The sequence below is a fragment of the Eretmochelys imbricata genome, chromosome 9, assembly GCF_965152235.1.
Source record: "Eretmochelys imbricata isolate rEreImb1 chromosome 9, rEreImb1.hap1, whole genome shotgun sequence".
In the NCBI taxonomy this organism is placed as follows: domain Eukaryota; kingdom Metazoa; phylum Chordata; order Testudines; family Cheloniidae; genus Eretmochelys; species Eretmochelys imbricata.
In genome coordinates, this window is record NC_135580.1 from 18,314,893 (window position 1) to 18,420,617 (window position 105,725).

Here is a 105,725-nt window from a genome sequence, read left to right on the forward strand (position 1 = left end):
GCACATTCCTTTAGTTTAAACTCTTTATTTGAGAGTAAAAAAAGTTGTAGAGCTTACCAAAGTGTTCTGCAAAAATAATGGAGTTATAATCACAACATTAACTATCACAATATTAACGACAAGGTAAGTAAAATGGATTTTCAGTAGCTGACTTTCTAATGCGTATTCAGATATCAAATGGAAATGTTTGTACACTTGCTTTCAGTATTAGTTAGTTACAATCCAAGGAAGCCAGGTACACCGTACCTTTTACAGATAGAATGTTGGAGACTATCTTTAATGGTCTGGTATGTTATGAAATGAAATTAAAAGTCAAGAGTTAAAAATGTTTTTATTGCCTTATTTAAATTGACCTTTTCCATCTTGATGTACGTTGTCTCAGAATTTGAGCTATTGGATTTCTACAAAAAAAACTTTAAAAAAAAATAAATAAAATTCTTCTTCTTAAAGGACAAATACTGAGCCAAGTACTCCCCAATGTGCCAGAAGATGTTAAAGTGAATCAAGCATGAGCTACACAAATCTTTCACTTAACGACTTCCAGCCCAGTGCTGGGTGTCTGACCTCAGACAGAACAGAAGACACTGCAGCAATGAAAAATGTTGTGGAACAACTTGAAAACAGACTAAGTATTTATGATTTTATGAAAATGCAGGAGATTTTTATGGTAAGTGAATTTCCTAATTAAAATATTAATTGAAAGGATTTTGAGTTGCGTATCAAGGAAATATAGAAAGCATTTTCAGTTGTGTTTATACTGTCATATGGTATCAAGAAACGCGTGTCTGTGTCTGCATAAGGAAATATAGGATGTAGAAACAGACAAAATTCTGTTAGTTGGGTGTGAATCCAAGATCAGGACAAGAAGCAATGGGCTTAAAGTGCAGCAAGGAAGGTTTAGGTTGGACATTAGGAAAAGCTTCCTAACTGTCAGGGTGCTTAAACGCTGGATAAATTTGCCTAGGGAGATTTTTAAGAGCAGGTTAGACAAACACCTGTCAGGAATGGTCTAGATCAGAGGTGGGCAAACTACGGCCCGTGGGCCACATCCGGCCAGCGGGACCCTCCTACCCTGCCCCTGAGCTCCTGGCCGGGGAGGCTAGTCCCGGCCCCTCCCCTGCTGTTCCCCCCTCCCCTGCAACCTCAGCGCGCTGCAGTTGCAGAGCCTGACCCGGTGCTCTGGGAGGCGTGGCTGTAGCGCGGAGAGGGGGCGGAGGGTTGGATAGAGGGCAGGAGAGTTCGAGGGGGTGGTGAGTGGTCGGGGGTGCGGATAGGGGTCGGGGCAGTCAGGGGACAGGAAGAAGGGGTGGTTGGATGGGGCAGGGGTTCCAGGGGGCAGTCAGGAATGAGAGGAGGGGTTGGATGGGGCGGTAGGGGGCACTCAGGGGTGGGGAGTCTGGGGATGGTCAGGGGACAGGGAACGGGGGGGTTAGATGGGGCAGGAGTCCCGGGGGGGCTGTCAGGGAGCGAGAAGCAGGGGGGGTTGGATGGGGGTGGGGGCTGGGCCACCCCTGGCTGTTTGGGGAGGCACAGATTCCCCTAACCGGCCCTCCATACAATTTTGGAAACTCGATGTGGCCCTCAGGCCCAAAAGTTTGCTCCCCCCCAGTCTAGATAATACTTAGTCCTGCCATGAGTGCAGGGGACTGGACTAGATGACCTCTCGAGGTCACTTCCAGTCCTGTGATTCTATGATTAGAAATACTAGTCAAGTGAAGAAAAAAACACCCAGTAATCAGGAATAATAGGTTACTATCTGGGAAGGGGAAGAGGCAACAATAATCTCACTGCCTAAAAGTGAGGCAATCAAAGAAAGGTTTATCTTTTCTTTCCCAGGACCAGCTTTAAATAAAACTCCTGTACATATTCAACATGACACAATACAACCCTAGCTTTAGGCGAACAAGGGGCCATTCACCTAGCACTGTTCTTCAGGAAGCCATGCTGCTTTTCTGTGCAGCCATGACTCAGGCAAATACTGACCACAATTAGAGATGGGCTGAAATCAGAAACTTCGATGATTTTGAACCTCTTCCAGTTTCAGGCAGATTATGTGGCTCAGATTTAAATTCCTGGACTAGAACCCACCCCATCTGTTTTGGTGCTGTGTTGGATCTAGGAGAGGAAGGGGCCTGTTGTCTGGTTGAGATGTGGCCAAAATACCATGAGTAAATGGTGGAAGTCATACGAAAATATCCGGTCTCATGAGATTTCTGCCCACTTGGAGCTGAAATATCACAAAAACATCTTGTGATTTTGGGAGTCATTTCATTCAAATCTTGATTTGCTCCTAAATCTGAGCCTATAGGCTGGGGGCAAATTCTGATGTCAGTTACACCAGTGTAAAATTGGAGTATCTCCAGTGACTACAGTGGTCTCAGGATTTACAGTTTTTCCAGATTATGTCTGTGTAAATTAAATCAGAATCTGACCCACTTCCTTTTCAGTCTATCTCTAATCATGACATCTGTTGTTGGAGTGCAGTGGCAAAACATTTCCATGAAAAATAATGACACTTGCAATGGCCCAGTTGCCTTGAGAGAGCAAGATAACACTCTTCACTGCTATACAAGGTACCTGGCTTGAGCCCCTGTCCAAGTCACACAGCTGATTAAAAAGGGGCTCTGACATGCATATAAGGGCGTCCCAGTAAATGGTCAGATGCAAAATTATGACAAAGACACAGGGATTTAGGAGGTTGAGTGAAGAGGGACCAAAAAGGTTGATGTGGGGGAAAAATAGAGTTGTTCAGACTTACAACTTAGATTCAGTGTTTTCCTGTCCTCAGACAGAATAGCTTTTCTTGATGGTAAATATGTTCTCTTGGGAGGACAGCCCTATTAGCAGTTGCCATCAATAATCTCCACAGGAGCTGCATTCATAAAGCAGAGTCTTAGGGCTTGTCAACACAGTGTGGGAAAGTGCTCTACAGGGGTGTGATTTGTAGAGCTCTCTAACTGCCTCCTGTAGACCCTGCTGGCATGCGCTTTTCAGTAGCTTTTAGTGTGTGCCAGCAGGGTCTACATGGGCCAGTTAGAGCACGCTACAAATCACATCCCTGTAGAATGCTTCACTGCATCATGTAGACAAGTCCTTATGTAAAACATGGGCTGCATCCATGAAGCAGACACAGAATTAGGAAAGGTGGGCTTGTGCCTTAAAGCACTGGATTGGGATTTGGAAAATCTGGGGTTCATTCTTGGTTCTGAGAGGCTAAATTCATTAAGGTACTCAGATACTACAATTATGAGGGGTGGAGTGAGGGATAAAGTGCTTAGATAGATAAAGTGACAAAGTAGCCCAGAGAAGAGAGGCCTATGACACTGCAAAAGGGAAAATGCCCTTTCTTTTCTTCTTCTTCTTTTTTTTTTTTGGTGCAGTATAATTCTCTTTTCACTTACAGTGGGATATATCTGGAGTAACTCTGGTGAAGTTGGCAGGGATATACCAGTATGAAACTGGTTTAAATGAGGGGAGATTCAGGCCTGATAGCCAAATGTTCTAAACCTACTTGAATAAGCCTCTGTGACACCTGAGCACTGAAGAAAAAAAAATATGAACTGAGTCTTACTTACAGTTTATATACTGCTGTGAGTAATGAATGTTTTTAGGTAAACTGCCCCAGAGCCCAATTCATTTGCACAGAAATGTTTCCTCAATATCTAACTAAGAGTCATGGAATCACAGATTTTAAGGTCAGAAGGGACCATTATGATTGTCTAGTCTGACCTCCTGCACAACACAGGCCACAGAATCTCACCCACCAACTCCTGTAACAAACCCCTAACCTATGCCTGAGCTACTGAAGTCCTCAAATCCTGGTTAAAAGACTTTAAGGTGCAGAGACTCCTCCAGCAAGTGACCCATGCCCCACGCTGCAGAGGAAGGCGAAAAACCCCCATGGCCTCTGCCAATCTGCCCTGGAGGAAAATTCCTTCCCGACCCCAAATATGGTGATCAGCTAAACCCTGAGCATGTGGACAAGACTCACCAGCCAGACACGCAGGAAGGAATTCTCTGTAGTAACTCAGATCCAACCCCATCTAACATCCCATCACAGGCCATTGGGCATATCTACCGCTAATAGTCGAAGATCAATTAATTGCCAAAATTAGGCAATCCCATCATATCATCTTCTCCATAAACTTATAAAGCTTAGTCTTGAAGCCAGATATGTCTTTTGCCCCATCTGCTTCCCTTGGAAGGCTGTTCCAGAACTTCACTCCTCTGATTGTTAGAAACCTTCATCTAATTTCAAGTCTAAACTTCCTGATGGCCAGTTTATATCCATTTGTTCTTGTGTCTACATTGGTACTGAGCTTAAATAATTCTTCTCCCTCCATGGTATTTATCCCTCTGATATATTTATAGATAGCAATCATATCTACTCTCAGCCTTCTTTTGGTGAGGCTAAACAAGCCAAGCTCTTTGAGTCTCCTTTCATAAGACAGGTTTTCCATTCCTTGGATCATCCTAGTAGCCCTTTTCTGTACCTGTTCCAGTTTGAATTCATCCTTCTTAAACTTGGGAGACAAGAACTCCACAGATACCTAAATTAGACTTTTCAAAGAGGAAATATGTTTTGCTCACTTCATTAGATTGTAGATTTTGGCACAGCAGAACTTTATTTTATGAAATACAAGCAATAATACCACCTGAAGATGAAGCTGAGGATCAACCTGTTGACTGCTCTTCTGTGTGGAGGTGCTTCTCATGAACATGCAAGCAACACTACTGTAATTTCCTGCCAAGATACAGTACGATAATACAGAAGTAGCAGGCATTAGCAGAGTAATGCCCAGGGAAGGTACAACTAAGGCAAAGGAAGCTATTTGTAATCACAGACTTCATTAGACCCAAATTAAACCACCTGCCTGACACAATGGAATAATTAGATCTCAAAAGCTCGATTTGACCAATCCTCGCTTATTGAGAAGTCAAGTATTACGGGTGACCTCACTCTAGTGCTTCATCTGCAAGGATGTTGAGCCCAGCAGGACATGCTCAGTGATCGCACTACGTGCTTCACAGGGATTAAAAGAACTTGTCTGCTATTGCTCTTCATTTGCCAGTTTACCAGTGTCGACACACACAAGAAGATACCACTTTAAATAAACTGTGCATAGCTACCATTTCCCCCCAATGCACAATATACATTGCACGTACAACATGCAAGACAAGGAGACAAGAGACAGACAAGGATGAGGTATAAACATCTTGACAGATCAGAGAGCCTTTATTTAGTGATTGCAACACAAAATTATTTGTGTTAGCTTGACATGATAAAAAGTTGCTTCTGAGCGTAGTTTTTGCTTTTAAGGCAAAAAGCATTTGTGGCCTTTGGGTCTTCAGGTTCAGGGCAGATGGACTGGAATGCATTTGGATCCCCTTCCTGTCTGTAGCCGTGCTGTGCTAGGAAATAGCTTTATAATAGCTTTCAGGGGTATAATTTTTAGTGCAGGCTTCATATTTGTTTCCAGTTGCTCTGCTTTTGTGGCCTTTGAGACTGCTTAAAATGGATGGAGTTCATTTTGTGCAACAAACACCTGAAAACTGCCATTTATTTTCATAGCTGCAGTCACTGTGTGTGTTCAGCCTAAGAACTGCAATTTATATTTCTCTCCAGACTATCAGTCACTGTCCTTTGAGCCTAATTTGGGGAACAAATGGAATGATGCATCACCTAACATGCTTGAGATACATGGACTTTACTATGGGTGTGGTCCAGCTGCAACCAACCATTGTTTCTATTTACCTCCAAACTATGTCCTCAGTGCTGTGTGCTGCAGCCTTACCTGGACACAACCCTCCCATCTCCATCCCCACCCCTGGCATGCCTGTCTAGCTCTCAGCCTGGTTTCTGAAGGGGTCCTCGAGAGGCAGCCTTATATATGGCTTCCACAGTGCTTGCACCAGGGGAATCCCCACACAGCTGGCAGCAGCAAATTCACAGGTCTATGATGTAGCCATGGGGGCCTGAAGAATGGACTTTCATCTCAAACAGTCCCTTGCAAGTCTTCTTCCTTTGGCAAGAGTCAGCATGGGAGGGTGTGACAAACTGATACTTTCCTGAAATAGCCTGACTGAACTTTACTGAGTTAAGTTAAACCTTACTGAATTTATTTTAATATCTTTAGGGTCCACTGAATTAAAAATGCAATTGGGTATGTGGTATTGTGTGAATACACCTTTTCTAGGAGACAGACTAATACAATCTGTGGAACTTCAATGGGTTTTTTGGAACAATACCCAGGAAGTGGATTTCCTCGGAGGTACCAGGGGTAAGGGACATGCAAATGGCCCGCTTCGACTCACCCTTTTGAAGCTATTCTCTGGAGAGGAAAACCCATTGTCTACTAATTACCTCTTCCTGGCAACTCCAAATCAAACACCCCTGAACTGTATCAAGGGTGGACTAAGCATTTTATGAGTATGCTTGTTCTGAACTGAAGCTGTGTTGGACTTGTGACTGCAAAGGAAAGCTCTAGGGTGGGATGTTAATGGACAGCTCCTGCCAGAGCACATGTAACAGTTGGGTGATGTCTGGTAAGCTTGTGTAGGTTCTTCTATTGTTTTTAATGTTTTCCATGTAGTGCTTTTACCTTAAGAATAAAATAGGCTTGCATAGAAAGAGCTGTGGGGTGACCATAACTGTGAACAGTCACACTGTTAACCATCTCTGAAGAGAAAGCAAGCAGGCATGCTTGGAGAGCCTCTCTCTGCTGGGATTAATACATGGAAGGCAGGGAATTGTGCAGCCTCGGAATGCCCTGATCAGAAAGGAGAGAGATGTGGATCTTCACCCAAGAAAGGCAATGGCTGGAGTGCTGGAAGCCTGAGAGTGGATACCCTTGCTCGCTCACTGAGGTGAGATACAGATGCAGTTGCTCTGAACTGACAGAGGGTTTAGGCTTCTTAAACCCCTCAGAATTGCATCTTCCAATCTCATTTGTAGTCAGCCTCATTCTCATTCCTTCAGCCTAAGTTCTCTTTAAAAGCGTACCTTGAGCATGTTGGAGATCACCCCACCATTTGCAGTCATCTTGTTCTCAACTGCTGCAAGACTGCAACTTGCTGGGATCATCCAAGTATCTTCTTATTTGTGACAAAATCAAACCAACTGCTGTTAAAAATACACTGTAACTTTTGACACCTGTTTTAAAAAAACTTTAAAAAACCTATTTAGTTTCCTCTCCTCAGATGTTAATGGCCATGTTTCTGCTCCAAATAACAGAGATATCATCACTACTGCATTTATCATTCTTATCTTAGTTGTCACACAGCATCCTGCCACCCAGACAGGGGCCCTGAAGATGCTGAAATGCCATCGATGCAAAACCTATCTGGTGTGTGACTTCTTCGGCTATAGAACCTTCCGATGTCAACCAACAGCCCAGATAGATAAAACTATTCACCTATAGTTCCCCAGATTCTCCTTCTTCCCTTTTTTAAAGATGGGCCCTATATTTGCCTTTTTCCAAACGTCCGGCACCTCCCTCCATCACCACAAGTTTTCAAAGATAATAGCCAATGGCTCTACAATCACATCAGCCAACTCCCTCAGCACCCTTGGATGCATTGTATCTGGCCCCATGGACTTGTGCATGTCCAGCTTTTCTAAATAGTCCTTAACCTGTTCTTTCACCACAGAGGGCTGCTCACCTCCTCCCCATACTGTGATGCCCAGTGTAGCAATCTGGGAACTGACCTTGTCTGAGAAGACCGAGGCAAAAAAAGCATTGAGTACTTCAGCTTTTTCCACATCATCTGTCACTAGGTTGCATCCCCCATTCAGTAAGGGTCCCACACTTTCCCTGACCACCTTTGTGTTGCTAATATACCTGTAGAAACCCTTCTTGTTACCCTTCATATCCCTTGCTAGCTGCAACTCAAATTGTGCTTTGGCCTTCCTGATTACACCCCTGCACGCTCGAGCAATATTTTTATACTCCTCCCATGTCATCTGTCCAAGTTTCCACTTCTTGTAAGCTTCTTTTTTTTTGTTTAAGCTCACCAAAGATTTCTGTGGTCTCTGGTTGCCTGCCTTATTTCCTATTCTTTCTGCACATCAGAATGCAGGTTTGTTCCTGCACCCTCAATTAGGCTTCTTTAAAATACAGTGAGCTCTCCTGGATTCCTTTCCCCCTCATATTAGCCTTGCAGGGGATCCTGCCTATCAGTTCCCTGAGGGCGTCAAAGTCTGCTTTTCTGAAGTCCAGGGTCTGTATTCTGCTGCTCTCCTTTTTTCCTTTTGTCAGGATCCTGAACTCAACCATCTCATGGTCAGTGCTGCCCAGGTTGCCACCCACTTCTACTTCCCCTACCAATTCTTCCCTGTTTGTGAGCAGCAGATCAAGTGGAGCATGGCCGATAGCTGGTTCCTCCAGCACTTGCACTAGGAAGTTGTCCCCAACACTCTCCAAAAACTTCCTGGATTGTCTGTACAGTGCTGTATTGCTCTCCCAGCGGATGTCAGGATGATTGAAGTTCTCCATGAGAACCAGGGCCTGTGCTCCGGAAACTTCTGTTAAGTCAAGTTCAGGAAAATGGTCTTTTCCTGCAATTACATTCTTCTTCAGGTGCTTGCTTATGTCCATTCCACTCCACGGACAGGGAGGCCATTTGCTTGTTGGACTTCTGTGTGAAACACTACATCCACCTTGAAGCTTCCCACTTCCTGGGAGCCCAGAACGCTCTGGCAGATCACCTCATCAGGTCTTTCTCTTCTCACCACAAGTGGTCCCTTCATCCAGAAGTGACCAGATCATCTTCCAGAGGTGGGGTTTCCCCTTGTAGACCTGTTCGCAACCAAGCAGAACAGGAAATGTCAGCAGTTTTGCTTTCTACGCAGTCACAGCAGGCTCTCTCTCAGATGCCTTCTTATTACCATGGACAGAGCTCCTGTTCTATGTATTTCTGCCCATTCTTCTGGTGCACAAGGTCCTTCTGAAAGTCAAGCAGGACAAAGCAAGGGTTATTCTTATAGCCCTTGCATAGCTGTGACAACGATGGTTCGGCATGCTGCTGGATCTGCCAGTAGCACCCCCGCTGCTGCTCCCACCCCTCCTGGACCTGACTTCGCAAGATCATGGCTGCTTGCTCCACCCGAACCTCAGGGCCGTCCCCCTGACCATATGGAAGCTCCATGGTTGAACCTGGTGGAGCAGACATGTTCAGAACAAATCTGCCAGCCCTTGCTAGGTAGTAGGAAACGGTCCACTAGAGTGACTTACCTAGCCAAATGGGAGCGTTTTTCTGTGTGGCCTCTCACAAACTTGGTCACCCCTCCAGTTGGTGTTGGAATACCTGCTCCATCTGAAACAACAGGGCCTAGCCATTTCATCGATCAAGGTGCATCTGGCAGCAATCTCAGCCTTCCACCCTCCAATGGATGGTAGGTCGGTCTTCTCACATGAAAAGTCCATTTGCTTTCTCAAGGGGTTAGAGAGACTTTACCCTCAAATTCAGAAACCTATCCCACCTTGGGACCTAAACCTGGTCCTCTCAAGACTCATGGGCCCTCCCTTTAAGCCAGTGGCACTGTGCCCTCTGTTGTCTCTCTCCTGGAAGGTTGGCTGCCTAGTAGCGAATACTTCATCCAGGAGGGTCTCAGAAATCAGAGCCCTTCTGTCAGATCCTCCCATATACAGTGTTCTTTAAGGACAAGGTTCAACTGCCCCCTCTCCTCCCCCCCCCACCCATGTTCCTCTCAAAGGTGGTCTAGTAGTTTCATAGTAATCAGGCTATTTTCCTACCCATTTTCTTCCCAAAACTGCACAAGTATGCAGAGGAGCAGAGTCTCCACATGCTGGACCTGCCCTGGTCTTCCACGCTGAGAGAACCAAGCTAGTCTGTAAATCCATGCAGCTCTTTGTGGCAGTAGCAGGCAGGACGAAAGGCCTACTGGTTTCAGCCCAGAGAATTTCATCCTGGATCACTTTCTGCATTTGTATGTGCTTTGAGAAGGCGGTGTCCCACCTCTTGCCATCTTGAAAGCCCAATCGATGGAAGCTCAGGCTTGGCTCTGGCGGGGCTTCGGATGTAAGGGGCGGGGCTGAGGGCTAGCCTCCCCCAGCTGGTGGTTCACACGCCGCCCATGCTTCAAAGACTATGTTATCCCAGACTCTTAGGCAGAAAACCATCCAGAAAATAATATAATTGAAATTTTAATAAACAAGTGAAACCACTGATGTGGGATGGAAAAAAACAAACCCCTCCAACCTTCCATCAACCTGCAGACTAGTTACATGCTGTCTGCCTCCTTACAATCTTTCATTAACATACCATATTCAGTGGATGGTGAAAATAGTGGAGGAGTAAGATAGACTGGTGCATCTGTTCTGGAGCAACATATCAATCTACTTGAGAGGCTGTTCACAGTAGCTGGCAGTGATTCTGCTGTACATTTTCATTAAAAGTATATTTAGTAGTTGAATCAAATTGACCAGAGAAGCACAGAATCAAAAGATGGGGGAAAATAAAAGGAAGGTATATCAATAGAGGGAGTACAGAAGAATCCTTCTCACTGGGGCACCTCAGTAGACAATTTATCCTGATTAAGGCTCTGATTCTGGAAACACTTAAGCTCATGTAACTATTCATTTGCTTAAAATTGAGCATGTGCCTATGAGTTTGCAGGATCAGGGCCTAAGAGCTGTGCCTATTAAAAATGAAAAATCTTGAAATAAAAGACTCCAGTGAACCTTTTTTTTTTCAAAAAAATCTTTATATTCAATGCTCTTTAAATAAAGCATGCGTAGCTCTCTCTCTGTACTGCACCTTTAAATTTCTAAGCCATGTGATTCTCTGCAGGGATGGCTGATATTCTGAGAGTCCTAGGCTAAAAAAGGAGCAAACTCTTTCTCATGTCATATTTTAACATCTCAGTGAATTGAGATCAAATTGGGTAAATACAAAACATATCCCTGGAGATGGCTGTCTCATTTACATGGCAATGTCTTGATGCTGAACACATCACAGTGGGAAAATGTTAAATTAGCTCCTGAATTAATATTACATTAAGATGTAAATATATGATGCTGGGAAATGCAAGATTGGGAATGGGTATAGAACTTTTCATTTCTAAGCTGCTGCTATCAATCCTCCCCAGGTTGAGAGCGTAACCATCTGAGGGATGTTAGGTATCCCAATGAGATTCTCAAGGTGTGCATGAGGGGGGACTCAGCCCTGTTTCTGATGGACAACTGTTCACCACACAGGGCTGGCCTTACCATAAAGCGAACTGAGGTGGCCACCTCAGGTGCCAGACTGGGGGGGAGAGAACCACTAGGACCCAGAATGTAGAAAATTGTGTCTGCTGCTGGTGCATCTGTATTCTCTCTGATTGAGATGCACAGAGATGGGGGAGTGCTGTGCTGGAGGAAGGAGGGCACAAGAGACATAACAGGCAGGCAGGAGAAAAGGTAAGCGGGAATAACAGAAAGCAGCAGGAGCTGCAGGGACAGAGAGGAGGAGGAGGAGCCTCTTATGTACCTCTCTAGCACCCCCAGGGGCCTGGACTGATTAACACCAGCTTCGCAGGGAGCTGCCTGTTTCCTGCTGCTTCCCTGAACCCACTTGAGGAGAACAGGCAGTCAACTGAAGTAGTAGGAGCCAGTTAGGCCCTTAAGATGCTGATATCTTCCCTCACTAAGGCCCTGCTACCAGCCTGCTTATTTGTCCCCTTCAGTTGAGTGTTGAGAGCCACTATAGCTGGCACAGAACAGCAGTCATGAGTAAAAGAAGAAAACGCCCCTCTGGGGCAGCATTCAGAAAAAGAAAGAAAGCAAAGGAAGCTTTTCTATCTAAGCAGGAAGGACCTCTCCTGAGATACATAGACACAAATGTACACGGCGAGCCTTCTGGCCCCAGTGAGGATGTGAGTGGTGAGGAGATGCCTGATCTTCCAGTTAGTCAGAGTGCAGGTGACCAGGCAGCTACTTCAGCATCCATATCTCCATCTCAAATGGATGCAACCATGCACATTCCTGAAGAAAAGTGTAGATCAGAGAAGAGTGTGGTGGAGGTGCAAGAAACAGCTGCTGCTGAGTTTAGTTCCTTAAGTCTAGATGATCCAGGACTGTAGACCCACTTGAGCAGTAGCCTGAGGGACTTCCTTGTACTGCATGGGCCACAGCAAGTGAAAAAATTCATGTTCCCCAAAGAAAATGAAAATAGAAGTTTCCATCCAACACATTACTGGCGTGAAATCCCCAGTGGTGACAAAGTGGAGAGGCCATGGCTTATGTACTCAAAACCCAAAATGCTGCATACTGTTTTTGTTGCAAACTCTTCCAGTCTAATGTTCCAGCCACATTGGGTTCTACAGGAACAAAGGACTGGAAAAATCTGGCTAGAAATCTGGCATGCCATGAGAAGGCATAATATCACCAGAGAGCATTAGAATCATAGAATCATAGAATCATAGAATATCAGGGTTGGAAGGGACCCCTGAAGGTCATCTAGTCCAACCCCCTGCTCGAAGCAGGACCAATTCCCAGTTAAATCATCCCAGCCAGGGCTTTGTCAAGCCTGACCTTAAAAACTTCCAAGGAAGGAGATTCCACCACCTCCCTAGGCAACGCATTCCAGTGTTTCACCACCCTCTTAGTGAAAAAGTTTTTCCTAATATCCAATCTAAACCTCCCCCACTGCAACTTGAGGCCATTACTCCTCGTTCTGTCATCTGCTACCATTGAGAACAGTCTAGAGCCATCCTCTTTGGAACCCCCTTTCAGGTAGTTGAAAGCAGCTATCAAATCCCCCCTCATTCTTCTCTTCTGCAGGCTAAACAATCCCAGCTCCCTCAGCCTCTCCTCATAAGTCATGTGTTCTAGACCCCTAATCATTTTTGTTGCCCTTCGCTGGACTCTCTCCAATTTATCCACATCCTTCTTGTAGTGTGGGGCCCAAAACTGGACACAGTACTCCAGATGAGGCCTCACCAATGTCGAATAGAGGGGGACGATCACGTCCCTCGATCTGCTCGCTATGCCCCTACGTATACATCCCAAAATGCCATTGGCCTTCTTGGCAACAAGGGCACACTGCTGACTCATATCCAGCTTCTCGTCCACTGTCACCCCTAGGTCCTTTTCCGCAGAACTGCTGCCTAGCCATTCGGTCCCTAGTCTGTAGCGGTGCATTGGATTCTTCCGTCCTAAGTGCAGGACCCTGCACTTATCCTTATTGAACCTCATCAGATTTCTTTTGGCCCAATCCTCCAATTTGTCTAGGTCCTTCTGTATCCTATCCCTCCCCTCCAGCATATCTACCACTCCTCCCAGTTTAGTATCGTCCGCAAATTTGCTGAGAGTGCAATCCACACCATCCTCCAGATCATTTATGAAGATATTGAACAAAACCGGCCCCAGGACCGACCCCTGGGGCACTCCACTTGACACCGGCTGCCAACTAGACATGGAGCCATTGATCACTACCCGTTGAGCCCGACAATCTAGCCAGCTTTCTACCCACCCTATAGTGCATTCATCCAGCCCATACTTCTTTAACTTGCTGACAAGAATACTGTGGGAGACCGTGTCAAAAGCTTTGCTAAAGTCAAGAAACAATACATCCACTGCTTTCCCTTCATCCACAGAACCAGTAATCTCATGATAAAAGGCGATTAGATTAGTCAGGCATGACCTTCCCTTGGTGAATCCATGCTGGCTGTTCCTGATCACTTTCCTCTCATGCAAGTACTTCAAGATTGATTCTTTGAGGACCTGCTCCATGATTTTTCCAGGGACTGAGGTGAGGCTGACTGGCCTGTAGTTCCCAGGATCCTCCTTCTTCCCTTTTTTAAAGATTGGCACTACATTAGCCTTTTTCCAGTCATCCGGGACTTCCCCGGTTCGCCACGAGTTTTCAAAGATAATGGCCAATGGCTCTGCAATCACAGCCGCCAATTCCTTCAGCACTCTCGGATGCAACTCGTCCGGCCCCATGGACTTGTGCACGTCCAGCTTTTCTAAATAGTCCCTAACCACCTCTATCTCCACAGAGGGCTGGCCATCTCTTCCCCATTTTGTGATGCCCAGCGTAGCAGTCTGGGAGCTGACCTTGTTAGTGAAAACAGAGGCAAAAAAAAGCATTGAGTACATTAGCTTTTTCCACATCCTCTGTCACTAGGTTGCCTCCCTCATTCAGTAAGGGTCCCACACTTTCCTTGGCTTTCTTCTTGTTGCCAACATACCTGAAGAAACCCTTCTTGTTACTCTTGACATCTCTCGCTAGCTGCAGCTCCAGGTGCGATTTGGCCCTCCTGATTTCATTCCTACATGCCCGAGCAATATTTTTATACTCTTCCCTGGTCATATGTCCAACCTTCCACTTCTTGTAAGCTTCTTTTTTATGTTTAAGATCCGCTAGGATTTCACCGTTAAGCCAAGCCGGTCGCCTGCCACATTTACTATTCTTTCGACTCATCGGGATGGTTTGTCCCTGTAACCTCAACAGGGATTCCTTGAAATACAGCCAGCTCTCCTGGACTCCTTTCCCCTTCAAGTTAGTCCCCCAGGGGATCCTGGCCATCCGTTCCCTGAGGGAGTCGAAGTCTGCTTTCCTGAAGTCCAGGGTCCGTATCCTGCTGCTTACCTTTCTTCCCTGCGTCAGGATCCTGAACTCAACCAACTCATGGTCACTGCCTCCCAGATTCCCATCCACTTTTGCTTCCCCCACTAATTCTACCCGGTTTGTGAGCAGCAGGTCAAGAAAAGCGCCCCCCCTAGTTGGCTCCTCTAGCACTTGCACCAGGAAATTGTCCCCTACGCTTTCCAAAAACTTCCTGGATTGTCTATGCACCGCAGTATTGCTCTCCCAGCAGATATCAGGAAAATTAAAGTCACCCATGAGAATCAGGGCATGCGATCTAATAGCTTCCGTGAGCTGCCAGAAGAAAGCCTCATCTACCTCATCCCCCTGGTCCGGTGGTCTATAGCAGACTCCCACCACTACATCACTCTTGTTGCACACACTTCTAAACTTAATCCAGAGACACTCAGGTTTTTCTACAGTTTCGTACCGGAGCTCTGAGCAGTCATACTGCTCCCTTACATACAGTGCTACTCCCCCACCTTTTCTGCCCTGCCTGTCCTTCCTGAACAGTTTATAACCATCCATGACAGTACTCCAGTCATGTGAGTTATCCCACCAAGTCTCTGTGATTCCAATCACATCATAGTTCCTTGACATCACCAGGACCTCCAGTTCTCCCTGCTTGTTTCCAAGGCTTTGTGCATTCGTATATAAGCACTTGAGATAACCTGTTGATCGCCCCTCATTCCCAGTATGAGGCAGGAGCCCTCCCCTCACAGACATTTCTGCCTGTGCTTCCTCCCGGTATCCCTCTTTCCCACTTACCTCAGGGCTTTGGTCTCCTTCCCCCGGTGAACCTAGTTTAAAGCCCTCCTCACTAGGTTAGCCAGCCTGCTGGCAAAGATGCTCTTCCCTCTCTTCGTAAGATGGAGCCCGTCTCTGCCCAGCACTCCTCCTTCATGGAACACCATCCCATGGTCAAAGAATCCAAAGCCTTCTCTCCGACACCACCTACGTAGCCATTCGTTGACTTCCACGATTCGACGGTCCCTACCCAGGCCTTTTCCTTCCACGGGGAGGATGGACGAGAACACCACTTGCGCCTCAAACTCCTTTATCCTTCTTCCCAGAGCCACGTAGTCCGCAGTGATCCGCTCAAGGTCATTCTTGGCAGTATCATTGGTGCCCACGTGGAGAAGCAGGAAGGGGTAGCGATCCGCGGGCTTGATGAGTCTCGGCAGTCTCTCCGTCACATCGCGAATCTTAGCCCCCGGCAAGCAGCAGACTTCTCGGTTTTCCCTGTCAGGGCGGCATTCCATAGGTGGAAAGAGTTTGAGATGAGACTAAGGTTAAAGGCCATCATAGATGATCAGCATCAAGAGAAGATTGCATCAGAGTCTCTTTACTGGCAAAATGTTCTAAAAAGGCTCATTGCCATTGTGATCCGCTCAAGGTCATTCTTGGCAGTATCATTGGTGCCCACGTGGAGAAGCAGGAAGGGGTAGCGATCCGCGGGCTTGATGAGTCTCGGCAGTCTCTCCGTCACATCGCGAATCTTAGCCCCCGGCAAGCAGCAGACTTCTCGGTTTTCCCTGTCAGGGCGGCATTCCATAGGTGGAAAGAGTTTGAGATGAGACTAAGGTTAAAGGCCATCATAGATGATCAGCATCAAGAGAAGATTGCATCAGAGTCTCTTTACTGGCAAAATGTTCTAAAAAGGCTCATTGCCATTGTGAGAATGCTTGCTACCCAAAACCTAGCACTGCATGGCACTTCAGATCAGCTGTATGTGTCAAACAATGGAAACTTCCTTAAAATTATGGAGCTGATGGCTGAGTTTGATGCTGTACTCCAGGAGCATCTAAGAAGAGTCACCACCCAAGAAATGTACACACACCACTACCTTGGAAAAACCATTCAAAATGAGATCATACAGTTACTGGCAACAAAAGTCAAACAGAAGATTGTGGCAGATCTGAAGTCAGCAAGATATTTCTCTGTTATTCTGGACTGCACACCTGACATCAGCCATATGGAACAAATTACTTTAATGGTGCGTTTTGTAACAACAACAGAACCTAGTGAAAATGTTCCTGCAATGGTGACTGTCAGAGAGCATTTTCTAGAATTTTCTAGAATTTATTGACATTGATGATACTACAGGAGCTGGTATGACAAATGTGCTTCTTAAAAAGCTGGAAAATACGGGAATTGTGATAGCTGACATGAGAGGTCAGGGCTATGATATTGGTGCCAACATAAGAGGAAAGAACAGAGGAGCGCAGACACGGATCCAAGAGTTAAACCCTTGAGCATTTTTTTGTCCCATGCAGTTCTCATTCATTGAACCTGGGGGTCAGTGATGCAGCGTCAGCTTCTAGTGAGGCTGCTGGATTTTTTAATGTAATTCCAAGCATCTATGTATTTTTCTCTGCATCACCTCATCGATGGCAAATTTTGAAGCAACATTTGGGAACATCCTCTCTGACACTGAAACCACTGAGTTCCACACGATGGGAAAGTTGAGTGGAGGCAATAAAGCCTATCAAACACCAAACTGGGAAGATAGATGATGCCATAGTTGTCATTATGGAGGATAATGGTATGACGGGAACTGTTTGTAGGAGAACAGTGGAATCACCAGAAATATACATAACTTCAAATTTCTGTGTGGCTTAGTGTTGTGGCATGACACACTGTTTGAAATAAATGTTGTAAGCAAGAGACTCCAAGGTGTTGACCTTGATATATCTGGAGCAATGGAATAAATGGACAAAGCAAAGTCATACCTACAGTCTTACCGGTCAGATGAGGGATTTCAAAACGTTCTGAAGAGTGCACAGAAGTTGGCAGAGGAACTTGACACTGAAGCTATTTTCCCACCCATTCAAAAATACAAAAATCACTGAAGAAGATGACATTTTGATTACGAGGCATGGGATAATCCCATAAGAGACCCCAAACAACAATTCAAAGTGGAATTTTTTTAACCAGGTTCTAGATTGTGCAATACAGTCAGCTGAAGAATGTTTCATGCAGCTCAAGGAACAGCAGTATATTTGGGATGTTGTATGATATTCCAAAACGCCTCACTATACCTGAAGAAGACCTACACCATCAATGAAGGGCACTAGAGACAGCGTTGACACATGATGACATGCGCAATATTGATTCAAGTGATTTAGGCGATGAACTGAAAGCCCTTTCAAGATACATTTCAGCAGGATTAACTCCAAAGGCTGTTCTGGAATATATGTGCACAGATAAGATGACCACTGTCTTTCTAAATGCTTTTGTTGCTCTGCTCATACTTCTAACACTTCCTGTAACAGTTGCCAGTGGAGAACGCAACTTCTCCACGCTGAAGTTAATAAAAACACATCTATGCTCCACAATGACACAGGAGAGGCTGGTCGGCCTTGCAGCCATCTCAGCAGAGCATGAGCTGGTCCAGACTGTTGACCTTCAGCAGGAAGCAGTTCAAATCTTTGCAACCAAGAAGGCACGGAAAGCACCACTTTGATTATTCAAACCGATAAAAATGCCAGTGTTTACTATGCAGACAAGAAAAGTTACATTTGCTGTTCAGGCGTTTGAAAGTTAAGTGTTACTTAAAATTTTTGAACAAGGCATTTTAAGTTGTTAGTTCTCCTTTATTGGGGTAGGTAGCAGAGCAGTACCAAGAGAGGAGTAGAACAGGAAGAAGGCAGAATTGAGACCTCTCAAAGTTTTGGCCCAAGCGAGGGGACATGGGGGCATCATTTGAGCTCCCTGCCTCAGGTGCCAAAATGTTGTGGGCTGGCCCTGTCACCTCATCACCATTGCAAAGGTGCTGGTCATCCAGAACTCCTACTGCCCTCACTGTGGGCACGGTGCAGCACTTTTGAAAATCAGGCCACAAAAGTGGAGATCCCTGTTCTCCTACACAAAAGTAAAATAAAAGTTCCTGTGTCAATACAAGATAATTTGCATTCTAGGATAGAGTGTCATTGATGTGAGACATGGAAAAACAAGATAGGTAACAAAGAAATACTAATGGGATGCAAATAGGAGAAATAATTAAACCTGATTTTCCACAAAGTAATGAATTTACTTTTTCTTTTCATTTCTTTTATCTTTTTTACTTAATATAAAAACGGATGTGTCAGCATCTGCTAGTTTTTTCAGTAACTAATTGCAATAGTGAGCTTGCATGAGGTATTGCATTCAGAGCCTTTTTTTAAAAAAATGTAAGTACACTTAATTTGATGGCATGAGCAAATGAATGGACTCAGAAAAAATTTGCAGAGTTGACTGAATGGCTCAGGAGATTAGTAATAAGATGCAGAGCCTTCCAGCCAAGTTCACCAGGTCAAATCCAGCCCAGTGACTAAAAATCATTACTATCTGACAGCTATTCAATAGTCCGTATGAGAAGAGGTTTTGGTCACAGGGGTCCACAGTTTAAAATAAAATGCACCATTGCAACTTTGTTATCAATCTCAGCAGAATTTTTTTTGGGGGGTGGGGGGCGTGATGGGTGATATTCATCCCTGTGCAGAGAGCCACAAGGGTTAAGTGGTGCATGTGGCCTTGTGTTTGGTCCTCTGCACAAAGGAAAATTTTATCCTGGCTGTCTAGAGAACTTTGACTCCAGGGCTGTCAATCTGGTGTGTTATACAGATATTTCATTGTTAAAATATCTACATGACCCTCTTGTGAAGGGGCAGACTCCTTTTATCAGGTTTTGTAAAATAGTTCATTATTACAAACTGAATGTGCCTTTAGATACACGGGTAAGATTACCACTTGGTCTATGGCAAATCCATGTTTATTCTTGTTAGCAAGGGGGCACCAGTGCAACTACTGTTGTCTCACTCTGTCCTTTTTGAAGTCTCCAGGTTTAAATGGAAGAGTGGTCATGACTAGAGAAGAGTTCACAGAGCAGATGTGTGCAGTGATCAGACCAAGTACTAAAGAAGAATTTGGTGAGATGTTTGATAAGATAGATTTGACCCGAGATGGTATCATTGACTGGGACAAAGTGACCTCTTTCATGCTCTTAGACCTTAATGAGAAGGATGAACGAATGAGATCATCAGTCATTCCCCAGTGGAAGAATCTCCGACTTCTTTCACCCATCCACAAAGATATAATTCAAAAAGTAACTTTTTTGAAAGGCTCTAGCTGTTACCTGACTGTAAGTAGAAATGGATTGCTGGGAGTCTGGGGAGAAAACTTAAAGCTACAGAGAACTCTGCAGGTTACTACAGAAGCTATCAAACTGAAAGATCTCTGGGTGACAACGCTGGTCTCGCTAGCAAATGTAAACAAGGTATAAAACCCCCTTTTTAAAATGTCTGTTAGTACTTGTAAAATATGAAATTGATAACCGCTGAAGTTCTCTGGTTATTCGCCAGACCGGTACAGCATGAGGAATGATGAAGACTATTGCACTTTTGCCAGGTGGTGAATGTCAGCCAAAAGTGCTGGGTGCAAAGTCTGTAGAATCCCTCTTGGCAAATAAGTAAACCAGCACCCAGAAACCAGGGGAAACTAAATGCACCTCCCTGGGTGCCTTTAAGAGGCAAAACTTCCACACATTCAAACACTTAGACTGTGCAGAAACAAGGACATCTTTATTAAGGGAAAGGCACACAGTCATAAGCTTGGGAAAACATAGCAACAAAATAGATGTATAGATAAGGAGTAAAATATCCACCCCTTCCAGTAGCTTTGGCAGTAACTCTGGGTAACTCCCTTGCCACCCAGCTTACACAGTTAAATAAGGAAGTTCCCACTCATGTCATTAGGTCCTGGGGTATCTTCTGTGACCTTCAGAGAGTCAGACACCCCCTCTTTTAAATCTTATTCCAGTCCCGTTCACTCTTATGGCCCACCCCAAAACTGTCATCCTTAGGTCAAGGAGAGTTTGAAAGGGCTCCCTTTACAGGGCCTTAGATCAGCTAGAAAGGGCACTGTTCAAAAGCAGTAGTATTCCCTCCCCATATCTACACCTTGCTGAGAGTTGAACGTGCTTCCTTGTTGCTTTCAACCCATGTTATCCCCAAAACTGAGAGACCATAACTAGTCCTGGTCTATACTACAAACTTATGTTGGTGTAACTACATCATTCAGGGGTATGGAAAATCCACACTCCTGAGCAGTGACACTAGCCAAACTCCTGGTGTAGACAGAGCTTTGCTGATGGGAGGGCTTCTCCCCTTAACATAGCAATTGCCTCTTGGGGAGGTGGAGTACCCATGCTAATGGGAGAAGCTCTCCTGTCAGCACAGATAGCTTCTTTGCTAAGTGCTAGAGTGGCGCAGATGAACTGCTGCAGTGCTGTAAGTGTAGACAAGCCATATATCCCTGAACACTAACAATGGACTAGCCACATACTTTATATTAAATGAAGCTCCATGTGGTTACTTTGTCTAAGAATGATATCCCCTAATAAAGCTTAGCGACATTTGTAAAGTCAGGTGTTAAGAGGATAGCAGCTTCAATGCTCAGATACCGGTAGGATCTGTAAGAGTTTGAAAGTCAGTCACTGGATTTGCATGCGGTACATTCAGATGTGTTTTAACTAGTTACCGTATCTTTACTAGGGCTGGATGAACAATTTACACTTTTCAGAGAAACTGTAACCTTTTGTTCAGTTCCTAAATTGTCAGAACACATTGCAACTTTCTCATTTTTAATCTTTAGTCAAAATGATACATTAGATCATATTTGCAAACAAACCTTGGTTCATAGTTCATTTGCTCAGTTTGTTGCAAGTATTTGATATTAAAAAAATTGAAGCTGTTTTGATTGGACACATCGGTCACTTGATGGGGGCAGATCCCCTGCTACATTCAGCTCCCACTGGTACAACATAATGTGCAACTCTCTCAAGGAGCCAGTTATGGCTCCCTGATTATGTGCCTTGGTCTAAGCACAGGTTAGCACAGGGATATAGGGACCTTATACTGACTGGGAATAGCCTGAATACAGAGTTTTACTGAGAGGAAGTTTCCAGACTTTTGAATCTTCCCTATCCTCGTACATTTTTGCTACCTGCCCTGGCTGGATGAGAGTAACTCTTAGCATCAGGTTTGCATAATCTTAATACTTACAATTTTGAATTTAAAGTTCAATTTTGGAATGAACATTCCTGCCAGCCAGTTTGATTGCTAGAATTCAGAAAGGGAACCTAAAGGAGTTTTAAATGTAGGCTGTAATATTCCAGAAAATAATTGGAGATTCTTTGTTGCAAATTTGTCTTCCTATAATTTTGACTAGTTCATTAAAGATTATATATACAATCTGTTCTATGTTAAAGGATATTTTAACTGCTTAATCTAGCAATGTTGTTCTACCCCTCCCCATCTCCTTCCTCCAGATAGCTATTGCTTTTACGAACAAAGAAATCTGCTTCTATGATCTGAATTCCAAGCAAGGATTGTCTTGTCAGTACAGGCTGCATGGCCTCCAAGGAACAGTGATATGTATGGACTATTGGTATAACCCTCATGATGAAAATGAAGCTATTCTAACATTGGGGGATGTCTCTGGACAGGCAAGTATGGTATAAACAAGACTAAAAGGTTGGCACAGAGAGTTCCCTATTTCTCAGCAGATAACTGTCATTAGTGGCTGAATCATATAATTGTATCATCGTTATACTTTGTCGGATAGTTATGCCATTTTCACCCTGGATTTGTTTGAGTAGTAACAACAGTCTAACAAGGTAGCGACTGATAAAATCAGACAGCCAGCCCATTCTCGAATAAAACACTAAAGTGAATGACCGTATTAAAAAAAAAAAATCCAAGTAGCACACACTGATACTATGCATAGTATTACATATGAAAAGGCAGAATACAGATTATAGCTATGTTACAAAATCATAGTGGTCACAGATAAAAAAGACCTCTCAGGGCATTTAGGCTACCTCCTGCCAGTGTAGAATTATCCCCTACAGTGCATTTTCTACAATTTTGTCCAGCAATGTGATTCCTACCTCCTAGCTTGAAAGATTGAAGCCACAGCTTCACTATTAAGGAGCTTCTCCTACTACTCAGAATAAATTGTCTCAGTTGCATCCCATTACTCAGTCATACACCTTATACTGCACTAAACAATCTGTTTCCAGATTACTCCTGTCAATTACTTTTAGATTTGTCACCCCCTTATTTGTCACATAGCCAAACTATACAGATTTAGCTCTTTTAATCTCTGCTCGTAAGGAAATCCCTGAAGCCTTATTAAAGAAGATAACCATAGCAATGATACTGAAACTCTAATATCTGAAAGTTATGAATTTGTAATAAGGTAGAGAGTTTGTGCTGTATTCAGTTTAGCTACCTTGCTATCAGCAGGGATGGATACCACTTTGTACAAAACCCCAGTTTGAGCAGCCTCAGTCAGTCCTTGACTTAGTCAACAGTGGCTTAAATCACATCAACTGGAGGAAAAAAAGGCACAGTCCATAAACATAATATAAACAAGTCAAATAGCACTTTATCCTCAGGGCTTCTACTTCTATCTTCCTCCCTTGTACTTCCAAATGATTTTAAGTCTTTCAGAGGTAGGTTCTGATTACCAGGCGCTTGACCTTTTCTTGCAGGATTGTCAAACCTGAGAAGGGGCCTGTTAAGCCAATTGGCTGGCAGAAAATTGTTATCCTGTGAAGTCCCAAGTTCATCTACACCCCCCCTTCCCGCCCTGGCCTTTATACTTGGGTTTGCCCTTATTAACTACATCCGGTGGGGGCTTGTTCCTCCATAATTGACATTTCTCCTAGATGAGCAGGTGTGGGGTTGCATTTGCTGTCTGCAGGCAGAGAATGTTCTTAATCTCTTCCTGCCTGCATTTGGTATGGGGTCTGTAGATCACCCCCCTTTTTTTTGTTAAATAAAAGTTCTTTCTTTCTTTCTCAGGTTCAAGCCATTTCCTTTACCACTGCTCTGATCTCTTTGTTTGAACGACCTGCTAGCTCCCCTGAAGGTGAAGAAGCAACTGTGACCATTAATTGGCAGGAGCTGGTCTCTGGGTATCACAAATGCTGCTATACGTTAAAGCACAAACTTCATTATAAAGATTGGGTCAAGCAAGGTACTGAATCTGAACAACAATGAAAGCTTAAAAAAATCCCATGCTGTAATTATATTCGTTACTAAAAGCTGATGGTCTACTTGTGTTTAGAAGCCATTGCTAATTGCATGTCTAGGGAAACTGGTACTGTATCTATAGTAATGAGTATCACTCATGCTGAGAGAATTATTTTTCCCTTGAAGGCTTACTGCTGGACACAGTTCATCTTTGCACCTGAACTCTCATGATGAGCAGAGGGAAGCAGTTGTGGTTACCAGTATCTGTGTAACTGCAGCCTGGTTCTCTTCATAATAACTATTATTTTCATGTCAAGAGGTTTGTGATGGTGTACACAGGCCTATTGGTGCCCCTTGGAAAGGATCCTGAAGCCCTGCCCCAATAGTGTCTCTGGCCAGGCCTTGCAAAATAGTAAACAGCATGAGGCACTGGGGATTAATTTCTGGGCAAGTTCAGAGACAGCACAGGGCGGTGTTACCAGCTAATTTGCTAATTAGGTACAGCTGAGATCATTTTGGCTAAGCTCCTTAAAAGACAGGAGATAATGACATACAGGAGACCAAAAGCCAGGGCAGGGAGTTCTGTGGGAAACATAGGAGCTGCCTTATATGTTGTATGCATTTTGCATGTTTTGAGTTTATGTGGAAAACTACCTGAATTGTATGGTTAAAGACTTTTGTCAACTTGGGGTGCAGTGTGATCCTGGTCCCACTGAAGTCTGTGTCAGTGCTCCCATTGACTTTAATGGAGCTAGCATATCATGTTTGTTGTTAGCTGGGGATAAACTAGAACATCCCAACTCAGGGAGCATGAGGTGTGCTCAAACCTGTGAATTTCTTCTTTTAAAATTCTGCCTTAGTCCTGTTATAGCTTGGTGCTAGGAGTAGGATATTGGACACCCTCTGGACAAGAGAGAGGTATTATCAAATAACTAGTACAATAGCAGCAAGTAGTGCAACAACATTGGTGGTTCTAGGAGCTGCTGCTTTAGAGGTTCACCACCCTGCCCCAATAGGGCTCTGGAAGATTACTTGGCCAAAGACCATGAGGGTGTCTAGGTGACAGTATTGGGCTGAATGGGGGGTATCCTCTGTGACTCACTGGTACAATTCTGGTCAGACCTGTTCCTCCTGAATCCCTACCACAGCTGGGAGCCTGAAGGATGGATTGGGCCTCTTATTAGATCCAGCTCAAGACTCACCCAGTTGGAGATCTATTGGACTCCACTGCACTGGAACAACAAGATGGACATTCTGACATAAATGAGCATAACTCTGGTACTATGGAAGAAGTAGCTTGTATAATAGAACACTATGTCCCAACCAACTGGCTTAACAGGCCCCTTCTCAGGTTTGACAATCCTTCAAGAAGACACCAAGCACCTGGTAATCTGAGGAATCACTGGAGTTGTCAGGGGCATGGCTTCCAGGTGGGTGCCTGGAATCTTCACGAAGATACTTCCAAGGGATCGCTGGCTATGGTTTCTCTAGAGGATCAGACGATGGGGTGAAAGGTATCTGACTCAGTAATTTATTTTTGGTGTGTGGAACCAAGGCAGGTTAGCTGGGGTTTCCTCTAGGAGGCATAGAAATAATAAATATGAGGCCAAAGATCCTTGCAAATATACCTGCTCACTTCTTCTCCTTGTGAGATTTTGATTACAAGGATTCCTTGCCCCTTTCTGTAGATCAAACAGCTGAATGTTTGTATTCATGCACACCAGGCCTCTGTTCATTCCTGAGCAGCTATATGGACCAGACTGTGCAAACCCAGGGAGGTGTATGGGGGCTGCAGCTGTCTGTGCGCCTGTGCAGGAGCTGAAAGGATGGAGGGAGTGGGCAGCTCCTTTGCACTTTTCCCCCAGGGACTCTCCCACGGGGTCAGTCAGAATCTGGCTGTGAGTAATAAAGCACAGTCATGGTGTCTGGCTCTGGTACCTACCCTAAGAAAAGCCAGCATTTTCATTACTTCAAATCAGCTCAGTCATTTCACATTAACATGCAAACATTTCAAAGTGTGTCTTTAAAAATCTAGTAGCCCCAAACGCTGTTTACCCCTAGATGACCCTGTTAGCTGCTGGGACGAGTAGGTGCGCATAGGTACTAACTTCTCCTGGCGCCGGTGGATGCTCACCCCTGACCCCGCCCTGACTCCACCCCCGCCCTGCCCCAATTCCAACCCCTTCCCCAAAGTCCCTTCCCCAACTCTGCCCCCTCCCTCCCCTTTTAGACTCCTTCCCCAAATTCCCGCCCCAACCCCGCCTCTTCCCCTGAGCGTGCCACGTTTACGCGCCTCCTCCTCCCTCCCACAGCTTGTTACGCCGTGAGGAGTGCTGGGAGGAGAAGCGGGGACATGGCGCACTCAGGGGAGGAGGCGGAGGTGAGCTGGGGCAGGGTGGGGCGGGGCAGGGCAGGGAGCTTGGCTGCTGCCAATTTTTCCCCGTGGGTGCTCCAGCCCCTATTGGTGCATGCTATGTTCTGTGTGTTTTACTACAGCTCAGTGCTGATAGGAACACATGCTCTCCTGTAAAGCCCTCCCTTTGCTTCTCCTGCATTCAAGGGTGGGGAACAGTTGCAGTCTCTGCACTGAGCAGGTACATTGCTTACTCCAGGCACCCCAGCATTGGACATCACTCTAATGGAGCAGGGATCAGGCAGAGCCTATTGCCCCACCACTCCTACAACTAGCCATAGAGAGTGGGCTGAGGTGGGGGCAGGGGGGAGGCAGGCTGTACAATGTGCACTCTCCCCCTCTGTAGGACTGACAGTTAGGAACTGTGCCTCCCCCAGGTACAATCTCTTCCTGAGCATCCCTGGGGCAGGTGTGGCTCTGACCTGCTTCCTACTCTGGCCTGAGCCTAACTGCCACAATTGGGCCCGCAGGGAGAGCGAGTGCTTTTTGTTTTTAACTACATAAATTCTGAGAGAAATGTGAAATGTACACCGATCTAAGTAACTGCAAATCAGGCATTTAGGTCTGCTTTTATTGATGTGGGATGCACGAAGCATGCAAGATAGATCAGCGGGGTATTATAATGAATGCCCCTCTAGAGTGCTGCACAAATTCAGCATTTAGGGCAAAGGCAGTAAAGTCATACAACATTCTGATCTAGTTCTAAATGGATCCCATTAAAGGGAGTTTATTGCATTCTGAGCTGTAATATCTCGTTTTCTTACATTGGCAAAGTAAGCAGTTTTGCAGTTTGAGACTTAGAACACCTAGTGGTGTCTAGAAGGACTTTTCGCTCTATCCACACACAGAAATGCATCGTGCGAGGGCACAGATCCTGGCGCTCCATTAAGGAAACCTATTTATCCAGATGGATGTATGGCATGGATTTCCTGATGTGCTCATCTGGGCCATACATGGGGAGACTACACAGTTGGTAGTGCCCAAAAGTACCTTCCAAAAAAGTGTCCCAAAGCAGCTCAGGCTTCTTATTACTAGCCTGTGTCATCTAGTGCAACTCCCAGCACAAGTAAAGAGCTCCTCTACCCTGTCCTACTGAGTGTTAAAACCATACTACTCTTCAGTATGACCTGCGATGGCATCTGAGTGACACCTCCAGGTAATTCTTGGGTTCCTCTTCCTCATCTCTTCTTCATTTCCTGTGCTGAACTATTATGTAGTGCTGCGTTGAACCCAATGTACATGCAGAACTAAATCTTGAGGTGCCTGAGCACCAACAACTCCCATTTTAAGGTGAATAGCTTGCAAAAGCACTTCATAATTCTTCTGGATCAGCTATATGAGATCAATGCAATAAGTAACATTAGTGTTTACTGTTCCATCACCTGACTGACCACTTCTTAGGTCTCTTTGTAATGAACTTGTATTTTCCTTTTTCTGTTGTCAAGCCAGTATACTTGATCTTGTCCTCACTGACAAACTCCAAATAATTTCTCCTCTTTCTCTTTGTTACAACCCCTGAAGGACATACAAACCACCATCAGAAAGATTCTTTGCAACACTTCTTCAAAGCTTCTCATATCTGATGAGTTCAGCTTCTCTTTAAGGTTGCATCTTGGAATCCTTTTTGTAGCCCTTCCTGGAACTACTTTCATTTTACTGAGGCCCCTTTATTATTTTGGCATTCAAAATAGCATAATTAGCTGGTTTTAGTCTTGCTACCTAGGCCTACTGAAGTCAATGGAAAGGCTCCCGTTGGCTTATCCGTCTTTGGATCAAGCCCTTACTAAGGCTTATGGGTGAAATTCACTCTTGTGCAGAAGGCTAGTTCAAGGTCAATGCACTACTTAATTCCTATTTTGAGGATTTAAGTGGTGTGTAGGCCTTGCCTTGGGCCTTGCTTAGGGGGTGAATTTCACTCTATTTGTTGGTTATCATACAATCCCTGGCTAAACAATTTCAGTTCAAAATTCACCCACTTCCTAACTGCTCCCAATCTATGGTACTTTCCCCTGGATTTTGAGTAGCTCATATAATTCTCTTCAAGCGTCAGAATTTTTCATTTCTATTTTTTCTTTTCCAGGAAAAAAAAATCTAAACCCTTCTGGCAGAACCATTCATGGAGCACTGTAATAGAAGTAATTCCATCTTTACAGAAAGGATTTTTCTCTCTTCTCAGATTGGAGATGTATAATTTTGCATTTTGAATGGAGAATATTTCAGATGTGGTACTAAATGACCTTGAAATACTATCAAGGGGAGGTAGCTGGAGGAGGAAATTACACATACTCAAGGGGCTTTAAATAAGTGAGAAGGCCATTGTTACTAACAAGTGGTTCATATATAGAAGGGGAGATGATAGGATACAAGAAGCCTCAATGCAGTGCAATATGGATAGATTCCAGACATACCTGAGTTACTACAAGGACAAAAGAAGTTAAGGGGGGGAGGGGGAAGAGAATAGAGGGAATAAATACAAGCTCAGCATTTCCAAATGATGTTGGAGCCTTGAGACCATGAATGTGTTAAAGTTGAGAGGAAAATAACACAAGAAACAGCATAACTTATAAAGGCAGAGATAGTACCTGAGACCTTGATAAAACACTTTATAGATAGTCAATGTCATTTAGATGTCCTGTACTCTCTGTCCTTTATTTGTCTACCAAGGCTAAAGTTACAGATTTGGGGAGAGAATAGATTGGTAAACTCACAGTACAGGGAAATGGTTTATTCAACGTGTGAGAACTTCAGATAAAAGGCAAATATATATAGGGGTTTTTTTAGTTTTTTTTTTTAAAGATGGGATTTAATCAACTTACATGAAGACTTGAAAGAATAGTGATAAGTTTTCTTGTCTACCGTCATTCATAAAAAAGGGCTATAGTTCACTGAGAAGGATGAAAATACTGCAGCAAAATGATACTTTCTGAAAATAACTGGAAGTAATTTTGTGGCAATACAAACAGTGTTACTATGGAACAGGAGGTGTTATAGAGAGGGGAAAACAAAGTCTAGGGTCCCCATTCCACAGTCCTAATGCAGGCAAACCCTCATTGAAGTCCATGGAATTTTTGACAGTACACTTGTGCACAAGGAGGTAGATTTTCAAAAGCACAAGTAACAGTTAGGTACCTAACTCCCAAGGACTCTCAGTGTGATGTAGGTGCCCAACTGCCATTTGTGCACTGGAAAATCTCCTCTTTGGTCTCAAAAACGTGCATGAGGGAGGAAAGGTGAAAGACGTTACATGCTTTCTTGATGGGAAGGAATATTTTGGGCTTGTTGAGGTTCCTGTTGAACAAAACATAATGAAAATTTACTCAGAGTATTCAAAATCTGTTGGTAAATACAATGGTGAGAAGGGGCATGGTTGAATTGCAAAAATGTTAGGAAATATTTTAGTGAGAAAGGCAGTAATGGTAGATCCAGGAAAGGAGTGGGTGTGCCTTTCCCCACTTCCCAGATGGGAGCAAAATGGCAGGAATCCAGCATAAACTGAGTCATGGGAGCTGGATGAAGGGGAAAGCTGCTCCAAGGAAGGCTCCATCTTGCCACAAAGCCCCTTTGTAACATGGAGCGTAGCACTGTGTGGCCACAGAGTGTGGCCTGGGACATGAGTTGTGAAATGCTTGCTCAGCATGGCACATTCCCCTTGCAGAACAGTGATTCTTACCCTAAAAAAATCCATCTGAACAAGCACTAACTCCCTCTTCCTGGCTTTTGCAGAACACACATGAACTGTAGTTGCCTGGGGGAGCAGGACAGCAAATCACAGTGTGGCTTGTTGCCATTGCTGAAAGGACAAAACAGAGGGGCTTAGACTTAGGAAACTGCATATGATCTGAGATTCACAAGGCGTTAAGTGCAATTCCAGAGGATCTTTGACTCCTCTTAAACTTGCTGGTCCCATGGGATCGTGCACTTTGCTGGCTGTTCTACAAAAGCTACTGGACCCTGGAGAGCCACGTGACACTATTTGCAAAGATGAACACTTATTACAACAAAAGGGATTCCTTAGTCAAAGGTGCATCAATGAGAATGGAAAGTAGAGGTAGCTGTGGGTCCACTTTCTGTCAGTTATAATTTGTGATACTGCCTCTATTGTGGGGCTGTATTCTGCATTTGCAAGGACTTGCTGATCTAATTAGGTCTTTTAATAGGTCACTAATTTTTCTGATAATATCAGAGGGTAATGTTAGGATTGTCCATGTTTGTGAATGGAATAAAATTGTTCATCACGCTTATTGGAAGAACACTTTGGGGTCAGATCCTTACCTGGTGTAAAATAGTGTAATTCCAAATGAAATCAATAGAGCTATGCTAACTTATAGCACCCGAGTATCTGGACATAGAGAATATTTCCAAGGACAAAGCTACTCGTTGCAAAACATTTGGAAATAAAATTACTTTTTTTCAATGCAGATTCAGATATTTTCATGGCCATATTTTGATTGTTTCCACTCCCTAACCTATGTTTGACACTAAGAAGTCCTTTCTGTCTCAGTCTGCCCCTTTTTCTCCTTCTCCATGCAGATAAGCATTTGAATTTGCTACATACTTTGATGTTATGGAAGTTCCTTTAACCTCACCTTTTAGTCAGACATTCTTCAAGGAGCTTGACTTACAATACAATTTAGTCAGAAACGAGTTTGTTTTTGTAACAAACTGTGCAAATCACCGAGCTCCTGAAACATACAACATTTTATTCCTGCAAAAGTCACTTATAACCTCCAGATTCAAGTCCTAGGGCAACACTCTGAGTTTAAGATTTCCAATTTGTCTTTCCTGATGGACTGCAGAGCAAGAATTGTAACAGTATTTGAATGTAAAGTGGAAATATAACAAAGTAATTTCCCAGATATTTGCACTTTTTGATCACACAGTAATTAGACTGTAGCATTGCCATGTATTTGTGTAGGAATAATTGTTGTATAATGTGGACTTTAGATTTCAGTATCGCTTTACTGAATAAAGAATAACTAGCTTAGTAACATGGGGTCATATTATGTCACCAGTTTTATATCCAAGCTCCTCAGGGATTAGAAACCAATGGCAAAGCTCTGTAGTTCAGAAGGGATTACTGCAAGGAGAGTTAGCTGTTACCAGTATATAGGATATGGTATGTATGGTTCATTAAGTCTCTATACCAAAAATGTAAATGAGACTTCATTGTATCAGCAAAGCAGTGTGATGTATTTTTACCATGCTTCTGTTAGATTTCTTGCTTGTCCAATTACAAAGTATTGAACGCCCTCTAATACCACTGAACTTCATGAGAGATGAAGCCATTGAGCACTTTATTTTGTATGTCCACACTGTATATTGTATGTCCTTGACATCTAGGGACTCATCCCTGAATTGTGCTGAGAACTCTGGCCACAATCCAGCAAAGCACTTACGTGTGTGAGCAGTCCTGGATCAGGTCCAGAGTGCTCAGCACCTTGCAGGATTGAGCCGTGTGGGCCTGATCCAAACCCCTTTGAAGTCAAGGTTAGTTTTCTCCCTGACAACAATTGTTTTTTAAAATTAGGCTTAGATTTAATATACCTTGTTCTTTATGAAACTAGCTCTGATTGGATTATATTAAAAGAAATCAATTCAAGGCTTCTCTCTTTCTTTTCTCACCCATTAGTTGCATACAGCTCTTCTTTTGATGCCTTTATTTCCAGTACAACTAGTAACGTTAACACATTGGTGCTGGCTTGGAGAGAAAAATTAAAGCCTCGTCTTAAAACTACATCCTTTGACATTGCCCGGGGAATTAATGCTTTTGACTTCCACTCTCGACTCAACTTAATCGGTATGTTTTTAAAAACTGACTAATTTATGTTCTATAGTAAAACCTAAGGGGCTAAGAAAACTGTATTCTGTATGTGTACATATATAGGCATTTTCTTCCTTTGTATGCATTCTGCCTGCAAAAGTGAAAGACCGAGTCCTAGTGTTTTATATTTATGTGATGATGTTTTATATTTCTGGCTTATGAAGTGGAAGACAAATTAGCTGGGGGGAAGGGCATGAGAGAAATTTCTGCTCAAAAAGTGCAAGTTTAGGGAAGTTCTGAGTAACTGCAGATGCGATTACAATGGAAACTGTTCTGCATTATTAATTATTGCAGTCACTACCGTTCTCACATATTCACTGGTAACATAAACAAACACATTCTCATTTAGCAAAGTCATTATCACTGTGTATTTCAGAGAGATGGCAGTTTCTTTACTATTAATTGAAATAAAATCCCCTTTCAAGAGTACTTTTGGTTTTAATGTATTTTGCTTTGTGATTGTGAACAGCTACTGCTGGCATCAATCACCGAGTTTGCCTCTGGAACCCCTACGTCACCTCGAAACCTGCTGGAGTTCTTCAAGGCCATTCAGCCAGTGTAATAGCTGTTCAGTTCATTACTGAACGAAAACAGCTTTTCAGCTTCTCGGAGGACAAGGTAAATATAGAAACTGCCTACAGGGCCTGATCTGCAATCCCTGCATTGACAAACAGAACTGGATCCACAGGGCCAGATTTTCAGGTGTTGAGCACACACAAGAGGAGCATTTTCAGAAATGTGCCAGCAGCTCCCATTGTGACATGATTAAATTTTCAAAAAAGTTCCATACCCAACATATGAGAATCTGGCCATTTATCTTGGTGCCTAATTGAGAGCTGAGGTCTTCTGGAAATATGACCCCAGTTGTGGATGCGAAACTTTCTTGAAAATATGGTCCATAGTGTGTCCTAGTGCTGGTCTCCACTAGAAAATTAGGTCGAACCAGCCATGTCACTGAGGGGTGTGAAAAACTCACACTCCTGAGTGAGGTAGTTAAGCTGATCTAAGCCCCTATGTAGACAGCACTAGGTCAAAGGCTGAATTCTTATGTCAACCTAGCTACTACCTCTGAGGGAGGTGGATTACCTATGCCAATGGGAGGTAGTGTCTATGCTCTCAGGAAGCTCTCAGCAATCGCCTTACCCATCAGTGTAAGGAGTGTCCACGCTAAAGTAAAGTAAAGTAGTGTCCATAGCTGCAGCTGTGCCGCTGTAGTGTTTTAAATGTCGACAGGCCTTAGTTTATTTTCACACTCAACATTTCTCTAATGCTAATTTGAGACTGTGATCCAGGTTTGTCATTATAAAGGCAAGAAAGGACTTGCTGATCAAAACCTGAGCAGAACAAGTGAGGCCAGCACCAATATTAAACACCACTGTATGTCTTTCAATTGCAGTGTTAACATTGTGTTTTCTCTTTAATTGCTAAACCATTATGCTAAACCCAGAGCAGTGCATGCTGTTCTTGGCATTAGTATGAATCTATTTCACTCTGATGAATGCATGGTAATCTGAGTCTCTATGTCTATATAATAAACAAAAAGCCCCCTCTGCTACAAAGAGCACTCTCTGATTTACTGCCAGAAGAAACCACAACAAACTTTTTCCATCCGATGTTATGTGGGATGAGAGGGATGCAAAGAGGTAACATTCACCATTTTAAAAGGCGGAATTTTGACAGCACAAGAGAAATTCTGAGTCACTGATTGCACCATGTGTTGTAATGGATAAGTCATGGAGATAGAGTGGGCTTGTTTTAAACCAGCACAAAGTCACATGTTTTAACACTTTTAATCAATGTATGGCTTGTGAATTGAGCTGTGTTCACAGACCTGGAGACAGAAGCCCCATATCCATAGAACAGATTCAGTATGGGAATACTCAGGATTCCAACTAGGATTTACCAGACTGGGTTAAGATGGCAGCTATCGCTCCATGGCTACTCATTCTCTCCCCAGTGGACTTGTTTCTTGCTTGTCTCTGTATAATCTACTTGATGCTTTTGCCTACCCACTCTCCGGTAGTGTTCTGGGATTTGCCACACTGCTGTGACCACATTTAAATAACTGGGTCACCCAATGCTTGGGATTCTTTAAATAGATGAGAACTGGTGTATGCAGAGACCTGTAGGCTCATTGAGTTTGGATGTACTTCTAATGACTATAGCTCTGGAGAGGGGCTTTAACTTAGCACATTTGTAAGTCTTTGCTTCTGGTGAGAAACCTGGTGTAAAAAAAAAGCCAGGTTAGTGAGGCACACCAAGGGAAGTGCATTGGCAATGCTGTTTGAAGAAGCTTGCATAGCAACTACTTCTCTGCATCCACTTGCTGATATATTGCAGCTTTATGCTTTCAAGAAAGCTAAAAAATAGCTCCCTTTTATCCTCCTCCAGAACGGGCCATCTCTTATTCGCTATAGCTGTTGTATATTTATAACGAGCCTTTACAGTCTACCAAGTAAATAATGGCATAAAAATTACCTTTTTATTTATACACACAACAGACCATAACATTTGCCACTAAGCTGTTAGTCTCTTGTGTCAACACTCATACCATTCTATGAGAGAGATTTTTATTGTAACTTTTACTAACCTGCCTTAGTGGATCCAAAGCTCATATATATCACTTCTAACTCCCTGGGGACACTAGTAAAATATAGGCACAACAAGGTTGATGTTTCAACCTTGTTCTGACTATTCTGACTCACTAATTGTTTTTCTAAGGGTAACTGCCAGAGGCTTTTAGATTCTCTTCTCAACTGCACCCATATAAACCAGGAAACCAGTGGAGTTACAGTGATGTAAAACCTTGAACAAGTCACTTCACCGCTGTTTCCACTCCCCCCTTTCTCTGTCTTGTCTGTCTAGACTGAAAACTCCTCAGCACAGAGGTTTTCTTATGTGTTTGTACAATGGCTGGCACAATAGGGTCCTGACCTTGGTTATAATACAACTAACAATAAAACAAAATACTCACTGATAGCCTTTTGTAAAATAAACTGAACAAAGATGGCCTCTTTCATCTTGTATTTGGTGGTAGATGTTAATCAGGCAAATGAAGCAAGCCAGAGCTATCACTGCAATAACTAATGACTGCAATGCATTCTGAAACAAAACAAAAAAAGCAGATAATGTGTGATTTCTTCATCATTATGTGCACAGGTGTTAAGGCTCTGGGATATTCAGCATCAGCTGTGCATCCAGAGGATTGTGGGCTCATTTCCAAAGAGTCTGGACTTCCAATCCACCCTTTATTTTAATGACGCTCACGGACGGCTTTTTATCTCATTTAATAACCAGCTGATGTTATTGGAAATGAAGCAGGAAACCGGCAGAAAGGTCACAAGTCATGGGAAAGCAGTTACTTGTGTTCTTTACAATTCAGTTTTTAAGCAGGTAAATGGGGGAGAAATAAAGAACCTTTCTGCATTTTCGTGATAAGGGACTTGAAAATGTGTATTACTACAAGGTGATTTTCTTAATTTGATTTCAGAAGGTTACATTAGAGATGGAGAGACCATTTACTTTGGAAAGAAAATTATCTCATACTAAAGCATGCTAATTACAGTCTTTGTTTGACTTTCCTGCAAAGGACTGTGGGTATTCTAGTATCCCAACAGTTTAATTGAACTAGTAAACTACCTGCTTTCTTTAAACCTTCTATCACATTTGAAAAGTGGTTTGGTTTCCAATAAAGGTTCAGTGTTAAAAAGTGATATCAGATATCAGGATACCCAACATTTCTAAGAAACACAGATGATAAAAATAAAACCACTATTGTGAGATGGTCTAGGGTTATCTCTGATGTAGGTTAGTCCTGGTATGACTGCCAATTGCAAATGAACTTGATTATAAAATTCTTCTTTATAGCCACCTTGCAGTATCTCTGAGGATAGTTCTGAAATATGCATGAATTGTAATTAGTGAAGATTCATTTTCGCTAGAAAATTTTACACAAGTAGCTTACAGTGGCAGACCTGGATGTATTCATAATAAAATGATTCAGTTAAATGTAATACCACTTGGTATGCAGTGAGAGTGTTGTTTGTCTTCACAGTACTTTAATGATGCACTGCAGTCTTTGGTATCAGAGCACTACCTGCATCTCAATGAAGAGCCACAGTTACTATACAGGGAAATGTCTCTGTGATAGATTTTCCTGAGCTCTGCCCAGCCAGCCCCTTTTATCTATAGATTGAGATTCAGCTAAGGCAAACCTCAGAGTATATAGTGGTCTGATATGGGGTATCAACAGATCATCATGGTTTTTGGTGGTGATTTGTTTGGTACAAATGAGCATTTAAAGCATGGTAGCAGTAGCCTGACTGATTAAAAGAAAAAGAAAAAAACCCAGCTTTCCTGCATGCTGTCAAAGAAACAACCATGCTGTAAATTAAACAACAAAAAACATCCCACTTTGATGGAACAGACCCTAAATTTACATTAAAAATAAGTGTTTCCATTTGTTCAAGCTTTAGAAACCCACCCGTCTAAGGGAATGTAGTTTATTATATTATCACTAGGGGACTATTGCTGTATTCCTCTTCCGCTGAAAGCTTGTGTGTTTAGGAAAAGCCCCTTTACATACAATTACTTTTTAAAATGCCACTCATGGGACCAAAGTTGGTTGCAAAATCATTGTATTTTATGCCAGTCTAATTCAGCTGAATTGGATAACTTAGGGAGCACTTTAATTTTTTCATTGCAAAATATGGAGAGTATTTAGATCAGCAAGACTAGTTTATGAGATGGGTACTGGAGAGTTCCTTCCAGGCACTAGGAGTTAAAGTGAAGCAGGATAACCACTTATGGCCTGACTCTGTGATCTGTAGTATGGAAGTGGACTGTGGCGCAGGTCTGAAGCCCTGCTGAAGTCAGTGGGGCTTCATGTGGATTCAGCAGTATACTAGGCACAGTGAATTGCAGGATTGAGATTTTAAGGTAGTGGGAGCCCCCGTCACACTTTCTTGTGCTGTAATCCATTTAGATCTCACAAGCCAAACATGACTGGACTGGGTCAGCAGAATTTGGCTGGGCAAGGAAGGAATAGTCTCAGTTGATGGTCCTTGAACCAGTACTGAAGCAATACCTCAGACTGGAGTTAGGGTGAAATGTGCTGCAAAAGATGCTTTGCTTTAAGATGTGAAACTGATGTCCTGACCTCTTGTAATCACTGGAGAGCTTGTGGTGCTTTTTGAAAGAGTAGGATTTTTAGGCTGGGTGTCCAGGCCAGATTCCAATTCTGTTCATTGCATTCTGCCTACCTAAATCCCTCTTGCATTTCCACTTGGCTGATATATTCTTCATTTCATTCATTAAACAGTTGTGCATTGTGGCTGTGTGTTGTTAAAGAGGGGACAAGTTTTTACCCTTGAGGTAGCTGCATTTCATTGAGGAATGATGGGATCCCTGTATGTTTAAGTTTCCAAAACCATTTAGGACATGGTAAAATATTGTAATATAGTTTTTTATTATTAATAAAAATACTGATTAGCCCAGGCCCTAGCAGAGCTTGTGTCCCATGACATTGCTAGAGTGGCTGATGAGACTACCAGCTGCACTGGCTCTGGTGAAAAGGAGTGCCTTGGAATTCTCTGTGTACTAGGCATTGAGCAAGGCAGGGAATCAGAAGTGGGGGCGAGGGGAGCAGCGGGTCAGAGAGAGAGAGAGAGAGGAGGCATTAGAAAAGGATAGATAGAAAGGGAAGAAAGGTAAGCAGCAGGATACAGACCCTGGACTTCAGGAAAGCAGACTTCGACTCCCTCAGGGAACGGATGGGTAGGATCCCCTGGGGGACTAACATGAAGGGGAAAGGAGTCCAGGAGAGCTGGCTGTATTTCAAAGAATCCCTGTTGAGGTTACAGGGACAAACCATCCCGATGAGTCGAAAGAATAGTAAATATGGCAGGCGACCAGCTTGGCTTAACGGTGAAATCCTAGCGGATCTTAAACATAAAAAAGAAGCTTACAAGAAGTGGAAGGTTGGACATATGACCAGGGAAGAGTATAAAAATATTGCTCGGGCATGTAGGAATGAAATCAGGAGGGCCAAATCGCACCTGGAGCTGCAGCTAGCAAGAGATGTCAAGAGTAACAAGAAGGGTTTCTTCAGGTATGTTGGCAACAAGAAGAAAGCCAAGGAAAGTGTGGGCCACTTACTGAATGAGGGAGGCAACCTAGTGACAGAGGATGTGGAAAAAGCTAATGTACTCAATGCTTTTTTTGCCTCTGTCTTCACTAACAAGGTCAGCTCCCAGACTGCTGCGCTGGGCATCACAACATGGGGAGTAGATGGCCAGCCCTCTGTGGAGAAAGAGGTGGTTAGGGACTATTTAGAAAAGCTGGACGTGCACAAGTCCATGGGGCCGGACGAGTTGCCTCCGAGAGTGCTAAAGGAATTGGCAGCTGTGATTGCAGAGCCATTGGCCATTATCTTTGAAAACTCGTGGCGAACGGAGGAATTCCCAGATGACTGGAAAAAGGTTAATGTAGTGCCAATCTTTAAAAAAGGGAAGAAGGAGGATCCTGGGAACTACAGGCCAGTCAGCCTCACCTTAGTCCCCGGAAAAATCATGGAGCAGGTCCTCAAAGAATCAATCCTGAAGCACTTACATGAGAAGAAAGTGATCAGGAGCAGTCAGCATGGATTCACCAAGGGAAGGTCATGCCTGACTAATCTAATCGCCTTCTATGATGAGATTACTGGTTCTGTGGATGAAGGGAAAGCAGTGGATGTATTGTTTCTTGACTTTAGCAAAGCTTTTGACACAGTCTCCCACAGTATTCTTGTCAGGAAGTTAAAGAAGTATGGGCTGGATGAATGCACTATAAGGTGGGTAGAAAGTTGGCTAGATTGTCGGGCTCAGCGGGTAGTGATCAATGGCTCCATGTCTAGTTGGCAGCCAGTGTCAAGTGGAGTGCCCCAGGGGTCGGTCCTGGGGCCGGTTTTGTTCAATATCTTCATAAATGATCTGGAGGATGGTGTGGATTGCACTCTCAGCAAATTTGCGGATGATACTAAACTAGGAGGAGTGGTAGATACGCTGGAGGGCAGGGATAGGATACAGAGGGACGTAGACAAATTGGAGGATTGGGCCAAAAGAAATCTGATGAGGTTCAATAAGGATAAGTGCAGGGTCCTGCACTTAGGACGGAAGAACCCAATGCACAGCTACAGACTAGGGACCGAATGGCTAGGCAGCAATTCTGCGAAAAGGACCTAGGGGTGACAGTGGATGAGAAGGTGGATATGAGTCAGCAGTATGCCCTTGTTGCCAAGAAGGCCAATGGCATTTTGGGATGTATAAGTAGGGGCATAGCGAGCAGATCGAGGGACGTGATCGTTCCCCTCTATTCGACATTGGTGAGGCCTCATCTGGAGTACTGTGTCCAGTTTTGGGCCCCACACTACAAGAAGGATGTGGAAAAATTGGAGAGAGTCCAGCGAAGGGCAACAAAAATGATTAGGGGTCTGGAACACATGAGTTATGAGGAGAGGCTGAGGGAACTGGGATTGTTTAGTCTGCAGAAGAGAAGAATGAGGGGGGATTTGATAGCTGCTTTCAACTACCTGAGAGGTGGTTCCAGAGAGGATGGTTCTAGACTATTCTCAGTGGTAGAAGAGGACAGGACAAGGAGTAATGGTCTCAAGTTGCAGTGGGGGAGGTTTAGGTTGGATATTAGGAAAAACTTTTTCTCTAAGAAGGTGGTGAAACACTGGAATGCGTTACCCAGGGAGGTGGTAGAATCTCCTTCCTTAGAAGTTTTTAAGGTCAGGCTTGACAAAGCCCTGGCTGGAATGATTTAGTTGGGGATTGGTCCTGCTTTGAGCAAGGGGTTGGACTAGATGACCTCCTGAGGTCCCTTCCAACCCTGATATTCTATGATTCTGTGAGTTAGAAACTGGCAGAAGAATTCAAGAAGAGAAAGGCATGGCCAGAAAAGATGGGAGGAGTGAAATAATGAAAAGTAAGGTTCCATGAGAAAAGGAAGGCGGAGGAAGAGAAAAATCTCTGTTCTAACAAAGGGCTTTGTGAAGGACTTCAGTCGTCTTTGTATTTCCCTGTTGAAGACCACAGTTGCTGGGCCCAGCTGCTAAACAAGTCACAGTGATATGTATCGACCACCTAGCCTTAGGGTGCATGTTTTTCAAAGAAGCAGTATGGGATGCTGGAGGCTGTGCTAATGAGCAGCACATGTTTTCAGTGACGTTATTAATTTTAAAGGCTTCTGTGAGCCATGAGAAAGGGAGACAGAAGAGAAGGGAGGTACATTCCTTTAAGATGCAGGCATTCTGGAAAGCTGATGTCTAAGAGATAAAAGTGTGGCTCATATGTACACTCACTTCAGGAATGGTAATAATACTTGATACATCATAGTTTTGGAGCACAGAACCACCCTTAATCCTCATAACAACCCTCTGAGGTAGGTAATCTACTTTCCCTCTAAGTGTATCTAATTCCAAAATACTTATTACAAATTAAATACCAATAGCATAGACAGAGTGATGCAAAATGGTATATGCCAACCAGAAAGGGGGAGCAGTGTGGTTTAATTGGCTGGGTCACCGGTCTGGAACTCAGGCAGGTATATGTTCTGGTCCTAGTTCTGCCATGAACCTGCTGAGAGATCTTGAGCAAGTTTGTGTTTCTGTTGTAGAGCTTGTCTACACAACAAGTTACTGTGCAGTAAGCCAGGGTGTGAATCTACAATGCACCAGATTGTCCTGCAGTGACATTCTGTCTGGATGCTGCTATAATGCAGTGACAGTCCCAGAGGATGCTTTCAAAAAGTGGTAGTAAAGAGTCATTTGGAACAGTGAGAGAGAGCACAGCATGAGAGCGACTCCTGGTGGTTAGAGCTCTCACCTAGGATCCAGTTTCCCTGCTCCATTGTCTCTTTAATTATTTAACCAGAGTCCAACATCTTCAACAAGAGAGACTAAGGGAGCTCCACATCAGACTATGCCATATCCCAATGGTTAGAGTGCTCACCAGAGAGATGGTAGATCCTAGTTCAAATCCCTTTGCCCCCTGGGTGGAAGGGGGACTTGACCCAGGGTTCCCCCACATCCCAGGGGAATACCCTAACCAGTAGGTTAAAATTATGATGGAATTCTTCCTCCTGCTTCTCACATCTTGCTAAAATGGCTTAGGCACCTAACTCCAAAAAAGGGTTGCCAGCTGTGACTCGCAAGCACAGCTAGGTACCTCCCTGCAGCCTGGACTTAAGTACCTATCTCCATGAGAGGGGTGGCACTTAGCATGCACCACTCTGGTTGGCGTCTTCCATTGATTAGCTTAGGCAGCTCTCTGCTTAGTATGCTGGCTTTAGTTCATTGCAGACTACGACGCCTATGTCTTCTCCTTCATTGTATAGGAGCTTAGGCACCTAACACAGTATTTGTGGATTGCAGTGATTTTCCAGGGACTCAATGTCACAACAACTAACTCCTTTTGTGCATTCAGGTTTTAATCTCTCTGTGTCTCAGTTCCCCATCTGTAAAATGGGGATAATATCACAGCCCCACCTCTCAGGGGTGTTGGAAGGATAAATGTTACAGATTGTGAGATGCCTGGATATTATAATAATGCGGGCCATATAAAGTACCTTAGATAGAGCACAAGATTGGGAAACTTGGGATTCCTCAGTTCTAACCCTAGCCCTGCTATTGCCTGGCTCTGTAATCTTGTCACAGTGCCTTAGTCCTCAAGCAGTTTCTACTGAACTCCTTAAACTCAATAGGTCTAACAACACTCACGGATGCATGGTCATACTGATATAGAAATAAACACTTTTTGCCTGAGAATACATCTGAGGCCTGCATTCATGCTATGATTTCATAGTCTTATGTCGTGTATTATTTTAACACCTATATGCAGAGAAGTAGCCAAAAAAGTTGAGTGTGCTTAGTAATTACTAGCATATCTAGCAAAACCTGTCAGTTCTGTTATTGGTAGCTCAATACATGACATTTCCCTGAGATCAAGATCAAGTGGCCGGCCTGTGCATCAGTATTTGGCTAGGTATTTATAGTCTGCTAATTACTTAAAATAAATAAAATTAATTGGAGACGGACTAAACCCAAAGCCTTTAGTCCAAAGCACCTTGTGCTTTTGGAAGAGCTAGGAAATGGGGGCATCAAATTCAAATCACTGGATTTAAACCCATCTATACCGTTCTGGTTCTGGTTCTTAAACTGGCCAGCCCTGCTTGAAGGTTCTGATTGACCATTGCTGTGAGAAATTGAATGTAGTCATTATCCCAAGATTGAGATGAAACTCTTCTGAGATCAAGTGATCCTGTTAGTTTTCTCTAATTTGGGGATGAAATCTCACAAGAACATCTCATGAGAGTGTGACCTCTGATCCCTGGCCTTGATTCTGACTTGAACTGTGACTGCTGAACACTCACTCATCCAGAGTCTCACTTCCTCTGGCCATCTCTAATATTAATATAACATTTTCAGCTTCTTTGGTGTCCTTCATCAAATAATCTCAGTGCACTAAGTAGGCCTCATCAGGTAAGTAGGTATTATTAACTTCATCCTACAGATGGGGAAAACTGAAGCACAGAAGTTGCAGGACTCCCCCAAAATCATACAGTAAAGCAGAGGCAGTCAGCAACAGAATTTACATTTCTTGACTTCCACTCCTATGTCTTAATGGCTAGACAATGCTGTCTTGTCTCACACTCCTTATTTAAATTATCTAGGACTCCTTAGATAATAGAGTGAGAGTTTAGAATAACAAAGGCAAATTGCGGAACTTGTATTCAAAACAGACTTGGTTATAATTAGATTTCAATTTGGGTCTCCTTTGGATGGTGCTTTTAAGAACATGAGCAACATAGCTAATTTAACACAATAAATTTGCAGTATTTTGCTTCTCAACAAGAAAGCCTCATTTAATTACTAAAATTTGAAGGGAAGCGACCTTATTTCAGTGGATTTATAGTCTTTTTTTTTTTTTTATTAAACAATTAAGGGAGTCCTTTATTTATTTATTTTGCCAGGAACTAATAAAAAAACCCTGTCATTGGAATAATTCCGTAATGGTATCAGGTCAAAGAACATGAGTTGTGCAGAAGCTGTACTTCATTGTGTTTGTGGTCAGAGGTATTATGAATGAAGATAAGTGGTTGATATAAAATTTCCACAGGTGCTGACAGGTATGGCATTGGGCACATGTCTTTGAACTTCTTGAAATGTGAATCATCATGAAAGAAATTTGATTTTTGTTAAGATTGCTGAGAACTCTTTGATTAGCATTTTCTGGGGGAGGAATTGGATTCCTTCCTGGAAGAAATAGCCAACTATCTTTTTGAGCACCTGATTTTAACTAGGAGGAAAAGTGTTTTGAAAAGAGTGAAGAACAACTAAATCTCAGCAATTATTGTGTATTAACTTACATGGGCAAGGGGTTTAAATAACAGCATGTGTATAGTTAGTGGGTGCCATTTAAAAATTCACCACTTGCCAACAGTTGCCATGCTTGACTGAGATATCACTGTTATTTCTTATTGTAAGAATAGGACTAGAATAGTGATACCAGTGTGGAGACTGTTGATGAAACTTAACCTCTTTAATGATGAGCATCAAAGGCAAAAACAAAAACAAAAAAAGTAAATCCCAGAATGCTTTTTTTCAGGCAAAACTCCCATTGACTTCAGTGGGAATCTTGCTTGAATTAGGACTGAGGTGAGGACTGAAGATTTCACCCAGCAGTAAGTATACAGCAAATGGAAGTAAGAGTGAGTGCATCTCTTTTGAGCAATTTAACACACCACACGCCAAAAAAGAAATAACCATAATCTGTTCAAATGGACTTTTTCCTCATTTATGTCTGCTCTCACTACTGAATTCTAAATTGAGGCTAATATATGCTGAGAGCTTCCCTAAACTATTTCCCCTTCCAGAGATGTAGTTTTAAAGATCCATTACTCGGTGGATCGGTTCTCTGAAATAAGCAGGGAAGATTTATCTGACCACTTAGCACAAAGCATTCAGTTGAGCATGCCTGCAAGATTCCAAGCTGAAGGGCTATGGACGTGTTTCATCCCTGCTGAGAACATTTCTAGTTCCCGCATGTAACTTGGGATATTGTCTCTTGAGGGAGCTGATCACCCTGTCTTCCGTGCTGAAGGATAATAGGGAGTAAATCATTGCTCTTTGGCTAATTGGAACTAGCTGTGGATGCAGGTTTTACAAGGAACAGACCTGCCCATAAACTTTGATTGTGGGGAATGATAAAGCTTGTAATGAGATGAAAGGGAAAAGATGGGGAAAATCAATGCAAAAATTATCTGATTTGCATTTCAGATGTTGCTAATTATATAAGTGCAGTGCACATATGTATGAGGTTATTGTTTTATATATGTATAAAGATTGTAAATTCCATCTCAATTTCTGCTTCCCCCCCCCAGGTAATCAGCTCAGATACAGGATCTACCATTACCTTCTGGCTGATAGACACTGGGCAGAAAATCAAACAGTTTACTGGTTGCCATGGCAATGCTGAGATCAGCACTATGACGCTGGATGCAACTGAGACAAGGCTCTTAACTGGAAGCACAGATGGAACAGTAAAGGTGTGAGGGGAAAACATTTCAAACTATTTGCTTCCATTGCAGTCTTTTCCACATAGATATAATGTGCCAAAATACTCAGCTACTAAACAATGGCTGCTTTTTCCATTGGCCTTGTTAAAGAGGAGATGGGATGAACTCGGCATGCAGAGGTTGAAATCCTAACACTGTTGGGAAAACGCAGTTAAATTTAATTGCTTGTCTAACACTTTGGAGACACACAGTGCTTTACAGAACACTTCCTTCTTTGTTACCTCCCTTCCTTCCTTCCAAGTAGTTTCCTTACAATCCATGACTCTGTACAGCACATGGCCCTTATTGCCTTAATCACCAGACAATCATTTCCTTTGCTTTTCTTGGAACACTCACTTGTCATTACACAAGGGCATATTATCATGGTAGCCAATGCATGACTGTAAAACAACTATTTTGAAATGGTGACTAGGTTAGTTAAAACACCAGCCTTTTACCCCTGGACACATTAATTCAAATTTTAGTTTATTGAAAGTTAAAATGAATTTTAAATCTTCTTAATCATCTCAGTGAGAATTTGACCATATCAAAAACCACCATAAAATTTAATAACTTGTGTTTTAGTTTCTACTAAAGAAAGATTGTGTTTAATACCAAGGGTGTATGCTGTTAAGATCAAGATATAGATGTATTGACAGAACACTACCCAACATTATGACAGGTTTTAAGTCAGTGCTGTTAGTCTTTCACTTTAATGTACACTAAATTCATACCATTTAAAAAACTTAATAGGTTTGCCAAACAGATTTCTAGCTCTTCCTATTTCATTGGCCGAAGTTGCTGAAAATCATCAACCTGAGAGACCATTTCCCCAGACTCGGCTAATTTTGACATAACTAGTCAGACTTAAGCTATTTATTATATTACGTTAGCTCCTAGAGGTCTCAACTAGACTGGGGCCTTGTTGTGCTAGGCACTGTACAAACACATAATATGAAAGGACCCTGCTCTGGACAGCTTACAGTCTAAACAGAGCAGACAAAGGGTGGGAGGGAAAACAGAAAAGTGACCTAACAAAGATAGCACAGAAGTTCAGTGGGAGAGCTGGCAATAGAATTCAGGTCTCCTGAGTCCCAGGGCAGTGCCCTATCCTCTGTGCCATGGTGTCTGTCAATTTTCTTGCTTATTAACTTGTGCCTGTGGTAGAGATGGGCCTGAGTCATAAAGTTCAGATCCAAATCCAATGTTTGGATTTCTGTCCCATTATAGAGATAAGACAAAGCCACAAATTCTGGACCAAATGCTGCCAAAATCTGGCAGTTGGGGAGAGTGGTGTGGAACTTGTATCTATTATTCCAGTTTTTGCCCATCTCTGGTACCATTCAAGGTATTTTTGGCAGTTGAGCATCTCCCAGAAAGGTAACCTTTCTGGATAACAAGACAAAATGTACTGTATTGCTTCGTCTCGTTACTTCCTTGACTGCCCAGGTTCTAATATGGGAAGATCAAGCTAAAGTTTATAAACACATTCTTAAACACCAGAGTCTGCACTGAAATTTGGGATTGTACTGAATTATACTGTTGGCCTTGGCTGAGTAGAAGTGGCCTGCCTTAAATGCTGCCCAAGGAGCACTCTGCTATTTCCTAGCAGTGGAAATCCTAAGGACAAAACATTCAGTACCTAGGAGGTGGGAGGGAAAAGTGATGGATTCAATTCATGACAAAATACCCATCCTAAGGGCTTGTCTGAATACAAATGCTGTACCGTATTAAGTATACTAGTATAGTTAAAACAACACAACCAGCCCAGTGTGTGTGTGGGTAATACACAGCATAAAGGTGGTTTATACCAGTATAGTTTATTCTAATATGGGAAGCAGAATAAGCTATACCCGTACAAGGCACCTTTATACCAGTATAATTGTGTCCCCACTTGTTGTACCAGTATAACTATTTCAGTAAAAAACCCACATTCTAAACTGTGTGTAGCTCAGGCCTTAGTCAAAGAACAAACTGAAGAAAATCCACAATTAGGATGTAGACAGAGTCTTGAGCTAGTGTCAGGAAGCACAGGGTAAGTCTGTCCAGCAGTAATACTACAGGATGACAATATCTTATTTCAGTTTTTCATACTGTCAGTACAATTTGAAGAGGAAGTTTCCCAAACCTCATTCTTATGAAAAAATTACTTCAATGCCTTTGCAATGGACTCCTATGAATATAAAACACACATCTATGTAAGAATATGGAACACCAACATTGAAATGAATGTATTGTGTTTAAATGGCAAATACATTTTATTTCAAATCCCTACATACATACATTATTGCTGTATCCAATAGATTTATATGTAAAATGAGATGTTTGAGCAATGTTTTCCCAAACCATGTGTCTTTTTAAATGTTATTTTAATTTACAGGAGCCCATGAATGGTAAATTAATTAATAATAAGCTGAGCACATACCTGGGGGAGTGGCAAATACAGAGCTTATTGGCTTGTGTATAGGATGACTATAAATTGGTGAACACATGAGTGAATTATGGAGGTCAACTCGAATGAGTGCCAGAAAGCCCTTAACACCACCCCAGAAAATCTATTAGAAATGAGAACTACTTGTCTCCCTTCACCTGTAAAGATGATTCCTCACTACTGTGAGTCCAACTGAGCAAATTTCAGTTTGACAGGAAAAGTAGAACTCATGGTCTAGTGCTTAAGATATTGGACTTGAGAAATCTTCATTTAATTCCTTGGGCAAGTTACTCAATGACTCTGTGCCTCAGTTTCCCAGTTGAAAACTCTCTTGCCCTTTGTCTCGTCTATGTAAGCTCTTTGACTCTATGTTTGTATAGCACCTAGCACAATGGGGCCTTGATTTCAGGTAGGATCTCTAAGTACTAGTGTAATATAAATAAAATTAATTTTTCGATGGTTTAAAATGTATCCAAAATAGCTTTTCTCTAAATGAGACTGTCATGATTTTATAAGGCTCAGTCTTGCAACTGGCTACATTTAAAAGGTCAGACCTTCAAAATATCACTGGTCCAAGACACAAACATGTCAATTCAAGATCTTGGACCAGCATAACTTTTTTTTTTTTTTTTTTTTTTTACGAATTCTTCACGGTGGAGTAGGGAAAAGTCTTTTATGGCAGGTAAATGATTCTTATTTCTAAGAAGAAGCTGTCACAAAGATGTTCAAATTGCTGGCATATTAGTAGAGTCCCAGCAAAGATTGCTTAGCGGTGAACAGGTGAGGCAGTCAAAGGTGTAAAATAAATGCGCTTTTGCATATGGTTTCAAGGGGTTCCATGGATAAAGAAGCTGTCACATGTAGGTCATCTCAGTGTGTGTTTGTGTGTGTGTGTGTGGGGGGGGCAGGCGGGAGGGCAGGCACAGAATGGAGTATCAGACTTGGATTTCAGTCCTGGCTCTGCCACTTCATTCTATTCCTGACCTGCTGTTTGTGGTTGGACAAGTCATTTCATCTCTGTCTCTCAGTTTCTCCATCTGTAGAGGGGGGTAATATTTGCTTCCTTTTTCCAGTATCTTGATATCTATAGATGAAAAGTGCTATACAAAAGCTATGGAGAAGCATTATTATTATTTGCTTACTATTCAATCCTATGAGCCTGATTCTGATGAAGACTGAATTGTCTTCAATGCAGTCACCTCTGATTTACATCAAGGTATGAGGCAAATCCAATCCAATAGATTTATTTCTTCATTGATCCTTAACTTACAAGATGATTGTCTGCTTTGCCTATGCTGAGAGGTTATGGATAACTTATTTATTTTTTAATTGAAGATTTGGGATTTCAATGGACACTGTCACCATAAACTCAGTGTTGGAAGAGACCGAGCAGTTGACATCTCCCAGATCATGGTACTAAAGAGGACTATATTAGTTACAGGTTGGGACAGGTACTGTATGCATTATTCAAAAATGCTGGAAGAAATACTTTCTTAAAATGTACTCTTTGACTCAGTTTCTGGAGATAAAATCTATCTTTTAAAAGTCTAATTTTTTTCCAAGCACAGTAACTCACTGAGTAGTTGGCAACTCAGTTCAGGAAAAGATTTAGATCTGGCTGCACATCAGTGGAGAAAAAGTGTGTTGCTTAAAAGATACAGCACAGCTAGGGAAATTGCTTGCTTTTTCTTGCAAACTAGGGCCCCAATCCTGCAATGGCATTGCAATGATGGATCCCTAGAAGCCAAGCTGAATCCCATTTGGAATCTAAATTCTGTCCACTTTGAGACCATTGTAAAATTAGTGCCTAAAGCATGGAATTACCACAGGTTTAGCCTTGCTTGGCCTTATGAAGTATTATTCCCCTTGCTTTTTGCTAGTGGAAAAATATTCTTTAATGTTGTTTGAGCTTCTGGAGGAATAAAAAAATAAAATAAAAGATACTTCTCTTTTCTGCGTTCAGACAGTATACGGATGCTAGGATAAATTATAGCAGGACATAATTTGAAAACATTGTGTCCATAAATTAGAAAACTCAGAGAATACAGATGCTACTGTACCTAAGGAAGTAATTTATAGATCAGTTGTTCACTGTAGAATTATGCTAATAGGTTGGGAATAGGATGGGATAAATTGCTTTTGTGTCTTTTCATCCCCTTTGAAACTCAGAGAACCAAATATATTTTTTCTGACTTTTAACAGCTATAGAATCAGAAGGAAAATCCCCACTAATGACCATGAACTTGTCATAGACAGAAGTAATGTTCTGAAAAAAAGGAGAAAAAGTGTCTTTTAATATCAAGACTGCTCATTGCACGTGTTCTGAGGCTCAGTCTAGAAACATAAATTTACCTTATAAAGACAGCTGCTGCTTACACATACTAGCAAAGCAATCATTGCTCATTGGTGACTCAAATCCACTTCATTACTCTGAATCGCAGTGATATTCATAGCGAACCACAGAGAAGTAAATGAGTAAATGATTTGGACCATGCTCATCTCCTCCTGCCTGCTTCAAAGAACTCTGCATGGGTGCAGCTTTGTCCCCAGGGAAACCTCATTGGTTTTCATTAAGCTCTGTGTGAGTGCAGGGGTCTACCTGTGTGGAACCTTTTGGAGTGGGACTGCAGGTGGTGAAAATGATGTTGTGGTGTGACTCTTATGCCATTGTCCCATAGGTGGTATAATGTTTTACTAAATTTATCTTAAGCTACAGCCAACCAGTCAAGAGAAACTGACACCATCAAAAACTTTTTTACTCTAGAAGTCATAACCCCAGTACAGTTCTCTGTCACAAACCTTCATCTTCATAACAGTGGGTCAGATGCCTGATCTGTGAATCTAAGTGAAATGGATTTAGTGGAGGCCTTCTTACACTCTATTAAATAACAGTCTCTAATTCAAAGCCAACACATGCCATTAAGAAGAGTTTCAGAGTAGCAGCCGTGTTAGTCTATATCCGTAAAAAGAAAAGGAGTACTTGTGGCACCTTAGAGACTAACAAATTTATTAGAGCATAAGCTTTCGTGAGCTACAGCTCACTTCATCAGATGCATATAGTGGAAAATATGGTGGGGAGATTTTAAATACACAGAGAACATGAAACAATGGGTGTTACCATACAGACTGTAACAAGAGTGATCAGGAAAGGTGAGCTATTACCAGGAGGAGAGCGGGAGCTGGGGGGGGGAATTTTGTAGTGATAATCAAGGTGGGCCATTTCCAGCACGTTACAAGAACAGTAGGAGGGGAAATAAACAAGGGGGAATAGTTTTACTTTGTGTAATGACACATCCACTCCCAGTCTTTATTTAAGCCTAAGTTAATTGTATCCAGTTTGCAAATTAATCAATCCAGTCAGCAGTCTCTCACTGGAGTCTGTTTTTGAAGTTATTTTGTTGAAGAATTGCCACTTTTAGGTCTGTAAATCAAGTGACCAGAGAGATTGAAGTGTTCTCCGACTGGTTTTTGAATGTTATAATTCTTGACGTCTGATTTGTGTCCATTTATTCTTTTACATAGAGACTGTCCGGTTTGGCCAATGTACATGGCAGAGGGGCATTGCTGGCACATGATGGCATATATCACATTGATAGATGTGCAGGTGAACGAGCCTCTGATAGTGTGGCTGATGTGATTAGGCCCTATGATGGTGTCCCCTGAATAGATATGTGGACACAGTTGGCAATGGGCTGTGAAGCAAATACTCACCAGCAGCCACACACCACACAACAAAACCACTACCCCAGGAACCTATCATTGCAAGAAAGCCAGTTTCATCATGTCTCAGCTCTGGTTAGAGTATATATATATATATACTAGTTATATGTTAGTATATATATATATAGAGAGAGAGAGAGAGAGAGTATATATATATATATATATATATATATATATATATATATATATATATATATATATATATACTAACACTGCAGAGAACAGTATGTGTGATGATGGGGACAGATTCAGCATTTTGTTTTGGCAGAGTGATAGAACAATAGCTGCTAAAAGTATAGTGTTTGGATTGTAACTCAGAAGAATTTCAGTGGTAAAGGAAAGCAAAAGGACAGAGCTTTTAAATTTTTCCACTCAAGATTATATGATCATATTAAAAAGATACCAATGACATTTTTTGGAGTAGTCAGATAGGATTAGTTCACTTATGCTTTTTTTTTTGTTTGCATGTCTCTTTTATTAGAATAATTACTGTCTTCCGACTGAGCAACTTGACTCAGTTTTTTGTTCTGCCTGCAGAATGGAAAGGAGGAGTGCAGCATCAAGATGACATCCTATGTGCTGCGTTTTTACCTCCACATACTCTAGTTACAGGTAGCCTAATATTTATTGCCTAATATATCATCCAGGAATTGGGATTTGGGGACATTATTATTATGCAAGGCTGACTCTGTTACTGCATGGGCTGGCATAGCTAATGTGCTGCTGGCTGAGGTACATAACTTACAAGATGTGAACAAATTAGAACTTCTTAAAGAGACAGAAAAAGCACACTTTTGGTTCTCTTCTGTTTTATTCCAATGAATTTCAATTTGTTTCAATGGGGTTACATCAGCCTCTCATTGGAGAAAATGACAGGGAAGTCCGCCCCATATTTTTCATATCCGAACAGAATGATTAAACCTGGATATTTTTCACGTACCAAAGCATGAAGACATTTATAACAGGAGGCCCATTATCCTGGATTCAACAGGAATTCTATGGAGGTGGTGACTGGAGTTATTAAGACTTAATAGGAAAAGATTGAGAATAAATGGTTCAGTTTACCAAAAATTACACACACTAAAATGTTGTGGGTTTTTTTTTTTTTTTTGAGAGGGCACAGTTATATTAATTTATTTAAATACGGTGGCATATAGACTTATTCTTCACTTGAATTCAGTGGAAATTTAATCAATTGTACTTTGCTGGCTTAGTCCATATGACTGTCTCCCTCTAGTGACTAGCCTCAGTAACAGCCTGCTACTTACAAACAGCTAAAACAGTTATTCCTCAACTCAAGTGGCGGGGGTTATGCTGAATATCCCTTGTTTGATTGTTGCCAATAGTCATGGTTATTGCACGAGGACTGAGTGTGGGATGTAGGGTTTGGTTCCTCTTTAATCTGGTGCTTGTGAATAGATATTCCTGGCGGCTGAAGACCTGTCCCCTAGCAAGAGCACTGTCTGAGATGGCTAAAAAGTATAAGCTTTGTGATATGGATTTCTTACTAGAGTACAATTTGAGGCCACAAGCCACTAAATAATCCTCAGATAGTAAAAATGCTTATTGCTACTAGATATAAACCAGAACCTCAAGTTCTGGGGGAAGATGGTTTTATGCAAAGAGTTGAGAAAAGGCTCTGAATCAAATTTCTGGGTCCAACCCAATAGTTTGATTATCAGTTAGGTAAAAAACTGGGAGAGATTTATTTTTATTTATTTATTTAGTTAGTTTGCATGTGGCAGAAATCTTGTAAGAGCAGCTAATCGTGTGATATTTAAGCCTAGGGTGCCTGACATAATATCAGCTCTCAAGATTTTGGCATCTTCCAGTCTCATACTGAATCCTAGCTCTAGTCTGGCTTTGAACCAGCACCCAAACCCTAGAGGCTAAAGCTAATTCAAACATCTCCTCCATGGCCCATCTTTAATTAATGAACAAAGGAAGTCATACGAGTGGACTGGAGATGAAAGGCTTCCAATATGGTACCTAAGAGCAAATGCCATAGTCAGTGAGCTACTCGGAGGTGATCGGAAAGTGCTGTGTCTCCATTCTTACACAAATACATGGACAAAAAGGAAGGCTTTTTTCTTTAAATTAGGTAATACTACATATTAGTTATTTTGCTTTATTTACCCCCCAAAGCTTTATTCTTCCACTGGAGAAGGGGGATTAAGAATGTTCTCTATATTAAATTTTAATAAGTAGCCCTCTCCAATCTCACTAAGAACTGCTTGAGATAAGCATTATAATGGGCTTGATTCTGATCTCACTTAAGCAATGTCTACACTTGGAGCTAGTGATGTCATTCCCAGCCAAGTAGACAAACTCGCGCTAGCTTTCAATAACCTAGCGAGCTAAAAATAGTAGTGTAGCGCTGGTACATGCTCTCTATGGCGAGCCCATGCCACTGCCCATGTTACTGTGGCTACGCGACTATTTTTAGTGCACTAACTCGATGAGAAGTTAGCTCAGCTCCAGATGTAGATGTAGCTGTACAATGATCTCGTACAGATGTATCTCCGGTGGCTACTTGTGAATTACTCCAGTGGAAGTGAGAATAGCATCAGGTCCAATGTATGGTAAACAGCTTAGTTTGTCAAATCAGGGCAAGTCTGACCTTATATTTTGTTAAACTGAAAGCAAGAATTAGAACTTCAGCCATCATCCTCATTCCGTCCTGCTGATGGCAGGTATATTCCAGCCATTAGTTGCTGAATGTACCCAAAATCACAGGGCTCCAGAGAGTCATTTGTGCTGCTTATGTCTAAGGGTAGTTTTGGTTGAGGGGTCTGAGATCTGTTACTTTTTGTTTTGTGAACTGGTAGATTTTCAAAGCATTGTAAGGGATTTGGACACGTTACAACTAATGGAAGATACGCATCTGAATCCACTAGACTGCTTAGAAAATCTCTGTCAATTTCTCCAGGGTCTGCTTTTCTATGAAACCAGAGAAATGTCCCCTTTACAGCAATCTTTGTAGGAGAGGATTAAACATTGAAAGGTTACAGACACATAGAAATACAAACCCTGCTAATCCTTTTAATCCATGCGACCTATCATGTAAAAAGTGAAAATATTGCTGTGTTGGCAATAAAATAATTCTAGCTGCCTGAAAGATCAAGGTTGGCTAGTGACTGTAACAATGTTTTGTCTTTTCTTTGCCCAATGCAGGGAGCTGTGGTGGTGAAATTGTTGTCTGGAATAATAGTACAGAAAATGCTTACCTTAAAATGTACCTGGATCCCCAAAAATCTCTGAAATCCAAATCAGGTGAATGAGCATCTTATTCAAGCAGCACTGCTTTCAGGCTCTAGACAAAACATACATACTGTTTGCCTTATGCATATAATATTAAGTGTGCCACTAAATTACTGATAATTGAGAGGAGATTAGGGGGATTATTTATATCTTTGTCTTGTCAGAGTGACAGAAAGCAGCCTTGAGGTTATACTTGCTTTATACCCTTTAGTTTATTCCCTATACGTCTCAAGGCTATTGCTTCTGTTTATTGTCACAGTTCTACATCAGCATTTTTATATTACCTTCAGCAGGGAGCATTCCCTTAATTTTTGCCTTGTTCAGTGTTGGGTAATAAATAATACCAACTGAACCTTGCAGAGGCTGCTACCCCTGAGGCTACCCAGAACCTGAAAACTTCACTGGGTTGATAGTCTGCACAGACTAGCGGCATAACATATATTAAGCACCATGCCAGTTGGAAATCTATAATTATTCCCCACTGTAATCTGTAGTACATTTTATGGTAGCGCACATCCAGTATAAAGAAAATGGCTTGGAAAAAACCTTCTATGGTTCTTATTTAGACTTCCTTAGGTTTCTTCCAAGTTTTGTGGGGGAATAAATACTGAAATATATATATCATGTCTTGAAATTCATTTCTTACTTGCACATACAGTACTCAGCAGGGCCATAGGAAAGGACTATCTGGTGTACTGCCACTTTATAATGAGCAAGACACTTCAGAGTGAGAATGCTTAAAAATTGTGAATACAGTAGATATGGCAAAGGAACCATACGAGCTTTCTGATCTTTAAAGGGTCTAAACCCCAGAGGAGCAGATCTTAAACTGATGTAAATTGGCATAACTGCATTGAACCACACTGACTTTAATCAGCTGAAGATCTGGTCCAGGCAGTGCAGATCAAATTACAGCTAAGTGACTCTTAATGGTCCTGCTGTTCAGTAAACATTCGGCAGAGATCATGGGTCAGATGTTCAGACAGTGTAAATTGGCACATCGGCACTGACATGAATAGAGCTATGTCATTTTATACCCTCTGAGGATCTGGCCCCCCATAACTGGGGAAAACTTCTCTTCAAATAGGTATTTCTTCATAATACAAATTATGTATGCAACTCATTGATCCAGCTGCTGGCAATAGAAAATGAGCTAGTTAATATATTTTGTGCTCATTAAACAGGAGACTGGAAATCTCATAGAGCCAGAATCCACCATTTTTACTGCTGAGGAAAAACCTTATTCTGTGAATAGTGCTATTGAAATCCAAAGGGCAGCTTGCAGGGTGAGATACTGCTCACCAAGAGTAAGGGTGGCAGAATTTGGCTCACATAAATAGTTTCAATAGTATGAACATCCAAAAGATTTCATTTGAATATGTAAAGTAACAGATAAAAAAAAAACTTGGAAAAAATCAGATGCCAAGTGTTTTTGACATGTCTACTTATACACATAAAATCCTTTTATTGACTATCATAGGGAATGTCTCTTACAGATACTCTGTTACTACAACAGCAACTTAGTTCTGCTCGAAGAATGTCCTCTAGAAGACATACAATGTCTGTAGCTGACTTCTATGACACTGACACTGAGTGCAACAATGCTATTACTAAGCTTTTATTCCTAGAAGCTAGAAAGAATATTTCAGTGACAGGTACTGTAAAGTAATTTCTACATAGTAGAATGGTGGCTCTTCTTACTTTGCCCAAACTGAACATCAGTACTTGGAAAAGCTCATTATTAATAGTGATAATTGATTATTGCTTTCACAGTTTCCTTTCCTTCTTGCCCCTCAATAAAGACCTTACAGTACTTCTCCTATAGCATGTTAGAATATTTTTCAAACAATGTTCTTTTGTTTTGCATTCATTCTCATTGTCGTCTGAATTGATTTGCCCAGAACTCATATTGACAGTAAGTTTAAATAATCCAGCGGAACTGGTCTGTATCTGAAGCCTGGCTACATACAGACATCCAAACTGTGTATTGGATTATACCCCCTGCAGTTCCAATTAAGTCAATGAGCTTGCACAGGATGCAAGTCATGGCAGAATTTGGTTTCGTACTGGTATATGCAGCTCTGCCTTTAAGAACGTAAATTATAACTTCTGCTGCTTTAACCAGACATTTTCTGAGTCAACATCATGTATTTGACAGGTTTCAGAGTAACAACCATGTTAGTCTGTATTCGCAAAAAGAAAAGGAGTACTTGTGGCACCTTAGAGACTAACCAATTTATTTGAGCATAAGCTTTCGTGAGCTACAGCTCACGTCTTCTGCAGTTTCCACAGTATGCATCCGATGAAGTGAGCTGTAGCTCACAAAAGCTTATGCTCAAATAAATTGGTTAGTCTCTAAGGTGCCACAAGTACTCCTTTTCTTATCATGTATTTGCAAAGCATATTGGAAAACGTCTGCAGATTTATCTGCAACTATTAAGAAATCTGTTATTAAAAGCTCTATTTAGGGTTTTTTTTCTGTATCTATAAAATAAATTGATTGACCAGGTTTCCTTTCACTCCCATAAAGAGAACCAATTACATAAAGATTACAGTGTATCACAATATTCATGAAAAGGTTAACAACAGGTCCCCAAAGAGTGTTTTTAGTACTAGACTTTGTTTTGTTGTATTGCTCTGAACTACATACCTCAAATATCTATTGAGTAAAACATATTTCATGTGACTGGAGTTTACTGTGCTAAGGTGCTCTGCATAATATTGAAACAGTGACAAAAATAGAAATATGGGTTCATGCATAACAGAGAATTGCTTATAATAATAAATGCTGATGATTCTTTCTGCTTATTCAGCCACATTTCTGTGTTTTAGGTGGAGCAAATTTAGTGTCATGTGGAGGTGCTGGCTATGTTAGGTTTTGGAATACCTTGAAAAGCCAGCTTATGGCAGAGTTTGAAGCACACAGTGGAGCTGGATCCATTATCATGACCATTGATAAAATGAGTCAATACCTCATTACTGGTGATCTAGCTGGATGGGTGAAAATATGGAATATACAGGTACAAGGAAAGTATTTGATTCTCTCTTTGTATTTCTCATGTTCCCAGTTTGTTGTGATACATGCAAATAAGTTGGGTTTTACCTATTTTCTAACAAAGTAAAAAGATTGACCAACATTTTCAAACTTGGGGCCTAAGTACCCATTGAAGTCAGTGGGAGTCTTTCCATTGATTTCAGTGGGTGCTGGATTAGACCCTGGGGCACCTAATACAAAGCCTGACTGTCAGAAGTATCTCATTTTTCTTTAAAACACGGGAAAGAAAATCTTAGAGTTTTTCCCCCATCCTTCCTTCAAGGGCAGGGTTTGCTCCTCCATCTATCTCACACAGCAAGCTATGGAGCTTGCTCAGAAGATCTCCAGATCCAAAATACACCTTTCCTCAGATAACTGCCATTTCCTTTTCACCAGGACTACTGCCTTGGTTCCAGTGAGAACAAGGTAACCCAGCCACCTCGCCTGATAAGATCATTTCAGCCACACAATGACTGTGTTACTTATCTGGAGATCTGTGTGCGAAGCAGTTGCCTGCTCATCCTCTCCTCCTCTTCAGACTGCAGTATTGTTCTTAGTGATGTGTATGGTACAACAATTGGAATATTTGGCCAGGTAGAAACACTTCTCTTAGCAACTCTTATGGGTAGCGGTGGCTGACAGAGAACATTTCACTTCCAGAGACATGACTTTTTAATTAACTGCTTCACTGCTGGTCCTTCACATCAGCTTCTATACTGCCAGAGCTGTCCTGTGGGGGTCTGCCGTTCCATTTAACCATGTTTGCTCTTCATGTGCAGGACATAGCAGAAATAGCTTGAACAGATTTTCTCTTTAGATTTTGGCATGTCTACTTGAATTCTTGTCTGGGAAAACAGAATGCAAATGAAAACATACATGTGGCTAGGAAGTCATCCACACTTTTTATTTAAGTTCAGAATGCTTGGTTTCAGTCCCACTCAAGTTTTGGGCAAAGATTGAGTCACTACTGGAGCTGGTATGGAATTTCCTGACAAAATGGTTTTTAGATGGAAAATGATAAAACATTTCATGGAAATGTATCCGTTTTTGACAAAACTTTTATTGGGAAGGTTTCTTAAGTCCAGGGTGGAACTTCTGGCCAAAACAAGCAAGAAAGATACTCTGCTTCTCCCAATAGCTGATTTAGAGCAGGGATTTGAACCTGGGTCTGCACAGCTCGGGGACTGACTTAAACCATAGGCTACTGGCTATTCTAAATTAGGCTTCTCTGAACCTTGCCTCTTGGAGCTGCAGAACTTTGTACCAGTGGGCCAAAGAGAAAGTGGTTAGGGAGACCCAGATTCAAGTCCCTGATCTGTCTGATTTGGAAAACTTTTTTGGTGCAGGAAAATTGTTTACTGTCCAGCTCTAGTCACCACTGACTTTTTCTTACCTACCACTACTCCTGAAGCCATGTTCAGCAGATAATATCTGAATCATGGAGACATGTCTTCTAAGAAGAACAGATGGAACATTGTGAAACCATCATAGCTCTAATAAGGATAAATAATGATTTAATAATATATCACATTTAGTCACTATGAGTGGGGTGAACCTCCCTGCCTAGTGGTAAGAGTCCACCTAGTGATATAGGGGTAGGGAAATCTGGGTCCACCAGATTTCCCACCCAGGGTCCTCTTGAGCACTGTAAAGCAGGAATCTGCTACCTGTGGTCCCATGAACACTCTCCTCTGGGTCCCTTCCTACAGCTCTGCTCCCACCATCATGATGTGTCATGACTGGTGGCTGTCCTTGGCAATCTGGGGGTCTCAGTAGGCTAGGTATTCGTGGCTCTGTTCAGGACACATCCCCATGAGGAGGCCTCCCTGGTGTAGTCCCTCTGCAGCAGTGAGTGCAGCTCTGCCTCTTTTGCCTGCCACCCTGCTGTGCTGAAGAGACTCCCTTTTGAGTCCCTCTTCCAACTGGAGCCGGGCTGTGGAGGTGGGGCTTTCTGGGCCCAGAATTGTTCCTATGTCCTTAACTCTCCAGTTTTGGGTTTATTCACCTCATCATAGTTGCTCATTCCTTAACTACCTAAAACATTTAAAACATTACAAGCTTCTGCTCAGTGTGTTAGTAGAGGTGTTAGGAAAATTTTTGTATCCCTTTGGGGGCAAATTTTGGCTTTTTGAAATTAGTTTTTGTTCCAAATAAGAACAAAGAGTCAAAAGATCAGAAAGTTTTGGGAAATGAAAATGTTTGAAATCAGAAATGCTGAAACAGACAACTGACATTTTTAACAGAAATTATCTGACATGTTGCTATAAGAGTCTTCAATTTTTCTGATCAGCAATGTGAAAAATGTAATCAAAGTATACATTATTCTCTCAAGAAACTAAACTATATTTTCAGTGGAGGGGGGGGTCAGGAATTTGTTGAACTAGCTCAAATGATTAGTTTTTCAAGGCAGGGTCTTGTGTTTGTCTCAGTCTCTGAGTTTATACAGTGCCTAGCACAACGGGACTCTAATCTTGGGTGTAGCCTCTAGGATAGTGGTGGGCAACCTGCAGCCCGTCAGGGTAATCTGCTGGCGGGCCGCCAGACAGTTTGTTTACATTTGCACGGTTGCCCGTAGCTCCCAGTGGCTCCCGGCCCCGGCCAATGGGAACTGCAGGAAGTGGCGTGGGCCACAAGGACGTGCTGGCCACCACTCTCATTGGCCAGGAACGGCAAACCACAGCCACTGGGAGCTGTGGGCAGCTGTGCAAATGTAAACAAACTGGTGGCCCGCCAGCAGATTACCCTGACGGGCCGCAGGTTGCCCACCACTGCTCTATGTGGTACTGTAATGTACATAATATGGATCTGGGTCCAGGGGACCAGTTGCTCACGTAAGCATGCAAGAAAATAATGAAAACCAATAACTGTCTTAAAATTTTGCATCTGGTGGTACTTCTATATGAAAGGGGTTTTAAAAAAAAGTAGTAAAATATTTCTAGTTCTGAGCGGCTTTAAAATGCTTTCTGCTCTGCTTATTAGGAAGAGCACTGGCGAATTGAAAATGCTCCTTCCCACCACAAAGGAGAACAAAATCAAGATGAAAATATGGGCCAAAGGGAAGAAAAGGATGACGTTCTAAAGAAAAAAGAAGCCCCTGTTCTTGGAGGAGAGCCATCTCCTAAACCCCCAGAACAAGCTATACTTGGTATGGAAGACAAAGAAGAATCTGTAAACATGTAAGTCAATTATCAAAAGGGGGGTTGCAATGGCAGGCTTTGGCATTTAAAAAAAAAAAAATTGTTTTCATCCCCAACTGAGACAAAAAAAGTTTATTTTTGTTATGTATGTGTTTACTTATTTATTATGGAACAGAAATTACAAACAATTTTTGTTTGAAATTTTTTAAATGTTTTATTTCTTCATTTTTGATCAAAATGAAATGTTTCTACATTCCCCAAACTGAAATGTTTCATTGTGGTTTGTTGCCCGATGGAAAATCTTCTTTTTTCTTTTTTGGCAAAATTGAAATTTCCCCACAGAAAATGTCAGTTTTGCAAAAGTGCATTTTCTGTCAGAAAATCATGTACCCTTTGAAGGGACAGAGCCACAATGTCTCTGCACAGAATTCCTCCTGGAGTGTCCCATTAGGCAGTGCAGGGCCATACCATACCTATGTTATAATACCACCTAGCTCCTTCTGTTCATCAGTAGATCTTAGAATGCTTTATGAAGGGGTTAAGTTTGATTATACTTTCTATTTCCCCCCCATTATATTACTGTTTCATATACTTTATAACTGAGACAGAGAGGTGAACTGTCACAGCAGGCCAGTGGAAGAGCTGGGAGCAGAACTCGGGTGTCCTGAGTCCAAGTCAATGCTCAATTCACTAGGCCATGCTTCTTTCCTATAAATGAGCCCTAGCGTGGTATGTGTTAGTTTGTTAAGCATTTTAAAAACTCTCTGTGATTGGATTACTTCCTGACACATTTTATGCTGCTTTAGTGATATTTTTTACACTGTACTGTTCCTTCTATCATAACCATAATAAGTATGCAATTCATTACCTCCCATTCCAAGGGTTTATATTTGTTCTTAATGCTCAAGTAGTTAGGTCTATATCTCTGAGAAAATACAGTGTACTCCTAAATGTTACATCTTTAATGACTCTTTGTAACATGGACTGTGTCAAGGCATAAGAGCAGTAAAATTAAACTGTACACAAGTCCTTCTTTGGCTTAAAAAAATTCCTGAATGTAACAGCATGAAACATTTACATTAATAAAAGGTTATATTCTTACATGAGATTATTAGAAATGTCACATAATGTCAGCAAAGTATGAGCAAAATGGATTCAAATTAACAGCATTTTTGTGATAGATAAGAATGTTTGTGCAGAGCATAGTGGTACGTCCTTAAAGATTAAAGAGCAAGTGATAAGTATTTATTGTGGTGAGCAGCATTTTTAAATATAATGGATCTCGTTATAATCTTAGAACAATTCCAGTGATTTCAGTGCAGTAGTTCCTGATTTACTCTGTGGTAAATGACTTCTGAATCAGGCCCAGTATCCACAAGTTTTAATATTTTCATAGAAAATGAAAAAAACTGCCAAAAAATAATCCAAGTTGAACCACTGCAATATAACAATGAGCACATACCTTGCTTAAGCATTCTCCAAATGCTCCCCAGCAAAATCTCTGGGCTCAGTAAGATTGCAGATTCTGCTGTTTTCAGAAACATACTAAATGTGTGCTTAGAGAAGTGCCAGATTTCCCTTCTACCCTGGAGCAGAACAGGTGGTTTAGTAGACTTCTCTTGAGAGAGGAAGCTGATTTTTTTCAGAAGCACCTGAAGACAAAGAGGTGGAATTGTTCCAATTCTAATACCTTTTACAAGCATATGAGAAAGGAGAATGGCGTTTGTGTACTCTAGCAAATATTTCACTAGTATGTAGTCTTGGGAGCAATTACATCTTCAGTCAGGGCCAGATGCATCAGAAGTGGGGCCTCTTAGTGCTTATTGCTAGAACACGTTGATGTGGTTCCAAAGCATTAAAGGTGCAATGACACTCCTTTACAGCATGTTCTCTTTGTAGACCTATAATATCATGAGGCTGTAGCTCGGGTAGTAGGTTAATCATATTTATTATTTCTTAACAGAATGACAGTGAGTCTGGATGGAAAGTAGTGCTGGTCATAAATATTCCAACAAAACATTATTTTCTCAAAATATTCTGATTTGAGAGAATCAGAACGTTTCACAGAGATGGTTCGATTTTTGCCAAAGTTCCAATGAAAACCTGCCTGCCAAGTTTCCTGCTAGCCCATTGGCCCAGTTCCTTGGCAGCTGGGGCTCCAGGCCTACAGTTCTGATAGGCTACAAGGCCCCAGAGCTGGTACTCCACTCTCTTTTTCAGAGAACTTCAAAATGTTGGGGTTTTGTTCCAAATTTTAAAAACCTCTGTGAAACAGAATTGCCTTTCTCTGCACAGTTATAGTCACAAGAAAAAGTGCTTACTCGCCAGGAGGATGGCTTGGAGTCTTGGTAAATGGCCTAAAAGTGCTTTCTCTCATGGGATCTTAGTGAAAGAAAACTTCTCTCATTCACTACAAAGAGATTTTTGCAATCATTAGATTCTTTTTTGCTAAACATCCAGCCTCATACTTCAATGATCAGTAAGTCATTTTACACATGAATAATAAAAATGACTATGGGCCCAATCCAAAGCCCACTGAAGTCAATGGAAACCTTCCTATTGATTTCAATAGACTTCTAATCAGACCCTATAAGATTATATGTAGTCATGAAGCATATGCTCAAATAAATTGATTAGTCTCTAAGGTGCCACAAGTACTCCATTTCTTTTTGCGAATACAGACTAACACGGCTGTTACTCTGAAACCTGTCATGAAGCATATGGTTACTGAAACAAAATCCATATGGAGCTATATACATGTACTATATTCTGACAGTCAGCGTATTTGGACCCAGAAAGGTGTGACCCTTTGAATGCATGATAACATATGCCAGGCAAAGGATAAAAATAGAAACTTCAGGAGGAGACAAAATAGATGCCTATCATTTTGTTTTTGCATTTAAATTTTAGCCAAAAAAAAAAAAAGTCACTTGTATCTTTCTAGGATCAGTCCATGGGAAAACACGATATTGGGTAAAAAATACAAAATCCAGAAAGGAAAGAAACATAAGTTCTTCAATGGGAAGACCATGCAAAACTCCACTGGTAAACAGTCATTTTGACTTCATAACCTCAGTAGTTGTTATCTTGCATATTTGTAAATACAGAATCTTATGGGGTCTTTCCTGGGGAGCAAGCCTGAGCGAACCAATGGTAATGGAGTTTTTCTACTGATAGGGAGTTAATAACGGTTCTGGTCTCTTCCTTGGGCCACCTTACAATAGATGTCTGCACTCAGACACAACCTGCTCTCCTACAAAAAGAATCCAGGTGGAGACAAGAAGTCCAATTTGCAGTGAACTCATTGAGCTACATGATTTGTGGGTGGGGGCACATTCATTTCTTACAGGTGCACTTTAGGCATCCCTACTTTCAAATTTGGCCAATGCAGCGTAAAGGAGGTTGGGGCACTATTGATTTGGTTGAGATGTGCTACATAAATATTATATCATTTTATCAAGTGCATTTGTAATTTGCTTCAAATAACTTTGAATTACATCTTTAAGAAATAACTGAAACTCTTTTAGCATCTGGAATTTCACAGGATGGACCCATTCTTGTTCTCAGTGATAAAACTAAAATAAGTGGGTGGCCCTTAACATTGTTAATTATCTTTAGAAACCTAATCCATTTTCTTTGGTTTTACTTAAATAGGTATAAGAAACTATTTTCACTCTGTATTTTATGGAGGATGTTATGTATTATAGAGAAGAAATTGGAGAATATCCAAATTGACTTGTGAAAAGTGTCACTTCCAAGTGAAAACTGGGTGTTTTTTTTCCCCCCTTGAATTCTCAGCTAAGAACCGACAATCTTGAGCTTTCTCTGGTTGTTTTAAATAAAAATGATCGTTGATTTAATCTGTACAGCTGTGTTTACAGAGCTGAATGTTTCTTGTCTCTGAGTATTATAGCAGCACAAATGGAGTAATATGAATGAAGATAGACAAGAAAAGTTATCTTATCTTCAAAATACAATTGGGCTGTTATGTGGAATTAATTATGGTTTTTCAGTAATCCTGCTGTTTTAAAGGAACATTTAGGTCATTAAATATTGGAGCCCTTGAGGACGTTGTTGAAATGAACAAGCCTGACTTTGTTCTAAACCCTGACAAATACTTCAGGGAAATGACTGAGGAGAAGTGCCCTGAAAATCTGAAGCTCCCTACTCTTTCAGAAAGTAAGTAGACCTTGATTATATTCACATTTCTCCAGCTTTCAGTACAGAAAGGCAAAAATAAAGGTCACTAGCTTTTGCCATCTGTGCAAAAATAAGATGAAGGTAATAGAGAACTCTAAGATTTATTGCTTAGCTGCTGATCTGGGGCTTCAACACAGCAGCAGGACACATAATCCTATTTGAACAACTTCTCATTTTGTAAGGGCTTGATCCAAAGTCTACTGCAGTCTGTGTCAATGGGAGGTCTTTCTTTCAGTAGGTTTTGAATCAGCACCTAAATGTTCCGAGACAGGATTACTCTGAAGCATTCACTTTTGATTCTGTTCTTGGCAGAAAAGAACAATCTTATTTTTAACAGGTTTTGACAAACGAGAGAGAGAGAGAGAAAATATATATTCCAGTGAATTTCTGCTAAGCTGATTTGTGTCCCGATAAAGCGAGATGTTTCTGGTAGTATGCTGAGGAGTCCCCCTTTACGGAAACTTTCATAGCACACACTGGACTCCTTCCCACTGACAATCAAAAAAAGATAGGAGGTGACAGATGGGGCAGAAGGGTGTCTAGGCAAGCATGAGGAGCAATGCCATCTCTGACGTAGCCCCATTCAAGAAATGGCAGAAAGAGACAATTCTTCAGTCAGCTTTTCACACCCAACTTCTGAATCTTCATATGGCTGGCAATAACAAAAGCACTCACGAAAAACAAAAATTCAGTGAAACAAGGAGGGAAATGGTGAGAAGATATGTGCAGAGCAGTTCTATCCAGGCTGACTGGAGAAAACATTTACTGCTATACTCAATGATTACAGAGTGATCTTGAGCCATTACACTGTGCTTTACATATTCCTACAAAACAATCACAAAATGGATCCTCAATAAAATAACTATTACATCGGACTGTTCTTTAAAATACATATGGGTTTTCTGTACCTCTTGCCAACCTACACTTTCCCTCCCACACAAAACCAAGCTGACTTTTTTGGCAAGGTTTATATAACTGTTTAAGTGTTGATCCATAAAGAAAATTGGCTTGTCTGATTGTTTATTGTGACTGCACTCTCTCTGGCATTTTCCTTGATGACTCTCCAGTGCTTCTCCTTTTGCTGCTCCTTCAGAAATCCTGATGTTGAAACATCACTGCTAACCATTCTACTATAGCATTTAGGGCTTGTTGTAGAACACATCATTGTAATATTTATTTGATAAGGCTTATCTACAAAATTTAGCTATTTTAATGTCAATAATTCATGGTTATAGTGAGTTACTGTTAGGTTTGTGTGAGCCAATCAGCAGGGGTCAATTGAGAAGTATGAGGAAAACACTGAGAGTGCATGTGTGTGTCGGGGGTGGGGGATGAACCAATTAAATGAAAGCCTTTGCAGCTGAATCAGCAAGGCCAAATTTTGGCATTGCATGTCTACATTTTAATTTTAAAGATTGCTTCTGTAATCTATATCTTGAGGTTGGATTAATTGCCACATGAACTTTATTTACTAGTCAGGTGCCTGTTCCCAGCTGGCAAAAATATCTTTTTTTCTCACAGTGTATGTTTACCAACCTACTGGTGTTCTCTCTCTCTCTCTCTCTCGCTTTGTTTCTGACTTGCTCCTGTGAAAGATTCAGATGTGGAATAGTAGGGTTATATTTATGTCTGACTGATTCCATGCTCTTTTCATTAATCCAACTGAAATTCATGACGCATAGACTGAAGAAGCAGATTTTACACTTCCATATGTACATTCTATTCTATTAACCAAAATAACATAAATTCACAAAAAGTAAAGAGTGGGATCCAATGTGTAATAACATGAATTGAATTAAGTGTAATTTGGTAGGTTCAAAGGTAATAAAACCAACAATCAAATGTCACAAACATAACACTTAGTAAATCCAAGTTTATAATAAAGTGGTGATGGCATCTCACTAATCTGGGAAAGCAACTATTGGCCAAATATGGATCTTTAATATAGATCCTTGTCAAGTCAGTCAAGTTTCTGTCAATTAGTAGTTATGGGCTATCAGTTACCAAAATCAAGGTAAGAATTTTTTTTAAAATGTCAACAGTTAGACCTTATCTTGCACGTGCTTAAGCAGGTGACTAACTGTAACATATTAGTAGCCATATTGAAGTCCCATGGAGGTTAGGCATGTGCTTGATCATCTTGTTGAATCAAGGCCTGGGCACAAGTGCACCATTGATCTTGTGCAGAGCCTCACTGATGTCATGGGAATTCTGCCTGTCCCAGGCACTTATAGAGCCCCCACCACTGTCGTATCTGACCACCTTACAACCTGAAAGTGTATTTATCCTCACAAAACCCCTGTGAGGTAGGGAATTTGTGTGGATCCACTTGCAAAGTCTAACCCTTACTCTGTTTGCTGTCCTGCTCCAAAACCCATTGAAGCCAATGGAAACACTCCCATTGACTTCAGTGGCCTTTGGGTCAGGACCTAAATGCCCAATTCTTTCCCTAAGTATTAATAACAACAAATTATAGTGAAGATTATTCACACTCAAGCACACACCTAGATATTAAAAACTGTAAACTCCAAATATATTCTGAATGATTTTAGAACTGCTCTCTAATTTCTTCAGAAATTTACCAATTAGTAAATTACAAGTTAATTATGTATTAAACATAGATAATGTATTCATTAGTCTTTTCTCTGTTTACCTTTGTTTCTGCTTCTGTTTAATATCAGGATATGGTAAATTATTTAAAATTCTAATCCTTTAAATCATTAAGAATCTTGTCCAAAGCCCACTGAAGTCAATAGAGAGATTCCCATTGAGTTCAAGTCTCATGACTCTAGATGAAGTTAGTGTGAGCTGCTGATATTCAGCACCTTTGGAAATTATGCTCTTAATTCTTTGAGCCATGTGCTTCCTTATCTCCTATTCTACATGAAGGATGCAGCTTCTTGCCTAAGAAGTAATGAGCAGTGCACAGTACACTTGCTCACTCATGCAGACAGTCAACTATCAGTTTAAATTCTTTTGTTTCAATACAGGATAATTTGATTTCAGCTTTTTATGATCCCTTAAGAGCAATAAAGAGATTAAAATAAATTAAAAGAACAGTGTTTTGTTTTTTTGTTTTAAAAAACCACAACAACCTCTGTTCTTTCTCCCTCTATGTTAGAGGATTCATAGCTTCACATCTTCAGAGGCAGACTGGAATTTTAAGGTCCAGATCCTAGAATGAGCACTCCATATGAGGCACAGGACTTTACCCACAGGGCATTCTTTGCAGAATCTGGGCCTAAATGCTTAATGTACAGATTAAGCCAAAAAGAAAGAGCAAAATGTAAAGTAATTTCCAAAAAGCCACAAACTTTTCTTAGCATATCTGGAAGCAAAAAGTCAGTATTGTTCTCTCAGATTTATTCTGGTTTTGTTTCTGTTTTTTCCCCCCTCCTGTGCCTTTCTTTTTAAGAGTGCATCTTACCCAACATGATTGATTTTGATGTGAATTTCATTCCTGTTTTTTAGCCTTGAAAGCTGTATTTGATGAGAAGAGCCTGTTCCCAAAAGAAATTCTGGATCGTGAACAAAAAGCAAGGCAACTATGTGAGCAAATGTGCAACGAAGGCAAGATGAAAAGAAATAAGAAGCAAGCAAAGATGAAAGAAAAATAAACCTTCCTGTTACAAAGAAGGTAAGTGCAAAGAATACCATATACAGAATGAAGTTGGCTTTGCCACAAACAGTTTAACAAAGTAAGTCCTACTTTTAGGGTCAAATCTTCCAGTATTTGCTTGGGACTTGCTCCTGCAGCCAGGCACTCAGTGAGTAACTTTACTCATGTAAGTCTCATTGAAGTAACAGGAGTCAATCAGAGCACTCCATGCATGTTTGTCTGCAGGCTCAGCCTTTTGGAAAAAATCTGCCTGAAGTTACTGGCCATTCCACGTGCAGAGGGTTGCTAATTTGGATAATTTTGCAGGCCTAATCTTGGAAACTGTTAAACATGTGATTCCCCACTGAGTTCAGTAGGACTACTGATTTATGTAAATAAACTCATATGCATAAAGAACAGGAGTACTTGTGGCAGCTTAGAGACTAACAAATGTATTAGAGCATAAGCTTTCGTAGGCTACAGCCCACTTCATCTGATGCATAGAATGGAACATACAGTAAGAGATATATACACACAGATAAGTTGGAAGTTACCATACAAACTGTGAGAGGCTATTTGTTAAGATGAGCTATTATCTGCAGGAGAAAATGGAATGGAATGGAAGAGAATGGAAATCCATCAACTTCATGAAAAAATTCGTACAGATACAGACAGACATCATCTTCCTTTCCAAATGCAAACAGATGGACATCGTACCAAAAGGACTAACGGTAAAAAATCCATTACAATCTACATACCACACAGACTGTGCTGAGAGATTGTGCCACACGCTCTCAAAGCAACTGCGGAACCACCTGATCAACATCCTCTACAGCAAACAGGGAAAGATTAAGAATGAGCTCTCAAAACTGGGTACTCTCATAAAAAAACAACTCTCCACACAAACTTCCTCATGGATAGATTTTACAAAAACTAGACAAGCCATTTACAACACAACTTTGCTTCTCTACAAAGGAAAAAGGACACTAAACTATCTAAATTACTACATGCCACAAGGAGCCACAACAGTGGTTCCCTTAACACAGCCAGCAATATTGTTAATCTTGCCAGCTGTACTCGTAGTCTGGCAGAAGAGTCTGTCCTATCTCGGGGCCTCTCCTTTTGTCCCTCCAGGCCCACAAACATGATACAGTTCTGTGGTGACCTAGAATCCTACTTTCGATGTCTCCGACTCAAAGAATATTTCCAAAACACCTCTGAACAACATACTAACCCACAGAATCCTTCCTACCAACACTACAAAAAGGAGTTGTCTGCGTGGACTCCTCCTGAAGGTCGAAACAACAGACTAGACTTCTACATAGATTGCTTCCGTCGATGTGCACGGGCTGAAATTGTGGAAAAGCAGCATCACTTGCCCCATAACCTCAGCCGTGCGGAACACAACGCCATCAAAAGCCTCAGGAACAACTCTGACATCATAATCAAAAAGGCTGACGAAGGAGGTGCTGTCATCATCATGAATAAGTTGGAATATGAACAAGAGGCTGTAGGGCAGCTCTCTAACTCCACATCCTACAGGCCATTATCCTCTAATCCCATTGAGGATTGCCAAAAGAAACTACACCATCTGCTAAAGAAACTCCCTGAAAAAGCACAGGAACAGATCTGTGCAGACACATGCCTAGAACTCCGACCAGGGGTATTCTATCTGATTCCCAAGATCCTAAACCTGGGAATCCTGGATGCCCCATCATCTCGGGCTTTGGCACCCTGACAGCAGGATTGTCTGGCTATGTGGACTCTCTCCTCAGGCCCTACGCTACCAGCACTCCCAGCTATGTTCGAGACACCACTGACTTCCTGAGGAAACTACAGTCCATCGGTGATCTTCGAGAAAACACCCTCCTGGCCACTATGGATGTAGAAGCCCTCCGCATCAACATTCCACACAAAGATGGACTACAAGCTATCAGGAACAGTATCCCCGATAATGTCACAGCAAACCTGGTGGCTGACCTTTGTGACTTTGTCCTCACCCATAACTATTTCATATTTGGGGATAATATATATCTTCAAGTCAGTGGCACTGCTATGGGTACCTGCATGGCCCCACAGTATGCCAACATTTTTATGGCTGACTTAGAACAATGCTTCCTTAGCTCTCGTCCCCTAACACGCCTACTCTACTTGCACTACATTGATGACATCTTCATCATCTGGACCCATGGAAAAGAAACCCTTGAGGAATTCCACCATGATTTCAACAATTTCCATCCCACCATCACCTCAGCCAATCCACACAAGCGGTCTATTTCCTGGATACTACTGTGCTAATAAGCAATGGTCACATAAATACCACCCTATAACAAAAACTTACTGACTGCTATACTTACCTACATGCCTCCAGCTTCCATCCAGGACACACCACACGATCCATTGTCTACAGCCAAGATCTAAGATACACCTGCATTTGCTCCAATCCCTCAGACAGAGACAAACACCTACAAGATCTCTATCAAGTGTTCTTACAACTACAATACCCACCTGCTGAAGTGAAAAAACAGATTGACAGAGCCAGAAAAGTACCCAGAAGTCACCTACTACAGAACAGGCCCAACAAAGAAAATAACAGAAAGCCACTAGCTGTCACCTTCACCCCCAACTAAAACCTCTCCAGCGCATCATCAAAGATTTACAACCTATCCTGAAAAATGATCCCTCACTCTCACAGATCTTGGGAGACAGACCAGTGCTCGCTTACAGACAGCCCCCCAACCTAAAGCAAATACTCACCAGCAACCACACACCACACAGCAAAAACACTAACCCAGGAACTTATCCTTGCAACAAAGCCCGATGCCAACTTCATCCACATATTTATTCAAGTGACACCATCATAGGACCTAATCACATTAGCCACACCATCAGGGGCTCGTTCACCTGCACATCTACCAATGTGATATATGCCATCATGTGCCAGCAATGCCCCTCTGCCATGTACATTGGCCAAACTGGACAGTCTCTATCCAAAAGAATAAATGGACACAAATCTGACATCAAGAATCATAACATTCAAAAACCGGTAGCAGAACACTTCAATCTCTCTGGCCACTCAGTAAAAGATTTAAGGGTGGTAATTTCGCAACAGAAAAGCTTCAAAAACAGACTCCAAGGAGAAACTGCTGAGCTTGAATTAATATGCAAACTAGATACCATTACCCTGGGTTTGAATAGAGACTGGGAGTGGCTGGGTCATGACACATATTGAATCTATTTTCTTAAGTTAAGTATCCTCACACCTTCTTGTCAACTGTCTAAATGGGCCATCTTGATTATCACTGCAAAAGTTTTTTTCTCCTGCTGATAATAGTTCATCTGAACTAATTAGCCTCTCAGAGTTTGTATGGTAGCTTCCAACTTATCTGTATGTGTATATACATATATCTTACTATATGTTGCATTCTATGCATCCGATGAAGTGGGCTGTAGCCCACGAAAGCTTATTCTCTAATAAATTTGTTAGTCTCTAAGGTGCCACGAGTACTCCTGTTCTTTCTAAGGATACAGACTAATACGGCTGCTACTCTGAAACCTGCCATATGCATAAGTGTTTAAAGTGGTAGAACACTAGTTTTGACTGGCAGGAGGAACTCCAGGTTTTTTTCTGTATGAATTTCAAAACATGTTAGATAAACTCATGGTAAGAGTGATTTAAAGCAAACAAAATGTGCTCTGTAAGTACACTGCAGTGACATTCATAAATAATCATATTATAATGTAAAAACTAAAAAGACTTAAAAATAAAGCATATGTATAATTAACTCAACATCTTCCTTTCAGAACTGTTTTTGATCACCTTGGCAATATGGAAATAAATATCAGTGAACAATTGCACCAATAAGTCAAGCACAAAACAATTAAACTACAGATCTTGAATGTGAAGAATAAATTTTCAGAACACTTTTATAGCTAGAACTGTTACTCCTGTTTTTGAGTGTTTGTAAACTTTATTTTGTTCCTAAATGTTGTACATTTCTTTCTAAAGAGAAGCAGTGTATTAAAAAATCCCACTTTTTTGTCTGAAAATTATTTACTTACTGTAACAAGTAGTGCCTAAGATCAATTTAGATGTACTTTAACATTGCCTAAATGTTATTTATACAGTATCATAAATGTGTATGCTGTTTTATAAAATATGACAAGATTACCCGCAGCCATTTCACATATTCCATGTTATTATTATGACTTACTGTGTTTTTATGGTAGTGCTCACAATGTGCTTGGTGCTTTCCAAACACTGAAACATGATCTCTGCTCTGAGGAGTTTACAGTGTAAGGATAGACAAGTGCACAGAGGTTAGGGGAAAGGAAACACGTGTGACAGATATGGCATTTTCCTGCAATATCCTTGGGAGACCTTATGGAATTAACTTTAAGTATCTTTGGGGTCCATTGTATTAATGAATGTACGAATGGTTTATGTTTTATTGTGGGCCGGGATTGTATGTGACACCTCGGGAGAGAGGGGATGCGATGTGAGACCTGGGCGTTCAAAAGACTATATTGAACAATGTGCCACGTAAGAATGCACTTTTGGAACAAAGTGTGTTAAGTGGTTTCCCTGGGGAATATGTAGGGGGTGGTGAATGCAAATTCCCCACCTCCAATGATGCCAAAACTCAGCCCTTTGAAGCTGTGCCTTCAGGGGTGGGCCATTGTCTGCTGATTACTTGTTACAAGAGATCAAGATCAAAGACCCAAGTTGTTTAAAGGAAAGACTGAGCTATTCATTGTAACTCTGAATCTGAGACAGTTATGAACTTGCAACCATGGGGGAAACCCCGTTGTGGGTTTTGAAGAACTGATACCTATCAGAGAACTAGATTGAAGTTGGGGGGTAATCTCTGGTAAACTTTTTGTATGTGTGTAGGTTCTTTTATTGTTTTCTGTATCATGTTCACACCTTAAGAATAAATGTACTTGCTTAGAAAGAGCTGGTAACTGTGGCAATTATACTGTTCATAGCCTCTGGCAAGAAAGCAAAGTGCTGACCTAGTTTGTTTAGGCAGCCTGGCTTGCTGAGGATAGCACAGTTTAGGCAGGGAATTGTGCAGCCTGGGAAAACCCCAATCAGGAGGGAGAGGGACATGGGTCTCTGAGGACCCTTGAGTGAGCACCCTTAGTGGACCATGGAGGGGGAATATAGGCAACAGGCACAACACGCTCCTCACATACAGGTCATTTTAATTTACTGTCAGCACCGTGGCAGGAGTCTTCAAGAGGAATTTGGACGCGGCAGGGCAAGGGCACTGCAGGTGAACTTGAGCTGTACCATGCATAGGGGTACATGTGGATGAAGACATAGGGGTAATTTTCATGAAAAGCTGAAGGAAAAGTGAACAAGGCCGAGAGCATTGGTAGAGCAGAGGATACTGTCCCTGTCAATTGTGTGGTGCTGAGTAACATGAATTAACTTTATTCTGATCTCAGTTCCACTTACATTTCAAATCTGACTAGCTTCAAGCAGAAGCCTTTAAAAAAAAAAGCAACCTGCCATTGAAATGCTCCTTTTTGTCTTCTAGAAATGGAAGGCAACGCCCTTCCACCCTTGTCTCAAAATCATACGGCTCTGAGGTGCAAGCTGGGAAATATGTTTATGTATAAAATTCTTCTTCTTCTAAAGCTTGTGCAGTTGTAGTTCTGTACTAAGGAAGCCTGACTTCATAGAAATAATAAATATTGGCACTAATGGTTTCTCAAACTTCTTAAAATACTATTTCTGTAATACGTACAGGCTATGTCAAATGTCTGATTGGGGCAGTATTTTATCAATTTTTTGATTGGCATGCATTTGGGATGACTTGCATAACTCGTGATGGGCCCATCCCATACTCAGACTGACTAAGGGTACATTTACACTGCAATTTACACTGCATTTACAATTACATTACATTACAATTACAGTACATTTACACTGCAATTTACAATTTAGACACCCATGGCTAGCCCACACCAGCAGACTTGGGCTAAGGTGCTGTTTAATTGTGGTGTAGACATTTGGGCTCGGGCTGCAGCCCTATGTCTGGGACCCTCCACACTTGCAAAAGCCTGAGCCTGAACATCTACAGTGCAGTTAAACAGCCCCTGAACCTGAAACCCAGAAGCCTAAGTCAGCGGGTATGGGCCAGCCGCAGGCTTTTAATTGCAGTGTAGACACACCCTAAAACCTCTACACCACACTGTCATGTATTCCTTATATCTATTATATAATGTTGCAGTATTTTATCACTGCTTGTTGCACTAAACTGTTTAGGCTAAAATTGTGCCAGCCCTTATGTAGCTGTATGTGTGCAGATGGAATAAGGAACCTTTCCCCAATCATTGCCCCAGCACAATGGGGAACTCCAGGCAGCACTGTGCCTTGTGGAGGCAAGAGCCTCCCAGTGCTCTGCACTACTTTACTACAGGCTGGGGCTAAACACATGTAACCCTTTATCCCTTTTCCCCTCTCAGCTATGCTTAAAATATATACATCCACAATGGCTGATGTATTTGCAATTTGCAGGTGAAACCATGTGGAAAAAATAACCATTATTTCTGTGGGTCAATTCAGGAGCATAGTCCATAGTTCTGCTTCAAATACAGACTCTCTCAAGGTAAACTAAAAGGATCAGAAGGGCACATTAGAACTGAGGTCATGTTTCTGAGTTACGCTGTCATCCCATTAAACTGAAACACAGTTCTCCCCATTAATTTCTTACACAAGGCAAGACATCCCAATTAATATTGACACATTTTAGAAAGACAAATTTTCATAATAAACTTTGTGGCCACCTGTTATGGGTTTTGGTACATTAGTCATGCTGCTTTTCATGATAAACATAGTAGCGTCCTTGTCCTTGTTGCTCTTTATTTTTCGTTTCAAGGCAAACCAGTTTTTAAGTGTAGTGTTGCTGTGAAGTGTGGAGAGAGAGGTGAAACTGTTTTTCCGGGTAAGCATATGCATTAATTCTTTAAATTGCTTTAAATTGGAACAGGAAACGCTGGTTGCTATTAGTATAAAACTAAATATTTTAAATGATGTAGGTGTGTATTTTTATTATTGCCTAATCCAAATTCCTTTAAGCTATAGCTTTCTTAAGGTAGGACAGAGCAGTAAGTATAGACCTGATTCTTATTCCCATTGAAATCAAGAAGTGCTTTCGGTGACTTCAACAGGAAGGGAGTGGGTAATTGTAACTGAATTCAAAATATAGTTCTGCAATTTAACATGTTAGGGCTTAAAGCCATTATAGTCAATGGAAAACACCCAGTGATTTTCAGTGGATTTTGGATTATGAACTTAGTGTAGCACAGTTGAAATGGACAGTTAGGGGTTTAGGCTGCGATTACTCAAAGCAGCCTAAGGGAGATCTCTATTTGAAATTCCAATCTCTAGTTTCCTAACATGATTGAGGCTTATACTCAATGCTGATGTTGTTAGAGGTATCCTCTCTCTGTCTGCCCTTGATGCTTGCTCATCTGGAATTTAACAATTCCAAGGTAACTCCTGAGCAGGAGGGATTCCATTGAATTTCAGGCTTCATGTGAGTTAATTTTGAGTTTTGTAATATCTGCTGTATTACTGTGCCAGAATGTAATTAATTATTTAGTAAAATGCTTTTTTGATAGACTTAGAGTGCTTTATAAAACCAGATCTATTCAAATGTACATTTGTATTATGAGGCTACATTTCTAAAGCAATATTTGTCCTGGAATTCAAGAGCGACCCACACCAAAATCCTGGATTCAAACACACTTTGGGGTCTGAAAGCTCATCCCTGATCTGAATTGTACAAATGGCCCCCTGTCATATGAATACACTGATTCAAAATCCCAGATCCAAACACCCTAAAGTTCAAGATGCTAGAAGTATAGATTCAGATTAATATTTTACAGCTACAGATCATTTAGAATAGTATATACCACCCCAGATAAAATCAAGCACAGCATGGTGTTTTCTACTACATACAAGTGTGGTAATACAGCTGTGTGTACATATTCGTTGCTAGCATCAATTAAATGGATCAGTTACTTAACTGATTGCACAGAATAAAGGACATTCCTTTTCCCTTCCTATGACTTGTTAAAGGATAACTTCTAACTGTGGTAAACAGTGAACTTACTATGGGAACACTACATATATCATGCCAAAGGTACACAGAATGATACTTGCAAACAATCTTTAAATATTCACGTTAACCTACTCTTATATAGGTTTTTGTTTATCAAGATTAAACCTCTTTTCAGGTATAGAAGTTTACTTTACGGGATGATTTACATAAGATTCTATTAGAGATCAAAGGTAACATTTCCTTGTGTTAAAAAGTTTCTTTTATACTGGGTGTATAGTTTATGGGTGAGATAAAGAAATTGACCAATAGAACTACGGGAAGGAGCTAGATGCTGTTTATCGTAACTTCTTAGAGAAGTGTGGTAGTATGAAGTTAAATCACTATTCTGGTTTTTATAATGTGATTTCAGTTCCAATCATTCAGAGGGGAAAAAGCTGCAATAAACTGTGCTACGATGAGAAGTGCTTTATTTCAGAGCCTTCTCTTGATTACAGCTGGAATGTCCTTAACTTGCAGCCCCATCTCTAATCCTATGGCTGATAGCACTACCCAACTTGCAGTGGAGCTCTACCAAGTTCTTCATTGTTCTCCTAAAAAGGAGAACATCATACACTCACCACTTGGTGTTGCTTTACTTCTTGGAACGGTGCAGTTGGGGGCAAAGGGAAAAGCACTTAAGGAGATACGACAAGCTTTGAAACTGCAAGGAAATAAAGATGGTGAGTATCGCTTGATCTACTGTCATTCATGCTGTGTAATAATGGTGAAACACACTGGTGAGTGGCATTTAGTACCCAGCTCATGTCACATGACATGACTGTCAGGGTTTTGAATGAGTATATCACTGTCACATGGCACTAGCTCCTTTTGCTAGATCTCATTCTCTTATCTTAAAATGCAAATAAAATATCAATCTCAAACTAATGAAGCTAACTAGTAAAACAGAAATGGACATATCTAAGATGCAGAACAGGGTAGAGGACATTGGCCAGTAGCTACCATCTCTGATCCTCAGTTGCTTTCTGATCACATAGACATTTCTTGTTCTCAGAACAGGTTCTTCCATAGCAGCCAGCTCAGTCACTGACATGGATACCATACCATGCCATCCTTACTTCTGTGCTTCTGCTGGCAGCGATGCTGCCTTCAGAGCTGGGCTCCCGGCCAGCAGCCACCACTCTCTGGCTGCCTAGCTCTGAAGGCAGCGCCTTGCAACCCCCCCTCCCACCACGACTGCCTTTTGGGTCAGGACCCCTACAGTTACAACACCATGAAATTTCAGATTTAAATATCTGAAATCATGAAATTTGTGATTTTTAAAAATCCTATGACTGTGAAATTGACCAAAATGGACCGTGAATTTGGTAGGGCCTAATACATTTTATATATACAATTTGCATAGCACCTTATCCATTAATCATCCCATTGAAGTCTTGAGACTACTTACGGAGTGCAGTGCTCCCAAACATGAGTTAAGAGTATCAGAATCTGGCCTATGGGGTATAAGAAGTCAACTCCAGCCACTCACCCCTGGCCTCCACTTCCTTATTTATATTTAATATCATCTTAATGAAAAGTAATAGGAAAGTCATTACAAGTTTCAAAAATAACCCTACAGTAGGTAATTCTACAGTGAAAAAGACTTACAAAAATTTGTTGGCTAAATGATTTTAAAATGTGTACATTTTGTACAAAAAACACTGCATTCTTAACAGCTAGAAGTAGAAATAATTGAAGCCCATGTTCAATTACAGGTTCCAGGAAATGTAGTAAGTCCATTTTAATTGCTTTGAATAGTTTTAATGCAATCTGTCCTAATAGAGATCATTGATCTGCAGATCAAATCCAATGTGCAAAGGACATTTTTAACACTTTGTTTGGTACAATGGTCTTTTCCCATAGACTCCCAAGAATAATGACTTATCAAGGGACAGCTGGGCATTTATAGCTACATTTGTAGATCTTCAGTGCATGACATAAATCCATTCATTCAAGAAGATGATTATTAACCATTTTAATTTTTTTAGAAAATATTTAAACAGACAAGTTACTTAGAAAATCAAGTCTCTGACCTCTGCTATGTGTCATGCTGCCAGTCACTGGCAGAAAGGGATGTTTCCAAAATGCCTATGCAATGCAATATGGCACTAACAGAAACTAGTTAGAGTGGGTGGTTACAACACTGAATGGATTTCATATCTCCGTGTTGTTAAAAGATGTGACACAACAGGAGAGGAATAGAATGAGATAAACCTGGGACATAAGAGGGAAGATACCTGTAAAAAAATGCAGCTTGCCGTGCATTAAATTATAGAGTTAAATGAATCCTTGAGGCCAAAATTCAGCCCTGTTATAATAAGTGACTTCAGTGGAGTTACTTCAGGAATTTATTTGGCCTGGGAACTATAAAAAATCAAATATGTAATCAGTACATTGTGGATTTTAAAGTGTAACTACACTCGGTAGGGGTGCCCCGTTATCCGCCCCCCAGGGTGTCTTTCAAAGATAAGGTTAGCCTGAGCATGTGCAAGTGACTTCAAAAATCTTCTCTATCAGACATGTTACCAATGCTGAAAGCCATACAGAGTCAGACACTTGGAATACTCAACTCATAGTATCTATTTAATTAGTGCACCAGTGAGATTCATTCACCCTGTCTTAAAATATATTTAGTTCATGCTTTGCTTATTCAATATTATCCTCTGAAGGAGGACATAGGTTAAAAGAGCCAGACTTTGCCACCTTACTCACACTGAGTAGTACCTTACTCTAGGTATAATCCCACTGATTTCACTGGCCCAGCTTGTGGAGTAAGGTACACCCAGTGAGAGTAAGGAGAGGCATAATCTGTTTCTGCACTAAAGCTGGTGATGTGAATTAATCTTGTATGTGTAGGCTAATGCATGTTGTTCCTTATATAGAATATGTTTATACCTTTCACTCGAGGACCAGGAGAGAGAATGGTTTCAGTGGGGTGTGAAGGAGGTATGCATAGGAGAGTTTTGAGTGTGGGAGAGAACAAGAGGAGTTCCTACTTCTCTCTCTCTAACCCCACTCCTTCAACAAGCAATCCCTGTCACTTTCAGAATTGAACTTTGTGGGGGTAGCATTTGCCCCCTTAGGGTTTTCCAGTCTTGAACCCTTTTGTTGTAGTTTACTTCCCTGCATCTGCAGGTGGCTTGTGCCACAAAAACATTCTTTTACGACACTGACGGGGATGGTTGGAAGAAGACTGGTTTTAAAACCACTGACAGTTTTGAAGAATATTGTCAAGGTTCCTCCCCCACTCTGAACTCTAGGGTACAGATGTGGGGACCTGCATGAAAAACCTCCTAAGCTTATCTTTACCAGCTTAGGTCAAAACTTCCCCAAGGTACAAAATATTCCACCCGTTGTCCTTGGATTGGCCGCTACCACCACCAAACTAATACTGGTTACTGGGGAAGAGCTGTTTGGACGCGTCTTTCCCCCCAAAATACTTCCCAAAACCTTGCACCCCACTTCCTGGACAAGGTTTGGTAAAAAGCCTCACCAATTTGCCTAGGTGACTACAGACCCAGACCCTTGGATCTTAAGAACAATGAACAATCCTCCCAACACTTGCACCCCCCCTTTCCCGGGAAATGTTGGATAAAAAGCCTCACCAGTTTGCATAGGTGACCACAGACCCAAACCCTTGGATCTGAGAACAATGAAAAAGCATTTAGTTTTCTTACAAGAAGACTTTTAATAAAAATAGAAGCAAATAGAAATAAAGAAATCCCCCCTGTAAAATCAGGATGGTAGATATCTTACAGGGTAATTAGATTCAAAAAACATAGAGAACCCCTCTAGGCAAAACCTTAAGTTACAAAAAAGATACACAGACAGAAATAGTTATTCTATTCAGCACAATTCTTTTCTCAGCCATTTAAAGAAATCATAATCTAACACATACCTAGCTAGATTACTTACTAAAAGTTCTAAGACTCCATTCCTGGTCTATCCCCGGCAGAAACCAGCATATAGACAGACACACAGACCCTTTGTTTCTCTCCCTCCTCCCAGCTTTTGAAAGTATCTTGTCTCCTCATTGGTCATTTTGGTCAGGTGCCAGTGAGGTTACCTTTAGCTTCTTAACCCTTTACAGGTGAGAGGAGCTTTCCCCTGGCCAGGAGGGATTTCAAAGGGGTTTACCCTTCCCTTTATATTTATGACAAATATCTAATCACCTTACCAGTTACACCTTTACAAGGTAGCTTGGGTAGAAAGGGCCTGTATTCTGGGGGCGGGGTGGTGGTGGGGAGAGTCTCTGAATCTTCTGTTTTTTTTCCAAATGTACATGCAGCATAAAGGAAACAATCAGAATATTGCAGCTCATTTTCAAAAGCAGCCTTAGTTGTTCTGCACCTGAACCTTCAGGAGATTATGGAATGCATTTTGTATATGGAGAATGATGCTATTACACAGCTGCTTTATGTTCTTCAAATGAAGATGCTACTATTAACATTTATTTTCCTTAGGTGAAGAATTCTCTCTGCTCCAGACACTTTTCTCTGTCACCACAGAAAAGAAAGAATTTACATTTAATCTTGCCAATGCCCTCTACCTTCAAGAAGGATTCATTGTAAAAGAACAGTATCTCCATAGCAACAAGAAATTTTTTCAGACTGCTATAAAACTGGTGAATTTCCAAGACACACAAGCTTGCACAGAGGCCATAAGAACCTGGGTAGAAAACAAAACAGATGGTAAACTCTCTCTACAGCTTTCATAAAATCACTGTTTGCTAGTTAAGTTCTTCCCCTTTAATGCCCGAAAATATATAGAACGGGTTGGTGGTTGTATCATTGATCTGTGACAGATATGAGACTTGCAAGAAGGAATCTGGAAGTTAGTACCTTCTTTCCAATATAGCCTGTTATTAAGACCAGCAACTAGCCCTTAAAAAGAGAAAAATACCAGGCTGTTTGCTAACTCTAATGATCTTCTTTTGATTCACAGTCATGTGAAGCATTTTTTCATAAAATTATTTAGTATGGCATTTTTACACAGCTATAGGTTTTGGGACGCTGGAAATCATCACTCCTTGCCAAGTAGATGATTATTTAATTTGTTAATAACAAGTGCTCCATTTCTCACATTTACTGTAAATCATTAATACATGTTAGTAAAATCTATTAATTTTCAGAACACTATACAGCTGCTAAATAAACTCTGATACTCCAAGTAAATATAGAAGCTAGCCACCAAAGCCCCATGTCCAATGTGAAACGTTCAGGCTTAATTTTACAACAGGGTCCACAGAATTATGTAACTCTGCCTATAAGCCTTCTCTGACCTTCCTTCATCAATTAATATAGTATTCTGTGTGTTATTCTGTTTGATAATGTTCCATTTATTTTATGCTGCTCCTATATTTTAACTCTGATGTGCTGCACATTTTTGTATTGACATCGAATAACTGAACCAAAGAAGTTGCCAGGGGAAAGCTGGAGGTTTTGGAAGCTGGGTATGAGACAAAAGGGGATTTTGGTATCTAGGAGTGATAAGTGGTGGGGAGGCTGCTGATATTCTGGAGTCATTTAGCGGGTTGGTACCAGGGAGAGGAGATAATTCTTCCCATTTCCCTTTCAGACAGGTGGAGAGCTGACTTTAAATCTGGAGGCAAAAGGCATTTGAACGGCTCATTCCTTGCCAAAGCAACTATTGACACCAACTATCTGCCCCACTGTACCCATCCTAATATCTGCTGCTCCATTCAACAACAATGGAGAAGCCCATTAGCTTGATATTTCTGCTAAAATAACAAGAAATTAAATTACCCACATGTCATTGTTAACACCTCCTTTTAGATAATGTTGTCTGCGGACTCAGATAGACATCCTTACATCGCTTACACTCGATTCATAACATGAAGGTTTTCTTTATAAGGGAAAGATGAAAGTTCATTGAAAAATAAATCCTGCATTCTGGAGCAGAGCTCTGTGATAATATCAAAATAATCTGAAACTCTGCAGGAAAGTATTATATTCCGTATTATACACAAAACCGTCCTAACATAATGAACATGCTCTGGTTCCCATTTATGTCAATGGCAAAATCCCATTCACTTCACTGGGACAAAAGTATAATGACAAACTATTCTCTAATGTCAGAGTGCAACAGCCTTTTTTTCAGAGTGTTATCGTAACAGGGAATCTTTAAAATCACAGCCTGTATATTACATGCATGCTCATTTTAATTGCGTTTAAGATGGACTAACTGGCGTTTATAGCATCTGAAAATTTTGCTTATGTCCTTTTTTCCCCCCCATAGGCAAAATAAAAAATATTGTTTCAAGTGAAGAATTTGGTCCCCTTACTAGGCTTATTCTGGTGAACGCTATTTACTTCAAAGGAGACTGGACACAGAAGTTCAGACCAGAAGCTACCCAGGAGATGGATTTTACTAAGAGAGATGGTTCTGTAACTAAGATACCAATGATGCATCTTCAGCTGAGAACAAAGTTTGGTAATGTAAAATATGCATGTCTGTGTGGTGACCATAAAATCATATATATTGTCTTAGTGGTTGCAGTTTTCTTACTGAAGCCCATGGTTTTGTATTTATTCTAGGTTATTTTTCTGACAATAATGTGAGCTACCAGGTGTTGGAATTACCTTACAAAGGGAAGGAGTTCAGCTTAGTTTTAACACTTCCTTCAGAAGATGTAACTATAGAAGAAGTAGAAAACCTAATTACAGCTCAGCTGATAAAAAACTGGTTTGCTGAAACACAAGAGGAAGACGTAGAAATAAGCCTCCCTAGGTGTGTAATGTACTTTTCAATATTCTTATTTTTCATTATCCCATCTAATCTTCCGTTATGGAAGCATTAGGGATTAAATACAAAAATAGTCAAGAAAGCCTACTGACGACAGGCCCTGATTCTGCTCCCACTTAAGTCAATGGGAATTTTGTCATTCGTGTCAGTGAACAGAGGATCAGATTGGACCTGATTTTCCACTACCTTGTACCTTGTGTAGACCTTTACACCTGTTCCAAGTAGGTGTGAAATGCTACCAGATCAAAACTCTTCATTCACTTACGTGAGTGGTGGCATTTTATACCGGCTTCACTCTCTCTTTGTAAACGAGCCTGGCAAAATGAGAACCCAGGTTTCCTGGATGGCAGAGCAGAGCGTGAACATTGGCTTGGAAGTGTGCCCTCATTTGGTTATTTTAGCCACCAATGATCTAAAAAGGTGCTTTATTTAGTAACACTACATGGACAAATTAAAGTTAAATTAAAGGTTTGCGCTATTTAATATCCACTGGTAAGTACAGCTGCTCTCAATGACGCTTTACATCTTGAGTTTTCAACCACGTAATGCCTCTATGTCTGGTTTCTTTATAATTTTAAACGTTGTCTCCCTTGTGCAAAATAGTAATAGTACGACTATGAAACCCTTAGATGGTGCTTTTCATCCATATAGCTCTGAACACTTTACAGTAAGTGGGCAAGTAGCCTTTAACTACTTACTCACTACATCGATTAGGAAACGATTAGAGAGGTTAAATGATTTGCCCAGGAGCACACAGCAATGGGATATAACCTAGATTTTCTATCTTCCTGCCTCCTGATCTAACCACTAGGCTTGCTGCTTCTATTGATAATCATTTATTGACTGGGAAAATATTGATAGTTATACAATGAGTCTCTTTTCTATACGCTCTATAGGTTTAAAATAGAACAGACAGTGAACTTACAAGAAACGCTGCGCTCCCTCAATGTAACAGAGATATTTAGTGGCGGCTGTGACCTTTCTGGAATAACAGGTGCAGTGATTAACAATTCTGATATTACAATTATGAAACTTTTATCTCTGTTTTCAGTTGTCATCACTTTTTATAATAATGTACTTTAACCATGTACTTTTTGGTATATACTCAAGGCAAAACTGCACGTGCATGCATATACACATCCGTGCGCACACACAAACACACGAAAATTTTTCCCCCACTCTACATCAGAGAACAAGGGTGGCTTATTCTTAGATTCATGTTAAAATGTGGGGAGCAAGTGAATTGTAATTGTCATAAATATAAAGGGAAGGGTAAACCCCTTTGAAATCCCTCCTGGCCAGGGGAAAGCTCCTCTCACCTGTAAAGGGTGAAGAAGCTAAAGGTAACCTCGCTGGCACCTGACCAAAATGACCAATGAGGAGACAAGATACTTTCAAAAGCTGGAAGGAGGGAGAGAAACAAAGGGTCTGTGTGTCTGTCTATATGCTGGTTTCTGATAGACCAGGAATGGAGTCTTAGAACTTTTAGTAAGTAATCTAGCTAGGTATGTGTTAGATTATGATTTCTTTAAATGGCTGAGAAAAGAATTGTGCTGAATAGAATAACTATTTCTGTCTGTGTATCTTTTTTTGTAACTTAAGGTTTTGCCTAGAGGGGTTCTCTATGTTTTTTGAATCTAATTACCCTGTAAGATATCTACCATCCTGATTTTACAGGGGGGATTTCTTTATTTCTATTTACTTCTATTTTTATTAAAAGTCTTCTTGTAAGAAAACTGAATGCTTTTTCATTGTTCTCAGATCCAAGGGTTTGGGTCTGTGGTCACCTATGCAAACTGGTGAGGCTTTTTATCCAACATTTCCCAGGAAAGCAGGGGGAAGTGTTGGGAGGATTGTTCATTGTTCTTAAGATCCAAGGGTCTGGGTCTGTAGTCACCTAGGCAAATTGGTGAGGCTTTTTACCAAACCTTGTCCAGGAAGTGGGGTGCAAGGTTTTGGGAAGTATTTTGGGGGGAAAGATGCGTCCAAACAGCTCTTCCCCAGTAACCAGTATTAGTTTGGTGGTGGTAGCGGCCAATCCAAGGACAACGGGTGGAATATTTTGTACCTTGGGGAAGTTTTGACCTAAGCTGGTAAAGATAAGCTTAGGAGGTTTTTCATGCAGGTCCCCACATCTGTACCCTAGAGTTCAGAGTGGGGGAGGAACCTTGACAGTAATTTTGAATGTATAGAAGATCTAAGGTTTGAAGTTCATGGACTCCTAATTTCTGGAAAATGTTACACACGTGACCCAATATTGTTTAAGATCTAGATTTCTCAGATCCCAGTGTTCCGACAAGACCATTTTCCTTATATTACGTGAATAATATATGTGTGCATCTACAGACAAGTGTACATGCTATATTTTCAATATACAGTACCTCTCCTTTAGCCTAGACTTTGCTTTTTAGTTTCTTCACCCTTTAACTCATCAAACATTAATGGGAGAGTGGGTGGTGGTGGAAATCGCACATGTATTTTTTGAGGCTGGGAACTAGGAAATGAACATAGAAAGGATCCTCTGATTTTAACAGTTAAGCATTGTGCATGAGCCTTCATCTCTCAATATAAAATGTAATAATTTATATATTTCCCCTTCAGAATCATCTGACATACACATTTCTAAAGCCATCCAAAAAGTTTGTATTGAGGTAAATGAAGATGGCAGTGAAGCGGCAGCATCCTCAAGTAAGATGTGAATATTTTCTTTGCTTAGGAGAATAAACACTTATCACTCCAATGTATTTTGAACTTGATGCGAGTGGCTCTTGAGTAAATGTTGGATGCAAATCATTTGGTGCACTTTTCACCCATGGTTCTTCCATTTCAAATTAAATTATTCAAATCCATGCAACAGGCTTACGTGTGTCTGGACTTTATTCCTCAACCCATAATCAGACAAAAAAAATCCAACCTTTACCCACATATTTGGCTATAAGGTGATATTTTTTTCTTCAGTATGCTTACAGTCAAAGGCACCTGTTATTCCAAAATAAATTATTTTTAAGGCAACTTGTACAAAATGAAAGACTCTGCAACTATTTTTATTCGTAACTTTGTATCAATGCAGGTCATGCAAAATCATCGCCCTATTGTTGTTTTTAAACAGATTTTTGACACTGTACCTATTCTGATTTTCAGTATGTTTTCCTTGTCCCTACCCCCAAAGTAAGCAAATTTTTAAAATATGCATGCCTATGCATGAGTGCAAGGGGGTTAGAGGAAGGACAAAAGGATCTAGTGCAATGCACCTTGTGTAGTGAGAAATCAGAATTTCATGTTTGGTCTTCTTTAATGCAAGCCATAAGGAATCATAGCACTGTCAGGGCCCCGGATCCCATAACATCGATGTGAGGTTGGAGTGTGGCTATGTTGCCATCTCCCCAGCCTCCTTCCACACCAGCAGAGACTTTCCAAGGCCATCTTTTGGGTAGTTATATACATTCCACTCTGTGTGTCATAAGGTGCTCTGCTCTGCACACCACCAAATGCCCTGGCAGCATTTTAATTAAGTCTGTCCTTCACAGGCACAATGTCTCTGGCCATTATCACTGCTGCACCCCTCTCGTCCCTAGTGTTGGGTAGAGCAGTGACTGCTAAAGCTACTGTCAAACCCTGTATTTTCATATTTGGTGTCCTCTGCAGGAATTGTTTTCTAAGTGTCATGTAGGTCCTAGGAAAAAAATACACCTTGGACTATTTATTTTTAGGGGTTTTTAATTTAATATATGTTTGATTTGGATTTTGAACACACACACTAAAAACACAGCTAACAAAGTTAGGTAATAATAGCAAATTCTGCATCGTGTACCTTCATGGACCATAATGCAGTTACTCTTGCTGTTTGTTAATGTATGTGAGAGGAGAATTTGGTGCATTGTGTCTCAACTCAGCACTTAGTAAAGAAGAATATTGGAAGCAATCCGCTTGCTAGCAGCTATTAAATGAATTCATAGCTCCCAGACACGCTACTTGAAAGTGTTCTCTATATTAAGTACTTAATAAATAATCTGTCCCTGGATTGAAGAACACTAATTGAATTACACAGTGCATATGATACTTATAACACTATCAGCTGGAAGTCAGAGGTTGCTCCCACACCGAGTATACCATCTATTATGTTTTTTGGTTCCTGTCCTCATTTCCTTTCCTCATAGTGTTCCTCCCAAGTGTTTCTTAAAGCCTAAATATCCCCTCTCAGTTTTTGCATCTACTTTTTTCTGTATCAGAAGGATGACTGGAGAGTGGGGTGGGAGGAGGTATTTTTTCATGCTTTGTGTGTATATAAAAAGATCTTCTACACTTTCCACAGTATGCGTCCGATGAAGTGAGCTGTAGCTCACAAAAGCTTAAGCTCAAATAAATTGGTTAGTCTCTAAGGTGCCACAAGTACTCCTTTTCTTTTTGCGAATACAGACTAACATGGCTGTTACTCTGAAACCTGTTGTAACATTAGGTATTTTGGTGGACAGTTATTGACTGGCATATGCTCAGATATTACAGTGATGAGGAGGGCATCTTCGTATCAAAGCAACTCAAAATCATTAACTACCCCCACCAAAATGCCCAGTGTTGTGACAACCATCCCTCCTATTAAGGCCTGTTGAAGATGGTTCCTTCTGAGCTCATCAACGTCACTCTCAAAGTGGCTAATGAGTGATAAAAGGCTCTGTTCTGCAAAGGTTGAGTTCTCGGTCTTCTCAATTTTCCCAGTTGCTGCTGACCCAGGAGCAAAGGATTTGAATTCTGCTCCCTCACATAGTAACAAGTGCTAGACTGCTGGGCCCAGCCTGTTGGCACTGTAGTTGTATTACACTGCATGAAAAAGTTCATCTTGTCTTTATGATAATTTCTGCTCTAGCTTTTAGGAGTGGCAAAATTCCATATTGGCTGCTTATGAAGCTCTTTGTAATGGAGATGATTTACTGTATCTAGCAAGGATGTTAATATGAAACAGAAGATAACCTGATTTTATTTTAATGACAGCCTTGCAGTATCATATCTTAATTCTTAACCAGCCCATTTTCAGTGGTAAACCATTGTTCTTGAGCACATATATCACTGCTTAAATGAGCCATTTTAAGCTTTCAGTTTGACAGATGCCTGCTAGGAAGATAATAACTATAGTTAAAGAATATAGTTACAATATTCCATTCAGATGAGTTTTAAAATGAAATGCCACATCTTGAGCTGAAGAAGGTAAAGTCTCAAGATATATCCAGCAGGTTATTATCTTAATAGTTTGTGCTAAGTCCTCAAAGAAAATGTCATATTACAAAGCAGCTGTATAATAGATGAGTGATTTGTTCTTGTAATTGTGCAGTTGTCTTTATGATTTGTAACTAAAGAAAAAATCCAGTTAAAATACGTTTGTCATTTGGTAATCAAGAACAGCAGTTCATCCAGTGTGTGTGTGTGTGTCTCCGTGAAAGGCATTTTACATAGATTTATCACTTCTCCTTACTACACCATATACTAGACACCTGACATAATGGGACAACAGTCTGATCTGTTATAGCAAAATCTCTTCCGTAAGAATGACTAATATTTCTAATCTGTGATGTAGAAATCCAGCCCATGGACCATATACAGCCAATCTCCATGGCCACAGAAGGCCTCTGGTACCAGAATGGGTGTGGTTCCTTTATGCTGGGGGGAGGTGACTGGCTGTATGGTGCAGAGGCTAGATTTGCTTATGCTCCCTACACAGTGACTCATTCAATCCCCTGGACATTAGAAAATAACCTGTTTCAGTCACTGGCCTCAGGTAGCTCCGTTCCCCCGCTCCACACAGGGTGGCTTCTTAGCAGCTTCCTTGGCTTGCGGGGAGGATGCCTTCTTTACCCCAAAGACACTCCTCCAGCACCCAGACCTTCTGCTTAGGCTTTGTGTTGGGCAGAGGATTTATCCCTAACAGAAAGTCTATTGCTTTGTGTTTGTAGGCACGCAGATGGCAGCGATCATGAGCATGTCACATAACCAGTTTGTGGCTAACCGCCCATTCCTATTTATCCTGAAACATAATCCAACAGGTAAGTTATTGCAATTCATAGATTCATAGATTCATAGATATTTAGGTCAGAAGGGACCATTATGATCATCTAGTCTGACCTCCTGCACAACGCAGGCCACAGAATTTCACCCACCACTCCTACAAAAAAAACCTCACACCTATATCTGTGCTATTGAAGTCCTCAAATTGTAGTTTAAAGACCTCAAGGAGCAGAGAATCCTCCAGCAAGTGACCCGTGCCCCATGCTACAGAGGAAGGCGAAAAACCTCCAGGGCCTCTTCCAATCTGCCCTGGAGGAAAATTCCTTCCCGACCCCAAATATGGCGATCAGCTAAACCCTGAGCATATGGGCAAGATTCATCAGCCAGATACTACAGAAAATTCTTTCCCAGAAAATTCTTTCCCAGGTAACTTGGATCTTACCCCATCTAAAACCCATCACAGGCCATTGGGCCTATTTACCATGAATCTTTAATTACCAAAACCATGTTATCCCATCATACCATCTCCTCCATAAACTTATCGAGTTTAATCTTAAAGCAAGATAGATCTTTTGCCCCCACTACTTCCCTCGGAAGGCTATTCCAAAACTTCACTCCTCTGATGGTTAGAAACCTTCGTCTAATTTCTAATCTAAATTTCCTAGTGGCCAGTTTATATCCATTTGTTCTTGTGTCCACATTGGTACTGAGTTTAAATAATTCCTCTCCCTCTCTGGTATTTATCCCTCTGATATATTTATAGAGAGCAATCATATCTCCCCTCAGCCTTCTTTTAGTTAGGCTAAACAAGCCAAGCTCCCTGAGTCTCCTTTCATAAGACAAGTTTTCCATTCCTCGGATCATCCTAGTAGCCCTTCTCTGTACCTGTTCCAATTACACTCCCTCTCCTGGGATTTTTCAAAGGGATACGTGTCAGATAGCACTAGCCTAAAATGTGGCTTTCGTGGGGAAAATATGGAAAATAAAATTAAGAAAAAAATGTTCTTGTTTGTATTTAAACATTCCTGGGCAGTGTCTGCAACCCAACCAGGACCGCACATTGTACTAGGGCGGGGGAACAAGGAAATGAAATGGACTATGAAACGTCTCATTACAAATAGAAGTGAAACTGATTAGTCTGACTATTAGAGAAACAAGGTGAGTGAGGTAATATCTTTTATTGGACCAACTTCTGCTGGAGAGAGAGAGACAAGCTTCTTGTGTAAGCTCGAAAGATTCCCTCTTACCAACAGAAGTTGGTTTAATAAAAGATATTACCTCACCTATACTGTATTTATAATATCCTAGGACCAACACAGCTACAACAACACTGCATAGTCTGACCATTATCTAAGATAAGTGAAATGCAAAAAGAAAAACAGTAAAAAGAAAACTAAGTACTATTAATAAGGAAATTAGGAAAGCTGTTGGTTTGAATTTGTGTCTCTTTAACAAGGTCTGTAAATTTCATATATATTCACATTCAGACCATTCTCTGTCTTCATTTTATCTTCTCACATATGTGTTTCAAACTGCAGGCCTGACAGCCTGATGTGGCTTTAATCTATTAATCCAGACCCCACACTGGTTGAAAATTCTTCAGAATTTCTACTTTCTTTACCTGTTCTCTGCTCCTCATAGTCCTTATGTCCTGTTGAGCCCCACTGAACCTTAGATGAGCAGCCATTATGCCGGTAGGCCTAGCTTCAATCTCTCTGAAAACAGTGGGAGGTGGAAGCCAATTTTATTCAGGGCAGCTTCCCTTCCACATGCAGATAGGCTGTAGGGAAGTGGCAGCCATCTTGCTAGCTTCAGCTCCATTGACAGGTAGGAAAACACCCAATGTCACAATAAGATTGTGAGATTTAGTACGGTTGTCCATTCAGCCAGCACGTCTACTGGTCAGGGCCTGCTGCTTTAGTCTCTTTTTTAGTTCAATGTGTCAGGGACAGGGTTCAGAGGGGTCAGCTTTCTTATCAGTAACTCCCTAGTCCTGCCCGTCTCAGGGCAAGGCATAGGTGAATCTTATGTGGGTAAGGAGACCCAGTCTCTCACTCCTCCAGATTCTAGCCAAGTGTGACAGCTCAGGCTGACCTATGCTTTGCCCACCTCTTGTTCACCTTACTGTGGGCCACTCCTTACCCCACTTGATGTCTCAGTTTGGGGCGTGGCTGCTGTTTGATTACAGTCCTTTGCTTGAAACCCTGAGTCTCAGGGCTGACGCACGTAGGCAACCCTTTTGTACCCTGTACATGGTTCTCCCTGCCTCTTGGATGATGTCTCAAAGAAGTGGGAGAAAGATTCATTGCAAGACCTCCTCAGTAAAAGCTCCTCCTCCTGGAAATGATTTCTCTCCTCCCCTCCGCCTGGGTTGCTGGAGCTCTTTTTATAGTGCTAATTTCCCCAAACAAATGCTTGGCAGTGCCCGAGAGGCAGCTCTTTCCTGGTTCAGTACTGCTCCAGTCTTTCCCCGCCTCCACCTTAGTGAGGGGTTTGTAAACCCCATCACACGAAAGCTGACAATACTGCTGATGTCAATTAGCAGCAGCGTAACAGAGCAGAATTTGGCCTAGTATAGCCAAAAGGTATCCCCTTCACCTCAGTAGGATAATAAATATCAACATTAACTATTTAACTGCTGATCACTTCAGCAGAAATATAGATAGTGGTTGGATGTAGGCAGGGATCAATATAGGAGGACTGGACAAAGGCAGTTGGCATTCCGCTTCATATTCACATCAATTTTAAAAGTACACTGCTATAAGCAGTGGAGTATGTGGTGCTTTCACTTCATTTCCTGTCTCTTAATGCTTGTCCTCTGAGCTCTCTACCTTTCCCCCACCACCACGGGTAGGGGCTCAGAGAAACAGATACTGTTCTGTACACAGAACCCAATAAAGAGCTGAATTTATGGTAGTCCTAAACATGATTTTCATTCTCCACTAATCAAGTGGCACTGAATGCAACATCTAACTTTGCTAACTAAAATATTAGTTACTACCTAAGTACCATATTTTTCCCCTCAGCCACTTTGCAAAACTTCTAGACATATGTGTGGATTGAGAGCAGGATATTGCCTGAGCTTTGTAGCCCTGACCTAAATGTATTAATTTAAAAAAAAAAAATGTAATTCAGCCATTTCCACAGAATGAATGTGGCACCCCTATTCTAATGATTTTGGAGGAAAGTTTGTTCATGGAGGCTAATACAGTTATTTAAAAATTGGGCATGACAGAATCCATAAGTATCTTTTAGATAAGCTTTGGGTCTGAAACTATTGTTTTGAAGTTATGTGAAATCAGTTTGGTTTTAAGAATGTTTTATTTTTAACTAGTAATAGACTCCATAATTCTGTAGGTAGTAGGTCCCAGCAGAAGTTTTAGGTCAGCTTCTTGCGTTAATATTTTAGCTTTAGCTCTTTTCACATCATCATTTTTCTTGATTTTTTCCTTTCTACTGGTCATCATAAATGATTCTGCTGAACTGAGATCTTTTAAACCCCTTCCAAATAAACAAATAGAACACTTATTTTCCAGAAATATTCAAAGCTAAGACCATGTATCCATCCCCCCCATGCATAGGAGTCAATTGAGGAAGACCAGTTTTGATTTTAACCTTTAGATAGTGCAAATTTCTTAGAACAAATACATTTCATAAACCTCATGAATCAAAGAAGCATGTGGCATTGATACAATGGGAAATCATAACATTCAAAATAAACCTTTTTGATTTCATTACCACATGGCAGCAGTTATTGGTTATTTTGTATTACAGAGCCATGTGATGGCAATCAGCACACAAAAGTGTGTGGGGTAGGGAATACCAGGGGAAAATTCCTCTTTTTTTTTTTAAGCAATAACTTTTTAAAAACAATGTGTTTAATGAAAATCTCTACTGTTTTACAATCTGCGCCGAAATTAAAATGTCAAAACTAAATCTCTAATTAAAGGAGTATCTAAGATGAGTGACAACTCATTTATAGGAGATGGTAATGGCTGCCATAAAAGAGGGAAAATTACTGTTATTTTTAACAATTACACAATCAGTAGTTTGTTATAGCAACTTTGGAAAGGAGTTTCAGGAAATCTGTCATAATGATAGGCATTTGAAGACCAATATAGGCCTGATTCATGCCTGACCTAAATAGGATGTATTGGCCAAATTATTATTTTGGAATATTTGGATCAATTCCCTGTCTTCTGATGAAATAATCCCCTTTCCTGGAGGCTGCTATACTGCCCTTCCCACATACGATTTGTCTGAACACTCATCCTGGAGAGAAGATGAGACAGAGAATAAATTACACATGACAGAGGTTAATTATGTCACTTAATGCTCTAAAGAAAGGCGTTCAGATATTACAGTGATGTGGAGTGATAGGAGAACAGTAGCCATCACAGTTAGTGAACACCAGTCCCAGACATGTAACAGGAGTATTAACCTTCTGTAACTCTGAACCATGTCAGACATCAGCAAATTAGGTTCAATCTCTTGAATATACAGTACATATAGCACTGGTAAAAAAGAGCTTCAAGGACTCCCATAAATAGTGAAAACCAGAGACTGCTGGGAGAAGAATCTGAATATGTAAATAACTCAGTCAGATATTTCCATTTAAAATTAGAGATGCTCAAATGTGCAAAAATAAAAATTAAATAAATAAATGACCCAACCTTAGATCAACTTGAGAGAGTAATTTGAGACGGATGGCCAACAGGAAAAGCCATTGTGATCGTAAAGATAAAAAAAATCCTATTGAGACCAGGAGAATAAATTGCTGTGCGAGATAAGAGTCTGGATAAATAACATTGTATCACAACACTGAATAGCATGGGGACAAAAATGCTAAATACAGACACAGCCTAACTGGGCAATGTGAAGAGAGGACCTTTTCTGGCCTTATATGAATGCTGTAATCCAAGATAAGTTATCTAAGTTGTAAATCTTCAGTGAATTCACATGCAAAAGAACCAGTGAATCTACATGGGATTTTTGGTAAACATCTCTAATTAAATGGGAAAGATATGACCTCTTACTAATGGACTACTATCTGGGTTTTTAAAAAGTTTAAGCACACAGCACACTGCATAACAACTTAATGTTCTATAAATGTCAAGGAAGCAGGGTCTGCCATGGCTGAGAACCAATGCCTTTTGAGTAGCCTCTGAGGAGGAGATGTAGAGGCAGCTCTGTGAAAAGACTTCCTCCCCCAGAGCCAGACTTCCATTTCGAATCTGACACTTGTCCTGGGTAGTGACTTTACTGCAAAAAGAGATTTCCAGTTGGGAAGAAAAATGGGATTTTACTATGTATAATACTAGAGTCAAACTGAAATGGCCTTTGGCAATAGCAGGAAGTCACAAAGAGGTCATACCACAAAGGGATTAGTTCCTGAGGCAAAGTAAAAAGTCTTTAATAATGGTAAACTATTCCGGTGTGTGTGTGTGGGGGGGGGGTAAAATTCCCTAGGTTTCGTAGTCTGAGTTATTGGAGCTGTCAGCAAGTAACAGGAAGAGACTTGAGGCACAATAGGGCATAGACATATATAAAAATGTCTAACCCAGGGGTAAGGATAAGATTTTTGTCACAGAGGTTATGAAAATCATGGCCTCTGCGACTTTGAGGCCTCTGTGACATTTTCTGTTTCAGCCTCATGCCCTGGGGTAGCAGGGGCCTCACAGCTCCCAGCTGCTGGCCCCAGAGGTCTGAGTTGTCACAGGTGGCGGGTGCCCTTGAGCTCTGAGATGCCAACCCTGAGCTGCTGTGGGCGGCAGGGGCTTGGAGCTCCTGGCAGTTAGTGCCCCCCCCCCAACCTTATTTTTAGTAAAACTCAGACAGGTCATGGGCTTCCGTGAATTTTTGTTTATTGCCCATGACCTGTCCGTGAGTTGTGTTAGTGAATTCACTTCAACAAAAAACAAAACAAAACCGACTCCAATAAGACACTGCAGAATTGGAATTAATTTCCAAACTGGACACCATCAAATTAGGCTTGAATAAAGACTGGGAGTGGATAGGTCATTACACAAACTAAAAACTATTTCCCCATGCTAATTTCCCCCCCTACTGTTACTCACACCTTCTTGTCAACTGTTTGAAATGGGCCATCCTGATTATCACTACAAAGGTTTGTTTAAATCCTGCTGATAATAGCCCACCTTAATTGATTTGTCTGGTTAAGGTTGGTATGGCAACCCCCGTCTTTTCACGTTTGACCTACCTACCGTGTTTTCCACTCCATGCATCTGATGAAGTGGGTTTTAATCTGTAGTGATGGGACGACTCACCGACACGGCACCTCCTACTGGTCATCTGGGAGGTCACTCTTTTCCAGCTTTTGAGCACCCTCTGAAGGCCAGTGTCTCGCCTGCCACTGCCCTCCCCACCCCATGTCCCTCCTGGACCCCAGTGCCCCTTTACCTTGGGGTGCTGCTCCCTGGCAGTGCCCCCACACTCTAGGTCTCCCCTCCCAGGGGAACCTCCAACCCTCTATTCCCACCTTGCCTCAGTGGCTACTGCCAGTCCTCATCTAGCCCCTGCTCACTGGGGCAGACTACAGTCTGTCATGGCCACTCATCATTGGCAAGGAGGTTGGACAAGTTGCTTCTGCCTATTCCCAGGCTGTACCTCTGTAGCCCCAGTACGTTTGTAGGCCTTCACCAAGGCCTGCAGGTCCCCAGCTCCCTTTGCCCTTTTCTATTGCTCTGCTCTAGGTAGCTTGCTCCCAGGGCCAGAGTGAGACGCCTTCTGCTCCTGGACCCCAGCCCTCTTATCAGGGCCAGCTGAGCCCTAATTAAGCTGGCCACACTTGTGGCCAACTACTCAGGTGCTTTCACTCCTTTTCCCAGCCACAGCCCTCTCCACGGCTACTTTTAGTATTGGCTCCCCAGGGCAGCCCTCTCCCAGGGCTGTTTTAACCCCTTCAGGGCCGGAGCGAGGTGACCAACCAACTACATAGTCTCTAAGCTGCCACAAGTACTCCTCGTTCTTTCTACCACAACTGACCATAATAAAATCTCTGGTACACAAGAAAAAAAGCAATCGCCGTTACAGAACTACACATACACCATACTGTACATGCAAAGAAAGTATGATACAAAATAGTGTATCTTAAGTATTCCAAGCCATACAATTGTAGCTTAGATATAAATGAAATTTTATATGTTTAGCATAGGATTTCTTCTTCGTACAAATAATAAGGGCTTGCAGGATCAGTTTGGCCAGATAGGGGAATAGAATTTAATGTTGTTTGTGTCACTACATTTAACTCTGACATATTTTCTATTGACAGAGAAAAGTAGGAATAGATGAAAAAAGTTATGTTCTTATTCTTAATAATTGGTACTGAAATCCACACTAATGCTTACCAGCAAACATATGTAATATTCTTTCAATTTCTAGGTTCAGTTGTGTTTATGGGAAGGCTGGCAAATCCTGACATTCAGAACACAAGGAGAAGAGATATGGAGTCACTATAATCATAACAAAGGCAGAAAAAATGTAATGTTCTAAAATTAAAGTCTGATCATTATTGCAGCCAAACTTGCTGTTTTTCCTTTTCATTCTTTCAATGCTAGAGCATGAAGAAGTTTGAAATTTCAGAATAAAAATGTTATTTGCTTAGTAGCTGATTTTCTGTCTTCACAAAGACAGAATGATTTTGTGTTCCTTGTAGAGCCTATACTAAGATGACTAACAACAAGATTTCTTTGTAATGTGTGTATATTAAAACATACTTAATCTAGTCACTTCTCAACATGTATCTAATTCTCTCTGTTCTCAGCTTCTTGGAATGTGAAGAGGTAGTCTGATCTTATCCTCTGATGGAAAGATCTTATATTAATTTTCAGACAATACTCTGTCCACTTTTGTTGTACTTTGAGAACTAATGCTTTAGCATGATTGTTACCCTAGCATGCCACCAGAGAAGATCATTTTCATTGCATTATGGGACAAAAGAGGACTCTAGTGGTGTTAGTGATACAATAGATGTTTTTGTGTTTTTTTACAGGCACTCTTACAATTTCTCTCATATTAATCTCTGATATGCTCTCTCTTGTCAGCAATTTGTTGCTGGGGTCTCTATCTTATCCCTTCCAGTTAATGATATTGTACTAATGATCTAATAACACTTAGACTGCTATGTCTTCACTGCCAAAAGGTGTGTTTTTTGCAGTGAAAAAATTAATGTGAGTTAGCTATCTTGCTATAAAATGCTAGTGGAGATGACTCTAGTTTTTACTTAGATATGAGAAGGTGAGGGATAGTATAATGTTGACCTCATGTAGATACAGTGAGGCAGTAACTAACTGTGCCTTGTCTCCACTAAGATTTTAAAGTGAGAATGCTAACTTGTTAGTTATCTTGCTGTAAAAATATCCACCATTTTTGGCAGTAAAGACACAGTCATAAGTTCCCAAACTGTGAACAATTCATAGTGTCCGGAGCACTTGCTGGTGGTCTGCATATAGGTAAGCTGGTCACAAGTTGCTTGTTCACTTTGTTTCCGGTTGACAGACACAGAACACATGGGTGGGGTGGATGGAATGAAGAATAAAAATAGACAGTGTGAGAATTTATTTTCAAAAAGGACAACATAATTACCACTAAAGAGAACTAAAACTACATCAATATTTCCAAGTTCCATACATGGAAAAGTAATACTAGGAAACCTTTGCTAGCAAAAATGGAAGGAGAGACAGACTGTGTGATCATGAAAGGCAAGGAGGGGTTGGTCCATGAGATACTCTTTCTATTAAGATTTGAAAAGTTTGAGAAGCCCTTTTCTAACCAGTCCTGTCTGAATGGTTAAGTATCGAGTTATGTGGTCTGGTTCTCCTTCCTCCACCTCAATGCTACAGCAGCTTCCAGATATTCCTAATAGTGTATGCTGCTGTTGCTTTGGCAGTGGTATGGTCCCAGATATTAAAATATTCATGTTCAGTTATTATTTTGGAATGTTGTCAACAGTTTCCTGAGGAACTCAAGAAGCAGAAGGGCAAAAAGCAATTTTCAGAAGTGTATAGCTCACTAAACCTGAATGGAATTTGATGGGATAAACAAAAGGCACTTTTCTATTCAAGGGCTCTCTCCCTGCTGAATTTCAAAATCCTGCTGCAAAAATGCAATGTTAATGACAGCTTCTCAAAAAGAGCTTTAAATGGAAAGTGTTAAGCAACCTAAAATAGGGGGTCGCTCCCAGCTCTGCCTATAACAAAATTAAGACTTTGAAAATGCACAGATCAGTTTCCTTCCACCACCTTCCCCAACCCAGCTGATACCAGTAGCTATCTCAGTGAATTCAGTAACATTTGTCCATTTTTCACAGTGCTTCCCAGTCAACTGGTAAATTATTTAGCAAGTTTAGAAATGGAAATGATATGAAATAAGTTGTTTTCCTTATAGCTCAGCTCTCTACAAGCCCAGACAAATGTTATCTATTTTCTGAAAATTTTCACCCACCCCCTTCATATTGGCATGTGATGGCAGTGGCTGAACAATGAAAGGATTTTGTGCAGGTGAGTTGAACCATCCTTATCCGCATTTTGCAGATAAACTGCTAAAGACACAGCAGTAGCAGCAGGTGAACAGTCTGAGTCTGGCAAAAATATGTGGCTCTGTGCATTTTACTGTTGATTATATATATGTATAAAATCTTCCTGGAGAAGCAGTTCCTCATCTGTCCCTCTTCCCTCTAGATCTGCTGAATCAGCATTAATGTTTTTGATTGCTGCAGGTACTTTCGGTGAAAGTTCACCTGAAAAATTACTTTTTCCCCAACTACAAAAGTGTGACTGTTGTCTAAATTCCTTTTGATACTTTAAAGATGCTTTCTTCTCTCTATATAAAATGTATAGTATTCTGTTACGCTAAGGGAGTTGATTTGGTCTTGCTGTTAAGGCAAGTCAGTATTGTTCATAATTGTGAACTATCCCATTTTACTTGTTGGCATGTCCTAGTTTTTGAAGGAACCGTTTAAGTAGAAGTAGAAATCTGCTAAGGATTTTAAAGAGACACTCTAATTTAATTTTAGAAATAATTTGAAAAAATTTATGGCATAACTCTGGCACTCGATGATGACCGGACATCAAAAAAATCTGCGAAAGTCTGGATCCTTATAGGAAGTTTGTCCACACTACTTAGATTGTAAGCTCACTGGGGCATGGACCTTCTTTTTGTTCTGTCTTTGTACCACGCCTATTACAGTGGGGTCCAGGTTCATGACTGAGGCTCCTAAGTGTTACAGTAATACCAACTATAAATAATAATTCAGGCCTGTTCTGTCTCGAAAACTGGATTCACGCAAACCAGCTTTCTTATTATATCTGGCACTTCTGATTCCAGCTAAAACCTGGAGAGGCTGAGGTTAAAAAGTACTGAAAATTAAAGAAAAATATTAACCATTTCAGACCTCAGAAAAGCTCAGCTCAGTTTAGGTAAAGTCTGCAGCAGTAAACTCAGGGTCCTGAAATGACTCTGATCCTTTCTTTCAGACTGAATCCAGAAGATAGTTATAGGCAGTTGTGCCTCTGTCTCCAAATCCCTCAGCTGAGAGTCCACCAGAATCAGTCCTCTCCCCTATATTATTCACCATGGCTATGAAGCCATTGGAAAAAACTGATGAAAGAGCAAGGACAGAAATGCCACCAAGACATGGATGACATAGATTCATAGATTCATAGATATTTAGGTCAGAAGGGACCATTATGATCATCTAGTCTGACCTCCTGCACAACGCAGGCCACAGAATTTCACCCACCACTCCTACAAAAAAAACCTCACACCTATATCTGTGCTATTGAAGTCCTCAAATTGTAGTTTAAAGACCTCAAGGAGCAGAGAATCCTCCAGCAAGTGACCCGTGCCCCATGCTACAGAGGAAGGCGAAAAACCTCCAGGGCCTCTTCCAATCTGCCCTGGAGGAAAATTCCTTCCCGACCCCAAATATGGCGATCAGCTAAACCCTGAGCATATGGGCAAGATTCATCAGCCAGATACTACAGAAAATTCTTTCCCAGGTAACTTGGATCTTACCCCATCTAAAACCCATCACAGGCCATTGGGCCTATTTACCATGAATATTTAATTACCAAAACCATGTTATCCCATCATACCATCTCCTCCATAAACTTATCGAGTTTAATCTTAAAGCAAGATAGATCTTTTGCCCCCACTACTTCCCTCGGAAGGCTATTCCAAAACTTCACTCCTCTGATGGTTAGAAACCTTCGTCTAATTTCTAATCTAAATTTCCTAGTGGCCAGTTTATATCCATTTGTTCTTGTGTCCACATTGGTACTGAGTTTAAATAATTCCTCTCCCTCTCTGGTATTTATCCCTCTGATATATTTATAGAGAGCAATCATATCTCCCCTCAGCCTTCTTTTAGTTAGGCTAAACAAGCCAAGCTCCCTGAGTCTCCTTTCATAAGACAAGTTTTCCATTCCTCGGATCATCCTAGTAGCCCTTCTCTGTACCTGTTCCAGTTTGAATTCAGTTTGAATACATCCAACTGTAGGTCTCCTTTATGTCAATCATAGATAACAACATCTTTCAGCTTCCTCAATGTCTGAATAAAGAGCAGCAAGCGAAAGCTGAACACAAGCAACACTGAGATGCTGCCTGGAAGAAGAAGATGCCTTGAAGAAACTTGTCATAATTCTCAGTCTGGCACATGCTGTTGTAGACATCTGTCCTGGGATTAAATTGGTCCATAGCATTTTTAGACTCCTCAGTGCCACAGGATGCTTAAATAGCTGTGTCAGGAAAAAAAAAGAAAGGCTGGGGTGGTGGTGGAGGGAAGCACAACAAACCAACCAACCATACCACATGCTTCCATATGCAACTGGCCAGAAGACTGTGGCCCATCTTACTGAATACAGTGTAGACCATGGTGAGCCATATGTTAGTGACCCGGAGGCTTGACTCTTACATCTCATTGTATCTAGGAATTAATCCATATGCCCAGAAAATAGCTCCAAATGGTACAAAACACAGCAGGCCATCTGCTTAACAGTATAGGTGACCATGGGCACATCTTGCAGCTCTGCTTTTTGCACTGGTTCTCCACTCAAGAGAATTCAATTCAAGGTACCTCTCCTTATATTCAAAGGCCTACCAAGATTTGGGACTGAGAGAGTGGCTTTCCTTCTGCGACCATGTCTGTCAATGACAGCTATGTTCCACTATAACCATAAACCTGTCAACCAGGAGGAGGAGACAGAACTTTCACAGGAGCTGGATTTTGACTATGGAAGTCTCTCCAGCAAGAAATAGGAATGACTACGGGGCCTCACTGTGTGTTCAGCATTCATCTCTTTGACTTGGCTTTCCCTACCCCCCACCTCCACAAGTTATTTTCCTACAGGCTGGAATGGAAAAAAGAGTGACACTGTTGTTTCTATTTTTAAATACTTGGAGTCTACTACACAATAGTGATGAGGGCTTAGATAAATTGATGGACAGACAGGCAGAAGACAGCAGCTGCATTCTGTTTGGATATCACAATCAAGCAGCAGTTAAGTGGTTAAAACAAATATTGAGTCATTTTGTTACATTTATATCTTAATTTGTCTTTTTAAGAACTCTACTGTTGTTTTTAGTCTTCAGATCTTTTATTTTCTTAAGTCTTTGTCACTACAGCTCTCTTAAACTTTGTAAATAAATCTTCCAGTTTGTGGTATTTTTCCTTAAGGCTTCAGTTGTCTTCAATCTTTTCATTTCATCACATTTAAATATTTCAGACAATTTCAAGACATTCATAAATGGATATGATTAAGATTAGGTCCTAATAAGTGGTAGGAAAAAAAAAAAACTTGTCTTCCAATCAAGACAATGAAAGTCCATCACAAGCCTCAATGGATTAAGACAAGTCTTTTTTTTTCTTATCCTTACAAAATGAACAAATTAAACACTATCCCAGCAGCTGTATTCACTAGAAGCACTAAAGATAATCCCTTCCATTTGTTATTGGAAAGTGTTTTCCTTTGTAAGTATCAGCCTGCTTTACTGGCAGCCATGTAGGCCATAGATTAGAAAGCTGAGCAACACTTGGTAATGAAATCTGAAACTCACCTGGTTTTACCACAAAGCCAAAGCTTGAATCAGATTTGTGATCCTTTGGTGTGAATGAGAGTAGTAGTAACATTTTATCTTCTAAGCCATTTGCAATCAATCATTAATTACATAGTCCTTACAACATCCCGGCAAGATATGAGTTTGTCTCCATATTTTTCAGGGAAACTGAGTCACAGAAGAGAAGCACTCATTGCTGCATCAGATGTCAGGAGATGTGCGCACATGCTGAGCTGCATGCATATGCTTAGCAGGGAACAAATCATGAGTTTTTAATTAAACAAATGCCCAAGGACTTCCAATGGGAGTCGTCCCCGAGTACAGACCGTTGAAACTAACGAACATCAGGATTTAGCTTTGAGATGTGCAGGCAGCTACTGTCTAGTGTGTCTAAAGAACACTTTTTACAATGCTGCTAAACCTGTAGATGGGGCACGGATACTGGGGGCCCTTCAGTGACAAATTTGTGTGGTATTTTAGTGCCTACGGTATGGAGTGTGAGCAGCTGCCTATTGACCACAATGGTAACTTCAGTCCCATAAGCAAGAACAATGGTTTATGACAACCCTGGCTGGGGCTCTTTGCAAGTTCTCATCTCCTCCTAGCTAAGATGATACCTCTGTCTAATGTTCCTCGGACTCCTTCAATAAACATAAAGCTTCAGGACACTTTCCCTGTGACCTTGAACACCCCTCGCCTAGCACATAAAGGATGCTGGAACAAAATCAAATTGCACATTTAATTTTAGAGAGAGAAGGTGGGTGAGGTAATATCTTTATTGGACCAACTTCTGTTGGAAAGAGAAACAAGATTTCTCTCTCACCAACAGAAGCTGGTCCAATAAAAGACATTACCTCACCCACCTTGTCTCTCTAATATCCTGGGACCAACATAGCTACAATAACACTGCATAATTTTAATTTTACTCTGTTTAGGGGTTGTCCCAAATAAATGGGTTTGCAAGACCCAGACTTTGTTGAACTGTAGTGGTGTGATTAAAAGCGCAATGTGCTCAGAATGTTGGTACGTGGTGGGTTATAGGAGATTGATTGCACAAATTGTCTGTTTCAGAGTAACAGTCGTGTTAGTCTGTATTCGCAAAAAGAAAAGGAGTACTTGTGGCACCTTATAGACTAACCAATTTACTTGAGCATGAGCTTTCGTGAGCTACAGCTCACTTCATCAGATGCATACCGTGGAAACTGCAGCAGACTTTATATATACACAGAGAATATATATATATATATAAAGTCTGCTGCAGTTTCCACGGTATGCATCTGATGAAGTGAGCTGTAGCTCACGAAAGCTCATGCTCAAATAAATTGGTTAGTCTCTAAGGTGCCACAAGTACTCCTTTTCTTTTTGCAAATTATCTGTGTCTCTGCTCAAAGTGTGTTGATTAGTTGTGGGTATTCAGATAAGTAAAGTGGTATTGTTTCTATTCCCTGACTGGATAATTGCACAAGGTTTTCCAGAGCAAATTTAAAGTTAATTTCCCACAAATTGTATAGGAGATTTTGAAATTTCCTTTCTGTGAATAGTTATGCCAGTAGAATTCAATTGCATGAATGTTTTGCAGAAAGTAAACAAAAGAGGCATGAGAATGGCTGAAATAATATTTGCAGATTTATTTATTTATTTACTCTGAGACCTCGTACATAGTATGGAAATGGTGTCGGTCTTGCTTTGAGCAAGGGATTGGACTAGATTGTTATACCAATAAAATAAAAACCAGCAGGATCTTATTAAAGGGGAAAAGGCAAAATGCCACATTTATTGTGAATACAGAAAGAATCATAGTAAGCAGTTAGTTATAGCTATAACATTCCATTCAATTTCATATTTATTCACACATTCATACACACACACACACAGGTTCTGCAAGGTTGTTATCATAGTTACCAGCCTTAAAGTTGCTCATGCCAAGCCACTGGCCAGGTGGCCTGGACATGAGGAGGGAGCAGGGCCTTGTCAGATGCTCATCTGATGCTCCTGGAAGTTGGTTTGCAGAATCAGACCCCAAAGTTCTCACTTTCTAGAGTCCATTTTTATAGGAATTTCTTCCTATACCAGTCTATGGGAATTGCTTCATCATGCTGTTGCTGAATCAATCAGCAGATGGCACATTCGAGACGGCTCCGTTCTGCCATATGTTATCTTGTTCTTTGGTTCTCCCATTTTTGAAGCTGTTGGGTGGATTCCAGTCTGCCCTCGGGGGTCCTCTGGTTATTTCCACTTGACGCCTTCTTCAGCCGATGGACAGTGGATTCTTAGGCTGGCACCTCCCTGATCATTCAGTTATTATCCATACCAAGCATTCATCCACATACATCCTCTATCTCTATTTTAATCACAATTGTTAACAAAGCGAGATGAATACAACAAATGGGCGGGGAGTCTCTGGGTGCTGTTTCTGTTGTTACAGAGTATTGCTTTGAGTCTCTCTCTGTGTGAGTAGTTCTTGTTACAAAGAATTGCTTTGAGAACAGACTCTGTCTTAGAATGTACTAACACAATTAGCAGCTTGCAAGTTTCACACACAGAGGGAGAGAAACAGTACCAAAAACCAAGAGACCTCTTAATTAGTAATACCCTGGAACTTAAACTATGGGGAATCAAACTCATTTGTGATTTTAATACAGAACTTCTTTAATATGATCCAACATGATGACCTCCTGAGATCTCTTCCAACCCTAATATTCTAATTCTATGAAATGTACACTAACCAGGAAAATAACTAAGAGGGCAAAACCATTCCATCACTGATCTTGGTGAAGGATGGTGTGTCACCTAACTGAACTGCACTTAGCAGACCTCCTCACTTCCCTGTGGTTCTCTTAATGCTTCCTGTCTGTACAATGGAGAGTCAAATCCTAAGTAATTTACCCAAAGGTACAAACAGGGTCAATTTCAAAATTTGATTAGAACTTGGGAGTTCCTCACAGGCCAGTGGGATCTGCACCCACTTATTCCACAGCTGAATTTGGCCTTTTATGTAATTTGAAACTAAAATGCTAAGCAAAACTCCGTTATTCCTGAATAGAACCAGAACAAAAGTTGGCATAAACCCTAGCAAACCAATCCTGCTAAGGCCCAATGAGCTGTACATGATAGATATGGCAAATTCCTGCAATATGCTTGCAAAATCTTATGGTATTAAATGCAAACTTTATGTAACATTATGGGTTGGGATTGTATGTAAGGGGGAGGCATGGGAGTTCAAAGGATTATATTGAAATTGTGCCAAATGAGAATGGACTTTTGGGACAATAAGTGTGAAATGGATTTTCTGGGAAAGATCTAGGGAAAGGTTAATACAAAGTCCCTACCCACGGTTATAGAAAAACTCAGCCTTTTGAAGCTTTGTACTGAGAACAGCGCGATTGTCTGCTGAATACCTGTGCCTGGAGGTTGGAGATCAAAGGCCCAAGTTGTAAAAAGAAACAGCTGATCCACACAGTTTGGGTTCTGGTTCTGAATCTGAGACTGTTATGAACTTGTAACCATGGGGAAACAACAGTTGTGGGTTTTGAAGGACTGACATCTACCTGTGCCTGACATTTCTCTGTAATGCTTTCACCTAAAGAATAAATGTGCTTGCTTACAAAGAGCTGTGCGATAACATAAGTATGGGTAATTACTGCTGTTCATGGCCTTTGGAGAGAAAGCAAAGTGCAGACGCTGGCCTGTTTTGGCAGTGTGGCTTGCTGGGAATATCATAGTGTAGGTAGGGAACTGTGCAGCCTTAACACCCTGGTCAAGAGGGAGAAGGATGCAGGTTCCTGCCCAAGAGAAGTGACAGCTGAGGCATGAGGAGCAGAGAGTGCCTCCTTGTGATGGACCATGGAGGAGTAATACAGGTACAGTTGCCCCAATCTATAACACTGTACTCCTGAGTCCTTTCTAACTACAGGTTACAGTTTTAAAAAGACTATTCCAAAATATTTTCAG

The 105,725-nt window shown here is 41.2% G+C and overlaps 2 protein-coding genes across 2 annotated transcripts; both read left to right on the plus strand.

The window, feature by feature from the left end:
• Positions 1 to 508: 508 nt before the first annotated feature.
• Positions 509 to 67,843, plus strand: WDR49 (WD repeat domain 49). The gene is made up of 18 exons (XM_077826864.1): positions 509 to 667; positions 19,412 to 19,852; positions 21,905 to 22,081; positions 23,445 to 23,619; positions 31,658 to 31,825; positions 32,319 to 32,467; positions 35,009 to 35,242; positions 44,270 to 44,434; positions 48,210 to 48,325; positions 51,076 to 51,206; positions 53,769 to 53,867; positions 55,352 to 55,510; positions 56,688 to 56,875; positions 57,286 to 57,483; positions 59,869 to 60,065; positions 62,971 to 63,071; positions 64,059 to 64,205; positions 67,698 to 67,843. The coding sequence occupies exons 1-18, from the start codon at positions 509 to 511 to the stop codon at positions 67,841 to 67,843; spliced, it is 3,150 nt and encodes a 1,049-aa protein (XP_077682990.1).
• An 8,513-nt stretch (positions 67,844 to 76,356) lies between these two features.
• Positions 76,357 to 96,178, plus strand: SERPINI2 (serpin family I member 2). The gene is made up of 8 exons (XM_077827009.1): positions 76,357 to 76,621; positions 80,405 to 80,632; positions 82,200 to 82,394; positions 82,499 to 82,691; positions 83,603 to 83,700; positions 85,308 to 85,394; positions 88,649 to 88,738; positions 96,102 to 96,178. Exons 1-8 carry the CDS (start codon positions 76,357 to 76,359, stop codon positions 96,176 to 96,178), a joined length of 1,233 nt encoding a protein of 410 aa, XP_077683135.1.
• Positions 96,179 to 105,725: the final 9,547 nt, after the last annotated feature.

What these genes read in the sequence shown, in the direction of transcription:
- WDR49 (XM_077826864.1), top strand. Translation starts at nt 509, where the DNA reads ATGAGCTACACAAATCTTTCACTTAACGACTTCCAGCCCAGTGCTGGG. An exon ending in AAATGCAGGAGATTTTTATG is followed by an intron (nt 668 to 19,411) that starts GTAAGTGAATTT and finishes TCCTTTTTGAAG; the next exon opens with TCTCCAGGTTTAAATGGAAG. An exon ending in CTCTCGACTCAACTTAATCG is followed by an intron (nt 31,826 to 32,318) that starts GTATGTTTTTAA and finishes GATTGTGAACAG; the next exon opens with CTACTGCTGGCATCAATCAC.
- SERPINI2 (XM_077827009.1), top strand. Translation starts at nt 76,357, where the DNA reads ATGAGAAGTGCTTTATTTCAGAGCCTTCTCTTGATTACAGCTGGAATG. An exon ending in GGTAGAAAACAAAACAGATG is followed by an intron (nt 80,633 to 82,199) that starts GTAAACTCTCTC and finishes TCCCCCCCATAG; the next exon opens with GCAAAATAAAAAATATTGTT. An exon ending in TCAGCTGAGAACAAAGTTTG is followed by an intron (nt 82,395 to 82,498) that starts GTAATGTAAAAT and finishes TATTTATTCTAG; the next exon opens with GTTATTTTTCTGACAATAAT.